Genomic DNA, 112473 nt, shown 5'->3' with positions numbered 1-112473 from the left:
TGGTTTCTGATTATATTGGTTAAGGTTATATTGTTTAAGGTTCTGAACAGCAGTATACTAATTTTGCCTTTATTTATTACACAATTCTGACTGTTGTACCCCTTTTACTGACATTTATATCTACGAAGTCTATTTATTTTGTTCACACATCCAGGTCAATTTGATGAATTTGATGCGACTGTCATAAAAGTGAGAGGTTTGGGTAGCAATAAATCGAAGTTTAATCCACCATTTCTACATAAGTAAAAGCTTGTATAATCTCAGGAATATGACAGTTGTTTTTCATTTGTTTGATGTGCTTGAGCTTTTGGTTTTGCCATTTGATTAGGGATTTTCTGATTTGAATTTTCCTCGAAGTTCAGTATTTTTGGGATGTTCCTTTTTCCTTTTTTGATATCGAAAATTATCATATCACCATGAGAATATTTTTAGTATAATTAGATAGAACATCATGTATGCGACTTTGAGTGTAATGCACACCATTTTATTTCTACAGCGTAATTTATAGACAAAAATGGTACATGTATTGAATATCAGCAAGCAATTTCTGATTACGGCCGTTTTAGTTGTCTGTCCTCATGAACTAATTAGTATACTTACGATAAATCTTATTTGTAAGGTGTTTTTTTTTTTGTGAAATCGACCCCTGGTGACAACGTTCATCATTGTATTATTTGAAACAATAAAAAAATTACAGTGGATACCAAGCAAAGGAAAAGTCTGTACAAGATAAATAAAATGAAATGAAAACGTATTTAACATGGATAGCTGCACGACAACGTCGCTGGTATATGTAATTATTATAATAATGCAACAATATGTAAATATATATATACATAGAAATAAATGAAACTTACTATCAAAGTATAGATATTTTATGGACTTTAAAATTTATCGAACGAACAGTAGGACGTTATCGTGCTGAATAAAGAACTAAGGGAAAAATTCCCGCGAAACACTTCCAAAAGCGGGAAAAACTGAAACGGCATCTTTACATACTAATTACGAATACACCCAGTAGAAATTAATTTATTTCTAATTCTCTTTGTTCAACCGAATGAAATTATAATTATGTTCAAATGAATGGTTGAGGAATGACGTGTACATTTTGTACCTGTGGTTAAAAATTAACCTTGAAAATTTATTTAAGCATCTTAGTAACTTACCCGAGTACAGTCTTAATGTATTATATATAACATAATTTCTATGTCTTGTAGTATTTTGTTCCTATTGAGATAAAACCATGCAACCCTCTTTTGTGGTAACTTTGAATATTGTTAATGAAGTGATGCAAAATTATGACATAATTGATTCAAAAGATCCTTTTTGTTATCAAATGGTCATGCAAATATCAGGTGAGAAATTGAATATCATGGTTTGCAGTAAAAGAAAAGAATAATATAAACTTCAAGTTCAATGAACGCTTTTGTTTGTTTGTGAAGATTTTTAAAATGTAATTTAAGGTCACCAGTGAAATTTCACTTAATTGTGACATACGATCGATGATACGCATTTCCAGTAAAGCTACGTTACATAAAAAGGTTCGACAGTTATGTATACAAATAATTACTTTTACTAGGTTGAAAAGGACAATGGGGCCAGTCTTGAAATTCACTCAAAACCACAATTAGACCAAGTTATTTATTTGTTATATATACATTTCCATGTATAAAACGATCCTGTCACATCACATGTGCATCGTCTGTGGTCAGTTACACCATTATCCACGCATCTCCCGTTCGAATCTTTACACTCTGTCAATAAAAGAAAACAATCGTAGGACATGAATGAATATTTACCAAAACGCCACTTTGTTAATTGGGTACAGTACAATTCAGATATGTTTTATATACTAGTATTAATTTCGTAGGAACATTATCTATTCAAAACTAGTTTCTTTTTGTGAGAAAAATAATGTGTTGATTGAAAGCGTAGAAAGAATGCAAAATATAGAAAGTGTATTTCTTGACTGACAATTTATTATAAATAATGAATATACGATTTATCCTTTGAAGTGATCCGTCCATCTAAAAGAGGGATTTGTACATACATGCAAAATAATTCAACCGCAAAGCGATCTTATGTTTATTATATATTTTGTATGTTAATTCTATTTTTTACACTCGAACCGTCTGTTTTTCTATCATCTAGAAGATTTCAACAACATCTCACAATAAAAAAAAAAAACAACATAAAAAACCATGCATGACTGGAAAGAGTAATCTTATTTGAGAATCGACTCGCAAACTGTGTCACCCTAATCATAATCTAGAACTAAATAAAAAGATTTATAGGAATATTGATTCAGAAGTATTACAAAAATTTTAACAATTCAGTATAAGCTTAGCTAAAAATAACTAATTTAAAAGAATATAAAGCAGAAATGTTTCTCTTAACATAAATATTTAACGTACTCTTAAAGGAATTTTACATACACGTATGACAATAAAGGAATAGGGTCTGAATTTACTTCACGTTTGAGTCACTTTCAACAAAATCTACACTACTAAATTCGTAGCATAGAAGTTTTTGTTATGATATTGTAACAATGTTTTAGAATATTTCTGAATTCTTAACAAAATTGTAAACACCTGAATATGGCGTTTAATTACATTGTTTAGTAGATTGGATAGTGTTGAGTAATAATCGAAAAAATAAATAAGAAAAACATTCATATTAAAAACATAAATTCAATAGGGAGAAAATCATAATTTTACTTTCAGATACAAATTAATCATTTTTTGAGAAGGAGGTCTTTCGATGAAAAAACTTTTTTTTAAAGTACCAAAGCAGGATACATTATTACAATATTTTATCAAAACAGTCTTCAACAACAAAATAAAGATCTCTTAGCAATTGAACAATTTGAAGATCTTGATTCTGCGAGTGAAAAGAAAAGTGCTCGTTTTTTTAAAGGTTAATTTTAATTACGTCTTAAAATAAAGAAAACGTACGAGTTTTGACTGGTACAGATCTTCTGATTATTGGATAACCATAATTTTGATAATCACATTGTAAAGTCCAACACTCGTATTTCCACTGTTGATTGGCTAAATAACATACTCCATTAACATAGCATCCAGAACAACCTTTTTCTGCCGGAACATCCGAAGCGAATAATACATGAGTGCTTTGTGAAGAATCTTAAATTAAAATATACATAGACATATTGAAAAAAATGTCGGTTCCAATTTTATTCAGTTTTACAATCACATAATACTATAGGATATTATCTCATACATTATTCAGTCATGTATCTATCTATTTTGAAACTTTTACCTTTATGAGGACTTCCTGTCTCTATTTGCTAAGTTAGCAATGGGATGTGTTACGTAAATATCTCAAAATATGAGACCTGCAACACAATCTGATTATACACATACGGTTGTATATATTTAAAGTAATACTTAGTATCCATATGTACACGTACTTTGACCTATAGTGGTATTAAATAAATTGTGACTTGGATAGTGATGTTTCATTGGCACTCATTACACATCTTCTTATATCTATGTATAAATGTAATTATTATAGAAAAGTCCATAAAATTTTTAGCTTTTTCTTGTCAGATTTAATTGATTTCTTTTCTATATGGCATTTTTCAAAAGCACATGTGTTCTTCAACAACCTGAATAAACTTTTTTCTACGACAGCAAAACCAAGGAGATCTACTTAATTTAGTTTCATTGTAATAACCACACCTGAATTATGTGTCAAATGGTAAACAACTCGTGTAGTCCTTAAGTTAAATACAATATGTATATAAAGTTTATTAGAACCAATTCAGAAAATCATACAAAAAGACTTTCAAAACATTGTGATGTCCATATTATTTAGAATCAAGGACTTGCATTTGTCGTTAACAGTTTAATGAAGATATGTTGTAGCACAGCATGAAAATGAACCTTTTGGTCATATTTTTCAGGAGCCAAAATGTGCACAAAAGATGATCCATTTTGGAAGTTTACATTTAGTTACCTTTCGTAGAATAAAAGGTGTTCTTTCATCTTTCGTCATTGTAAAAATGTCTAAAAATGTCATCTTGCTTCTTTTAATGCTACAAATATAGGATTTCCATTACGACCACTATTTACCAGAGATCGTGGTACGGAACTGTTAGAGTAGACTAGTTAGGCAGCAACCATTTGATTTTCTGGGGGGGCTATTTTTAGCATTACATATAGTGGCAGCTGAGGGTGAAACAAACAAATTTTTTTTCTCAGGGTCCAAAACAAATTTTTTTTCCACCAAAACCTGGAAACAAACTTTTTTTTCCAAAACAAACCATAGCCCCCCCCCCCCCCCCCCCCCAGAAAATCAAATGGTTGTTGCCTTAGGCTCTATCTTATCTAAATATTTTACACAGTTAATACTCACATGATCCGCCTGCCTCGATGAATATCATTGCCAAAAGAAAGAGAGTAACAAATAATCTCATCTAAAACATAATAATGCGGTTCTAAAAGTACTCCATGTTGAAGAAACAAAAATTCGTCCTGACAAACATATTTTTAAAAGAGAAATGATGCTTACAACAGTTAACATGTTTCTACTTAACTTTGCATCAGGTAAATGTTTTTAGCTCTAATTGCCAATTTGGCCTTAAATTGAAGGCACCACAATTATTTTCAAAAAACACAAAGACTCGCAATTACAATGTTCAAAGCACGTGTATACTAGTAATAATTATTATTATACTTCACGTTAAAATGCCATAGTTTGATTGGCTAATACGAGAGTTTAATTTACTCTATCACATAGTTGAGCGGGTGACAATTTTTTTAATGTTACCTTCTCGTCTTGACCAAGTCAAAAATGGATAATTTCAAGGAAAATGATTTGAATTTACATCAGGTTATTAAGGAAGCTGGCTTGTCATGTTTTGGAGTTTTTGTCAGATTTTCTGAATCCTCTGGTTTTATCCATTTAAATGCCTTGCAATAATTTGCCCGGTGACCCCCATTTTTTTTTGAAATTCTTTAACGTGTATAATGATAAGCCATCTGTAAAAGTCTTATAAAATTTTAATTACTTTTTAACATTTTTTGAGAACTTTAACTTGCCAATGATAAAGCGATGAAAAGTCAAGATTTCATTGGCTAATATCTCGAAAACAAGCACGATGACCTATATATTTTTTTGCTTTTTGGATTCCTATAATAATTCCTTATCATTATTAACTAGTGTTTTGTAAAGTTAATTACTTTGAAACTGAGAAGCGAGCTCCCTTAAATCGAATGCTTGGCCAAGATGACCGTCAAAATGAAAAAAAACATTGTCAACCTTGGCTTCGAACCTGAAGATTACTTATTAAGTTCGGGTCAAACCTACAATGTTAGGGTACATATATACAGTGCTGCTTTGTATGTGGTGTTCTTCGTGTTACTTACTCATGGTTAGAACAATATGATATATCTAATTGATGACGTTACAGTATAGGAAAAGAGGTGTCCCCACTAGGTATATCTGGTTATATAATTATACTATACGCTAGTGTTGTTAGTATAGGGTGCTGCTGCATTGAAATATAAAGTTAGCAATAATAGTTATCAAAGGTACCAGGATTATAATTTAGTACGCCTAACGGTCATATCAAAATTTTTATAAAGCCAAACAATCACAAAACTGAAGAGCATTGAGGATCCAAAATTCCAAAAAGTTGTGCCAAATAACGGCTAAGGTAATCTATGCCTGGAATAAGAAAATCCTTAGTTTTTCGAAAAAAATTCAAAGTTTTGTAAACAGGAAATTTATAAAAATGACCACATTATTGATATCCATGCCAAAAACAGCCAATGTCCTATCTGTGGGTAAATTACTGTTCTTAAAAGACCTAATATGAAAAGCATGAATAAGTCGAACAAAAGAAAATTTAGTAGTTATCGTTTGTATAAATACAAAAACATGTGTTTACGTTATGAACACAAATAGAAAATAAAACCAAAGATGTCCGACATTTTTACCAGATTTCCGATAACTAAAATTGCATATCTAGACATTATCATTATAAATGCTTTTAATTGTGGCTTACACGTGTTTTTGTAAAATCTGAGCTAAGTTTACCAAAATTAAGGGGAAAAACATACTTTACCTTTTGGAAAACGGCTATGCATGCACGCATTGCTTTACAGCTCATTATATCGTACCTCACAAGTCAGGGTAGAAGATAATATGACTCTTGACTCTCACGATGAGATTGCGCACTTCTATTTTTTTCAAACAACATGAAATACATACCATCTCAATGTGATATAGCAGCAGATTTCAGACGTGTTTTAACCCTTTAACATTCAAGGATTTTTAACCTTTTCTTCCCGAATAAAGGATATCTGTTTTCAATCAATTGCACATTTCGATAAAAAGCTCACTCAAAGGACAAGTTAGACTCATCTGATAGATGATTGACCAAGGTACGTGACATGCTGAATTAAAGTGACAAAAATGTACAATTCCAGCGGAAAAGCGGTTTTACAGACATTTAGTGACAAAAATAGAACATAGTTTTAGTGTTAAATTAATGCATGAAGACTTTCGGCAACGTTATCGGTGAAAACTTTATACAGAAATATGCAAAACCTGTCTGATTGGTAGAAATATCAAGACTCGAAACACCGAAAAATAGTGGATTTTTTGAGAATTTTTGTCATAGTCAAATAAATGGCCCAAGTTTATGTTAAATAGGTACTATTCATAACTGCTTACAGAATGAGGCTTTAGGAAAGAATTTTGAGTAAATATTGAATGAAAATCTGGTATTATTGTGTGCCCAGGCTAAGAATGTAACAAAAACAGAGAGAGGGGAGAAAAAAGGGGGGGGGGTAAAATTTTCTTTTTGATGTAATCATGTATTTCAGTTGTCTTAATTGAAATTGAAAGTAAAGTTAAGTTAAGTTTTATTTAGTTTAAGTTTTATTTAATGTTAAGTTAAGTTTTATTTAATGTAGGAATTTATTTTTTCATCCTCCGGCAGTGAGGTTTGAACACGCGATCATCCGGGTGAAAGATTGTGCATCTTTCCACTGAGCCACAGAAACCATTGGAAAACTTATGAAATTTAAGCATATAAGTCACCCTCTCTGTAAAACTAGAAATTAATTTTGGGAGAACATAATCCAACTTCGTTTTCTTAAGAAGCTATTTTTTTTGAAAATTATTATTTTTTCAAGCAAATTTGTATGAAAGTTATTCAGAAATGTTCGTTTTTTCGTCTATATGTCACTATGTCTATACCTTAGCGATACGATATCCAACACCCTCATAACCAGACACTAAAGAAACAAAGATTTGTTTTTGCTATTCCGACTTGGCTAACAATTTTTAACACATTTTAGGTGTTCTCATCTCTTTTGCTATAAAAACTGATAAAACAAAACATGAAAACTCCTTGTAATTTGAGTTTTGTTTCAGTGTTGATACTCTATGAATCAGATTTTTTGTATGTGTATGGGTTTTACTTACAGTTTTGATAGTATTCTTGTAAATGATCACGGCTCAGTTATGAAAATTGTCATTTTAAAACAAAAAACAGCAACAATTTGTCTAGTGACATTTTGTGAAAATATTCTATTTAAAAATGAAAATAAAACAGTTTTCCCCCAAAAAAATCTTGTCAATATAGGGCAAATTGACATAATGCATTGCATTTTGTGGATTTGAGACACCAAAAATCAAGTTGGTGGTATACTGATCTTCAATTTGAGCACACAACCACATATGTACGTCAAAAATTGTCAACGATACAAAACTTCTTGCAAACTACTCCGCCACAAATTAAGCTTAACGGTCAGATTGACCGGTAGGAACGTTAAAGGGTTAAGAACATTTAATGTAATAGTAAAAAAGCGAATCTTGTATGTATTGTTTTTTCCTTCACATCAGGCCATTTATAGGCCACAAAAGTCCCCGTAGAATGCAACAGCTGTGTGATCCTAAACTATTAAAACAACATATGAGATTAATGAAAAAAGACATTAACAGAGGTCACTTTTCTTTCAGGGCTCTAATACCAAATGGTGTCTGTATCCCCACAGGGAGGGCTAATTTGAGGAAGTCTAACAGTTTAATTGTTGACCTTTGTTATATAAATCACACAACTAGGCATTGCTTTTATCTCTAACATGGTTACAGCTTTTGTGTTTGCTGTTCTCAATTAGAATTGTGATAATTAAGAGGGTTCGCGGGTATAAATCTTTTTTTTTTTTTGTAGTATATAATTTCGCTTATTTTTTCTATAGATGATCTTTATCATATACCTAATAGGAAAATAAAATTAAAAAAAATGGGTCGCCGTTTATTTAAGCTCACAATCTGCCTTCGAAAGAAGCATACATTTTTGTAAAGGTACTTTTCTGTTGAACTAATAAGAGAAATAGAGATAATATCGAAATAAAAACATAATCACAGAAATCGCCTAAATTTTACAATAGTTAAGTTTCAGTACAGCTTTTTAAAAAAATAAATCAAAAATATAGGTCACCGATGAGTTAAAAAAAGATATTTCAATCTTAATGCAAAAAAATAACATTTTTGCACCAAAGGGAGGTAATTTGGAGCTATTTCAATGATATATACATTTTGAAAGTTATCTGGGGCCAAAACGATTTTTTTGTTGATTTTTGTACCATAGAATAAGGTAACAACTTATACAGTAATAATTTTTTTTTACTAAAATAAAGAAATGTTTAAACTTACCCTACTTTAAAAAAAAACCAACATGTACAACTAACGATATTATAACAGAACTTTTCTCATATGTTTTATAAATATATCAATTGGTATAATAGATATAGTAAGCTTTCCTATCGGGTTATCACCAGTTTGTTTAAAAAACATTGTTTTTGTATATTCTATAAATTTTGTCAAAAATTAAACAAAAACTAGCAAATGAAAGTTTTAAATTTTCAAAATAAAATATCCGTGCATCCGCTCATCTTCTTATAGAAAAGAGTGATAGGTCTTTTTGATAAATTGTTAATATATCAAATAATTATTTCGTAATAAGGAAAAAGGACGAAGAAATGTCGAGGCTTCATCCCAACCAAATTGATTTTAATAATTCATATAACATATCTTTTTAATCAAATCAAATATGAATATATATTCGTTTATATAAAGAACCTTCTAATTTAAATATTACCCTTCCGCAAACTTAATTTAAATATACATTTTCATCATCAGAAAATTAAACGACAGGCAATCGTTGTTCAGTTTTTATTTAATATCCAAGAGAATGGATGCATGGGTCAAGAGCGGTTTAAAGCTGGAAAAATATGTAGATTACCAAATTGAATGCAAACAATAAGACAAGATTTTGTAAGAGTCATGTCCTCGGGAAAGTAGGTTTATTAATTGTTCAGGTATGTCCTGTTCCACTCCACTATTCTCGTATTATTAAAGGTAAATATTTTTATCATCATGTAATAACAAAAATAGTATTTATACATTTACATGTAAGGGTGTAAACGAGTATGACAATATAGTAAAACATTCCATACATTTCTGATCCGTGACACCGCCTTCATATACACATCTTCACCTGTAATTTGGATATAGGAAGTGATTGAGAAAACATTTTTCTTGTATTCTAAATTATAAAATGGCCGGATCTGTAACACCAAAACAAGCAGAAGCTTACTGGAAGAAGTATAATAAAGATGGCAATGATGTTCTTACAATAGAGGAGGTGAAGCAATGCCTTCAGGATGTATACGAAACGGTTGATGATTTCGACATAAATGTAAGTGTTTAACATGTTTAACGACAATTACACCAAACCGACATTTTCATGTTGTTTTTAAAAGTATAAAATAAATGAATAGTCATCAAAGGTACCAGAGAACATGCGTTAAAGGCCGAAAGGGAACAATTTAAAGGCACCGCATTGGAAATTTTGTATTTCTTGAAATTTCTTATCGAATGTATCATTTAAAAACCACCCATGGTAGATCAAAATACTATTTATCATGTCTAGTTAAATAGTTAACAACTTATTGAGTTATTCGTAGTATCAATATTTATGTGTATATAGTGACATATTTGATTGATTGCTAAAGGAATGTCAAAAAGGTTTTATGTGTAGGATAAAATAATAGGAGATATGTGTGACTGTTCACTATAGAATATATTATACATGTACATGTATTAAAATGAATTTGATTTTGATTTTTTGGCCTTTTATTTGGCTATTAATCACCGCTTTTGGGCTTTTGCGTGGCCGTGGTGGCCAGTACTTTATTGGTGGAGGAAGCCGGAGTACCCTGAGAAAACCACCAACCTTCGATAGGAAAACTGACAAGTCTATTAAGATTGGAGTTAAGCGCTTCCACACGAGCGAGGTTCGAACTCGCAACCTCATTGTTGACTGGCTAGTGATTACAGTAGTAACTTTTTAGTCCACTCAGTCACCAAGGCCCAGGCCCCTGTTTCAAAATAAAAGGATTAATACAAATAAAAATGGAACTTAGCAAAACACGACTGGTAGTTATTCATCAACACAACAGAAAAACACTAAGTACAGATATCAGTTTACTCGCAGTTACTTATAGCTAGTCCAAAGCCAATGACAACAAATAAAGTTAAAAAAAATCATGCATATAAAACTAAAAAAAATCAACTCAACAAGTAAATAAACAAATGTTCTTTGCATGCAGTTGCAGCAGAAACGCTGCATACGATCAATACAGAAAAGGCTATTATAGCAGTTAACATTATTGTGTACTAATGAAGAAAAAAACTTCGTTGTAGTAACAATAATATTTCACATTGCCAATGTACATTTCAGGAAAAGTTTATTTTCTTCGGACAAAAGGAAGCAAAGAATTTAACGAAAGAGGAATTCATGACAGGCATACTTAGAACTCAAAAATGGTAAAGTATAGAATAAGAACTTTTATACATGTACATAGAGATTACGTAGTTACTGAAAACCTGTATGCTAAGAATGTATTAATATTTGTTTGCCTAACGTCCAGTTGCAAATTTTCCCGACATATTCTGACGAAATTACACAGTTTAAGACTGAGAAGATTTTTTAATATCTCTAGAAAATGGTAGTCTGTTTCATAAAAAAAAATGAATTTTGCATATGCAGAAAAAAAGAAGAGAAAGCAAAGCTATCACTGGTCTTTCGGAAAGTGTGTAGGACATGTGGTCAATTAAACGAAATAAGTATGAGTATAAAAACAAACGTGCTTCCAAAAAACTAAATGATTGAATTGAAAAAGACAAACGTAATATATATAATAATTTATTAATGATTTTTTTTAACATGAGAACCATTTGATTCTGAAAATATATAATACTGACTGATAAACTTTGCATGATCTACATACGTTATTTAATTACAGTGATGAGTTAAAGAATGCATTTGAAGAAATGGATAAAGATGGAAGCGGAAGTCTGACTAAAGAGGAACTTGAAGCAGGTCTATCAAGTCATGGATTTGAAGGCGAACAAGCTAAATGCATTGTAGAAGAACTAGATTATGATAGTGATGGAAAATATAACTTGAAAGAATTCCTAGAATCAGTTTCATTTAGTGAAATGTTTGCAAAGGCGTACAAGTTTTAGACCTAAATGATGTTTGAATGCCGATCCTTTGAGCTTTGCTTTCAAGTTGTGAGTTAAAATTTGAAAAGGATCTGTATTTTATTCTCTTAGCACGTTTGTTATACTGAATTGACAATGTTGTGTTCTTGACATGTTTAAAATGCAATTCAGATCTTAATAAATTATTCTTTTTTTTAATTTTACGTCTGAGTTGAGTTAACAGCCAAACGCTGGTAGGAAAAGATACCATTTTTGCAACTAAATTTAGATATTGGACCAAACTACCTAATGAAACCATGAAACGTGTGACAAAAAATAGAAAGACATGGTTTGATTGTCAATAAGACAACTATCAACCACATACTAAGTGGTGTAAACATATGCAAATGGTCATCGTACAACAAAACAATTGGCAACATCCATACAGCACAGCAAACAATTAAAGACCCCTACATGGCAAATGAAAAACAATTGAAACACAAAAAATAATGATCTGATTTGTGTACAAAAAATAAACAAAAAAAATATAATAGAAAGCAACAAACGACAAACACTGGATTTAAAGCGTCTGACTTGGGACATGATCATACAGCAGCGCTCATTGACTTTAACCGGCAATATATTTCCCATGGTGCCATTATTCCGACAGCTCATGTCTCCGACATTGTTCACTGTCATTCTGTGCCTTTTAAGTTCCCGGTTTTGTGTTGTGTCTTGATTTGCAGTTCTGACATTGAACTCGAACTTTTTTAATCGGAGATTTACTGTGTGTATTGATGTGTTTTTGTTTTTTTCAACATTGGCTACAGGTAAAGGAAGAGGGTTGAAATATCATTAAACAACCCCCCTCACTCCCATCCAAACCCCACCAACCCCCTTGCATGTTTGAGCCTGTCCCAAGTTAGTAGCCTCTGACCATTGTTAGTCTTGATAAGGTGCCATTCGAACCTGTTTTCGGTTGTGGGATTTTCTCGATGTATTGAAGATCAATTGGTTGCCTACGGTTGTTTTGCGCTCTTTGGTCGGGTAATTGTCTATTTGAAACATTCCCCTTTTCCATTCCCAATTTTAACTTTATATAAAAATTGTGATTACCGAGTTACAATGTATATATTGTTATTACGGACATATATATTTTGAATTAAGCACGTACCATTTAAATACATGAGGATTAAGTATGATTGCCAATCAGATAGCGATCCACCAGAAAACAAATAACATAGATGAAAGTAAATATACATGAAGGTCACCATTATGGCCTTCTACAATGAATAAAACCCATTCCGCACCAAATTAACTTAATGCAAAACAATTCAAGCAAGAAACTAAACGACCTGATTAAAATAGCCTCCCATTTTCGAAAATAACAAGTATGATCGACAGAGACCAACGACAACCACTGAATTACTGTAACAGGATCATGCCATGATTGAATAAAATGTGGTAGGCCAAACATGTCTCCGAGCGCTAAACTTTCTTCCTAACCTATGACAGATGTGCAGCGTAACATAAGAACAATGTGTAAAAAAAAAACCGGACCAAATAGCAGAAAATAGCTCAAACCCATCAATAGGCCTTCAACAAAGCGAAAAAAATCCCACATCCGGGGTCAGAGTTCAGCTTGCCCCTTAATAAAAATGTCTACTTTTAGTCTAGTTAGAGACAATGGACGTTAAAAAATGAACTGATCTAAGCATTCACAGTAATTTAATTATTCATCACTTAACATCCAATACATTTTGTGTACTCGATTTTTTTTATGATTATTTCTGCTGGAATCTCCTTTACCAGTTTCGATTATTTAAGTGTCAGGGATATATATAAATTAATGTTTTAAGAAAAGGCAATAAAAAACAATTTTGCTATCGAAAATTGCAAATGCCAAGAGCCCGTAATTCCTTTATTTTCCCGTTCCTTTGAGCCAGTACAATCTCTAGTAAATGTTTGATTTTTAATATAAAAGAGTTTATAAATAAAATGCTTCTCGGTAGATTGAAAATGGAAAATGGTTCATTATACCGTTTCCATTCCCTCACAAAGCCTGTACAAAATCAAAGGAAGAAAAACACTATGGATAGCAATCCACAACACATAAAAATAGACCCGGCCACGTCCACTTGTAATTTTTGTCTATCTGATGAGTTTTAAGCCTTTTTCAACTGATTTTTATAGTTCGTTCTTATGTTGTACTGTTATACCACTGTCCCAGGTTAGGGGGATGGTTGGGATCCCGGTAACATGTTTAAACCTGCCACATTATGTATGTGCCTGTCCTAAGGCAGGAGGCTGTAATTCAGTGGTTGTCGTTTGTTTATGTGTTACATATTTGTTTTTCGTTCATTTTTTTTTTACTTAAATAAGGTCGTTAGTTTTCTCGTTTGAATGTTTTACATTGTCTTATCGGGGTCTTTTTTTGCTGACTATGCGGTATGGGCTTCGCTCATTGTTGTAGGCCGTACGGTGACATATAGTTGTTAATGTTTGTGTCATTTTGGTCTTTTGTGGATAGTTGTGTCATTGGCAATCACACCACATCTTCTTTTTTATAAGTTCAACATGCTGGCTTCAATACAATAGACGTGTTTATACAGCATGTCAATGTCTTAACTCATAAAAAGGCGCTTCAAAGAATACTGCATTTCATGATTAGTTGATATTAAACTATAATAAAATAAATTGGAACGATAAAGAAAACATTCAAAGATCCTACTGGATTTATACAAAAACAATTACTATCTGCCAAAATATGACGTCTCCCAATATCATTGCCTAAAACCTTTTCCCGTGATAACTTTTGATTATCAATAGCATTACAACAACAAAAAATCAACCACCGAAAACAACACGTTAAAAATTTCATGCGTCTTACAAAAAGAACGGCCAAGTTTTCCCAAGTTATATGACAACCAAGCTTACCACAAGCAATCTGAAAAATTACAACAAAGACTAGCAATTCGATGATTTATTTGTTTATTCTAGGACTCTACGTGCTATATTAAAAAGTCAGTTCGTCATATATTTCACACTTCCACTTTTATTTCCCATAGCAGTTGCCAACAAACGACCAGTGTGATCCTGTAACCTTACAATAACACCCATTTGTAACCTGTTGGCCGTGATCTATACAGTTACCATATCTCCCTGGGCATTCTACAACACAAAACAAACAATTAGTATGGTGATCAATACAGATACCGTATCTCCCTGGGCATTCTACAACACAGAACAAATAATTAGTTTGGTGATCAATACAGTTACCATTATCTCCCTGGGCATTCTATAACACAAAACAAACAATTAGTATGGTGATCAATACAGTTATCATATCTCCCTGGGCATTCTACATCACAGAACAAACAATTATTATTGTCAAAAATGGGCAAATAGAAAATTATTTAATGTTACAATGCATTAAACATTACAAACAAATAAAAAACTATATTGCATATAGAAACGACTGATACCATTTTTATAACAGGTGGGTTGATATATCTGTTTAACGCCCAGTGGTAAATAAAATGCATGCTCATTGAGATATGATTATTAACCATGCGTGGTAAAGACCAACTTTTAGCGAACTACTTAATTAGGTAACATTCCACAGGAAAAATGTAACCCTACCAAAACAAATAATTCTGACTCAAAGTCAACCAGTCTTATCAGTGCTTTTTTATACTCTATGTCGCTCGCTGTGCGGAGCGTACATTGTGGGTAGATAATTATAATTTTCAGTCAAATGTTTGACTCGATCTGTATATAGAAATTAACCACTTTCCTTTTTTAAATGCAATATTCGTTTAATATTCTTTTGTTTTCCGTTTTAAATACTCTGAGTTTAGTCAAGATTTTTTTTCCAACTAAACAGCCATTTTTAATATTGCCTACTTAACCTTTTTTCTCGGCACCAATATTTAGATATGAGCCTCAACAGTATCCGAAGGAATATTTTGATTAAACTAAATGTATCAAAGTCATATGAAACTTGAAATTAATCATTACTAGGTACGAGTACAACACTTCAAAATGAGGTAAAGGAAAGAGGATATACCTGGGGCACGGTGGAAAGAAAAGCAAACAACCGAGAAGAGTGGCGGAAACTTGTCCTTGCCATATGTGCCTTTAGGCAGAGCAAGGACTAAGTAAGTAACAACACTACATAAGAAAATCAATGTTTTGTATTGCAATGAATATGTCATACTTCACCGGTCTTTTTTACAGTATATACCTGTATATAACGATGACAATCCGTCGGAAGGGGACGATAAATGACTGACCCGTGCTTAGAGAGCACGTTAAAGACACCCTTGTAGGTTGTAAATTTCAAAAATGTTTACAGGAAACTTACTGCTACTGATATTTAAAACCTTCCCCATCATTATTTAAAGCATATTTTTAATATAAACATCCCTTTGGTAGAATTAATGATTAAATATAAATGCGCTGATGGAGAGTTAGTTGATTCTCAAATTGAGGGGTGTAATGTGTACGAATCGTCTGCATAAGGTAACGGAAAATTGCGAAAATTTGACCTAGATGGTCAAACGAATATTCTTTTCTATATATTCTTGTTAACAAGTTAAAATTTTCGAACAAAAAAAAAGGAACAAAACAAATATTTTTTTTCAAAATGTAAACAAAGCGATATACGAAGGTATTGATAGGGTTTATGAAAAGAAAATAATGGGCAAAACACATTTAACAAGGATGGAGAAAAATGGGGAATAAAAAAGTAAAGAATAGGTTATGGTGTGCGAAAATGTAAAGAATAACTTAAAAATTGAATGAAAAAAAGAATAGTGTCCAGAATACAGCTACATGTATCAAGAAATTACAGAACAATGGTTAGAAATAGAGGGAAAAATGTAAGAAATCAGAAAAGAAGGACGCCATACATTTTATCTACGCCCTCAAATACAATGAGTTAAACATACGTGTTTTCACTACCGGCGTCCTCCATCCTTGTACGAAACCATTGGAATAAACGGAGCATTTCTTTGTCCAGCAACCTTGTTTCCATTCTTGATTCGGGAAATAACAAACTCCCTTTACACTGCAACCTGGACAACCTTTTACTTGTAAAAATATTATTATTAATATATTAGCAAAGATTAGAATATCTAAATTATTCAATAATGTTTTTGTAAAAGAAGTAGGATCATTATTTACATTATTTTTTACAAGGTATTTAGAAAATAATTTTTTATTTTACATTCATTTTAAATCACGACACAATTTGCATATTTTGTAAAAATTATTGATTTTCATTGGTTTTTTTTCAAATTTTAAGTATATTCTATACTTGAAATGTATGTGCGCACCCAAGAAACAACTTTATATTTGGTGAGATTATTTCAATATTTATAATAAAGCTTCTCTTAAATTATTTTGATGTGTCTTGGCTGCGCAGAATGTTTCCACAATGGATATAAGATGGAAAACTGCATAAATTCTGTAATTTAATAAGGCAGCGTGCACATCAGCTGGATTGTACTTATATTCAGGATAATTCTAATTATAATAATTACTTATGCCAGGTATTCCAGACTGAACAATCACTACAACGACCAGTAAAACCAAACCGTGTGCCAACATCTTTATCTACAATACACAGGCATGGTTATTTACACAGTTCTATGATTTTTATAAAGATCTTCCACGTGGAAATCTAGGACCAAATGTAACGTTAATCATACTAATTTATTGTCTTGTTATTTTCCCATAGAAGATAAATAGTCTAATAGTAATATACATATATATATAAAGTATGAATTATTTATAAGCATTGTTTTGTTTGCCATTTTTATCTGAATTCCCATCGTGATGTTCTATATTGAGAGTACAAGATGCTATGTCTGCATTGATAAGTTTAGATAAGAAAAAGAGGGTAGAAAGATACTAAGGAATGTTCAAACTCATGAATAATATATTTGTTCCATAAAAATATCGTTAATTAGACACAAAACTAGCAATAGAAGCTTAAGGTTCAAGAAGAGATATAATTTTTAGTTACAGAAATTTAACCTTGATTAAATCCTTGAAAAATCATTCAATATCACACCAAAATACATTCATACATTTGCAATTTAGATAAAAGTCTCATGCTTGTTACAAATGAACAAAGACACTACATCAAAATTAAAAGAGCGGATCGGAGCAAATTCCATATAACACCTATTTCTCTTTCTAAAAGTCAACATTAAATTGTACATTTTTTTTTGTACTTTAATTTGTAACTATTATAATAATTTTTTTTCAGAACACTTGGTCATTATATTAGTGAACAAAAAAGATTTTGTTTTGAACGCGTTGGAACCGGCTATAACTTCAGATTTCGAGACTTTCTTAAATGATATATTATTCCATTCGAAAAAAAACTGTTCTAAATTAACTCGACTATAGATCTTTTTTTGTTAATAGTTACTACAGTAATATTATTATAGAAAACGTGTATCTTTACATACCTGGTACAAATTGAAGTCGAAAAATTAATGTGAATGCAGCTATCAGGCTTTATATGCAACGACAAATTAAACAGCTGTTGCCTTTCCCTATCGAAACATTTTTTTCATATCTATAAAACGCCTGCAAAAAGGTCTTTAAAAAAATTACCAACTCGTTAGACTTTTTTTTACCTTACAGCGTTTATGTTTGAATGTCATAACCATGTGGCAATGTTCTGGAGTTATTATCAGTTTATTTTCAACATAACATTAAGGTCATCTTGATTTTAAAATGCTTGAAAATCGTTCAATATAAAACAACAATACATGCAAACATTTACATACAGCTAAAAGTCGCATGCTTGATTCATGTTCAATGTTATTGTTGTAAGATCAGCCATTATGTGTTTCTTTTGATTTACTTTCTCAACAACTTTTTTTTTTTTTTTTTTATAGATTCCTGATTTTTTCAAATTGACTCGTACTAACATTATTTATGATTTAGTTTGATCGTGTTGTAAAATCTTTAGTTTAATATTTTTGTCTTTGTGATTTTCATATTACTGTTTATTCTATTTTTTTGTGATATGCATTTGACGTGGTTCTGTACTTATAAATCCCGTCATTGTGTTATGGTAAATTTTTGTATATCGTGTGTCTTTCCTTTTTGCTTATGTGCCTTTATTTATTTTTGTGTTTGTTGAAAAAAAATTAAGATTAAAACACAATGTTGACTGCTGTACTCCTATTTTTTACATTATTTTGTCTGTTTGTTTTATTCACACATTGATGTGAATAAAATGAAATTGTATGCGACTGTCATACCAATGAGAGGTTACGCTAGCTATAAAACCAGATTTTATCTTTTATCATCCACATAAAAAAATGCCTGTACCAAGCCAGGAATGTGTCAGTTGTATTCATTTGTTTGATCTGTTCGAGCTCTTGATTTTTGTCATTTGATTAGGGACTTTCCGATTGAAATGTTCCTCGGGGCTCGGTATTTTTGTTATTTTACTTTTTAGCTCACCTGGCCCGAAGGGCCAATTGAGCTTTTCTCATCACTTGGCGTCCGTCGTCCGTCGTCGTCGTCCGTCGTCGTTAACTTTTACAAAAATCTTCTCCTCTGAAACTACTGGGCCAAATCAAACCAAACTTGGCCACAATCATTATTAGGGTATCTAGTTTAAAAAATGTGTGGCGTGACCCGGTCAACCAACCAAGATGGCCGCCACGGCTAAAAATGGAACATAGGGGTAAAATGCAGTTTTTGGCTTATAACTAAAAAACCAAAGCATTTAGAGCAAATCTGACATGGGGTAAAAATGTTTATCAGGTCACGATCTATCTGCCCTGAAATTTTCAGATGAATCGGTCAATCGGTTGTTGGGTTGCTGCCCCTGAATTGGTAATTTTGAAGAAATTTTGCTGTTTTTGGTTATTATCTTGAATATTATTATAGTTAGAGATAAACTGTAAACAGCAATAATGTTCAGCAAAGTAAGATCTACAAATAAGTCAAACATGACCAAAATGGTCAGTTGACCCGTTTAGTAGTTAATGCCCTTTATAGTCAATTTTTAACCATTTTTCGTTAATTAAAGTAATCTTTTACAAAAATCTTCTCCTCTGAAACTACTTCGCCAAATTAATCCAAACTTGGCCACAATCATCTTTGGGGCATCTAGTTTAAAAAATGTGTGGCGTGACCTGGTCAACCAACCAAGATGGCCGCCACCGCTAAAAATAGAACATAGGGGTAAAATGCAGTTTTTGGCTTATAACTCAAAAACCAAAGCATTTTGAGGAAATCTGACATGGGATTCAAATGTTTATCAGGTCAAGAACTATCTGCCCTGAAATTTTCAGATGAATCGGTCAATCGGTTGTTGGGTTGCTGCCCCTGAATTGGTAATTTTGAGGAAATTTTGCTGTTTTTGGTTATTATCTTGAATATTATTATAGATAGAGATAAATGGTAAACAGCAATAATGTTCAGCAAAGTACGATCTACAAATAAGTCAACATGACCAAAATGGTCAGTTGACCCCTTTAGGAGTTATTGCCCTTTATAGTCAATCTTTAACCATTTTTCATAAATTCTAAGTAATCTTTTACAAAATCTCCACTGAAACTACTAGGCCACAATCATCTTTGGGGTATCTTGTTTGAAAAATGTGTCCGATGACCTGGCCATTCAACCAAGATGGCCGCCACGGCTAAAAATAGAACATAGGGGTAAAATGCAGTTTTTTGCTTATAACTATGAAACCAAAGCATCTAGAGCAAATCTGACAAGAAGTTAAATTGTTAATCAAGTCAATATCTATCTGCCCTGAATTTTTCAGATGAATTGGACAACTGGTTGTTGGGTTGCTGCCCTCCAGTTGGTAATTTTTAAAGAAATTTTGCCGTTTTTGGTTATCTTGAATACTATTATAGATAGCGATAAACTGTAAACAGCAATAATGTTCAGCAAAGTAAGATCTACAAATAAGTCAAATGACCTAAATGGTCAATTGACCCCTTAAGGAGTTATTGCCCTTTATAATCAATTTTTAACAATTTTCATTAATTTGGTAAATTTATGTAAATTTTTACCAAATATAGTTCTCAGTTACTAATGGGCAAAGTTCATGATAGATATAATTATAAGAAGCAAAATCGTTCAGTAAAGTAAGAACTTCAAACACATCACCATCACCAAAATACAATTTTGTCATGAATCCATTTGTGTCCTTTGTTTAATATGCACATAGACCAAGGTGAGCGACACAGGCTCTTTAGAGCCTCTAGTTTATGTATACTGTTGATTATCGGTTTGGTCGTGTTTTTTTTTGCCATGGGATTATTATAATTGTTAGTTTTTTACCTTTGTGTTTCATAAATCCTGTGGTTTCTTTTACCTCTCTTTTATTAAACCACATTTGTATGTTTTGAAAATATATGTTTGTAAGGTACGAAGCAAGAATTCTGTCAGAATCAAAAAAAAGATGTGCATAATGAACTAGGTTTCTATGGAGTCCTTTATAATGCATGTTAATGAGTTACGGATTTATAGAAAGTTGTAAAATTTTGACGTTTGCATCGATTATAAAGAATTCGATCATTCATTTGTGCAGATTAGATTCTTTTATAAGCGCATATTTTATGTTTTATTCTATAGTTGCTCCTACTTGCATTTTGAACAGGAGGAGCAAATTCATGTACCTGTACCATACATAGAAGGCATATTGGTAAAATCTGGATATAAACAGTGTTCACTTAAGGTCAAGTTTCAGTAAATGGGCTATGTCACAGATTTCAGTAAAATTTGGCATACAACTCTGGCTCGACACACTTCAACTGAAAATCGAAAAAAATATTGCATTTATCCCAATTATAATTTGAAATATTACTGATTGAATTCTTACAAAATGGGTGAACATTTGTATAGAAAGCACATAAAATCGGCAAAAACCCTTCTTAAATTTGTCTTAAAATCGCTTGTTGTTGATACATAAATTTCCGTTATAATGATGCAAAATAAAGATAGGGTCACCGACTTTGTTTTCACGGTATACATTATTTAAAGTTGCATTCTTTGTGAAAAAATCCAACAAAACGTCGAAATAATCGTAACGTTATCGCGTTGCAGGCCGTAAAACGTTGATTTTTGACGTTTTTCACTACCAACAAGGAAACAAATCGATTTATAGCCAAAAAACGAACTCGGTGACCCTATGATTATTTTATATCATAAAAACAGAAATTTATGTTTCAACAATATATAGTTTTTTAAGAAAAATCTATGGAGTAGAATTAAAGATTTAGCGATTTTAAGACAAATTTTAGAAGGTTTTTCGCCGATTTTATGTGCTTTCTATACAAATATTCACCCATATTCTAAGAAATCAATCTGCAATTTTTCAGATAATAAAAGAGATAAATGTATTATTTTTTCGATTTTCAGTTGTAGTTCAACGAGCCAAGGTTGTATGCAAATTTTTAGCAAAATCTGCGACATAGCCCATTTACTGTTCCTTGGCCTTAATATGTGTAAGGTAAGTTTTGTTCGTATTGTTCGCAAACTCAGTTGTAACACGATGATAGCTTTCTATTGAACCATAAAGTCGTGTAAAACCAGAGTCACCACGGATTATCATTATGATGGCATTTCTATTGTCAAAACACAGAACGAGCAAATTAACCATGCGACAGATGACCGGACAATAGAGGCAAAAGAACTCCGGGTAAATCTACATAACTCGCCATATACCATATCATTACGCGGACAGGAAATGGACACATCATAGATAACAGGATAATAACAGGATTATCTTTTTTATTTTCGCCAGATGCGCGGTTTGTCTTCAAAAGACTCATCCATGACGCTTGAATCCCCAAAAAGTTAAAAAGGCAAAATAAATTACGAAGATGAAGAGCATTGAGGACCAAAAATTCTTAATGTTTTGCCAAATACAGCTAAGGTAATCTATTGCTGAGGTAGAGAAGCATTACTATTTCAAAACATCTAAAGTTTTGTAAACAGTTAATTTATAAATATGACCATATCAATGAAAGTTCATGTCAGCACAAAAGTTCATAAGTAGAATATCTTTGCAAAGGTGGAGATTATTCTTTTCTATATCATACTTTTAATTTCCAAAAGCACCGTACTTTACTTCAATTGCAGGTTGACAAGTACTAGTAAGCATAAACTTACAAATGTCGTGATTAAGTAATAAAAGGCCCTTTGTGACTGTTATGATAGTTTCTTCTGTATCTGTGTGAATCTCAAGTAACAGTAACAAAGTTAAGGTAAATACGAATTTAAATTGTCAACTTCAAGACTTTCGTCTAACAGTCTAAATTTTGTTGTTGTCGATATCATTTCCTTTTGAAGAAAGTTATAATTAGTGTTTTTGAGACATTCACTTTTCATTTCCACTCCACACCATATTGTTCAAATCTAATGAAGAGAACTTTCCAGTTTTTTGTCGTCTCTGCAAACATACAATGTAACAGTGGCATCAGTATACAAGACTATAAATAGTTGAATAGCTTACTTAAGTTTTACACTTCAGCTATCAAGTTTAATCTTTGACCACAGAAAAAAGGAGGTTAAACAATAAACGTATTTAATAATACACTTTTGGTATGTAGTTATATTTTGCCTCCAAATGAACTTAGATCTATTCCGTATCACCTTTTTGACGTCAAGCAACAATCACTTTTTAATTGTGACGTCAAATGTTTTGAATTATAACGTCAAAGTTTTCGGGAATCTATTTGATTTACGTAATGGCGTACTCATTTGCATACAAGTGTAAATATGTCTATTCGAAAGCGCATGTGCTGCAACTTATTTGGAACGGCTAGGAGTGTACAAAAAATGTTTCAAGTGAATATTTGCAAAAAAACGACGGGTATCCATTTTTTTTGTCTTTCTATCATATTAAAGATGTTTATTCTTATGCTGTTTGGAGATCGTAGAAAGTTTCCCCGTGCTTGATAAGTATATTCTTCTCTTATCTATTCTTTAAGTTATGATATATTTGTTCTTGAAATTACTTCCCATGTATGTGTCACACCATTTCACTTAATTTGAAGCAATTGTGTGTATTCAATTTTAAAATGATGCACATCAACTATTCATGGCCCTCGTTTCTATCCATGTTAAATTTTTCCCTTTCATTTGATTTTAATATAGAGTTTTCAATTAAAATGCTTCTCGGTAGATTGAAATGGAAAATGTTTCAATAGTACGTTTCCATTCCCCTACAAAGCCTGTTTATAATTAAAGAAGCAAAAGACTATAGCAAACCACGGACACAAAAAAAATCATAATACATTCATATCATGCAAAGGTCAACGTTGTTAATTATTGTGTAATTTTGGTCTCTTGTGGAGAGTTGCCTCATTGACAATCATACCACATCTTATTTGTTTTATATTCAACATGATAAACGTGTTTACACAACATTTCAAGCTCTTAACTACCCTAATCTCGAAATAGGGGTTCATTAAATAATGCATTATTTGAGCGTTCTTGTTTTTGAGGTAAATGAAGACAAGCGTTTCGAACGCCTCAAAATAAGATAATTAAATATCATTATACTGACTGGACACTGATGCGAATGAAATGTTATCCTACGAGGTTTATTATCAGCTGAGAAATCAATGCCTCGCACCTGACAGAATTTGTAACAAAGTAACAAACATTTCAGTTAACTATTCCGGTGATAGCTTTTTGATCTTTTTTAAAAAGAAAATAAGGAAGGATTCAACTCCCTGGTGCAAATTTCATCTAAGATGTTTTTGGCTAATATGTTTAAATACCCATTGTCATGAAGCTCCTCAACAATTAAAATGAATTATTCATCTTAGGCTTTTAGTCATTTAGTTCAAACATATTTTGGTTTGGAAGGTAAATCGCGAAAGACGATCTGGGGAGTATTGTATTACACACTTACTTAAGATTGAACAAAAAATATTCAATATTTAAGATTTTACTGTATCGTTTAGAGATCTAGTAGGTAATGCCATAGAAAAAAGTAAAATCACAAAAAATGAACTCCGCGGAAAATTCAGAATGGAAAGTCCCTTATCAAACAGCAAAATACAAATCTCAATCACATAAAATCAATGAATATTAATTGTCATATTCGTGACTTGGTTCAAGCATTTTCTTATGTAGAAAATGGGAGATTAAACCTGGTCATATATCTAGCTAAACTTCTTACTTGTGTGACAGTCTCGTCAAATTCCATTATATTGACAACGATGTGTGTACAAAACAAAGAGACATAACAGGTAAAAATGTCCCAAAAGGGGTACAAGTATTTAACAAATTGAAAGAAAAGAATACAAAAGGTGCAATATTTTGGTCAGCAATGCTCTTCAACTTCGTGCTTTATTTGGCCATTTTTTTTTAAAACTTTTTGGATTCGAGCGTCACTGATGAGTCTTTTGTAGACGAAACGCGCGTCTGACGTATATACTAAAAGGGTGACGAAAGATACCAAAAGGACAGTCATACTCGTAAATCTAAAACAAACTGACAACGCCATGGCTAAAAATGAAATACTAAATTTAGTCCTGGTATTTATGATGAGTTTATTTACACAATGACGTGATCTAAAAATACATAATATATTTTGTTTGCGCTTAAATTTTTAGGACATTGGCGATTTTTGAATAGGACATTTGATCTTTATCGACAAAGTATTCAAGTGATCATGGTTTAATGCTTGAAAAGTCATTAATATATAAAACAAAACATGCATACATTTACATCAAGCTAAAAGTCTTAACCTTTCACCTTCATGCTTGGTTTGTTTTTAAAGGACAACACTTCGAAAGGACGGATTTGATAAAAATCCACGAAACAACCAGAACTCTTTCTAAAAGTCAACATGAACATTAATTTATAACTAAAAATGTGAAAATATTTGGAAACTACCATTCTGAATTCGTCCAAATTATTAGAAAACACAACGTGTGTTATTGTTATTGGTTTTGTTAGTATTAGTAAAATTATTATTATAGAAAACGTGTATCTTTACATACCTGGTAAAATTGAAGTCGCAACAGTGATGTGTATGTAGTTATCAGGCTTTTATATACAATGACAAACTACACAGGTGTTGACTATTTTTCAAATATATTTGGATATCAATACCAGCTTCCTAATAAGATTAACGGTACCAATTTTCTTGCACCAGATGCGCATTTCGACAATACATGTCTCTTCAGTGATGCTCGTTGCCAAAATATTTGAAATCCAAAGCTTATATAAAAGATGAAGAGCTATAATCCAAAAGGTCCAAAAAGTATAGCCAAATAACTGTATAATATTTTGATTTATTTTCTGTATTTTCTAAAATATTATACTGTCTTTTGATGGGGTAAATGTGTGGTTTTATTGACTTTTGAAAAAAATGATATTCACTGAGGTCAACAGCCTTGTTTTTTATCCCACATTCCGAGAGAGACGTATGTAATGGGAAATATTTACCAAAACCAATTGTACCTCAAACGCTTTTTGTCAAAATTATACACGTTAAAGCACGCGACGTTTATACGTGCCATGAATACACTTTTTGCGCAGGTCAGTATAATATTTATTCAACATGCCATTCAAATAGAAAAAAACTACTAAAGTTTTAGCAATATGGAATCAAACATGTAATAATTCAACGATTGAATAATCAGCCATTCTGTGTTTCTTTTGGTATACCTTCTAAACAGATTTGTTTACTTTCATATACATGTTATTGATCTATATTTACACGATTAATTAATTTAGTTTGATCGTCTTCTATCATTATTTTTCAAGCTGTGTTATGTATAATTTTGTTTGTCGTTTTACTTTTTTGTTCCTTCTTTACTTTTTTTTTATTATATATATTGCATTGTCAGAGGGTTTTCAACTTGCGAGTTTGATAATCCCATTAGAGTCTTCCGCCTCTCTTTTTTTAGCCACACTTGCACAGTTATACACAATGAAAATATATGTTTTTACGGTATAAAGCAAAGACTTTAATTATTCACAAACTAGATCTTTTCGAGGGACGGCACTTTTCAAATACTTAGCACAGATATTCCCGGCGTACCTTGCGTGTCCAATTTGCAATTTTATCTGACTCGAGAGAATACATTTCGTATCACACGCGATGCAGTGTTATAATCTATAGAACATAATATTAAATACTGATGAACAATATTACATTATACTAGAACACACCCGTGATATCGCGGGTCTGTGACTGAATTAAAAAATATAACTATGCGTAAGCCTTATCTAACTATTGGAATTGTCATTTGATAAAGTCATGCCGATTATAAGATGCACAGTTTTATCTGCTTTCAATATCTTTCTGTTTGAACCCGTCGATCTGGAACTTATCAATTATTGGTATTATTAATTTTATTTGGGAAACAAAAGTCCCTGGAAAGGAGTATTTTTTAAAAGCATTGTCCTTGAATTCTTTGATTCGCTGTTTTACGTCATTCCGGTTAACAAATTGAAAACTGTACATGCTGTACCTATACGCCTTATTCTCAAGTCCAGATTTTTATTATTCGTATTGTCATCTCAGAAAGTCATACTGATTAAAATACTACAATCGGAAACAATGTGACAATGATTGAATTTAGTAGTGTCAACCCTGTGATTACGACCCATGTATATAGCAAAATCCCAAATACAGCGTTTGGTGGTGCGCCTGTCAGATGCGGAACGTACAGATAAGGTAATACAATGTAGGTAACCAATCGGAACAACTCGGCCTTTCTGGTTGCACGAAGAAATAGCTATTGTACTGCGTAGCGAGAATGACCGAGTAGTTACGATTGTGTAGGTAACAGGTGAATATACTATGGGTATCGGTATCGGATTCGACCCGGAACTTCTTAATTATTGGCCATATTAATTATGTGGAAAACAAAAGGGTTTGGAGTGGTGTAATTTTTAATCAACAGCATTGAACTATATTAGTCATATATAAAGTTGAAATTTTTGATTCATCGTTTTTACGTGATGACGGCTGACAAATTGGACCTCGTAATTTTAGTATTATATAATTCATATGCATTAATACAACATGGTAACACAACCTGTAAATAACTAGAATATTAAATTAATTATATCGCTGAAATAACAAGTAGTGCAAATATTCATCTGCATAGTAAAGGTCCTTTAATATTCAGTCAATGTACCTTAATAATGAGTAAGTACATTATGGAAACGTTTCACAATGATAGTATCACGGGTGTCATTCGGTATATCTAAAAAAAATGATCGTGAAATAATACCTGACCGAACAAGTGCTACGATTGGATCGTGGAAGCTCTAGTAAAAGATCGCGAATGAAATCTTGTTAAGAATACATTTACAATGGACAATAGCTTATCTTAATTAAACACTGTAAATAAAATCATTCGAAATTGGTTTGAACCGTACAAAAATCTATCTATATTTTTGGATCGCAGTAGGGCAAGCTTTTCTCAAACAGCTATAACGTCTTTTCACTTAGTCCATTTGATGCTTACCAACTGATATCGAGTAATAGGAAACATTTTATTTTTATTAATTGTCTTGTATTAAGCTTCCATCAAATTTCGGTTACGTCGATCTGTTAAACTGTTTCAACTAATTTTTTATTGTTCTTATGTTATAATGTTACATTACTGGTCCAGATTCGATTAGGGTAGAGAACTCAACGCACAGACAGAATAATGTAAACAGAATAACATAAACTACTGGCGTTGGTTGTGTAAGCATAACACAGAGATTTGTAATTGTGTTGGTGTTTGTCTGTTTATGTTGTTTTCTTAAAATTTGATTTGTTTTGTTTTGTTTTGATTTTTTTAATTTACTGAGTATTGAGCACAGATACATGTTTGAAACACAAACGACGCGATTGCTGTTCGAAATTATTCCACCATGATTAACTGCAGTTATTTATATGTATGAACATATAGGTATCGTCTATGGTCAAAAGAAAATGAAAGATAACATCTTTTAAACGTTCTTTTATATACCGATTAAATCGTTGACAGTCCCGTTTAAATGGTTAAACATCATTCATTTTTGGCGCCCTTTATAGCTTGCTTGTCCGTTTGAGCTAAGGCTCCGTGTTGGAGACTGTACTTTGACCTAAAATGGTTTACTTTTACAATGAGTAACTTGAATTGAGAGTTGTCTCATTGGCACTCATACCACATTCTATTTGAAAATGAGAAACATTGTTTTTTAAAATGGGAAAACAAACAATTCGTTTAAATTTTTAGTCTTTCAACAACTTGCACATAAATTGTAAAGAATATAAGTCTTAATTTTTCAAAGACATTTATTATTCTTAACATCTATATGACCATTGCATTCCGACCACATTACATGTACACCCTCCAGAACTCTTTTGACCTGGATCTATACATCTACCATATGTATCCGGACACTCTATAAGAGAAAAAATACAATTATAATATACACGTACAATGGGCAATTCGAATTTGATTTTATTTCAATATGCTTTTGATAGTCAATGATATATCTACGCATCAGACTAATATAGTTTATACTTTTGCTTTGCATTAAGCGTTACGTATCTATTATATTTATTCAATATTTTGTTGATTATTTGTATCGTCTTGTGTACAATATTAAAAGCTTGGTTCCCTCGAAGAATGTATTGACAGGTGGTTATATAATATAAGGCGTAATACCACCATTGATTGGCCCCTTTTAGTCTTAGTTGAACTTTTCAAAAAATTGTGGAGACTTTATCGTTGTTTGAAATAAAAAAAATAAAAAAATGTACTTGTCATGAGTTAAGTTTTATCCACTATATAAAAATTTCACATAACATTTCGTCGCATATATAAAAAATAACCATAACTGGAAATTAACCAATCAGATGTTCACCTCTTTTTAACCTGGGTACAAGCTTTAGTAAACATGTAACCAAATATTGCAAATAGAAACCTCAAATAGAATAATAAAGGTGCTTTGAAATACTCAAGATATATGTCTTTGACACAGAAATGTTTTACTGCATTGAAATGTATGATGAATTACCTATAACTGTCAAATTCAAGGGATTATTTTTTACGACCTATTTTCGTATACAACCAGATGTGACATACCATGGTTTGGTGGTATTTCACCTGATGCACTGACAAAAATAGAAATCTGTCAATGTCTTTAATGCTGAGATTTCTAAGTCTAAACATAATCAAAATGTAATCCCATATTTACCTTAGAAACAATAAAAATATTTTTGATAATTTCAAAATATGAAATGAACAGATTTGACATAACACCATTAAGGTAATAATAAAAAAAATCATCGGAATATATAAATTTTGTAAATCAAATATATGAATAAAAGTAATAGCAATATGTAAAACTTTTCATATTGGATTTTTTTTAAATGTATACGTACGGGTTTTTACAATCGGTGTTTTCCATCCTTGTATGTGACCGTTGGAATAAACAGAACATTTCTTCGTCCAACATCCCTGTTTCCACTCTTGGTTAGGGAAATAACATACCCCATCTACGCTGCACCCGGTACAACCATTTACTAGTGAACAAATAAGATTATATATATATATATATATATATATATATATCAATTATTGGCGTAAAAGTCAGCATTTCGTGCGTAAAAATGACCACCAAAGTAGGCACGGGGTTTAACTATGCATTTCCCTGCATACTTAAACTGTAGCGATATATTTCTCTATGAAAAACTTATTTGTTCATTGAATTACGGTATTATTTTTAAAGGCTTTTACGTTATCTTCCACATGCACCAAAAATTAGCTCAATTGCGTTTATTTTCGTGAAATGCCGACACTTCGAAATTTCAAAGCGTATATATGATGACCTATGCGCTTGCTTAAAACATATAACTTAAGAGTGCACGGTCTTTAATCATATATATCTCATTTAAACTGATATATATATTGCTTTTTATTTATGGAATAGATAAAGTGTAAAATACTTTAATTTTTGGTTAAATTATATAAAGACAACTTTCTTAGTTAAAAAGATATATTTAATAAACCGATATATACGCCTCGTTAAAAGGGTTTTTTTTTCTAGCAATGAATCTCACGTGATTAAATACGTCACATGTAATGTGAAGGACATTTGATATCATGTACAGTCTGTAGAAAATGAAAGTTATATATTTTGAGATTTACACTATATTACGAGTTTATCAAGGTATGAGAATTCCAAATAGGATTTTATTTGTATTATTTGTTTATTGTCAGTATAATAGATATAATAGATAGGTATTAAATGCATCTAGTTGTTATTTTTGGCTAGATGAGCTCTTGACCTACTTAACGTAATAAATAACAATAGCTTATTTAGCGTAGATTTATCACAGACCCTGGCGGATCTAGAAATTTTCATAAAGTAGGGGCCCGCTCTAGTCATTAGTTAGTGATTCCAAAGCGGCGGATTCAAAAGGGGTAAGATTTTTTGTTTTCCTATATAATCCCCCCTTTTTTGTCCTGGGTTAGGAACTCCTTTTTAAAATGGTTTGATCCGCCTGTGTTCCCTTTATAATAGTCAACCAATTTTTCAGAAATAGAACCCTGCGCCCCCTTTAATCTACCTCTGGGCTCTGGGTTATATCTCCAATTGAGGTCATTTTAGAGAAATCAGGTGTACAAACACCAAAGTAGGCACGGGGTTTAAGTATGCATTTCCCCTCTATACATGAACTGTAACGATATATTTTTATATATATATTGCTTTTTATTTATGAAATAGATAAAGTGTAAGATACCTTAATTTTTTGTTTAAATTAAGTACAACTTTCTTAGTTTAAAAATATATATTAAATAAACCGATATACGCCTCGTTAAAAGGTTTTTTTTATAGCAATGAATCTCACGTGATTAAATACGTTATTACAATGATTTTTATAATTGTTACAATAATGAAACAATAATGACACAAATCATAAACATGAATTTAACTATTTCTTAGATGTTAATCTACAACCAGATCAGAGCCATATACATAAAAAGGCACAATAATATATTTATTAGCTAGATGAGCTGTTGACCTACTTAATGTAATAAATAACAAAAGCTTATTTAGATTTAAATTTATCACAGACCCTGGCGGATCTAGAAATTTTCATAAAGTAGGGGCCCTCTCTAGTCATTCTTCAATGATTCCACAGTGGCGGATTCAAAAGCGGTAAGATTTTGTGTTCCCTATATAATCCCCCCTTTTTTGTCCTGGGTTAGGAACCCCTTTTTAAAATGGCTTGATCCGCCTGTGTTCCCTTTATATTCCACCAATTTTTCAGAAATAGAACCCTGCGCCCCCTAAAATCTACCTCTGGGTTCTGGGTTATATCTCAAATTGAGATCATATTAGAGAAATCAGGTGTACAAACACCAAAGTAGGCACGGGGTTTAAGTATGCATTTCCCTCTATACATAAAGCGTAACGATGTATTTTTATATATGTTTTGCTTTTTATTTATGAAATAGATAAAGTGTAAGATACCTTAATTTTTTGTTTAAATTAAGTAAAACCAACTTTCTTAGTTTAAAAAGATATATTTAATAAACCGATATACGCCTCGTTAAAAGGTTTTTTTTTATAGAAATGAATCTCACGTGATTAAATACGTTATTACAATGATTTTTATAATTGTTACAATAATGAAACAATAATGACACAAATCATAAACATGAATTTAACTATTTTTTAGATGTTAATCTACAACCAGATCAGAGCCATATACATAAAAAGGCACAACAATATATTTATTAGCTAGATGAGCTGTTGACCTACTTAATGTAATAAATAACAAAAGCTTATTTAGATTTAAATTTATTACAGACCCTGGTGGATCTAGAAATTTTCATAAAGTAGGGGCCTTCTCTAGTCATTCTTCAATGATTCCACAGTGGCGGATTCAAAAGCGGTAAGATTTTGTGTTCCCTATATAATCCCCCCTTTTTTGTCCTGGGTTAGGAACCCCTTTTTAAAATGGCTTGATCCGCCTGTGTTCCCTTTATATTCAACCAATTTTTCCGAAATAGAACCCTGCGCCCCCTTAAATCTACCTCTGGGCTCTGGTCTATATCTCAAAATGAGGTCATTTTAGAGAAATCAGGTGTACAAACACCAAAGTAGGCACGGGGTTTAAGTATGCATTTCCCCTCTATACATAAACTGTAACGATATATTTTTATATATATATTGCTTTTTATTTATGAAATAGATAAAGTGTAAGATACCTTAATTTTTTGTTTAAATTAAGTAAAACCAACTTTCTTAGTTTAAAAAGATATATTTAATAAACCGATATACGCCTCGTTAAAAGGTTGTTTTTTTTTTTATAGCAATGAATCTCACGTGATATATACGTTATTACAATGATTTTTATAATTGTTACAATAATGAAACAATAATGACACAAATCATAAACATGAATTTAACTTTTTCTTAGATGTTAATCTACAACCAGAGCAGAGCCATATACATAAAAAGGCAAAACAATATATTTATTAGCTAGATGAGCTGTTGACCTACTTAACGTAATAAATAACAATAGCTTATTTAGATTTAAATTTATCACAGACCCTGGCGGATCTAGAAATTTTCATAAAGTAGGGGCCCTCTCTAGTCATTCTTCAGTGATTCCACAGTGGCGGATTCAAAAGCGGTAAGATTGTGTGTTCCCTATATAATCCCCCCCCCCCCTTTTTGTCCTGGGTTAGGAACTCCTTTTTAAAATGGTTTGATCCGCCTGTGTTCCCTTTATATTCCACCAATTTTTCAGAAATAACACCCTGCTCCCCCTTAAATCCACCTCTAAGCTCTGGGTTATATCTCCAATTGAGGTCATATTAATGCAGTTTTCATCACTTATTTTTCAAGATTCATCATAACACAAGTTCTATATCTAATAATGTATATGGCTGAATCCGCCCCTGTAGAAATTATCTTTCTGAAACACAAAATGCATTTAACTTTTACACATCTAGTGTATGACAGACTTTAAAACTTTTCCAACTGAAGCCAGAAGCCAGAAATTTTTTTATTCTCATAGTGGTGTGAACATGATTGTTGTTCCCATAATACTTGTTTCCCCCCCCCCCCCCCCCCCCCCCCTGGAACAAGTCTTTGAATGGTAATAAGTTCGTTGGAACAAACATAACATATTTTATTTCCACCTTCTTAAGATATTTTCCTGGAACTAAAATGTTATGTGGTTTCATAATATCTGTTCTTTTAGAGAGAGTGTCATTTGATTTTTTACACTTGATCACACCTTAGTTGATATTCACCTCACATTTCATTTACCTGGACATGAAGTACATACAAAGAATATGAAGAGTGGGCAAGAAAAGGGGAACGTGAACCCTGGAACACATATTTTTTTTTAAATCTCCGGACTGACTTAAATTTAGTCCCTGTTTATTTTTTAATAGACTGTGAGAGAAATCAGGTGTACAAACAAGAAACACGAGGCCGGGATAAGGTACCGGTACTTCATGTATCTCTAACAAATGTAAAATTCAAAAAAAATATTAAAACACTAAAAAAAAATTTTAATAATGTTTTATTTAGTGTATAAAGTGCTTTTTCAAAACTAATATATTTTCTCGTTTCAGCTGAAAGTACCTCTCTAATAACTGTTTATGTGCTGCTTAAAAATATATTGCAGCACTTCACAGTTGCTTGAAAGGTTGAAAATGTCATCATGCAGAAATTAGAGCAGATTCCTCAGATTAAAATCATTGAAAATGGATAGATGCACTGGTCCTGGTGGTATACATCGATACAATTAATCTTAATTACATTTGGAATGAAAATTGTCTTCTTTTTTGGTTTCTTGCACGATAAAACCAATATTTAAAGTGAGTCACTGGTTAAAAGTAATGTTTATTCCATTCTTAAACCAATGCATGTATATCATCAACTTAGTCTGCTGTGCATTTCTAATGCAAAATAAGGCAAAATGTTTGGTCCGATTTGATTCTGTTATTACAAACTTTTTAAACAAATTACTTCCCTTTGTCAATCTGGGACTGGTTCCATATCGGACAATATTGGCTTTTGCCAATGCAAAGTATGATGGATTGAAAATTATGTATCGGCGGTTAAACTAATTTTCCATCACGAGTTGGTTGACCGTTATGGAATAACCGTTTCACAAATGATATCGGATATGTTCCTTACGTCGTAACTACAATCCCCTTCCATTTCATGAATGTGACCAACCGAATTAGACTATTTACCGGATTTGTAATCACATAAGCAACACAACGGGTGCCACATGTGGAGCAGGATCTGCTTACCCTTCCGGAGCACCTGAGATCACCCCTAGTTTTTGGTGGGGTTCATGTTGTTTATTCTTTAGTTTTCTATGTTGTGTCATGTGTACTATTGTTTTTCTGTTTGTCTTTTTCATTTTTAGCCATGGCGTTGTCAGTTTGTTTTATATTTATGAGTTTGACTGTCCCTTTGGTATCTTTCGTCCCTCTTGTTGTTTAGATAAATACTTACGACATCAGAAATTATCCGTAAAATTTACGAAGGGATGATTTCAACTTCACCATTTGGAACTCTTGGTTTAATAGCTTCCTTGTGAGCAATAACCCTCTATCAAGAAAATAGTGATAGGAAATGCAAGCACGGGAATATCGTATCAATTGGGAGATATATATCCCGTATGCAGGTGCTGCTGGAATGTTGCTACTTAGAAATGGAAAGTTCACAATTGGAAAGCTGAAATCATCTCTTTTGTCGTAAAGTTTTGTTTTCAACCGACCCTCATTGTCAATTTCTAGATGTAAGTCGAGATATGAAGCTTAACTGTATCTGTAGTATCCTTAATCTCCAATTCGATGGGATAGATGCGTTCCACATAGTCACCAAATTTTGAATTGTTTAGTGAAAGAACGTCGTCTATATAGCGGAAAGTAGTGTTAAAGGATATTGCTAACTTCTTATCTTTCTTCCTAAGAAGTTCCTGCATGAAGTCAGCCTCATAATAATAAAGAAACAAGTCGGCAAGTAGAGGGACACAGTTTGTTCCCATTGGGATGCCGACAGTCTGTTGAAAAACACGTCCTCCAAACGTTACAAATATGTTGTCAATCAAGAAATCAAGCTTCTTGATAATATCGGTTTCAGAGAATTTTTTGTTTGAATCAGAGTGATTCTTTACAAAGTATGATTTATCCCTCCCTAAGACAAGATACTTGTATCTACGTTGGCCATTCTTTTTTATGAAGCAAAGTAATACCAACTCTTTCAATTTGTCTTTTAGTTTGGAATGTGGAATACTTGTGTAAAGAGTAGAAAAGTCAAATGTTTTAATACTGTTACAAGATAAAGAGAGTTAGATTGTATGTACTCTAAAAGATCTTTGGAATTTTTAAGTATCCACATCTGATTCACGCCACCTCTAGAATAGGCAGTTTCACAATAACTTTGAAGCCCGTCTTTGATTGCTGATAAAATAGATGTTAATAATTTAGAAAGAGGTTTCGTGGAGCACTTGGAAGTTTTTAACAATAATTTCTGATGTCGTAAGTATTTATCTAAACAACAAATTAATGTAATTAAAAGATTTCAAAACCTAAGATTACGCACAGGTAAATTTGCTGTTCCTGCTAGCTCTCCATTGTTAATAAAAAAAAATGAATGTCCCTCATAATGGAGACAACTAAAAAAAAAGGTATCTAATTACAGGGTCGGGAATTGGCAAATGGACTATAATAATGCTTTTTTATCTGCTTATCATGTTCGTGGCTTTGATCTTGTTGTACGTGGTTTAACATGATGATGATGGAAGTGTTTAACGACATTGACTGGATATACATCCCGCGGGCAATTGGTGAGCTTTAGATATTTTCTGCAGTTGGTAATCACAAGGATTTGTATAGTAAGACTTACTATACAAATCCTTGGTAATTAGCAACAGGTTGAAGGCCGCTATTTTGTTGCGCAGCCATCTTGATTATGCTGAGTTATTTTTGGTTTGTTTACTCTTTTGATGTTTCTTTTGTACTTCACAACGGCTACTTTCAGGTCCAGGTTGGTTAGCTTGATAGCCCGCTAACAACGACGATGGCGTACTAGTCTACGAGTTTCTGACGTAGTAATAACGATGACAGGTAGCTTATTATCAGTACCAAAGTCGTGAGACAGTTAAATGAATGTCCATTATTCAACACCTCGGTTACAGCTCTCGAGCGTATGTCGTCATAACACTCCCCCATCAAAAATGAATTTTGAAGTGTATGCTGACGCGGGTTGGTTTCTGTCATCGAAAGAAGTAAGCCGTTAATACATCTGATAATAAAAATTCCTAATTTTTGAAGCAAGAATAAAACAAAAAATTTCATCGCACGAAATTAAAATAAAATATAGTGTACGAAAATCCATACAAATAAAATATTAAATAACGATATGTTTTGTTTCTATTAAATTAATGAAATGAAATGAATAGACAACTTTCGAGTTCGATGCATTTCCGTCAAAAACTCTGGTTTTAGTGAACGTCATTTGTGTGCTTAGGGGCGTCGTCACTTCCATTCCAATGTTGAGCGAGTGGTTGGAAAACTATACTTCTATATTGTACGAATTATTCGGCAAATTGAATTCTCAAAATTGACAATCAGCACTACTGTCATTAGGGAATTGTCATTAAGTACCTATATAACAAGCATTATTTCTAGTTTATCCTGCATAATGACGATCACTAAGACGCTTGATGAACGTTAATAGTGCAGGTATACAGGCGATCCCCTCTATCTGGTAAATGACGTCATAAAGGCGCGTATAATTGACGAGTTTTTTCCGGTGACGGATGAACTCGAAAGTGGTCTATTGAATTAAAATTTCCAAACTATATTATGTAGATTTCTCATATTTCTCGACTGTCTTCAATTATTACAAACAAAAAGAAAAATGTTTATTTAGCGGTTTTTTTCTAAAACAATATATCTTCATTGTTTTTTGATATTCCAAAAGACATCTTATTTTGTTTGTTTGCCAAGCTTACTTGTATGCGGTTAGTACCATCACTAATAACTCCTAACTATTAAAGACCAAATGACCTAATAAACAACAACAAATGGAAGTTTTTAACGACCTTGACTGGCTAGGCACAATAAACCTGATAATTGGTATTCAATATATATAATCCTAGGTCATGCCTGACATATTTCACAAAAACGGCCGATGAAAACTTCGATAACTCCTTAAATGTTAAAATGTTAAAATGATTTTATCAAAACAAAAATTATTAGATGAAGAGTTATATTATCTATCGAATGCATACCTTCACAACACACTAAAACATATATTTCATGTCCTGAGTGCACTCAGGACGTCCTGAGCGGTGTTTAGACGTACCGGTGTCGTTTGTTTAAGTGTTTCATTTTTTTACATTGTCATTTCGGTGCCTTTCTTACCTGACTATGCGTTATGGGCTTTGCTAATTGTTGAAGGCCGTACGGTAATCTAAAGTTGTTAATTTCAGTGTCATTTTGGTTTCTTGTGGAGAGTTGTCTCATTGCATGGCAATCATACCACATTTTCTTTTTTATGTTTGTAAAAGTTAACGCACGACAAATGATGAGAATTATTCACCTAGCCCTGGTGTCAGGTGAGCTAAAACATTTGCATTCAAGTATGACTACATATTTTGGAATCAAAACAAGGACACTATTGACTATTGAGCGCGGTTTTTATATAATTATCATTAAAAGTGTTTTGTGTATGTTCAGTGGAAAATATTACAGAGTAATGAAATGGAGTTTTGAAAACGATCTGTAAAATGTCGAAACATATACAAGAAAAACATACAATCTTCACGCTATACAATAATTTCTACGGATTTGGCTTGTACAATTTCTTTCGACAGGCTTGTAAAATTCTTCTTTACCAGTCAACCGAATTATAATATACAGTGTTAATTTCCATTGTTTAACGCAAGCGTACATTTTAGCTAAATAAATTAAATTGTAGTGACCTGGGGTCGTGTCATCGAAGGTGTCTTAGGACTAAGACATGTCCCAAGACCATCGTAGGAGAATTTTTTGCTCTTAGCCGTGTTATTGAAACGATCTTATTTTAAGAGATGTCCTAATGGTTGTCCCACCTTCAGAACTACTAATAAGGTCTTAAGGACATTTTCACTTTAATGATAACTTTATGATGTCTTAGCATATAAAATTAAAGAACCTTAGTGAGCACGCTCACATACCCCACGTCCCCACATTGTCACTGGAGAAATTGAATAAGTGTAAGAAAAAAAATTGTATAAAAAAAAATAATGAGTAATAATTTCCTGTCAATATGCACATCTACATAGTATGTCCTTATTATCTACAAAATTTCATGTAATACTGTTGTGTGGTTTCAGAGGAGTTGAGATGACAAACTGTTGCAGAAGTACATTGAAACAAATAAGTTCAAAGGGGCCTAACTCCTAGAAAAAAAATGAATTTTAATTTCCTGTCGATATGCACATCTACATAGTATGTACTTATTATCTACAAAGGTTTCATGAAATTCTGTTGTGTAGTTTCAGAGGAATTGCGATGACAAACTGTTGCAGTAGTACATTTAAGTAAATAAGTTCAAAGGGGCGTAACTCCTAGAAAAAAAAATGAATCGTAATTTCCTGACGATATGCACATCTAATAGTATGTCCTTATTATCTAAAAAGGTTTCATGAAATTCTGTAGTGTAGTTTTAGAGGAGTTGCGATGACAAACTGTTGCAGTAGTACATTGAAGCAAATAAGTTCAAAGGGGCGTAACTCCTAGAAAAAAAATTGAATCGTAATTTCCTGACGATATGCACTACATAATATGTCCTTTTCATCTAAAAAGGTTTCATGAAATTTTGTTGTGTGGTTTGAGAGGAGTTGCGATGACAAGAAACAGGACTGACGGACGGACTGACGGACGATATGACGGACGGACGGACGGACGGGTCAAAAACATTATACCCTCCGCAACTTCGTTGCGTGGGGTATAAAAATGAATCCTGCAATTAGCCAACTATTGTACAAATAACAGGTACATACAAATAAATGTTTGCTTTTTTGTACTTGTCCTGTTACCCCAATTCCACGTTGAGCAAGCAGTTGTATGAACATTTCCAAACCAGTTCATTTTGGGGTCCTCTTCGCGGTCCGTGTTTCAACGATGTCGATTTTGTGAAATTAGAGACAATGATTTTGATTTTATAACTAAAGTTTCAAGTGTTGGGAGTAATTTCATGATAAAAACAATATATGTACATTGTCGGAAAATATATATAAAATTTATTTGACTCGCTACGAAACAGGAGAAAAGCTAGAGCCTCGCTTTTCGTCCTGTTTCTAAAGCTCATACAAATAAATTCTATATTTTCCAACAACATAAAATTGAGAAAGGAAATCGGGAATGTGTCAAAGCGACAACAACCCGACCAGAGAGCAGACAACAGCCGATACAATACATATATTGTATAAATAGATTCTTTTGTATATTCTTGTTAAAATAAAATAAAAGTAAGAATAAAATAAAATAAATCATTAGGTAAAATTTGTACTTCTGTGTCTGTAAAATTCGGACGTCTCTTCTTCCACATTTTGTAGGGTTACGGTAGAGCAATACACACTATATAATTACATGTATGTCCTGAGTTTTTATACCAAAATAACACGAGATTTTCTTTTGATCTAAAACATCGAAACAGTTTGGCACTTTGAGTTCGTCTCATCTAATTATTTACAACTAAACATATATTTTTAACGTCCATGCATGTGTTTACAATTTATTGGTACCGTATATGTTTAAAATGTAGGATTTAAGTTTAAGCATAATACGCGTGCAAATGGAGCATATAGAAATCCTACTTTTTGGTATATTCTTGTTAGATTAATTACATTATTATACGGCGAGATAATTTCACGTAGGACTACTATCACGTTGGGTATGGTTGTCCTGCGAGAGAACGTTCTGTGCTGGTGATTTGGTCCTGTCAGGTGCTGGTGGGTCCTGATTCTGTGCTGGTGGGTTTGTTTACATTGTATCAGAACGGCAATAAAACGACTGTTTTGTTGCTTAATTTTTCTCTGATGCGTCATAAGTACCATGCAAAGTATATTACAACAATATTATATTGCAAAAGTCGTGCAAGTTCGTTAAACGGAATTGTCCTGACGCAGTGCTGGTGATAAGAAAAACGGTCCTGGTTCTGTGCTCCTATGTCCTGGTTCTGTGCCTTTATATTTTAGTTAAATGTGGCATATATTCAAGATCATTGATGCTGACTGTTATTGGCTAATTAACTGTTGTCTGCTTTCTTGAAATTGACATTGTTGTGAATCTGTTTACTGTTATTATGAGAGAAAAAATACCCCTATATTTTTATTTTTTTTTTAAATTAACTGTAATCTTATTTATTGGCCTGTTAATGGAACCCTTCTTGCACCCTTTTAAGATAAGAAAATATGTTTACGATTTTCGGGATTACGATCATTTTGCAAGCTCACCAAAATACGTTGTAAATTATACAATACTTATATAAAGTAGATGATGTGGTATGTTTGTTGTCAATGGACAAATTTCCATAAGAAACCAACGGAAGTATGTGTTAACAACCATACGTCATCGTACGACCTTCAACAATAACCCATAAAATAAAAATGTAAAAGGTTTTGCATAAAAATGGAGAGCAAAAATATAGAACAAAGTACTTTCTGAACGTTTGAATCATATGTCTTTAGCAGCTTAAAACACATTTGTTTGTAAACAATTTAGTGCTGACTATAAGAATGACAATAGTATTGCGGGTTTGTTTGTTTGGCTTTTTTTTGTTTTATTTTTTTTTTGGGGGGGGGGGGGGATAAGTTAGAGCGAGATTACAGTGAAAGTTTTAAGCTTGGCATAGTTTCTCGTAAGATTTAAAAGTTGTATTTTAAAAGAAAAATGTATCTTATAGCTATTAAGAATCCCTTGCTGTATCTGTAAGATTTTTTCAATATAATTTTTTTGTCTGAACGGTTATCAGGTATATTTTTTATCGAAAGTTCGATAGAACACTAAAAAAAAATCACTATTTTATGAAAGGGCAGACTAGAATATGTCAGAGAATGAAGACGAGATAACCTTTGTACAGAGATTTTTGTTATGTTTAGCATTGGATCAACACAAGGGTAAATTATTCTTAAAGATCTATTTAAAAGTATTTGAAACTACCGTTTGCTTTGTTAATTGTGCCTTCAATTTCAAAAATTAAAATATCTCCTAGCTTCATACTACCAATTGAGTATAAAACAAGTATATAAGTTTAAAAAAGAAATTCTTAGATTAAACACCTACATTTAACTTTAAAAGGTCATAACAGTTTAAAACAATACAAATCTACACACACAAAAAACTGGCTTAATTTCAACTGGTTATCAACCCGAATCGCTATAAGATCATATATAAGCTCACCTGTGTCGAGGGGTCGTGTAAGGTTCATGTATTGTCTTGGCGTCCGCAATTACAACCAGATGCTTCGCAGGGCGTAGCTTTATACGACCGCAGAGGTTGAACCCTGAACGGTTGGGGCAAGTATGGACACAACATTCAAGCTGGATTCAGCTCTAAATTTGGATTGTGATTAAATAGTTGACACAGCATAGGTTTCTGACACAGAATGAATGTGTTCTAATGAACTTAAAATTTTTGTTTTCTCTTAGAGCAATTCACTATGCTGTTCAATATAAATCCTCTCAAAAAAATGTTTGAAGAAATTTTCTTTTTATTTATGAAATTTCAAATAAGAAAAATTGAACCCAATTTTTTAATCACATCCCCCTTTCCCTTATTCCAAAACTAATCTCAATTAAAATATTCTAATGGAGTTTGCAACAATAACTACTCATTTAAATACATCATAAAATATTAAGATGTAAAAAAAACTGCTTGTTATCACTGAATGGTAAAGATTATTTAAATTTATCAGTTGGTAGTAAAAAGTGAATATACATTGTATATTGTAAAAAAACAAAGATTTAAGTTGATTCTGGACAAAGAAAGATAACTCCAATTAAAAAAAAATCTTGCAATAAGATATTTCTTGCTTACTATTTTGGACAAAGAAAGATAACTCTAATTAAAAAAAAAATTTGCTATTTCACAATATTGTGAAATTAGATATTTCTTGCCATTGCACAATACTGTGCAATTGAAAAGACTTGCTATTCCACAATACTTAATATGATAATTTTAGATCCTGATTTGGACCAACTTGAAAACTGGGCCCATAATCAAAAATATAAGTACATGTTTAGATTCAGCATATCAAAGAGGCTTAAGAATTTAATTTTTGTTAAAATCAAACTTAGTTTAATTTTGGACTCTTTGGACCTTAATGTAGGCCAATTTGAAAACGGGACCAAAAATGAAGAATCTACACAAACAGTTAGATTTGGCATATCAAAGAACCCCATTTATTAAATTTTTAATGAAATAAAAAAAGTTTAATTTTGGACCCCGATTTGGGCCAACTTGAAAACTGGGCCAATAACAAAAAATCTAAGTTCATTTTTAGATTCAGCATATCAAAGAACCCCAAGGATTCAATTTTTGTTAAAATCAAACTAAGTTTAATTTTGGACCCTTTGGACCTTAATGTAGACCAATTTGAAAACGGGACCAAAAGTTAAGAATCTACATACACAGTTAGATTCGGCATATCAAAGAACCCCAATTATTCAATTTTGATGAAATCAAACAAAGTTTAATTTTGGACCCTTTTGGCCCCTTTTTCCTAAACTGTTGGGACCAAAACTCCCAAAATCAATACCAACTTTCCTTTTATGGTCATTAACCTTGTGTTTAAATTTCATAGATTTCTATTTACTTATACTAAAGTTATGGTGCGAAAACCAAGAATAATGCTTATTTGGGTCCCTTTTTGGCCCCTAATTCCTAAACTGTTAGGACCTAAACTCCCAAAATCAATACCAATCTTCCTTTTGTGGTCATAAACATTATGTTTAAATTTCATTGATTTCTATTTACTTAAACTAAAGTTATTGTGCGAAAACCCAGAATAATGCTTATTTGTGCCCTTTTTTGGCCCCTAATTCCTAAACTGTTGAAACCAAAACTCCCAAAATCAATCCCAACCTTTCTTTTGTGGTCATCAACCTTGTGTCAAAATTTCATAGATTTCTATTAACTTAAACTAAAGTTATAGTGCGAAAACCAAGAAAATGCTTATTTGGGCCCTTTTTGGCCCCTAATTCCTAAAATATTGGGACCAAAACTCCCAAAATTAATACCAACCTTCCTTTTATGGTCATAAACCTTGTGTTAAAATTTCATAGATTTCTATTAACTTTTACTAAAGTTAGAGTGCGAAAACTAAAAGTATTCAGACGACGACGACGACGACGACGACGACGACGACGACGACGACGACGACGACGACGACGACGACGACGACGACGACGCCAACGTGATAGCAATATACGACGAAATTTTGACGACGACGACGACGACGACGACGACGACGACGACGACGACGACGACGACGCCAACGTGATAGCAATATACGACGAAATTTTTTTCAAAATTTGCGGTCGTATAAAAAGATCTTTTCTGAAATTACTTGACCAAATGTTACCAAATGATTTTTCAAGAGTGAATCTAGGAAAAACAATATTCATCAACAAACATGACCACTGTCTGTTTTAAAATGTATTCGAGTTTTTAGTTACAGCCGATTCCATTGAGTATGTAGGCAAAGGTAATATCTTTGGTTAGCTTGCTTGTTAGCTAAACCGTGAATTCATTGTTATGTTAGGTATACTACCCTCCTTTCGAAGTAGCCTGGTCCTACAGACAGAAAGATGTGTCATTTGTCGGACTAGTCTACTCTTAAAGTAGGGTAGTTTATATAACCTAACAATGACTTTTCTGTTCAGCAAGCAAGATAACCAAAGATAATCCCTTGGTCTACACACTCATTGAAATTGGCTTTAATATTGCAAAAGTTCAAGCAATTAGGGCAAAACTTACCGAGTAAAAAAAAACAAAAGGCCAATGTCTATCTACCTTGCACATTTCAGAAAATTCAGATCAGATAACGAAACTGGGTCCAGCAACATTTATAAGCAATTTAAGATTTTGACCCTCAGTTTCCATTCACCACAAATATTCTCGTTACAACGAATCATTTTAAATACAAAAATACCAGTTGCAGCCTTTTGTTTATCTATTAATATATGTATACGGATAAAGTTATGAAAGGCAGCAGGGTCACCAGGGTGAGGAGTCCATGTCATCTGAAATAAATGCTAAGCATAGATCTAGAAAGCGACAGATAATCATGACATTAAAAAAACTCTCTTCTTTTCGACTTTTTTCGAACAAATTGACACATAAAATGAATTATATAGTATTGTGGAATTTTTAACTTGTGTTCAATTCATTGGTTACACCTTTTACTAGGATAACAATCCTTGGGAAAAATATTTCAGAAAAGAAGATGGAAATGTGAAATTTTCCGTGCGTCAGGTGCAACAGCATACGAAAAGCTAACATGCCTCGTCAGGGTGGAATCTAAAAAGTCCAAGAAAATTTGATTTAAAACCTTTATTCGTTCCAACAAAGTTATTGAGATTTTGTTGAGGATTTAACCATCTACGACAACATTCTTTTTTCAGAATTTACAGCTCTTCTATAAATATATGCAAAGCAAACCATTGATCAAATTGCTTGCTATGATTGTTTGGATGTTTGTAAACGACAGGTAAGTAGTCTGTTTACTATATACTAGAATTTGTTTGGACAATAAACATTAACTATAATTCCTGTCAGTTTGTATTTGTCCAATCAAATCCCAGTATGTATTGAAACTCCGCCTACCTCAAAACATCCAAGCAAACATAGCAAGCAAGTCAATCAAAGTTTTTTTTTGCATGCTTTTATAGAAGAGCTATAATGCAAAGAAGCGTTTAAGTCTTTCGCCAAAAAATACTATCAATTTCTTTTTGTCCTATGTAAACTTCCGTACCATTTCCTTCCATTCATGATCATTAAATTGAACTGTAAAATATTTCTTGGTACCTTCTTAATTCCTTTATAAGTCTTATGTATACATAATTATGACAATAACTGTTGTGAGCACAAGATTTACTGCACACTTTTAAAGGTCTGCTTCATCAAACATTAAAATGTGAACTTAAGTTTTGAGACTTTTTTAATCGACACGATTGGAATTTTTGTATATGAGAACATGGTTTATCTATTATTTGAAAATGCGGCTTTGAACTAGCTTTCAGTACCTGCGAGCATTCGTTGTTCAATAATGTGTGTCTTTGTGTTATTATTTTATGTGATAAATTGTTGTGTTGGTACACCACTGTAACAATGAAGGAGGGTTGGTTGGGTGGAAGTGGGGAGGGGTATGCAGAGCGCTAACAAACATGTCTATGCGGCATGGGCTTTGATCATTGTTGAAGCATCAATGTAAGGGGCATTTAATATCTTAATAAAACTATTCTTATTTTAGATACTATATATTGTTATCTGATATTGGATGAAAGATGTTGCCCTTTTATGTAATTATGTAATACAAGTTACGATCATTTGAAAACACATATTAAATAGCCAAATGGATGCACAAGAGCTAAAATAGGAGTCATTGATCCTATTGACAACAATTATCTGCCCAATTTTATTGATTTTGTAACATTTGTTACAAATATGACCAACTTCTTATCCAAAATCACCAGCACCGTATCGGGACCCACCAGCACAATGACAGGACCCACCAGCACAGTATCAGGACATGAATAAATTGAGAAAATGCTAAATTTTAATAAATTGCAATGTTTTTTCACAAAATAGTTTTGCCGTGTGGATTGCGGTATGGAAAGCGGACTCTATGAGCATTTTTGTTTTATTTTTTCAGTTCTAGATTTTCTGAAAATGAGCACTTTTGTGTTACGCTTACTGAAACAGTTTAGAGGGTCAACTTTTAAATGGTTTACATATGAACCCATAAGAAACAAAATTGAATAATCTCAACTGTTTTCTTCCATTTTTTATGAGTGAAAACGTCAAAAATCATCATTTTCGTCTTTGTTTACATTTTTTCATTGATCACCAGCACCCGTCAGGACCGAATCACCAGCACAGAACGTTCTCTCGCAGGACAACCATACCCACCGTGACTATAGGACCTCTTTGTTAAGATTATCTTAGGACACCTTCGATGTACAGTCTGAGATATATCATAAGACAGTCCTAAAAATGTCCTACAATTTGTCCTAAAATATAACTTAAGACAAATCTTAGGACTCTTTCGATGACACGGCCCCTGCAATACAAGAACCGTTCAATTGAGTTTGGTTATATGTCTTGTGTTTCTGTCTCTGACCTAGGTTTTCTGTATTTGGCAGGTGTAGTGCATCATGACATAAGACATTGTTACGTGTACTTTCGAGCAGGACTGCTGTTTGTATTTTTGACATGGAACTCTTGACCAGACTATGACTTTTTGACTCTCGACCTATGCACTGTGGGTGTGTCATCATGATATAGTGTGTTCCTTGGTATATTACCTTGACCTCAAAATATAATTTTCAATTGACCTTGCTTCTGAATATGTGGCATGTAGATGTATTGTCATAAGATGGTGAGTCTTATGGCACGAGGAACTTCATGTGAGCTTGCCCTCAATGTACAACTTGTATATTTTGCTTGAATTAAATGGAGAATTGTCTGATTGGCACTCATACCACATCTTCTTATATCTATATTAGATATATAAATATATTTGTTAGTTTTGTGTACCACGATGACCCTTTCCTCAAAATCTGATTTGTGTTTTTTTGACAAGGAACTCTTGACCAAACTATGACTTTTTGTGCTGCCAGATGTGATAGATATGGATAGTCTGTATTTACATCTTAAGAATTCACACAGAGGGTATTCGCATATCAATAAACTGAACTCAGTGCAAAGAACCTTAGAAGTACACTTAGACAGAGAGCTCAATCTAGTGAAACACACCTTAGAAGTACACTTAGACAGAGGGCTCAATCTAGTGGTCACATGTAACTTGAAATATCACTGTCTATTACCAAACTGCACCGAGATCCTGAAAAAATATGCAAGTTAATTCTAATAGAAATAGAATTCAATGGAAGTAAATAAGCTGTTACTAAAATAAATGTAGAATATGTCAATTTGCCACAGATGCTCCTGCTTCTGAAACCATGAGTAAACTTCAACATATAGATACAGGATTCACGTAATTTTTACCGTTTTGTGACCATAAGCATTGTGTATAAGTTTCGAAACATTTGGTTGAGGTTAACTAAAGTTAAAGAACGGACACAACAGATTTAGCATTTTCCTATCTTCAGGCTCCGTGTTGACATTTGTATCATTGGTACTCGTACCACACCTTCTTACATCTAATAACTCATAAACAGTGACGCCACCCAATATTGAAATTGATAGTTCTGTGTTATGGGGTAATAAGCATTGCGTATAAGGTTTATACAATTTGAATGAATCAAACTTATTTAAGAGAATGGAAACGAAAAATTCAGCATTTTCTATGCTTTTAAAGGGACATGATAACTCATGAATGGTAAAAGTGACGCTACCAAATTTGAGATTTGATTTTGTATTGTGTGGTAATCAGCATTGTCCCAGGTTAGAGGAATGGTGGGGATCCTACTTACATGTTTAACCCCGCCTTATTCGGTATGTATTTGACTGTCGCAGGTCAGGTGTTCTAAATACATATGTGACCTAAAGCTTTTGTTCATACACTTCATTTATTTTAATGAATAAATAGTCATATCTTATTGTTCATCTTCATTTTTGCAGACGCCTTGCTCATATAAAAGGCACTGAAATGACAATGTAAAACAATTCAAACGAGAAAAGAAATTGACATGCAGATTTATGTACCAAAAACACCCATCCCAGGATATAAGGGGGTGTTCCAACCATATGTCCCCTTTCAAATGCATTGATCGACCCAAAAAAGGGGTTCCAGCCCCGTAACCCCCTCTTGGATCCACCACTTATAAAACACCTTTCTCGCTGTACGATTCGTGTATATAAGTTGGACCCAAAATCCACGTAGTTCCAGCTCCGAACCGCATACTACTCCACACTAATTGATGGACTGGGTGATAGTTCCGGAACAGAAACAATCCTTGGCAGTTTCAGAAATAAGAACTAAATCATCAGCATATAACATAGTTTTATGGGACAATCTTTGTTGTAATAAGACCATTTGTAAAACAGAACCTCTCTGTTAATAGTATCAAATGTCTTCCTTAAATCTATGAACCAGGCATATATATTTTTTAACGATTTAAATGCTTTATCAATTATTTGTTTGAAGAGTTAAAACATGATCACTTGTTCAGCTTTCCCTTCTGAATCCAATTTGGTCAAGAAAAATAGTTTGATTTTCTTCAAGAATAAGATTGAACAATTAACATACACATCAACATTTCATCTAAAATACGATTTGAACCATTTGATTTGTCATTCTTTAAAGATTTAGCTGCAATAACCACCTCCGCAGTTGTCATATAACTGTTTAAATTCGCAGTATTACAATTGTTATTTAAGCAGTGTAAATTTTCTTATTGTTTAATATATTTTATCAAAATTAATATTCGTTAGTTTATTAAAGTATATCAAATAATCCTTTTAGGTTGTAAGACAGATAGTATAAATCAGAACAAGCGGCTACCCTATAGTTACTATATAGCTAGCTTCCCTTATATTGAAAAAATGGACCGAAATGAAACATTCTGAACGCAGTAAAACGAAACAATAAAAACTTGAAAAATAAGAAAGCGAAACAAATCTTCCATTTATACAAAATCGACAAAAACTACTAACTGATTAAATTAAATAACGAATGGGAATGGGGAATATGTCAAAAAAGACAACAAACCGACAAAAGAACAGAAAAAAAGTCGAAGACACCAAAGGCGCTTAAAGACAACGAGAAAATCCCGCACCCAGATATAGAAAAATAAAAAAAAAACACGTCAGGAGGCTCCTGATTTGGTAAAGGCGAGGTTAAACATGTTTTGTCAGATCTAATAGATAAACAGATTGAATATAAAATACCTGAACGTATAAGATATTTCAATATTGATTTATAATAACATTAGATGTATGTTTCATTATAATACGTTATTCTGATTGGCTAACTAGCAATCTCGTAATATTCCTTAATCAATTGCATTACACAATGCAACTTTTCATTCATGATGACACGAGGTTCCACAATAAAGTGCACAGGTAAATGAAATAAAAACTTGATTAAAGTCGTGTTTTCATGATCCTATAGGTAAAAATGTAATTATAAGTATTGAATGCTTTTTTTTGTAACTTTATAGGGTTGTAAAAGCGTTGACCGTGCGCACATTTTTAGTATGAAGCGCTTCCGCGCTTCATACCAAATGTACATGTACTTCGGTCAACGCTTTTACACCCCAATAAATTTACAAAAAAAGAGCATTAAATTCTTAAATATTTACGAATGATGTCCATGTACCGATGATAAAATATTAACATTTTTACTTTGACTAGCTTGTGATATTGAAAACCCTATGTGCATAAAAAAAAAAGAAAGATAAATCATGGATCTGTTATTTTGGTAATGCCATTTATTATTCATTATTCACTATGTATCATTTTTCGATGGGTCTTTGCTGATTTATGTCGTAAAGTGTAACTGATAATAATACATTGAAATGAAAAACTCCATTTCCGAGATATACATGTATCTATTCACTGTATCTATCGCACAAAAAATTTGGTTCTATTTTATTTCATTTGAGGGTTGTTCAAAAAGATAAACTGATCGCAGAACTGTCCAAATAAATATTAAATAAACATTTTATCTTATTATAAATAGTTAGATATCATGCGACATCGTGTTTAAAACAAAATATTCGTGAGATAAGTTTTACCCCGCCATATTATGTATGTATTTGCCTGGCCGCGCTGAAGTACGTCTATTATTCATAGTTCATTATTCATTATTCAATAATGAATAATGAAATAGTTCACTATTCATTATTCAATATTAAAAATGAATAATGAATAATGAAATAGTTTATATTCATTATTCAAATTGAAGCCGTGAATAGTGAAATAAATATAAAAAAAAATGACTGTGACACTATACCTATATCCTGATTCGCAATCATCAAAAGAGGGTTGACAGAGGATCTAAATGCCACAATATGCGTAAAAATGAGGAAATACATGCAGCTAATTATGAATAATGAAATGGAAATTTTGAATAATGAAATGGACTGGCAGGACCCTTCAGCCCCTAATTACAAATATATATTATACCTCGATCGAAAGCTTTTTGATAGAGGAACAAAATGCATATAGTCAATATGTTCCGCAACACATATTAGAGGAGTAACGAAGGACTTAAATATCGAAATACGCGTGAACATTGAGAAATAGCCAATTTTGAATAATGAAATGGAAATTTTGAATAATGGAATGGACTGGCAGGACCCTTCAGCCCCTTATTATAGATATATTTTATACCTCAATCGAAAGCTTATTAATAGAGGAACAAAATGTATATAGTCAATATGTTCCGCAACGCATATTAGAGGAGAAACGAAGGACTCAAATATCAAAATACGCATCAACATTTAGAAACAACCAATTTTGAATAATGGAATGGACTGGCAGGACCCTTCAGCCCCTAATTACAGATATATATTATACCTTCATCGAAAGCTTATTAATAGAGGAACAAAATGTATCAAGTCAATATGTTCTGCAACGCATATTAGAGGAGCAACGAAGGACTTAAATATCGAAATACGCGTGAACATTGGGAAATAGCCAATTTTGAATAATGAAATGGAAATTTTGAATAATGGAATGGACTGGCAGGATCCTTCAGCCCCTAATTACAGATATATATTATACCTCGATCGAAAACTTATTATTAGAGGAACAAAATGTATCGAGTCAATATGTTCCGCAACGTATATTACAAAAGTAACGAAGGACTTAAATATCGCAATTCGCGTGCACATTGAGAAATAGCCAATTTTGAATAATGAAATGGAAATTTTGAATAAAGGAATGGACTGACAGGACCCTTCAGCCCCTAATTACAAATATATCTTATACCTCGATCGAAAGCTTATTGATAGAGGAACTTTGAATAATGGAATGGACTGGCAGAACCCTTCATCACCTTATTATAGATATATATTATACCTCAATCGAAAGCTTATTAATAGAGGAACAAAATGTATCTAGTCAATATGTTCCGCAATGCATATTAGAGGAGTAACGAAGGACTTAAATATCGAAATACGCGAGAACATTGGGAAATAGCCAATTTTGAATACTGAAATGGAAATTTTGAATAATGGAATGGACTGGCAGGACCCTTCAGCCCCTAATTACAGATATATATTATACCTTGATCGAAAGTTTATTAATAGAGGAACAAAATGTATCAAGTCAATATGTTCTGCAACGCATATTAGAGGAGTAACGAAGGACTTAAATATCGCAATACGCGTGCACATTAAGAAATAGCCAATTTTGAATAATGAAATGGAAATTTTGAATAATAGAATGGACTGACAGGACCCTTCAGTCCCTTATTATAGATATATATTATACCTCAATCGAAAGCTTATTAATAGAGGAACAAAATGTAACAAGTCAATATGTTCCGCAACACATATTAGAGGAGTAACGCAGGACTCAAATATCAAAATACGCGTCAACATTGAGAAACAACCAATTCTGAATAATGAAATGGAAATTTTGAATAATGGAATGGACTGGCAGGACCCTTCAAACCCTAATTACAGACATATATTATACTTTGATCGAAAGCTTATTAATAGAGGAACAAAATGGATACAGTCAATATGTTCTGCAACGCATATTAGAGGAGTAACGATTGACTTAAATATCGAAATACGCGTGAACATTTTAAATAATAGAATGGACTGGCAGATCCCTTCAGCCCCTAATAACAGATATATATATATTATACCTTGATGGAAAGTTTATTATTAGAGGAACAAAATGTATCAAGTCAATATGTTCTGCAACGAATATTAGAGGAGTAACGAAGGACTTTAATATCGAAATACGCGTGAACGTTGAGAAATATCCAATTTTGAATAATGAAATGGACATTTTAAATAATGGAATGGACTGGCAGGACCTTCATCCCCTAATTACAGATATAGTATACCTTTATCGAAAGTTTATCATTAGAGGAACAAAATGTATCAAGTCAATATGTTCTGCAACGCATATTAGAGGAGTAATGAAGGACTGAAATATCGAAATACGCGTCAACATTGAGAAACAACCAATTTTGAATAATGAAATGGAAATTTTCAATAATGGAATGGACTGGCAGGGCCCTTCAGCCCCTAATTACAGATATATATTATACCTTGATTGAAAGCTTATTAATAGAGGACCAAAATGTATCAAGTCAATATGTTCTGCAACGCATATTAGAGGAATAACGAAGGACTTTAATATCGAAATACGCGTGAACATTGAGAAATAGCCAATTTTGACTAATAAAATGGAAATTTTGAATAATGGAATGGACTGTCAGGACCCTTCAGCCCCTAATTAAAGATATATATTATTCCTCAATCGAAAGCTTATTAATAGAGGAACAAAATGTATATAATCAATATGTTCCGCAACGCATATTAAAGGAGAAACGAAGGACTTAAATATCGAAATACGCGTCAACATTGAGAAATAGCCAATTTTGAATAATGAAATGGAAATTTTGAATAATGGAATGGACTGGCATGACCCTTCAGCCCCTAATAACAGATATATATTATACCTTGATGGAAAGCTTATTATTAGAGGAACAAAATGTATCAAGTCAATATGTTCTGCAACGCATATTAGAGGAGTAACGAAGGACTTAAATATCGAAATACGCGTGAACATTGAGAAATAGCCAATTTTGAATAATGAAATGGAAATTTTGAATAATGGAATGGACTGGCAGGATCCTTCAGCCCCTAATTAAAGATATATATTATTCCTAAATCGAAAGCTTATTAATAGAGAAACAAAATGTATATAGTCAATATGTTCCGCAACGCATATTAGAGGAGTAACGAAGGACTTAAATATCGAAATACGCGTCAACATTGAGAAACAACCGATTTTGAATAATGAAATGGAAATTTTGAATAATGGAATGGACTGGCAGGACCATAAAACCCTTAATTATAAATATATATTATACCTCAATCGAAAGCTTATTAATAGAGGAACAAAATGTATATAGTCAATATGTTCCGCAACACATGTTAGAAGAGTAACGCAGGACTCAAATACCGAAATACGCGTCAACATTGAGAAACAACCAATTTTGAATAATGAAATGGAAATTTTGAATAATGGAATGGACTGGCAGGACCCTTCAAACCCTAATTATAGATATATATTATACTTTGATCGAAAGCTTATTAATAGAGGAACAAAATGTTTCAAGTCAATATGTTCTGCAACGCATATTAGAGGAGTAACGAAGGACTTTAATATCGAAATACGCGTGAACATTGAGGAATATCCAATTTTGAATAATGAAATGAACATTTTGAATAATGGAATGGACTGGCAGGACCCTTCAGTCCCTAATTACAGATATATATTATACTTTGATCGAAAGCTTATTAATAGAGGAACAAAATGCATATAGTCAATATGTTCTGCAACGCATATTAGAGGAGTAATGAAGGACTGAAATATCGAAATACGCGTCAACATTGAGAAACAACCAATTTCGAATAATGAAATGGAAATTTTCAATAATGGAATGGACTGGCAGGGCCCTTCAGCCCCTAATTACAGATATTTATATACCTTGATTGAAAGCTTATTAATAGAGGACCAAAATGTATCAAGTCAATATGTTCTGCAACGCATATTAGAGGAATAACGAAGGACTTTAATATCGAAATACGCGTGAACATTGAGAAATAGCCAATTTTGACTAATAAAATGGAAATTTTGAATAATGGAATGGACTGTCAGGACCCTTCAGCCCCTAATTAAAGATATATATTATTCCTCAATCGAAAGCTTATTAATAGAGGAACAAAATGTATATAATCAATATGTTCCGCAACGCATATTAAAGGAGAAACGAAGGACTTAAATATCAAAATACGCGTCAACATTGAGAAATAGCCAATTTTGAATAATGAAATGGAAATTTTGCATAATGGAATGGACTGGCAGGACCCTTCAGCCCCTAATAACAGATATATATTATACCTTGATGGAAAGCTTATTATTAGAGACACAAAATGTATCAAGTCAATATGTTCTGCAACGCATATTAGAGGAGTAACGAAGGACTTAAATATCGAAATACGCGTGAACATTGAGAAATAGCCAATTTTGAATAATGAAATGGAAATTTTGAATAATGGAATGGACTGGCAGGATCCTTCAGCCCCTTATTAAAGATATATATTATTCCTAAATCGAAAGCTTATTAATAGAGAAACAAAATGTATATAGTCAATATGTTCCGCAACGCATATTAGAGGAGTAACGAAGGACTTAAATATCGAAATACGCGTCAACATTGAGAAACAACCGATTTTGAATAATGAAATGGAAATTTTGAATAATGGAATGGACTGGCAGGACCATTAAACCCTTAATTATAAATATATATTATACCTCAATCGAAAGCTTATTAATAGAGGAACAAAATGTATATAGTCAATATGTTCCGCAACACATGTTAGAAGAGTAACGCAGGACTCAAATATCGAAATACGCGTCAACATTGAGAAACAACCAATTTTGAATAATGAAATGGAAATTTTGAATAATGGAATGGACTGGCAGGACCCTTCAAACCCTAATTATAGATATATATTATACTTTGATCGAAAGCTTATTAATAGAGGAACAAAATGTTTCAAGTCAATATGTTCTGCAACGTATATTAGAGGAGTAACGAAGGACTTTAATATCGAAATACGCGTGAACATTGAGGAATATCCAATTTTGAATAATGAAATGAACATTTTGAATAATGGAATGGACTGGCAGGACCCTTCAGTCCCTAATTACAGATATATATTATACTTTGATCGAAAGCTTATTAATAGAGGAACAAAATGCATATAGTCAATATGTTCTGCAACGCATATTAGAGGAGTAACGAAGGACTTAAATATCGAAGTACGCGTGAACATTTAGAAATAGCCAATTTTGAATAATGAAATGGAAATTTTGAATAATGGAATGGACTGGCAGGACCCTTCAGCCCCTAACTATAGATATATATTGTACCTCAATCGAAAGCTTATTAATAGAGGAACAAAATGTATATCATCAGATTTACACTTGATTTACACTTGAGACCAAAGTTTGGAAACTAAAATACGTATAGTTACCCTTGGAGATCATCAAACCAAAAAAGACTTATGAACCGCTGGAATAAGTCACTGTATCATGCTCCATGATATACGAAAAGGAAGAGATATTTATAAGTTAAAACGGATAAACGGGACTTTTATCAGCAAAACTTATTTCTGGCTACTATCTTATGATCATAAACAAGTTGCTGTCCATGTTTGATAGAAATACAGGATAGCTTAATAAAGTTATTTAAATTTTAAAAAATTTAACCACAGAGTGAATATTTGTGGACGCCTCCTATGCCAACGACGGAATGTAGGATCGCTATGTATCGCTTTTTCGATAAAAGTCCAAGACTTGACAAAAGTGAGATGATTTCCAGTTCAGGTTTTTTTTTCTACTTGATTATTCACTTTTTTGAGAGTAAATAGTATATCTGAACAATGAACCGATCAACTGGTATACATTTGCATATCTTCTTTTTTTTATAGTATGATCTGTGCATATCATTTGAAGCCTGAAGCCTACGTGAATTATAATAATCAGGAAGCACTTAAACACCTCATCTTATCGTGATGTATTTAAAATTTATAGTGATGAAATACCGATATGTTTGCAAAAGATTTTCATAGCATTTTTCCATTAGTAAACCTCTTGGAAGATTAATGGTTTTGAATCACCTATGAGGTCAATCCAAATTGAATGCACCGTGTACATTTCACAACTAACATTTCAAAATGTCAGCAAAAATGTTCAAGCTTCGATGAAATGAATCATTTCCCTTCAACTTCTCGGGGAAAACTTCCAGTTTACAGATAGACATCTTTTGCAGTTCACCTATACCCAAGAAGATGCTACTAACAGGGCACTTTGGTTCTGTGATTTTTTGACATTAAAATGAAAGATTTTGAACTATTAGTTCTATGCTACAACACACATGATTTGAAGTCACCTCGGATTTCCGAGGTACAACTAAAAGATATACATTTATGTAGACAATAATGTGTTCATAGCACACGGTTGTCACATCAGCACAATCCTTTTCTATGTTCAGTGAACCGTTAAAATGGGGTAAAATCTCTAATTTGACATAAAAGTTAAAAATATTTCAAGTTGATTGGACTTCAACTTCATCAAAAACTATCTCGACCAAAAACATTAACCCGAAACGAGACAGACGGACGAACGGACGGATGGGCGGATGGATGAACGAACGAACGAACGAACAAACAAACGAACGAACGAACAAACGAACGAACGAACGAACGGACGAACGAACGTCCATAAATGGGGCATAACAATTGAGAATCCAAACAAGGAAGTTGTCAAATAGACAACAACACGACCAAAGAGCAGAAAAACAGCCGAAGGTTACTAATGTTTCTTCAACACATCGAGAAAATCCCGCACCGAAAGATGGGCCTTAGCAAGCCCCTAATCAGTCAATTACGTGTATTGACGTCATACATTACCCGAAACATTTAAATAAAATCAAAATTAAAATAAAACAAATAAGAATAACATAGACCAGAGACTTGGGACAGGCGCAAAAGTACGGAGGTTTAAACAGGTTTTGTGAGGTCTCAACCCTAAAATCTAGCCAATGTAGAATAAACAAACACACAGCAATACACACAGTTCAATCAGTTTAGAAAATTCCAAGTCCGATGTTGATAGGTAAGAAAAGAAACCGACATAAATTTACAAAGCACTACTTGCCGTTACCAGTGCCTTGATTTTGCGTCAATCGTCATTTCATTTGCGCCAAAGAAATCTTTCATTTGATCAACAATTTGGAGCCGGACCAGTAAATTTTCAGTCCACTGGTCCGGCTGGCCAGTACACAAAAAGCTTAAATTCTACCCCTGTGACCACAAACCATATTTCATTTGCGCCAATATTGCAAGTAAAAACTGACCGCGCTGAAGTACGTCCATTATTCATTTTTCATTATTCAAATTTCAATAATGAATAATGAAATAGTTCACTATTCAATGCTAAGGAATGAATATTGAATGATGACATAGTTTATGTTTCATTATTTAAGTGATGAATAGCCTCGCTAAACACTTTTGAAATGAGCTAGGTCCAATTCGGAACTTTTCCGTAGGGATGTGACGAAGAGTACCGAATGTGTGGTAGGAATTGAAAACTACGCTAAGGGGCAACTTTGAACCTCTGTGATGGCCAGACGGGCCCAGATCCCAGAATTGTTTTAGGGGCGAAAAGCCTCGGTAAACACCTTTGAAATAAGCTAGGTCCGGTTCGGAACTTTTCCGTAGGGATATGCCGAAGAGTATCGAATGTATGAACGTGTTGGATGAAGAATACGTAAATGGGCAACTCTGAACTTCCGTGGTGGCCAGACGGGCCCGGATCCCAGAAAAATATTTAAGTTGGAAATAGCCTGGGTCAATACTTTTGAAATGAGCTAGTTCCGGTTCGGAACTTTGCCGTAGGGATATGCGGAGCAGTACCGAATGTGAAGTAAATACGAAAAATTACGTTAAGGAGCATATTGGAACCTCTGTGGTGGCCAGACGGGCCTGACTGGATCCCAGGAAAATATTTAAGTGTAAATAGCCTGGGTTAATTTGATACCTTTAAAATGAACTAGGTCCGGTTTCGAAACTTTGACATTGGTATATGCCAAGGTATTTCGAATGTGTGGTTGGAATGGAAAATACACATTGTCTTGATTAGGGGCTGACGGTAGCAGCAGTTCATTCCATTATTCAAAATAAGCTATTTCTAAATGTTCACGCGTATTTCGACATTTAAGTACGTCGGTACAGTACTCCTCTAATATGCGTTGCGGAACATATTGACTATATATATACCTTTTGTTCCTCTCTTAATAAGCTTTCAAATGAGGTATAAGGTATATCTGTAATTAGGGGCTGAAGGGTCACACCAGTCCATTCCATTATTCAAAATATCCATTTCATTTTTTCAAAATTGGCTGTTTCTTATATTTTCACGCGTATTTTGGCATTAAGGTCATTCGAAATCCTCCAATGGTCATTGCTGCACAATCAACTTGTTATATCTATAATCCGAGGGTGAAGAATAGCAAAGGTCCAGTGAAAATAAAAAAGACAACATAGAGTATTTTAATTTTTATATACATTATATGTTTTGGTATACATTTAAGCAAGGAATTTCTGTTAAAAATAGTTCGGAAAACCCACTAGTTTATCCTCCGAAACTCCGAAATAATTTAAATTAAAGATTTAAAGAGTGTTTTTATTTTTTGTTCTTATGATAATTTGAATATTCGTTAGATCCAAAAAGGGGGGGGTCCGGGGGTTGGAACCCCCCTTTTTTTGGCCGATCAATGCATTTGAATGGGGACATATAGTTGGAACCCCCCCCTTTTGTCCTGGGTTGGGACCCCCCCTTTTAAAATGTCTGGATCCTCCCCTGATAATGGACGTACTTCAGTTAAACATTGGGTTGCGTCCATTGTCGTAGCAGCTATACATATATATAGATTTTTAATTCCTGAATGTTTTAGTAGCACAGCTGCTATACTATTTTTTTAGCATCTAGGCTATCTGAAAGTTCAGTAATCAAACATCTATATATGTAGCCCTAATTACATTAGCTGCTATAATATTGAAAGCAACACAGATAAATGATATAAAAGATGGAATTTCAATAAAAGAAACTGTCCTAGGTTATGGGGAGGGTAGGAATCATGTTTAACCCTGCCACATTCTGTATGTGTGTGCCTATCCCAAGTAAGTAGCATGTAATTCAGTGGTTGCATGTCGTTTGTTGATGTGTCATATATTTGTTTTTCGTTAATTTTTGTACATAAAAAGGCCCATTAGTTTTCTCGTTTGAAATGTTTTACATTTGTCATTTCGGGGCCTTTTATAGCTGACCATATATATATATATATATATATATGCGGTATGGGCTTGACTCGTTGTTAAAAGGCCGTAAGATATGGTGGGGGGGGGGGTCTAGGATGACCTATAGTTATTTATGTCTGTGTCATTTGGTCCCTTGTGGAGTGTTGTCTTTGAAATGAGCTAGTTCCAATTCGGAACTTTTCCGTAGGGATGTGACGAAGAGTTCCGAATGTGTGGTAGGAATTGAAAACTACGCTAAGGGGCAACTTTGAACCTCTGTGATGGCCAGACGGGCCCAGATCCCAGAATTGTTTTAGGGGCGAATAGCCTGGTAAACACCTTTGAAATAAGCTAGGTCCGGTTCGGAACTTTGCCGTAGGGATATGCCGAAGGGTATCGAATGTATGAACGTGGTTGGATGAAGAATACGTAAATGGGCAACTCTGAACTTCTGTGGTGGCCAGACGGGCCCGGATCCCAGAAAAATATTTAAGTTGGAAATAGCATGGGTCAATACTTTTGAAATGAGCTAGTTCCGGTTCGGAACTTTGCCGTAGGGATATGCCGAGCAGTACCGAATGTGAAGTAAATACGGAAAATTACGTTAAGGAGCATATTGGAACCTCTGTGGTGGCCAGATGGGCATGACTGGATCCCAGGAAAATATTTAAGTGTAAATAGCCTGGGTTAATTTGATACCTTTAAAATGAACTAGGTCCGGTTTCGAAACTTTGACATTGGTATATGCCAAGGTATATCGAATGTGTGGTTGGAATGGAAAATACACATTGTCTTGATTAGGGGCTGACGGTAGCAGCAGTTCATTCCATTATTCAAAATAAGCTATTTCTAAATGTTCACGCGTATTTCGACATTTAAGTTCGTCGGTACAGTACTCCTCTAATATGCGTTGCGGAACATATTGACTATATATATATACCTTTTGTTTCTCTCTTAATAAGCTTTCAAATGAGGTATAAGGTATATCTGTAATTAGGGGCTGAAGGGTCACACCAGTCCATTCCATTATTCAAAATATCCATTTCATTTTTCATAATTGGCTGTTTCTTATATTTTCACGCGTATTTTGGCATTAAGGTCATTCGAAATCCTCCAATGGTCATTGCTGCACAATCAACTTGTTATATCTATAATCCGAGGGTGAAGAATAGCAAAGGTCCAGTGAAAATAAAAAAGACAACGTAGAGTATTTTAATTTTTATATACATTATATGTTTTGGTATACATTTAAGCAAGGAATTTCTGTTAAAAATAGTTCGGAAAACCCACTAGTTTATCCTCCGAAACTCCGAAATAATTTAAATTAAAGATTTAAAGAGTGTTTTTATTTTTTGTTCTTATGATAATTTGAATATTCGTTAGATCCAAAAGGGGGGGGGGGGGTTCCGGGGGTTGGAACCCCTCCCCTTTTTTTGGCCGATCAATGCATTTGAATGGGGACATATAGTTGGAAACCCCCCTTTTGTCCTGGGTTGGGACCCCCCCCCCCCTTTTAAAATGTCTGGTTCGCCCCTGATAATGGACGTACTTCGTTAAACATTGGGTTGCGTCCATTGTCGTAGCAGCTATACATATATATAGATTTTTAATTCCTGAATGTGTTGGTAGCCCAGCTGCTATACTATCTATTTTTTTTAGCATCTAGGCTATCTGAAAGTTCAGTAATCAAACATCTATATATGTAACCCTAATTGCATTAGCTGCTATACTATTGAAAGCAACACAGATAAATGATATAAAGTTGGAATTTCAAATGGGGAGGGTAGGAATCATGTTTAACCCTGCCACATTCTGTATGTGTGTGCCTATCCCAAGTAAGTAGCATGTAATTCAGTGGTTGCATGTCGTTTGTTGATGTGTCATATATTTGTTTTTCGTTAATTTTTGTACATAAAAAGGCCCATTAGTTTTCTCGTTTGAAATGTATTACATTTGTCATTTCGGGGCCTTTTATAGCTGACCATATATATATATATATATAAATATGCGGTATGGGCTTGACTCGGTGTTGAAAGGCCGTAGGATATGGTGGGGGGGGGGGGGGGTCTAGGATGACCTATAGTTATTTATGTCTGTGTCATTTGGTCCCTTGTGGAGTGTTGTCTTATTGGCAATCATACCCTATCTTCTTTTGTTTAATTTTAATAATAAAGTCAGTTTAAGTCAAAAATCAGTCATTCATCTATGTCTTAATTAGGACCTTATTTAGGGTGGTCTTATATAATAGAACTTTCGTTTACCTGACTTAGAAATAAGATGTGTCCTAAGACCATCCTAAGACATGTTCTATAGTTCTAGGATAGCTTCGTTGACACGGACCCAACAGATATATCATAAGATATGTCTTAGGACACTATTTAGGATGGTCTTAAGGTGTATCTGAGACATCTCTAAACTGTCAAAACTATCTTAGGACAAACATATATACGATGGTGCTAGGACCGTCATAACACATTTATAAGATTCGTAAAATATGTAGAGAATGAAATTAAATGTGTTTAATGTAGTTTGATAAATACTTAAAGGGTGGATAAAATATACACAAATACTGACTGAAGGCCATATTTTTGTTGACTTAATTTCAAAAACCATAAATTACCCATCGAGATAGGGAGATGGACAAATATTCAGAGAGATAGACGAATTTGTAAATTATGTAACTCTAAAGATCTTGGAGATGAGTATCATTATATTATGATGTGCACAGAGATGTCAGAAAAAAGAAACGAATGTATTGATAAAAAATATGTAAATCGTCCAAATATAATTATGTTTAAGAAAATTATGAATTTAAATATAAAATCTAAATTGAGAAAGCTGTGTACTTTCATTAGATTTATAAATTCCCATGTGTGCCCTCCTGGCTAAATACTATCAGTATAATTGTAAATAGTGTACATATTTTGCTCTATGTATTCATGTATTTATGTCTGTATTATTGATGTCATGTAGTGTCTGTATACCATTGTAATTGCAAAGGTTTGACAGAATAAAGATATATATAGGAATATCCTTAGACACAATTATATATCTTAACTTTAGGACATAATTGTAACTTATAAAACTTCCGTTAACTCAGCACTAAGACGGGGGGGGGGGGGGGGGGGGGGGGGCTAAGACGTGTCATAAGACCATCCGAAGCCGGAGAGTGACTGAACTTAAATAATACGTTAAATTCATCAAACAAATTGTGACAAAACTTCATAAAGGGAACGACCATTTAATTTTCCTAATTAGATAACAAAAAATGTTTTGGGCAAGCTGGTTTTGAAGTTAAATGGTTGCTCGGAGTCCACGACTTTATACAACATGACTAACTCGAACAAAGTCGTTTTAATACTAAAATTAAATTAAAAAGGTATATCTTATTCTTCGTGCAAACACCGGAAGAATTCTTTTTTATATTGAATTAAAGGGCACATGAAGAGTAAATTTAAGTAATTATTCGTTGATTTTGATAATTGAAAAAAAGAAAAGCAATACATGAACCTAAGATCGCTGACTGCCGGGTCACCAAAAGATTGTTGCTGAATTTGTGTTTGCTTTTGAATTGAAATAATTGACTGTGAAAAGAAGAAGCCAGTTGAAAGTATATATTTACAGCTTCTATTTGAATAGCTATTTTAAAGCTCGACTATTATATATGCACATATTTTTTCTCTCGATTATAACCCTTTGGCAATCCTACTAACCAGATGACTTATGCAAATTGCACAAACCTATCGCAATATTTTATGCACTCAGTTTGCTTTATAATCTGGAATTCAGGATGCATTTATTTTATCTATCATATCCGACTCGTATTTGAGGCTGTCTTTACTCATGTTAGACGTTGTATGCGGTGAAACCTGTGGCATGCAATTGATTGGGACCTCTTATGAAGAGACTTATTTTGGTCTCATAAAACATCTCAAACTTTAAGGATTTCCTGATTTTACTTAAATCAATTCAAACATTCTACAGGGAAACTTAGTTTTGCCGAAGAATTTCTTAATTCAGAAGTTTATAAACCTGTGCAAAAGTATATAAAAAGGTATGTAGATATAAAAAGATACCAGAATTAAAATGATGTACGCCAGACACGAGTTAAGTCTACAAAAAAAGCATCAGTGACGCTCGAATGAAAAAAGTTAAAAGGCTAAATACATTACAAAGTTAAGGAATCTATTCCTTGGGTAGACCATCCTTAGCTTTTCGAAAAGGTCAAAGTTTATAATAGGACAGTGACTCAAAAAAGAAACAAAAGAGAAACAACTCGAGGTTAGAATACCGTTAGTAATGATCGTGCTTGAAAGTCATATGTAAAGCTCTTTCTGCCGTGTCCTGAATTTAGATAACAAAAACGAAAATAAGCTTTCACGAGTGAATTTAATAGTATTGCATGCAAGTAGTATTTTAGCGCACGAAATAGTAAATAGAAAGCGCAGGAAAAGAATACACATCAGGGGCGGATCCAGCCATTTAAAAAAAAAGGGGGGTTCCTAACCCAGGACAAAAGGGGGGGTTCCAATTACATGTCCCCATTCAAATGCATTGATCGTCCAAAAAAAGGGGGGTTCCAACCCCCGGAACCCCCCTCTGGATCCGCGCCTGCACATTTGCGTCATCACATATCTTAATCTAATAGTTGAATTCGAATGTCAAACGGCCTACACTAAATGTTTCGACTCAGGATTCATTGACATTTTATCCGGAATTTGTGAGAACGCAAACCGATAGTGTGCTTTTGAAATGTGATCTATAATGTGAATGAATCAAGACGTGTAGGATAGTTGGTCAACACAATGAATACAATTTTCAAAACCGTACCATAGTACAAATATGTAGATGCTATAAGGTTAAACTATTAAAACAAACAAACAAAAATTGAATTAAAATTTTATAATAAACTAACGTTCCGGTCAGTAATTTTTTTTTCAAATTCTTTTGAATATATATAATATCAATAAACACGAACGTCAAGTATTTACGGATGGACATTTTATTTATCGAATGAATCTACTTTTAAAATCTAACATTCCACTATGTGAATATATTACTATACAAAATATAAGCAAAGACTTCTAAATCCATACTAAAACAGTATAAAATAATCAACATTATGGTTGTAATTAAATTTTATTGTGATTATTGTAAATTATTTTTGCGGTTGTTGTGAGCTGCAAGGATTTAAAATCATGCTTTATGAATTGAAAACACACAAGTATTTTTGTTCACGACCGTTTAAAATTTAAATATTTAATAAATTTATTTTACTTTCCGTTTTATGGATATAAATATTATAATACAAAAAAATAAATAATAATTACTCATAAAACCCGGCTAAATACTAAAATGGTATGAAATAATTAACGTAGAAATATAATGATTATTGTTTATAAACATTTTTTGTAGGATGCAAGAATTTATTTGGATTTAATTTTTATGTTTCCTTTACTATAAGTTCAGGGACGGATCCAGCCATTTTAAAAGGGGGGGGGTCCTAACCCAGGGAAAGGGGGGGGAGGGGTTCCAGTCACATGTTCCCATTCAAATACATTGATCGTAAAAAAAAAAGGGGGGGGTTCCAACCCCCGGACCCCCCCCCCCTCTGGATCCGCGCCTGAAGTTATATGGTTCGCTACTGACCCCATACGGATCCATAGAGGGTTAGTAAAATCCATAGGGGGTGAGGCCAGAGGCCGAGTCCCCTGCTATGAGGTCCCCTGTGAATTTTATTCACCCTCTATGGATCCGTAGGGGGTCAGTAGTTAACCGTATAACGAATTTATCGGACGCTGGACTTTTTTCTGCGGCGTTTTGTTGAAAAATAAACAATGAAACACAACAACATTAATAGATGACGTCGCCATTAACCCTCTTGCTGCCGAGTTTTTTTCTTGCTTTGTCGCGGTGAAAGCATCTTGACGTTTCTTATCTGTGACGTTGCAAAACTTGTGCCTCTCTGTTTAACTGCGCTTTCCCGCCGTCCATAGTTTTTCCCGCGTCAATGTAGCCGTAATTATGAAAAGCGATGTATAAGTAGTTTTACGGAAGTTATTGCTCTAAGATTGTCATAAACGATGTTTTAATAAAACATTATTTAAAAATACAACTTTCAACCTTGGAATATATTTTTTTTTATCTTTCTTGTCGGCTTAAAATAAATTGAAAATAATATACCAACTGCTATACTAGCTTTGATATTAGCTTTGAAGGCGACTTTGTTTTATCGGCTTTGTCAAGTGAAATGAATAAACGATTCTTAACCACCTAAATAAAATACTAAAATATTTATTCTCGTTTTTTTTTATTAGGTAATTGGTAAATGCTGTAAAAAAAAAACACCTCTCAAATCATTATATAAACGGCAAAACAACGGCACCCAAAGAAAATAAAAATAAAAACAAAGCGTAATAAAGAAATAAATAAAATCTCCGAGCAGCTGGGCACAGGACGTTTGCGCTTTTTTACCTGTAAAACGATAGGACATTTGCGCTTCAAATACTATGGACATTTGCGCTTTTAATTTTGATTCACCTGTATTAAATTGACCGGACATTTGCGCTTTTTACCTAAAGTGGTCTACCTGTAATCTTAATGAGAAGTAATCATTTAGTTAAAAAAAATAACTTATATTTGTCATTATAGTTAGTTCACATTTACACAGTCTTGAACATGGAGTTTAAAGTTATAGAGACTAGTAAATGAAAAAAATGTTTATGATTAGGTACATTAATGAACAGGCTCCCCAAACAAGAATTGAGAAGTAGAAACTCGATCATTTATTTAAGTACCAATCAGGACAGATAACAAGAGCAAGATTTGTTCACTCATTGGGCTTCGAATATCAAGCTATAACTGACCTGTAATTGTGATGACAGTACATGCATGGTTTTATTTCATAAGAATGTGTACTTTTAGCTGTACATAAACTTTTAAACAAATATCATCAATATGACATGTTTGTGCTATGAAATGATTTTTAAACTTTTAACCATAAAGAATGACTTTAACTCTGCCCGGTCAAACCTGCCGGTCCCAAGCCCGGATAAAAGAAAAGGGAAGTCATAGATATATATATATAAAAAGCGCAAATGTCCTATGTGAAAAGCGCAAATGTCCATTTTTAAAAAGCGCAAATGTCCTATGTTTTGAAGCGCAAGTGTCCACAAAAAAAAGCGCAAATGTCCTATGAAAAAGCGCAAATGTCCCGTGCCGGAGCAGCTGCTATATGAAGTTAAACCACTTCTTGTTGTAAAGTATCAAACGTTTCAGATTAAAATTATCATGATTTCAATCCTTGATTCGGTAGGCGAGGATATATTTTTTATATAAAATTTATTATCGATATTAATTTTGCTTATTTTTTAATCATGTTTCATTATTCTTTTGTTGACCACTTCTTGCTCAAAATTTTAGAGAATACGAATAAAAAAACATAGTAAAAACGAGAGAAGAATGAATTTCTATTGTCTACAAGTGAAAATGAATCAATAATAATGCATTGTCATTTACTATGATAAGTACACACTGTAATTGACATACACGACATATCTTTAAAATCTGTTAATTGATAAATTGTTCTCTTCTCAACGTTCAGTGGCAAGTATTTCATGCAATATTAAGGACGTCTGAAATTCAATATACAATAAATCTATTGCTCAGTGCATGGGTCCTACAAAGTAAAAGATCTGTGGTGAGTGTCAGAAAAAGTGGTTGCCACTGGGAAAGTATATCTATGACAGGAATAGAAATCATTGTCTACTACTAATTTAATATCCCCATTTTGAATGAAAATTAAAAAAAAATAAGTCAGTGCTTCAATGATGAAACAGGTTTAAAAGGTATTGAAATACCGTATGGCAATATTATAAAAGTACATCGGTTAACATGTGTGTACTTACAAAAAATATCCTAACTGAGATTTCAATCGTTGTATTTGAGCCCTTAATAAATTATCCAGTTCTTTTAAATAAAGCGTGTATATATGGTATATTGTGAATGAATATTAATATTTCTCGTAATCAAGTATAATAGTTACCTTTTTTATGATTACTTAACAGGTATAAGATTTTTGATTTATAAATGAGATGTTCTGCCATTCTGATTGATAGATGTACGAAAAAAAACGTAAAACAAATTTCTTGAAAGAATACAACATTTTACATGAAAATAACGAGCTAGATAGTTGTTAAACACTTTAGATAAGTTGGTATTATAATACTAACAAGCTTATGATCCTGTATTATTTCTTGACATCCGTTTTAAGTATACTTTTAAAGCATTTTATTCAGTTTGTTTCATTGCCGCCAAAATCGCCCTTTTGACGGCGTCTTTTGACGTTGTCGGTTCCCCTGAGTATTGTGACGTTACAATGGACCTTTGACGTTCTACACAATCAACAAGATTTATGTGTAGAAGCCATAAATGTCCCTTTGGCAGCAAGAGGGTTAACGCGTCATGAACCCCATATGAAACTTACTAACCCCATACTAGACTGGTTCGCCTGTTTAGATCAATGTGCATATTACATATTTCATATATTAAATTCTTTTGATAAGAATATTATCTTTCTGTTTTCCGATCTAAAATTAACATTTTAAACAGAATGTTCTATCCCAGGTTAAATAACAACATATCTGTACTTTATTTATAGGCATTAGCTTTCACAGTTTAAAACATTTATTAGTATAAATTGCAATAATTTTCAATATCTCTAGGTTTTCTTGAATAAAAAAAACCAATTAATTTTGGCACTTGCGCTGAACTTTTAGAACTCATATATAATATATGATATCATAGCTGACAGGTATCTGGTTTTCCCAGGGATTTTCACTTCTACGAACGCCATTGATATCATCGCTGCTACGTTTGGATAACTAAAAAAAACCAAACAAACATGCAAGGGTGAGTTAAATCTATTTTCAATCTTTACAGTTTAATTTACAGGTATTTCATTTATTATAATTTCATCTTCTTTTGAAACAGAAAACCAAACTGAATAAACAGTGTAACCAGTGATGAATGATCATTGTCAAAATTGAGTTCAGTATTTTCAGGGGTTTACGTTTTGCAGGACACAATGTATTTTATTTCTCCACTATAAACGATTTGTTTTCTTCTGGAGAATTCAAATCTATGTACCAGTAAACGTACCACGCGACGTCTACAAATAAGTCGCCTTAAAGGCTTTCAAAATGAGCTCTTAATTACTGATTCAAATATGTTTCAAGCATTCATTTATTCTAACAGTAAGCATGGTATAACTTTTGTCAAACTGCCGTCTATATATAAATATTTAAAGACTTAGTTATCAATGTGGTATGAGTACCAATGAGACAACTCTCCATCCGAATTAACAATTTATAAAAGTAAACCATAATAGGTCAAAGGTACGGCCTTCAACACGGAGCCTTGGCTCACCGTGACCTAACAACAAGCTATAAATGGCCCCACAATTACTAGTGTGAAACCATTCAACCGGGAAAACCAACGGTCTAATTTAATTTGACTCGATATAAAAAAAAAAAAAAGCAATTCAGCGGTGATTTATTAGTTAGCCGACCGTGCGAGGGCTGTACAGCCAGTCAAGGTCGTTAAAAACTTCCATTTGTTGTGATTCATCATGGCAAGACATTAATTTTCACTGACAGCTATAGGAGGGGTCCAGCTCAAATCATGCTCAAGTGATTCCGGCCCTATATCATATTATATACCCCACCCCCACCCCATTTGATCCGTCCGTGCAATTGGGTACTCCTCATTAGAGATTCATGGATCGTTTGGTAGTCTTTGGTCAGGTGGTCGGTTCAAATCCATTTTTCTATGGTTCACCAAGGACTAAGAATTGAACAGGTGGAACAACAGTGTAAATACTATAAGCAGTGGCAGATCCAGAACTTTTCCTAAAGGGGGGGGCGCTGACTGACCTAAAAAGGGGGGGGGCACTCCAGTCATGCTTCAATGATTCCCTATATAATCAACCAAATTTTTCCCAGGAAAGGGCCCCCCCCCCCCCCCCCCCCCCCCCCACTGGATCCGCCTATGATAAGGACGCATCTAAATTACAAATTAAATAGAAACATTGTTTTGGAAGCACCGAACCGTGGGTCAACCGTCTCAGGAACACAGGCCTGACTTCAGGAAAGATCGGAGATCCGTCAACCTTGCTTCGGAAGTTGGTCGTCTCTTATTAGTCGACAGGAGAGTTATTTCCCTTTTAAAGTATTTTCTGAAGTTCTGGTGGTGGATATATTCCCTGAATTACCATTTTTGCAGTTATCGGTAAAGTTTACTTTAATTTTTTAATGAAGCGTTCATAATAATTGTTAAATAAAACCCAAATGAATATTATAAGTCCAAATTAGTCTCCCGTCTGTTGCATTATATCTTATTCTCAGATCTGCAGTGACATCACAACATGTAACTGACCAATCAATGATTAGCATTTTTGTTATCTAAACAATGTTGAGAGGTGATGCGGATAAGATTCCTCTAGATTTTCCATAGACTTATTGCAAATTAATTTAATTGATATATATCGTAACCAGTTGAATATAGTAATTTTACTCTTTTAATACTGTTAAAGACACTATATAATATCTCTATTTTGATTTTTAACATACTATAACCTCTGGTTAAAAAATAATCGGCAATATAAATAATCAGTAATCCCCTTCAAATAGATGAAAAATCTAGAGGATTCCGGATGACATCACCTCCTGACAAATGTAAATGCCAGGATGTCCGGATCTGAGAATATCAGATCATGGCGGGACAATCCGGGACTTTCTCCCGGTCCTACTTAAAAGCGCCCGGAAGCGCCCGAGAGCGCCCGGGAATAGAAAAAGCGCCTGTGGAAAGGAAAAAGCGCCCTGGGAAGGAAAATTAGCGCCCGGGAGAATAAAATAATAATATTTTTCCTTAAAAAGAATAAATAATCATTGCTTGTTTTGTCCTTATAATATAAATGCATGTGGATATGATGCCTGAAGTCTAATATTTTTGCAACTGCATGCCATCGTCATGGTGAACACTTTTTTATGCAGATGCTGATATACATTTATTATATCTTTTTTATGAATCTAAAACTGTTTCCATGGCTATGCTTATCAGGGTTTTAATGCTTATTTTTAAATTTAAACCAAAACCCTGCCTTTTACCCCCTTGTTTTAACTAACTTTATTTGCTGATGTATTATGTGTAACTCTTTTAATTTTGATTAAATTAATTTTTGTCTGTGAAATTTAAGAGTTCCAAATGGTGAAGTTGAAATCATGCCTTCGTAAATTTTACTGACGGACGCCATCACGAGTTGGTTGACCGTTATGGAATAACCGTTTCACAAATGATATCGCATATGTTCCTTACGTCGTAACTACAATCCCCTTCCCTTTCATGAATATGACCTACTGAATTAGACTATTTACCGGATTTGTAATCACATAAGCAACACGACGGGTGCCACATGTGGAGCAGGATCTGCTTACCCTTTCGGAGCACCTGAGATCACCCCTAGTTTTTCGGTGGGGTTTGTGTTGTTTATTCTTTAGTTTTCTATGTTGTGTCGTGTGTACCATTGTTTTTCTGTTTGTCTTTTTCATTTTTAGCCATGGCGTTGTCAGTTTGTTTTAGATTTATGAGTTTGACTGTCCCTTTGGTATCTTTCGTCCCTCTTTTAAGTAGTTTTTTTTTACATTTTTCATTTTGATATCATTTTTGATACATGCCTTTGATGTCTTACATTTTATTAATCTTCCGCATAAACTGTGATCCATTATAATCAGTCTATTCATAAATTATATTATTGTTAAAATTGAAACATTCATAGATATAGGAAGATGTGGTGTGAGTGCCAATGAGACAACTCTCCATACAAATAACAATTTAAAAAGTAAACCATTATAGGTTAAAGTACGGCCTTCAACACGGAGACTTAGCTCACACCAAACAACAAGCTATAAAGGGCCCCAAAATTACTAGTGTAAAATCATTATTACAAATATCTATTATCTGAATTTGAAAATTACTTGTCTAAAATTAAAAAAAAATAATGTGCATAACTTATTTCATCAACACAAAGTTGTCTCAAGCCAATAAAATATATTTTCCCCGGGCGCCTTTTCTTTTTTCTGGGAGCATTTTATTAGGACCCCTTTCTCCAAGTCCAAGCACAGCCACTGGGCTGTCTTCTTTACGGGACCTGACGAGGTTTGACTGTCAATGGCTGTCACTAGTCTGATTCATTGCTCAAAAGGGACTCGTTAGTGAATGATTACTAGCAATAAGTAGTTTCAAGGTAGACATTGTGTCCGGCGGATATAGGTGTTTATCCAGTTCACTCCGTATCACTACAGTCTACAGGTTTGTTCGCGGAAACAGTGGGAACAAAATTAAAATGTTTATAGCAATATAACACTTAACAAACTTGATTACAAAATAATTCAAACCAAACAAAAAAGGGTGTAAACATTTAGGGTGCAAACAGACTTTGGGTGCCAGTGGCTGATCCAGAAATTTTCATAAGTGGGGGCCCACTGGCTGCCTAAGAGGGGGACGGTTGCTTCACGCTTCAGTGAATCCCTATATAAGCAACCAAATTATTTTCTCACAAATCCATCTCTGGGTGCAAATGTGTAGCCTGTAATATATATAGGGTTGGGAAGTGAAAGGGTGCTATAATTTACAAACATGAATAGTCTAACGAACATGTTTTTTGCAAACTGACCTGGATTCACTTTTTTTCGAGTGTAGACCAGGTATTTCAAGGGAACTGCTGTCTCCTTTGTGATTTTGGGGCCTTCTTATACGGCGACATGTATGGCCGATTAAAATTAATTGATAGATTTTCATCCCCGTCTGCCCCTCTGAAATCATCCCGCCCCAATTTTTAGCTCACCTGGCCTAAAGGGCCAAGTGAGCTTTTCCCATCACTTTGCGTCCGGCGTCCGGCGTCGTCCGTCGTCGTTAACTTTTACAAAAATCTCCTCTGAAACTGCTGGGCCAAATTAAACCAAACTTGGCCACAATCATCATTGGGGTATCTAGTTTAAAAAATGTGTGGCGTGACCCCGCCAACCAACCAAGATGGCCACCATGGCTAAAAATAGAACATAGGGGTAAAATGCAGTTTTTGGCTTATAACTCAAAAACCAAAGCATTTAGAGCAAATCTGACAGGGGTAAAATTGTTTATCAGGTCAAGATCTATCTGCCCTGAAATTTTCAGATAAATCAGACAACCCGTTGTTGGGTTGCTGCCCCAAAATTGGTCATTTTAAGGAAATTTCACCGTTTTTGGTTATTATCTTGAATATAATTATAGATAGAGATAAACTGTAAATAGCAATAATGTTCAGCAAAGTAAGATCTACAAAAAAGTCAACATGACCAAAATGGTCAGTTGACCCCCTTAAGGAGTTATTGCCCTTTATAGTCATTTTTTTGTCAATTTTTCGTGAAGTTTTGTTATCTTGTACAAAAATCTTCTCCTCTGAAACTACTGAGACAAATTTAACCAAACTTGTCCACAATCATCATTAGGGTATCTAGTTTAAAAAATGTGTGGCGTGACCCGGCCAACCAACCAAGATGGCCGCCACAGCTAAAAATAGAACATAGGGGTAAAATGCAGTTTTTGGCTTATGACTCAAAAACCAAAGCATTTAGAGCTAATCTGATTGGAATAAAATTGATTATCAGGTCAAGATCTATCTGCCCTGAAATTTTCAGATGAATCAGACAACCTTTTGTTGGGTTGCTGCCCCTGAATTGGTAACTTTAAGGAAATTTTGCTGTTTTTGGTTATTACATGTATCTTGAATATTATTATAGATAGAGATAAACTGTAAACAGCAATAATGTTGAGCAAAGTAAGATTTACAAATAAGTCAACATGATTGAAATGGTCAGTTAACCCCTTTAGGAGTTATTGCCCTTTATAGTCAATTTTTAACCATTTTTCGTAAATCTTAGTTATCTTTTACAAAAATCTTCTCCTCTGAAACAACTGGGCCAAGTTCATTATAAATAGAGATAATTGTAAGCAGTAAGAATGTTCAGCAAAAGTAAGATGTACAAACAAACACATCAACATCACAAAAACACAATTTTGTCATGAATCCATCTGCGTCCTTTGTTTAATATTCACATAGACCAAGGTGAGCGACACAGGCTCTTTAGAGCCTCTAGTTTTTATATTTGAAAATATATGATTTCCGGATTTTGTTCATTTCCATTACCAGTAACCATCAATAATTTCGTTTCATTCAAAACTTCCTGTTTCAACTAGATTATTGTATTTCTTAGAGTAATTTAAAATGATTCTACAGATCTATGATGACAACATCATCTACCGAAAATAGAGATTGATTACGGGAAGGGCATAACATATTCGGCTTACGATTAATATGCTGTTTCCAAGAATGCAAATTGCTGTATGACACAAATTTTTAGGATTAGAAAAACAGGGATTTTTTTATTGATACTGTACAATGTCAATGACTTAATTTGTGTCAGGAATTTTGGACTGAATTTCAGAATGATATCCAAAGCGCAAGAATCGTGGAACTCATTGGTACAAAAAGGACTGACTTAAAAAAATTGACTCAAGCACGAACTTATTAGATTTTTTTACTGTATATTGAGTTCAAAAAGTCGGCAAACAGACTATGCGGTATGGGCTTTGCTCATTGTTGAAGGCTGTAAGGTGACCTATAGTTATTAATGTCTGTGTCATTTTGGTCTCTTGTGGACAGTTGTCTCATTGGCAATCAAACCACATCTTCTGTTTAACTTTTATATACACCTACATGTAGATTTTTTTACCCACAGCTATTGTTTTCTGTTGACAAACAGCAAACACCCTCTGTCCCAATACCTTCAATTAGGGTTATTAAACACTTCTTTTTGTTAAGTTCATGTTTTACATTGTTGCTAGCCTATGTTTGCATCATGCATAAGAATCTTTTTTAAAGCACAAACCCTTTTATTTTCAACACTTGTTTGTGGTTTCATTTTATTATGTACTCATAATTCTTGTGCTGCATACCAATGCATATTTGCTTCATACAAGAAAGCAAAATTAATTTGGTGTAGTGGTGCAGCTGAAGAGAGCATTTCTACACATTTTCACATGGTTTTGTCGTTTAATGAAAATAGGTTTCTAAAGCGACAATAACATCATGTAGAACAATGGTTGCCAATGAATAAGAGATATTAAGAATTATGTGTGAGGCAGTCCCCCCCCCCCCCCACCCCATTTAAAAAAAAAATTTGGATGAAAATCTACTAATTAAATTAAGTTGGCCTATATACATGTAGCTAACTATATGCAGTATGGGCTTTGCTCAATGTTGAAGGTCGTATGGTGACTTATAGTTGTTAATTACTGTTTTTATTTGGTCTCATTGGAGATTTGTATCATTGGCAATTATACCACATCTTCTTTATATTTGTGATTATAAAAGTCTTATTATCATGACTTCATCTTTTTATAGGCTTGTAAATTTTTTTACGGGAAGTATAATTTAGTATTCAAATGTCCATCATGCGTCTATGGATCTGTCTGTATGGCGTCCACATGTCACACCGTAACTTGAAAACCACATATCCAACTTTCATGAAACATATATCATGTATATACATAGTTGTTTCTTATGAAAGTCAAACGATCAGTATACTTTTTGGTGAAAATAAGATTTAAACTTTTTGAGTTACAGGACTTTATAACTAAAACAAGGGTGTGTTTTTTCACATGTCATGCCATATTTCAATAATTGATTATTACTTAAAACAACACACATTTCTTTGTTATATTTTGTTTATTCACATATATATATATATATGTGAATAAACGATTAAATTAGGTATAATGAAAATCTATTACAATAGATTACTTCTTGCATTTAAACAATTTGTTACGAAAGAGGAAGATAATTTTAGTGCCGTATAAGGTGTATTATTAAGTATAAGATTTATTTTATTTTTATCGCACAATGTGGATATACTTTTTCCTGTAATTTTGAACATTTTTGATACAAAAGTCTCTCTAATACTGGAGTAACCTCTGATGATATTGTATTATTATCGGATAGCAAAGAGGGTTTGCAAAATTGTCTCAATACATTATAACAAGTAATTATTGTTCTTCTTGGAAATTACAAGTCAATACAGAGAAATCAAAAGTAATGGTTTTTAATTCAAACGGAAAGTCTTTTCTAAACGAATTTTATTATAATGGCAAATCCTTAGAGACAGTTAGTACAAATGTAGTACTTATTGTTACAAAATGGGTATTAATATTAGATATAATGGCAGTTTTAATGTCGCCATCACTTCGCTTATGAAAAAAGCTAGGAAAGCATATTTTAAAATAAAGAAAACAATAGGATTAGATAACCCTTGTAAACTTCTGGAAAAACTTTTTGATTCCTTAGTAGCCCCTATTCTCCTTTATTGTAGCGAAATCTGGGGGATTATTTCGACATTTAAAGACAGTGATGCCTATGAAAAGTTGCATATAAAATTTATTTAAGAAATCTTGGGAGTACACTGTAAGGCCTGGAATGATGCATGTCGTTCCGAACTTGCAAGACTACCATTATTTAAAAATAAGATAATGTTATCTTGCATTAAATTCTGGGACTATTTAATCACTTCAGAAGGAAGTTTAGTTCACCAAATATATAATGCTACAAAAAAAAGCAACCCATGGGTTAAAAGGTTAAATATTTTTATTCAAAACTTAGGTTTATCTTATTTGTCAAATGATAACCTTACTATTAAACCCCTGTTTGGTTTTATAAAACAAAGACTAATTGACCAGGGTTTTCAGGAACAACATGCAAATATTTCAGCATCTCCAAAATTAACATTTTTCCAAAGTGTTTACAAAATGAGTGAACGGGCAGGTTATGTTGATGCTTTAAAAAATAGATCAGATCGATCATCATTATGTAAATTAAGAGTTAGTGCTCATAACCTTGCCATTGAAAGAGGAAGATATTTAAAAGTACCAAGAGATCAAAGAATTTGTGAAATCTGTAAAAGTGGCGAAATTGAAAATGAACAGCACATGCTTGTTATGAGCATTACTATAATTAAATTTAGTATTTGAATATTTTGTAAGGTCCTCATGGCTGTCAAACAGTTATAACTAGATGTCAACCTCATCTCATGGAAGAGTGAATAATGTAAAGTTTTTCGAGGTAAAAAAAAGTCAATATTGCAGATACTATAGGTAGCAGATCAACTAAATTTAGTGTATGGAAATAATGCAGGGTGTGCACATCCAACTGGCAGGAGTCGTCTAATCTTTACCTCATTTTCATACATTGTAGTTGTTCAGTGGGTAAATTAAAGTTTTGTAATTTGGTGTTTTTTTTGCATACCAAGGGCAAATACAAACTAGATGCTCTAAAGAGAAAAATTCATGGCAACAAATTATTGACCAATTTCTGTACTTCCCGTTTTATCAAAACTTTTAGAAAAGCATGTTTCAAAACATTTGTATGACTACCTAAATTAAAAAGATTAGATCTTTTACACCCAGCACAGTCTGGGTTTCGACAAGAACACTCTTGCCAAACTGCCCTTGTCAATATCATAGATAAATGGATACAGGATATGAATGATGGTGATATCAACTTAGCAGTTCTATTGGATTTTAATTAAGAAAGCTTTTGATGTAGTAGATCATGATATTCTCTGTAAAAAACTTGAAATTTATGGATTTGATAATACTGCTGTTTCTTTTTTTAAATCATATTTGAATGAAAGATCTCAACAAGTACAAATTGGTAATGCTCATTCTGAAAAACTTTATATCAAGTATGGTGTCCCCCAAGGCTCCATATTAGGCCCCCTTCTGTTTATATTGTACATAAACGATCTTCCTATTTATATGAAAAATTGTTGCACTGATTTATATACCGATGATTCAACTTTACATCTTTCTGGTAATTGTTATCAAACTCTACAGTCAAAGGTTCAAGAAGATTTACATGGTGTAGAGGAATGGTGCAATGATAACAATATGTTCATCAATAAGAATAAAACAAAATATATGATTATTAGAACGAAACAAAGAGCAATGCCACATTACAATGAGAGTTGTTTAACTATTAACAATCAAGTGATACAATCTTCCACATGCGAAAGTCTTTTAGGCATTAAAATTGACCCTTCCCTCACATGGAAAAACCAAATTGATGTGATCTGCTCAAAAATATCATCTAGACTATATCTACTATTAAAGATTAAAAAAATTCTAAATCTAGACTGCAGAAAATTATTCTATAATGGTTATATCTTGCCACTAATTGATTATTGTTGTATAGTGTGGAGTAGTTGTAGCAGTGAGGGTTTAAAAAGGATATTAAAATTACAAAAGAGGGCTGCTAGATTAATACTAGAAACAGACCCATTCGCTCCTTCTGCACCCTTATTCAAACACTTAAACTGGATGACAGTTTAACAGAGAATAAAATATCATAAGTTAGTGATGACATTTAAGTGCAGTAAATGTGATGCCCCATCATATCTTACTAACAAGTTTCATTATGTTTCAGACAGAAATCCATACCCCTTGAGAAATGCTGTTAAAAGAAACCTCATACTCCCTAAACCAAAAACAGAATTGTTCAAAAAATCTTTATGTATTCTGGACCATTCTTATGGAATAATTTACCAATACCGTTAACAAATATTACAAATGTTAATTCTTTCAAATACAAAATAACAGATTATTTATTGAAATCAACCTAGCTGTCTCAATAATATAAAAAACTGATCATGTCATCATGTTTATTTTTTTCATCACATTTATCAAGTTGTATTGAACATTATTATCATACTTGACTTTTTATACTAATGTATGCAATATATATGTTTGCATTTTGTTTGATTTCTCATGATGAGGGCCTCAGGGAAGATTAGTTATATAGCTAACTGTGTAACCCTCTTTAAATAAAGTATTGTTGTTGTTGTTGTTGTTGTTGTAGCTCACCTTGGTCTATGTGAATATTAAACAAAGGACACAGATTGATTCATGACAAAATTGTGTTTTGGTGATAGTGATGTGTTTGTAGATCTTACTTTACAAAACATTCTTGCTGCTTACAATTATCTCTATTTATAATGAACTTGGCCCAGTAGTTTCAGTGGAAAATGTAGTGAAAATTTACAAATTTTATGAAAATTGTTTAAAATTTACTATAAAGGGCAATAACTCCTTAGGGGGTCAATTGACCATTTTGGTTGTGTTGACTTATTTTTAGGTCTTACTTTGCTGTACATTATTGCTGTTTACAGTATATCCTACTCTATCTATAATAATATTCAAGATAATAAAAAAAAACAGTAAAATTTCCTTAAAATTACCAATTCAGGGGCAGCAACCTAACAACTGGTTATCGGATTCATCTGAAAATTCCAGGCAGATAGATCTTGACCTGATAAACATCAATAGACCCTGACTGAGGGGGTGGTTTCATTTAATTAATACTTCTTGTCTATTTGCATAGTTAAGCAACCCAAATTTGTATGTGACACCACCAAAATTCAAAGTTGGTCTGTGTTTTGAGGTATTGAGCATTGTGTACAAGTTTCATAACATTTGGTCAGGCAATCTAATATTAGAGGAACCAATCTATAAGGATAAACAAAGGTACAGACACACTGACAATAGTACTTAATGCCCCCTCTACTTGGTGGGGAAAGAAAAGTCTGTATATCTGCCATTAATTTCTGCAAAAATTAGGAGAGCAGAACAAAGCTTAAACATAATTTGTAACTCATCATGGTTAACTCACTTATATTACCAAAAATCAGCTGGGGGACAAGGGTAAAACTGTATGGCCCAACAACTTTGTTGCAGGCCATATGTTTTGCCACTTGTCAGATTTGCTCTTAATGCTTTAGTTTCAGACATATAAGCCAAAAGCTGCATTCTACCCCTTTGTTCTATTTTGAGCTATGTCAGCCATGTTGGTTGGCAGACAGGGTCATCAGACACATTTTTTTAACTAGATACCTATTGTAGGGTTAACGTTGTAAAGGGGGTACCTTCATGACAAATAATGGTAAAAATTCTTGCCAAACGATGAAAACGGTAATTTTTTTGGAATATGATGATAAAATGTACATTTTCTTTTAGAAGAAAGAACTGATTTAGGCGAAGCACGTTATTTTTTTTCCAAAAATGACAATAACGATAATCATTTGAGACTTATGACGAATCATGATAAGTATATTTTGACAAATCATGTTAAATTTTTAACAAATTTAACGCTAACGGTTGCTGAAATGACTGTTTGATGCCTGATCCTCCTATTGATGATTGTGACCAAGTATCGTTCAGTAGTTTCAGAGAAGATTTTTGTAAAAGTTAACAAACAAACTTAAAATATTAGGTAGGTAAGGAAATTAGAACACACATATTTTTTGCTCACCTGGCCCAAAGTGAGCTTTTCTCATCACTTGGCGTCCGTCATCGTTAACTTTTACAAAAATCTTCTCCTCTAAAACTACTGGGCCAATTTTAACCAAACTTGGCCACAATCATCATTGGGGTATCTTGTTTAAAAAATGTGTCCGGTGACCCGGCGAACCAACCAAGATGGCTGCCATGGCTAAAAATAGAACATAGGGGTAAAATGCAGTTTTTGGCTAATAACTCAAAAACCAAAGCATTTAGAGCAAATCTGACATGGGGTAAAATTGTTTATCAGGTCAACATCTATCTGTCAAGAAATTTTCAGATGAATTGGACAACCCATTGTTAGGTTGCTGCCTCTGCATTGGTAATTTTAAGGAAAATTTGCTGTTTTGGGTTATTATCTTGAATATTATTATAGATAGAGATAAACTGTAAACAGCAATAATGTTCAGCAAAGTAAGATTTACAAATAAGTCAACATGACCAAAATGGTCAGTTGACCCCTTTAGGAGTAATTGCACTTTATAATCAATTTTTAACCATTTTTCGTAAATCTTAGTAATCTTTTAGAAAAATCTTCTCTGAAACTACTGTGCCAATTAAAGCAAACTTGGCCACAATCAACTACCTCTAACCTTTTTTATTTGGAAAATATGCCATTTTGTCAAATTGGGAAGTTTATAATAACCATGAATTCGACTGGGACTTCAATTTGCAGACCCCCTTTCAAGAGAAAAACCCTCATTTGAAATAAGACCCTTTTTATTAGCTCACCTGGCCCGAAGGGCAAAGTGAGCTTTTCTCATCACTTGGCGTCCGTCATCCGTCGTCCGTCGTCATCGTCGTTAACATTTTACATTTTGAACTTCTTCTAGAGAACCACTGAATGGAATGAAACCAAACATGGCATGAATGTTCTTTATGAGGCGCTGACCAAGTGTTGTTACTTTGTAGCCGGTCCATCATCCAAGATGGCCGCCAGCAGGGGACTTAGTTTAACATAGGACCCTATGAGATATGCATACAAATGACTTCTTTTAGAGAACTGTTGAATGAAATGAAACCAATCATGGCATGAATGTTCCTTATGAGGTGCTGACCAAGTATTGTTACTTTGTAGCCAATCCATCATTCAAGATGGCCGCCAGTGGGGGACTTAGTTTAACATCCAATTGTAGGACCCTGTGGGAAATGTATACAAATGACTTCTATTTTAGAACCAATGAATGGAATGAAACTAAACATGGGATGAATATTCCTTATGAGGTGCTGACCAAGTCTTGTTACTTTGTAGCTGATCCATTATCCAAGATGGCTGCAGTGGGGGACTTAGTTTAACATAGGACCCTAATGGGAAATGCATACAAATGACTTCTATAAGAGAACCAATGAATGGAATGAAACCAAACATGGCATGAATATTCCTTATGAGGTGCTGACCAAGTGTTGTTACTTTGTAGCCAATCCATCATTCAAGATGGCCGCCAGTGGGGGACTTAGTTTAACATCCATTTGTAGGACCCTGTGGGAAATGTATACAAATGACTTCTATTTTAGAACCAATGAATGGAATGAAACTAAACATGGGATGAATATTCCTTATGAGGTGCTGAGCAAGTCTTGTTACTTTGTAGCTGATCCATTATCCAAGATGGCTGCAATTAACATAGGACCCTATGAGAAATGCATACAAATGACTTCTTTTAGAGAACTGTTGAATGAAATGAAACCAAGCATGGCATGAATGTTCCTTATGAGGTGCTGACCAAGCTTAAGTGTTGTTACTTTGTAGCTGATCCATCATCCAAGATGGCCGCCAGAGGTGGACTTAGTTTAACATAGGACCCTATGGGAAATGCATACAAATGACTTCTTTTAGAGAACCACTAAATGGAATGAAACCAAACATGGCATGAATGTTCCTTATGAAGTGCTGACCAAGTATTGTTACTTTGTAGCCAATCCATCATTCAAGATGGCCGCCAGTGGGGGACTTGGTTTAACATAGGACCCTGTGGGAAATGCATACAAATGACTTCTATTTTAGAACCAATGAATGGAATGAAACTAAACATGGGATGAATATTCCTTATGAGGTGCTGACCAAGTCTTGTTACTTTGTAGCTGATCCATTATCCAAGATGGCTGCAGTGGGGGACTTAGTTTAACATAGGACCCTAACAGGAAATGCATACAAATGACTTCTATAAGAGAACCAATGAATGGAATGAAACCAAACATGGCATGAATATTCCTTATGAGGCGCTGACCAAGTGTTGTTACTTTGTAGCTGATCCATCATCCAAGATTGCCGTTAGCGGGGGACTTAGTTTAACATAGGACCCTTTGGGAAATGCATACAAATGACTTCTTTTAGAGAACCACTGAATCGAATGAAACCAAACTTGGCATGAATATTCCTTATGAGTTGCTGACCAAGTGTTGTTACTTTGTAGCCGATCTATCATCCAAGATGGCTGCCAGCAGGGGACTTAGTTTAACAAAGGACCCTATGGGAAGTACATACAAATGACTTCTTTTAGTGAACCATTGAATGGAATGAAACAAAACATAGCATGAATGTTCCCAATGCGTTGCTGACCAAGTGTTGTTACTTTGTCATCCATCAAACATCCAAGATGGCCACAAGTGGGGGGACTTAGTTTAACATAGGACCCTATGGGAAATACATTTAAATTTCTTTTAGAGAACCACTGAATGGAATGAAATCAAACATAGCAATAATGTTTCTTATGAGATGATGACCAAGTGTTGTTACTTTGTAGCCGATCAATCATCCAAGATGGCCGCCAGCAGGGGTTTAGTTTAACATAGAACCACTGAATGGAAAGAAATCAAACATAGCAATAATGTTTCTTATGAGATGCTGACCAAGTTTTGTAACTTTGTAGCCAAATTTTATCTTTTTTTTATATGATTTCAAAAACCCAAGTAGAGTCAGGTGAGCGATACGGGCTCTTGAGAGCCTCTAGTTAATAGTGATCATGGTGATAATACATAAATAGACCCTCAAATCTGCATACAAGTCATTTTAGGCATGAAAAATTTTTAAATGAGTTTTTCAGTTTGTATTCATGCACAATTACTACTGAGACTGCACTGTTTGAGAAAAAAGTTGTCTTTTTGGGAATAATTTTAAGCCATTTTTTTAAAAATTGGGATTCTACTCCAGGGGAAAAAGCCTTTATTCTCCTGTAATTTGAGCCAATAACATCACTGGTCACTGTCTATGGACTTTGAAACTTTTGCTTAGTATTTATCTTAGTTTATAGTTTTGATTAGGTTGGTTTATGGATAAGCATTGGCATATCTCATAACCATGACGACTATTTGACCACGCCCCCTCAGATTTGATCATTTGACTTTGAAATTTTGCTTAGTTTACATGTATTAGTTTGTTTAGGACGTCTGTTTAAAGGGAACTATAATTATGATAAGTCAATTGTATTTGGTATACATTTGTATTAGCATAAGCACATATTATTACGATGGAGATTGTTTAGCCATGTACTTTCAGTCATGTTTCATTGACTTTGAATATTTTCAAAACTTACAAGTGTTTATATTTTAATTTCAACATTTGCATTACCCTAATTACAAAAAAGTGAGGCATATTTCCGTGATAACAGTTTATTATATACTTTATATCATAGGTCAGGCAAACTAATACGAGAAACGCCAATCAATTTATTTTATTCAGCATTGCACAAAGTAAAAAAAGATAAAGGTACAGGGGTGGATCCAGCCATTTAAAAAGGGGGGGGGGGGGGGGGGGGTTCCAACTACATGTCCCTGTTATTCATATTTTACACATAAATGGACTAAATTTTTCTGCCACTTATAATGCATTGATCACTCTGGTTAGAATTTTTCAAATTTTAATAACTTTCTTAAACTTATTTGTAAAAAAATATTTCCTGTTTAAACATACATGTATATATTACTTATAAATGGACTCAGATATTTTTTCTTCCAGTTAACATTACATACAGTCTGCAGTTAAAGTTTTTAAAGCATTTATTAGATTCATAAACCTTTCTCATTCCTTGATTTTGACCAAACTTGGATAAAAGCTTCTTACAATCAAAAGAAAGTATCTGAAGGAAAATTTTTAAATAATTTTTTCCTCATTTTTGTTGAGCCACTTTTGATTGCATCAATATGGATGCATGCATGCATATATATGTATTTCCTTCATTGATTGAAATTTTATGAAAGGTTAAATATACATCAAGTACCTAAATGAAAAAACAAGATTTTTAACTTCCTATGTCAATTAAGATAAAAACTGGTATGTTTAAATGTAAATTCTGGATGCTATTTAGGTCAGAAAATTTGAAAGATTAACTGATTCACATATTTGTGGTTTAAATGAATGATGCTGAATCAGCAAATGTTATCATTTTGATATTAGGCACATATCCGATTTTAGGGAGATGAATTAAATATGTCATGTTTGTTTTTTTTTTAAATAAAATATGGTTTAAAAACCTATAGTCTACTAAAAAAGAACATTTATTTTTAAGTAATTTGACAGATCATTTTGAATTTATTTTATTTTCAGTCTACAAGCAGTCATTAATTGATTGAAGATTGAAGGTGGTGGGGGGAAAGGGGAGAGGGGGTTGTACCCCTAAATTATTTTGGTAGGGTTGAGCTTGAGCATGCAACTGAGACATCAAGTACCCCACCCTTTTCATATATTTTGTTTATCAATTAGATATTTAGATATTTTGTGGAAGAGTGAATTTTCTGCCTTCCATTTACACTGGATGCATTGATTGTATTATACAGTATGTACTAATTCTAAATATCTCTTGCAGATAATTTATTGACGTAGGTGATTCTTTGTAATCTACTTATGATTAGGTCTTATTTTATTGGTCATTGGTCAGTCAGGGGTACTACTTGTAGAAGTTATTTTTAATTACTTGAAAAAGTAATATTATTTACTTATATAAGTAAATTTGTAGGATACTTATACAAGTGAATTTTATTTACTTGTATTATGTAAAACAAATATTGGCTGAGTTATGTCCCTTAGACAATCAGATTTTTTTTACTTGTAGAAGTAACAAAGTCATCCGATCTTCTTTTATTGAATTTATGATTATTGCTCTAATAGAATTTTAAATTATCTGCCCTTTGTAGATGTCTTTATAATTACTAATCATTTAAGTGTAATTCCATGGACAACGAAAATCCCAGTTGTCTGTTGTCTTCAGAACACTGCTCATTTACAAGCCCCCAAGGAGCAATTTTTGAAGGCCTCTTGCACAAATACTTAAGATCTTTGCACAATCAATTTCTTTGTTGAATTAATGAGACTCTAATAAAAAAGTTGAGCAAACCTGGGAAAAATCATTATAGGCATGAATTTACATCTCAAAACTTGATGACTTTTGTGGGCTTGTAAGAAAAATTTACTGTAAACATGATAAATACAAGTAAATTTTTGAGAAAATAAAGGGGAGATTATTCAAACATTATTTATTTACTTATATATATGCATATTTTTTTACATCTTCAAGTAAATAAAATAACTTGTACAAGTTGTACCCCTGACTGTTGGTGGTCTTGTGATAATTATACAGGGAATTTAATTGCTGGTCAATTTTGGTCTTTGTTCACAAAAGTTTAAATAGTTTAATTTTTAGCATCTTCTGGTACATTAGTATAAAAAGTTGCAACTTCCTGTTAAAGAATTAAGCTGACAAGGCCAAGAGAATTTCTTTTAATAATTGCTATCATGTTTCATGTGTACAAACCTTTGAATGTTAACTAGGTGCATATGTCAAAATGATTGGATTTATTGCATCTACAACTAACATCAGTGGGAATACATTAGAATATGATAAATATAGAGTTCAATTGGTTTGACAAATAGCTGCAGATGCATTCACAACTGTTACGTTTAACCACATATAAAATACTGACATCTGATTAGTTTCAGATACTTATGATATAATCAAGCAAGTGATTATATATATATGTCAACCTTATTATGTATTAAATCATCTTTTAGTATATATAACGCCAGCATCTATTAAAACAGCTCAAAGTAGGTGAGGTAGAATTTAAGGGCATGCTCATTTTCAAATATTCCATACGCATGTTTTTTACAGAGATTCTGGATGATATTGTTTTTATTTGACAATTGATTTTGATATTGTATTATTATTATCTGGTAACATTTATTATTTTTTTTATTTGTTTTATTTCATGGCTTTATTGAAGGTACCCCCTCCCTAACCTCACAAATCCTTGGGGACACTCAGCTGTTACCATCTGTGTTATGGCCATTTATGAAATTTTATCACTGGTTGTTTCAAAAATTTCACTCATCCCCCAAGAATTTCTGGGGATAAACTGTCAAATTTCATACAAATTCATTCCAACACCAATTCAACATCAACACTACTAGGCTTCCTCATAGCCTCCTTATAGGCTTCCTCATTGTCTCATTATAGGCTTCCTCATAGCCTCATAGGCATGATAGCCTCTAGGAATGATAGCCTCATAGGCTTCCTGATAGCCTCATTGCATTTATTTTGAACCATCGTTCCAATTGGGTTGGTGTGATGTCAAGCCAGGGGTCTATACTTTGCTACTTTTCAGTATGCACATAGCTAGGCTCTTGGTTTAGGCATGGAGCAAAAAATTAATTTTTTTAGCTGAGTAGTTTCCCCAAGGGCCAAATTATAATTGTGATGTATATATATAAAATAAAAGTTGTAATTAAATTATGATTTATGTTTAATTCAAACATGGATACCAATGGCATTGCTACACAGTATTTCCCAGGAGTTTATTTACAAGATAGGTGATAGCAGGAAAAATTAGGTTGATAATAATGTGAGCACTAAATCCTTAATTTTACATATCATGAGTTCAAACGGTGTGTTCTGAAAGAAATCAGGGGTAATTAAATTATTTAAATTACTATGAAATTAATATGAACTCATTATGTGTGACTTTGAGGATTTTGTTCACTGACACATTTATTAGCAAAATTAAAATATAGGGCCGAAAGTTAGATCAGGATGGTTTAATTGTCAGGTCAAAGAATTTGCAAGAAGATATGAGGTTGGATGTTTTGCTCAGGTGTTAACACACATTTCCCTATTACATAACAGATTACCACAGAAAAGATACAGTATAAACAAAGACAATTAAAATAAGATTAGAACAGCATCACATCAAACAGAAATAAATTTACCCTAAAAAATATTTACAAAGAATCAGAACACAATGCAAACATGGAACAAATGTCAATTAAACATATTCAGGATCATTTCTGAGAATTTTGTATAAATAGGTGCTTATATGTTATATAAGTTATGTTTATACATAATTTGATTTTAATTACTCAGTAGTCATTATTTTAGGATTTTCCCAGGATGTGTATTTTCTTTGCTGTTGAGATGAAACAGATTTATTATCATATGTCAATCAGTTAGATATGAAGTTTATCACATGTTCTTAGCAGGAGGTCTAATTTCATCAGTTCCAATACAAATATACATGTCTTGTTAATTAGTGACCACTTGTGGCATTTGGCTTCCTTTGTCCTTTGTTTCTTGATACATTAATCTGGGTGCAGTTTTAACTCCTCCCACTAAGGAGTATCCCATTAACAAGTTGTGTATTAAAAACCTGTGTATGCTGCCTTGAGTATTCATTTATCTAAATGCAGATTAAGTAGTTATAGAATAATCTTGGCTAATAGTGCTAATAGTGTTTTAGCTAAAAACTTGCCTCCCACCGACCCCTCCTTTCACCTTCAATATTGCCATGACAGGGGAAGCAATCTCAGCATTATGTTTATTGATTTCATTTATGAAATTTTATCACTGGTTGTTTCAAAAATTTCACTCATCCCCCAAGAATTTCTAGGGATAAACTGTCAAATTTCATACAAATTCATTCCAACACCAATTCAACATCAACACTACTAGGCTTCCTCATAGCCTCCTTATAGGCTTCCTCATTGTCTCATTATAGGCTTCCTCATAGCCTCATAGGCATGATAGCCTCTAGGTATTTCATATACATGTAGAACTTATATATTTTCCCAAAAAAATATTGCAACATGACAAAATATATTTAACTACATGTAATGAACCCAATGAGCAGCAGAATTGACATAGCTTTTATTTGTTTATTTGGTTAAACATTTATTTTGTTGAGAGCCATTTTGAGGGAATATCTTATTTCACAGTGAAAACGTGTTTTTTTTGTCTTAAAATTTGCTAAACAATATAACACCGAATTAATTTGTAAAAAAATATTACATATAAATATACATGTATACAATGTATATGTTCACATCTCAATGAAAAAAATCAACACAATTATTTGTACACTTTAATTTAAACTGTAATTGTACTGCTCCTCGGGGCGTCTTGATTGACAAATAATAATTGTTGTTGTTGTTGTTGTTTATCAGGAGAAAAAAAACCAACTGGAGACAAAATAATGAACTAATTAAACAAACTTTAGCACAGGATTTGTTAAAATCAAACCATACAAATTTAAGGGCATGAACATGTACTAGAACATTGAGTGAAGGAGTGGATTCATGCTGAGGATGCATTGAGTGAAATCCTAACCTACATGTAATTCATTTCTTTTTCAAATGTAACATTTTATACAGATTTCAAGTGTTATTTTTATTGCAAAAGACTGTTCTGTTTAATAATGCCGTGGATTTTGTTACATATACTTGTAATTTATAACAAAGTATTTTTTGCAAGTACCATCATTCTCTCCCTAAATAATTCAGAATTTGTTGAATAGGTTGAACCCATCTATCCTATCACACTAGAGATAGAGGATAATAGTACTATAATGCAACAGGCACACTCAAGTAGACTGCCTCTTATCTAATGACTTACATCTGCTGAAAGTTGGTCTAAAACAAAACTACAAATATGAAAACAGAAATGATTTCAGTTTTCCAATTGAGAAAATAATAGGCCATTTCTGTTACATAATTGTATGTGTCTGTCCCAGTCAGGAGCCTGTAATTCAGTTATTGTTTGTTAATGTGTTACATATTTGTTTTTTGTTCATTTTTATCAGAAAAGATGAGATGAGGCTTATGTAATAACCAAAATCATTATTTGACTCTATTAAGGGCTGATTAATTACATTACGTAAGTATATATACTTTGATTTGTTCTACATACCTGTACATTGTACAGCTGAATATTTGTGTAATGAATCAAATTCAGGAAATTTGTGTCTCCTCTTGCAGAGTGCAGGACATATGCCGAAGTGAGTGCAGTTGGCAACATTATGAGCTTTTTGCATAAAGTTTTGTTTTTCTGGACAACCTGGATACTTCAGCTAGTATAAAATAATTGAAAACAATACTTTAATAATTCTATGCGTTTAAAGCGCGCTTGTCTGGATTTAGTTTTATCATCAGGAACACTCAAAGCCAAATTGAAAATCTGAAGATGTATAAGTACCGAAACTAATGAAACTGTATGTTGCATACAGATTTATTTGGTCTGTATTTGTTAAGTCTATATATATAAACCCTTATAAACAGACTTGACCAGAATCCTGCATCATTGGTGTTTCTAGTTGAAATTGTACATGTGTTCATAATAAATGTGACGTACGACCTAGCCTTCCTACTAAAATGGCCAGCAACATGGCTAAAATAGAACACAAGCCTAGGGTCAAAATACATTTTTTTTTAACCCAAGTCAAGTGAGCTTTTTTCATCACATGCAGACCCTTGTCTGTTGTCCATTAACTTTATATATTATGAACTTCTTCTAGAGAGCCACTAAATGGAGCGAAATAAAACATTGCATGAATATTCTTCATGCAGTGTTGTAAAAGTTTTGTTACTTTGTAGCTGATTCATTATGATCCCAGACGGCTGCCAAGGAGGGTGAAAAAAGGGGGTGTTGCTAAACGGCGGAAACGGAAAACGAAACGGAAACGGAAAACGGAAACAGAAAGAATTAACATCTTTTATTTAGGGTTATTTTATCTACATATACGTGAATAGGCATGTTTTATGTAGTATAACACATGTTTACAAGAAAGAAAAAAAGAGGAATAAATTGAAAATAAAAGATTTAAAAGCATAACATATTGAAATAATTAGCAGGAGATGATGAGACTATGTTTTTGTTTTTAAATATTAGATAAGGTCATGTGAACGTCGTTCATGCTATTCATTATAGTCTGTTAGACTTTTCTTATTTTAAACACATGTTGGATAAATGTCAATAAGATAGTAACCCAGCAACACAAAACCAAATCTACATACGGCCTAAAAAGATGGTCCTTCAACTCGATCCTAAGATAGGTTGGGGAAATGCTTTTCATTGTTTTTTCTGCGATTCTTCTTCAATTGCTTTGCATTATGATTGGTGTGTATTTGTAACTTTCGTTGTATTTTTAACCAGATTTTTGTGACAAAAATTTCGGTTATTGATTTGGGGATGTACGGCTGGCAGTCAGCAGTAGGGCGGTCGGGCTGGCGGCAAACAAATGTTGTCTGTGCATTTACTCATGAACCATTCATCAAAAGCTTTTAAAATTTTAACATGTTGTTACTGACAACAAAATGAAGGTCAAGTTCAAGAATGATTTTGACTTTTACCGTTCAGGAGTTATGGTTCTTGAAAGATTGAAAAATGGCGTGTCCAGTCGTGTCTGTGCATTTATGCATGAACTGTCCAACCAAAGCTTCCCAAATTTTCCTATGTTGTTACTGATGAAAAAATGGAGGTCAAGTTCAAGAATGACGATTTTGACTTTTACCGGGCATTCAGTAGTTATGGTTCTTGAAAGATTGAAAAATGGGGTTTCCAGTCTTGTCCGTGCAGTTTTGCATGAACTGTTCAATCCAAGCTTCCCAAATTTTAATATGTTATTACTGATGACAAAATGGAGGTCAAGTTCAAGAATGACGATTTTGACTTTTACTGTTCAGGAGTTATGGTTCTTGAAAGATTGAAAAATGTCGTTTCCAGTCATGTCAGTGCTTAAATTACTCATGAACTGTTCAACCAAAGCTTTTCAAATTTTCATATGTTGTTACTGATGACAAAATGGAGGTCAAGTTAAATAATGTTGATTTTGACTTTTACTGTTCAGGAGTTATGGTTCTTGAAAGATAAAAAAATGGCGTTTCCATTCATGTTGTTGCATTTACTCATGAACCATTCAACCTAAGCTCTTTCAAATTTTAATATGTTGATACTGATGACAAAATGCAGGTCAAATTTGATATTGACGATTTTCACTTTCACCGTTCATCAGTTATGGTTCTTGTGATATTGCCAGGACACAAATAAATGTGACAGCCTCTTGTTTCTTGTAAAATGAAAAGAAAACAAAAAAGAAACCTAATGGGACAAAGAAATATGGACAACCGATAAGGAAACCCGGGAACTGGACATATAAATTTGTATACCCTTTATTTTAATGTAAACATTGATGAAATCACTCACTATACTGAGCCTTTTTTCACTGATTACAATATTGATGTACGATGTTAAATATTAAGGTATTGTAGCGATTTACTATCAATAATACGAATTGATGTGAAACAAGTGGCGGAAAATTAGTAGCCTACATGGTTAACGTTGTCTTGTATTAGTATTTTTAAAATCAAATGTACACACTGCTTTAAATATCAAGCCGCTTAATTCTTCTCTGAAAATTTAATCCCTAGTAGCCATACATTTTATTTTATAATATTACAATTGAAAACAGTCTCAGTATGCTGTTTTTCTATAGTTGAAAACATTAAAACATAGGCGAAATTAAGATTCCAAAGGGACATTCATACTCACAGACTCCATAGGCGGATTTAGGGGGGGGCCCAGGGGGCCCGGGCCCCCCCTTTTTGGGAAAAAATTTGGTTGCTTATATAGGGAATCACTGAAGCGTGACTGGAGCGGGCCCCCTCTTAGGTCAGTCAGTGGGCCCCCACTTATGAAAATTTCTGGATCCGCCACTGAAGTCTATAATTAACTGACAACGCCATCACCAAAAAAAGAAGAAAAAAAGACAATCAGACATTAACAATAGTTTACAAAACACAACATGTAAAACTAAAGTCTGAGCAACACACACCTCACCATTAACACTGGGGTTGATCTCAGTTGCTCCGGAAGGGTAAGCAGATATAGCTCCACATGTGACTCCCGTTAACATAGACATGAATTTATATCATTCTACTAAGGAATGTTGAAATTTGGAAGTTAATCTTATTTATATTGGTAATTTTTAAAGATTTTGGTCCTATGCCAAGACAACTGAAAATTCATTCTCTGTTGGTTTTTCTATGACGAAAAGGATACTATATTTTACATAACTTATCTGATCGCCAAACACCAGATTATAAACAATTGATGTCATTTACTAAATAACACCTTACCCTGAACAGTTCCTTGCCATACCACAGCATTAACGACCTGGTTGACCTGTTTGATGTTGTCTAATTTACCATGACTCTTTGCTTGCAAAAGCATAGGAATGAGTAAATCCAATATTGTGTTTTACCTGGTTTCCTGTAACTGTTTAAATTCGATTAAAATAGTTTATATGAGGCTTTTTCAAAATGTGACATAAACAGTGGCAGATACAGGGGCGAGTTCCGGAGGTTGAAACCCTTTTTTTCTGACGACCAATGCATTTGAATGGGGACATAAAGTTGGACCCCCATCCACCCTTTTCTCCTTGGTTGGGACCTCCCCTCTACTTTTTTGAAAATGGCTGGATATATCTGTAACTTGTCCTTATCGATGTTTTGGGCGCAACCATTAAGGATAGTACATATAGTTGCAACTGTGTTATTTACCAATAGTTATGTAACCAACATCTTCTTTCTTTATAAGAACCTTTGAATTCATTGAAACCAAATATTGTATTTATGTTCCTGATGAGGTGCTTACCAGGTTACCTACCAAGTTTTGTAACCTTGTCACTGATTTGTCATCCCAGAAAGCTACCATCAGGGTACCTAGTTTTAGGAATTACATAAAAAATTCTTACATGAATCACTCATAGTGATAGGAATAATATATGACATGAATGTTTCTTATGAGATGTAAACTTGAATTAGCATTCTTACTTTTTTATCCTAGAAAGTTGCCTATAGTGGCCCTTAGTGTAACATAGTAACCTATTGGAAAAACATACTATTATAAAATTGTCTTCCAGAGAAAAGCTTCAAATGGATCCAAAGGAAGCCAAGGCTTGATGTAGAAATAAGGCTATTATTTGACCTAAATTGGTGACTTCATATACAATGCCACTCGGATGGAAGGTTGGCTAATTGGCACTCATACCATGGCCACATCTTCTTATTTTATATGATTAATTGTTTCTTAAGAGCTGTGTTGTTGCTTTGTTGCCTATCTCAGTATCTGTTATCTAAGTAGGCTTCAGTAAGGGGGCTTTATAGTTAAGCATATGCTGGGAAATACTTACAAATTTAAGTCTTCCATTTAGATCCAATAAAAGAATTGAATCCAGTAATGATTTGTATGTTCCGTATGAGGTGCTAACAAAAGTAAAAAAAAATGTATTTTGTTGCTAATCTGTCCTCTAAGATTTTTTAATATGTAACCTTATAGAAAATACATATTTTTCAAAATTAGATATAAAGTTCAATGTATTATTTTCATAGTTTTTTTTATGGCCCAGAACAAAGTTGTCAGGGCAATATAGTTTTACCCTTGTCTCAGTCATTCTGTCATTCGCTCATTCCGCAACAAACCATTACACAGTCTTTTTTTCTAAACACTTTTAGATATTTGGCTGATTTTTGGTATGTGAGTTAACCATGATGAGTTACAGATCAAGTTTGAGTTTAATTTTTTGCAGAAATTTCTGACTTTGGACCCTGATAAATTGTTGAAAATCACAGTTAAGATTTTGAGCTAATTTTTGATATTTTAAAAAAAATACAATCCCAATTCAACATCCCAAAATTTTGAAAAACGAATTCCTGGATCCTTAAAGGGTCAATCTCGAAATCTTAAGCTTAAAAACACATGCTCCCTGAGACCCAATAAAGGTCCTATCCCACCTCATAGAAAGTAGGGGTAAATGCAAGGTTTGTCTATTATTCTATTATTATGAAATTTGCTATGAAAAGACTTTGAATATTTGCATACTTTAAATGTTAAGGTATTGCTATTTTAATTGCAACATATGAATTATTGAAACATGATCTACAAATACATGTAGACCAGACATATCTCTGTGTTAATGTTTCTTTTTTTTTTCTTTTCAGAAATCAAGTTGACCAAGCATATAATATCAAACAGGTAGGAAACTTACATAAATAATAAGTTATCAGTTTTCATAGGAGCTCAGCGGAAAATATATATTTGGGTGTTATCTAAAATTCATTGCATGCTTGATTAATTCACAAATCTTTTTGAGGTGGGTTTAAACATATTTTATTGTTTCAAATGACAAATGGATCAGACACAATTGAATTTTGCATCTTATTTACTGACTTCTCTCTGTGAAGTTTAACTCTAAAGTTGATCATTGGACTCTAAAAGTTGAGTTATATTTCAATCATCTTGTCCTTTCTGATTCCTTCATTGTTTCTTATCGCCCCACTGTTGTATGTTGATTCATCCTTCTGTTGTCAACACTATCAATAACTCAAAAAAGCTTTCAGCTGAATTTTCATGAAACTTTGGTGAATTGTTGATATATAGAGAATAATATATGGCAAAATCCGTATCATATGTCGTATCATCCCGTGACATCAATATCAGCCCAAGGGCCTTTAGGCCCGAGGGATGATATTGGTCGAGGGTGATACGGCATGTGATACGGATTTTGCCATGTATTATACGCTTTATCATATATTTCAACAGAAGAGTATTATATTATATGAACTGTTTTCTGATCTCGATAGATTAGCACTGGGTTACCTTCAGTTCTGCTTTTGTCTTGGTTCAAAGCCTTAAAATAACTGCTTATACAAAGCACCTGGGTTACCTTACCATTTGCCTGCTGCTGTTTTAAAAATATTTTGTTTATTATTGTATTTATTTGAGTGTTTTGTATTTTTTATAGTTGCATTTAGTGTGCCAAAAAATATGCAAACTTGATGTTCGTGACGTCACATACAATATGAAAACTTGACGTTCGTGACGTTACATACCAAACAATGACGTCATTAAAAAAAATGACCTATATTTAGCAAATGTAACAGCCACTATGTTCCGCCAGTTACTTTGTTCCGGCGGAACTTTCTAACTAGTTATTTCATTCCGTTGGAACTTTTCAACTAGTTGTTTTGTTCCGAGTGCAGTTGAAAAGTTCCAGAAAAAAGTAGCTAGTTGAAAATTCCCGGAACAATGTAGCTAGTTGAAAAATTCTGGCCGGAACAAAACAACTAGTTATATCGTTCCAGATCAAATCAGATAGTCAATTTATTCCAGCATATCATAATAACTGTTCATTACACTCAGTATAAAACCCCCTGATCGCCCAGCTGGCAACAATTAATATTTTTCATCCAATGTCTATCCTTTTAATAACCAAAACCCAGTAGGACAACTACATTTTTGATGGGAAGTCATGATTGACACATGTATTACCCATTCTCTAAACATATTTTCTTATAGATCTCTTTTTAAAGCTTCTACGATAAATTCATTGTTTTTACGCTTTTGAATCTGAATTGCTTCAAAGATACATCCCAGAAGAGAGTTATTACAAGTCTGATTTTGACAAATACATGTCAACACAATGTGTTCTTTTATGAAAAAACGAAACTCAAAATCTCATAAATAAATAGCATTAATATCTAGTATAATAACCAATCTGTGATGTAATTAGATGACACAGTATTGTGCAATAGCAAGAAATTTTCAATTGCACAGTGACAATATTGTGCAATAGCAAGAAATCTTCAATTGCAAAGTATTGTGCAATAGCAAATATTTTCAATTGCACAGTATTGCGCAATGGCAAGAAATATCTAATTGCACAATATTGTGCAATAGCAAGAAATTTTCAATTGATTGGAGTTATCTTTCTTTGTCCAGAATAGTAGTTGAATCAACTTAAATCATTGTTTTATACAATATACAATGTATATTTACTTTTACTACCAACTGATAAATTAAAACCATTCAGTGATAACAAGCACCTTTTGGTACATTTTAATATTTTATGATGTATTTAAATGAGTAGTTATTGTTGCAAACTCCATTAGAAATTTGAATTGTGATCAGTTTTGGATAAAGGGAAAGGGGGATGTGAAAAAAAAATGGGGGGGGGGGGGTTAAATTTTTTTCATTTTAGATTTCATAAATAAAAAGAAAATTTCTTCAAACATTTTTTTGAGAGGATTAATATTCAACAGCATAGTGAATTGCTCAAAGAAAAAAAAAGTATTTTAAGTTCATTAGACCACAATCATTCTGTGTCAGAAACCTATGCTGTGTCAACTATTTAATCACAATCCAAATTTAGAGCTGAATCCAGCTTGAATGTTGTGTCCATACTTGCCCCAACGGTTCAGGGTTCAACCTCTGCGGTCATATAAAGCTGGGCCTTGTGGAGCATCTGGTTGGCTCATATCTGAAACCAAAGCATTAAGAGCAAATTTGTCAGAAAAAAAAATGTTTTTAGGTCATTATATATTTGCTCTGAAATTTTCAGACCATTCAGGCAAACAATTGTTGGGTTGCTGCCCCTTAATTCCAAATTTTATGAAAATTTTGCATGTTATTATCTTGAATATTTTTATAGATAAAGATACAGTGTAAACAGCAATAATGTTTTTGCAAAGTAAGACCTTAAAATAAGTCAGCATGACTTAAATGGTCAATTGACCCCTTAAGGAGTTATTGCCCTTTATAGTCTATTTTTAACAATTTTCATAAATTCTGTAAATTTTTCAAAATATTTTCCACTAAAACTACTAGGCCAAGTTGATTAATGATAGAGATAATTGTAAGCAGGAAGAAAGTTCAGTCAAAAAAGATCTACAAACACATCACCATTACCAAAACAAAATTTTGTCATGAATCCATCTATGTCCTTTGTTTGATATGCACATAGACCAAATTGAGCAACACCCACATTTATTTTGTGACAAAAATCTATATTATGTCAAAAATTTTATCACAATCCAAATTCAGTCAGTATCAAGCTATGTTCAGGGGTTGACCACTGTGGTCTTAAAAAACTCTGCCCTGCGGAGAACCTGGATAAAACTAAAAACCCTTGTTATATGATGTTGTTGTTGTTGTTGTTGTTGTAGTGACCAAGTGACATTTTCAGAAGAATCAGAAAAGCAGTTGTTGGTTTGCTGCCCTGTATTAGTAATTTTAAGGAAATTTTGCTTTTTTTTTCCAGCCTAGCTCGACTCAGGGGTTGTGATCCGGTGGCTACGACGGCTGTGGCATTAGCTTACTTCTTAAAAGCTTTATATTTTAGAAGGTGGAAGACCTGGATGCTTCATACTTTGAATATACATATGCCTCATTTTTCGAAGTTTCTGTCAGTCGCATGTCCAATGTCCTTGACTTTATTTCATGGTTCAGTGACTACTTGAATAAAAAGTTAAAAAATTTTTTAATGTTAAATTCTCTATTATTATAAGTTATAGGCTAACTATATTTGGTATGTGCATACCTTACTGTGGAAAATGTTATTGAAAATCTTCAAATTTTAAGAAAATTGTTAAAAATTGACTATGAAGGGCAATAACTCCTTAGGGGGTCAATTGACTATTTTGGTCATACTGACTTATTTTTAGTTCTTACTTTGCTGTACATTATTGCTGTTTACAGTTTATCTCTATCTATAATAATATTCAAGATAATAACAAAAAAACAGCAAAATTTCCTTAAAATTACCAATTCAGGGGCAGCAACCTAACAACCAATTATCCGATTCATCTGAAAATTCCAGGGCAGATAGATCGTGACCTGATCAACAATTTTACTTCCTGTCAGATTTGCTTTTAATGCTTTGGTTTTTGAGTTACAAGCCAAAAACTGCATTTTACCCCCATGTTCTATTTTTAGCCATGGCGGCCATCTTGGTTTGTTGGCCGAGTTACCAGACACATTTTTTTTAACTAGATACCCCAATGATGATTATGGCTAAGTTTGGTTAAATTTAGCCCAGTAGTTTCAGAAGAAGATTTTTCTAAAAGATTACTAAGATTTACGAAAAATGGTTAAAAATTGACTATAAAGGGCAATAACTCCTAAACTGGTCAACTGACCATTTTGGTCATGTTGACTTATTTGTAGATCTTACTTTGCTAAACATTATTGGTGTTTACAGTTTATCTCTATCTATAATAATATTCAAGATAATAACCAAAAACAGAAAAATTTCCTTAAAATTACCATTTCAGGGGCAGCAACCCAACAACGAAATGTCCGATTCATCTGAAAATTTCAGGGCAGATAGATCTTGACCTGATGAACAATATTACCCCAATCAGATTTGCTCTAAATGCTTTGGTTTTTTGAGTTATAAGCCAAAAACTGCATTTGTTCTATTTTTAGCCATGGTGGCCATCTTGGTTGGTTGGGCAGGTCACCGGACACAGTTTTTAAACTAGATACCCCAATGATGATTATGGCCAAGTTTGGTTAAATTTGGCCCAGTAGTTTCAGAGGAGAAGATTTTTGTAAAAGTTAACGCAGGATGACGACGGACGACTACGGACGACGACGACGAACGCCAAGTGATGAAAAAAGCTCACTTGGCCTTTCTGCCAGGTGAGCTAAAAAGAAGATGAACTCCTTCTTACAGAAATGTACAACTCTTGTGCAGACTTAATACCAAACATAGTTGTCCTTTTACTCATGATAATTGACAAAATCAGGTTATAAAAACACTGAGATCAATGACACCAGACACAAGCCAGACATCTAAATATAATTTATCAAACTCTTCTACCTTCTGAAATGAAAAAAAGTTGAGTTCAGTATCCCTATGTCTTGCATTCTGGGACATATGATTTTTTTCTATTGATTTAATCATTCAGTAATCAAGAAAATGTTCATTTATGTATTACTGAAAAATTATTACACCAGGGTTTTCGATATCACAAACTAGTCAAAACATTTACTAAATTTTATCATCGGTATAAAGACATCATTCTTAAATATAGCTCAACATGCAGACTTCTTATACGTTCAAGTATTTCACATCCAATTTTTTATGGAAATATTCTTTATAAAGCACAAAGGTGTCAGTATTCACCTCAGAAACTTACAAAACCTTTGAATAGACTTATTAAGAGATATAATTACGATACTGTTGTCAAGTCATTAAAGATTGCATGTTTTGGCGTTAATATTGAGTCACTGATAAGGTCTTTGCATCGGAACTAAACACATTTATTCTAAAAACAGTTGTTGGCATGACACGGGTTATGTTCTTCTTATATATGTTATGATGATATGATACTAAACCTCTAACGGGAAGGATTGTGCCTGATGTTCATATGATGAAATCATAATCTTTCAGTCAGTTTAATTGAAGTCTGGAGCTGGCATGTCAGTTAACTGCTAGTAGTCTGTTGTTATTTATGTATTATTGTCATTTTGTTTATTTTCTTTGGTTACATCTTCTGACATCAGACTCGGATTTCTCTCGAACTGAATTTTAATGTGCGTATTGTTATGCGTTTACTTTTCTACATTGGTTAGAGGTATAGGGGGAGGGTTGAGATCTCACAAACATGTTGAACCCCGCCGCATTTTTGCGCCTGTCCCAAGTCAGGAGCCTCTGGCCTTTGTTAGTCTTGTATTATTTTAATTTTAGTTTCTTGTGTACAATTTGGAAATTAGTATGGCGTTCATTATCACTGGACTAGTATATATTTGTTTGGGGGCCAGCTGAAGGACGCCTCCGGGTGTGGGAATTTCTCGCTACATTGAAGACCTGTTGGTGACCCTCTGCTGTTGTTTTTTATTTGGTCGGGTTGTTGTCTCTTTGACACATTCCCCATTTCCATTCTCAATTTTATGCTTAGTTTAACAGGTTTAATTATTTAATGGACATGGAGAAACTTAAAACAGAAGACAAATATTTTTTTATGTGCTTTAAATTGTGGTAGCTCTGAATTGATTCATAAAAAATACAAAGACAGGTATTGCATTATACTCTTATTAAGTTTATTAATCAATGAATATTCAAAACATAAGTTCTATCTATACAGATGAAATTTGTTCAACATTCAGCACAATGTACAATCAAATAAAAGTTTACAATTTGTTACAATTTCAAATTAAACATTAATTATGCACAGCAACCCCAGTTTCTTTTCAAGTTTGACTTTCTATAAATTTAATACCTATGAACATTTTTATTTGCATACAGAATTCTTAGAAGTATCATTAGGTAGGAGATACATTAATATAAAATGTAATAAGTTTTTCAATTTATTATCTTTTCAAATAAAAAAAAAAATGTGTTCATTTGTAAATGTTTGAAAATGTAACATGTCAACTTAAATGATGTTTCAAATTCAAATAACTTATCTATTACCACAGATCTAAACTGCAGAATTTCAGAATGCATCAATTCTGAATACTTTCACCATTAAGGTTGATATAAAAAAAAAAAAAAAGCCATTACTATGTAATTGAGGGGGTGTGCAAAAGAAACTAATGGCTTGACCATTAAGTTTAACCGTCGATTGGGCTCAAGCAACAAGACTATCAGGTGCTGATAATTTATTCTCAAACCAATCTAACAAATGGTAAAAAGCTGAAAATACAAATAAAATACAATTTTACAATGTGTTCAATTAATGTTATTAAAACGAAATGTCAAAAATAATAGAAAGCACAGTCCGTTGAATGCGAGAAAATATTGTACTTCAAGAACTGTTAAATTTCAAGTATTTCACGGAGAAAAGATTCAAATATGTAGAGAGCAATTTGAAGGGTTCAAATACAATGTTGTAGAATTAACTCACTCTGTTGTTAGCCACGAATTGTGTCCAAGATGACGTCTCAACGAAATGTTCCTCGTGATTGTAATGACCTTGCAATTTTCCTGTAACGGATACGTATGAGAGAGGGAAAGGTAGCGAAGGTACGATGTTTTAATGTTAGAGATGAATAATCCTCTTAGACTGGAACACATAAATAGATTAAGAATATAATCAAACGAACTTTATAAATAACGGAACGGCATAACATAATAGAAACAATTAATTTTAATACATATTGATACAGATTATCTCTAAATTCAAAAATACAACTACAGGATTGTTTGACAACCTTGAATATAAATAAAGATAATGTAATCAGTATAAAATACCACCTTGATTACATATATACCAAACATATTCTGATAAATAAATTTTTTTTAAGGGACACAACTCCTGAAAACAACATATATTTAATTTAAAAGTAATACTCTAAAAGTAAGGAAAAATTTGCATCAGCAGATAATTATAAGTTATCATCAATTGTTAGGAACATAAATCTCTTTTAAGGAACAAATCTATCAGTCAGTGATAATACTAAAATGAGCCACTTTAATTTACTAATTCAGATAAATAATTTAGAAGTAGAGTTATCTCCCTTAGTCATTTGATTTTGAAATAAGAACTAATTTAAGTAAAAAAGTCATATTGTTTGGTTTTACAAAATGTATCTTGAATTTCTGCAAACTAAATTTCTCTAATACAGTGTTAAATTGTCCGTCTTTAAAAATTATCTTTACAATTCATAAAAAAAAGAGGAAGACTTTTAAATCTGTGCACAGTAGATTTCCTTTATTTTGTTCTTGAGATAAAAGGTTGAACTCCAATCATAAAGCCGTAAACAAAGAAGAAACAAATTTTGACACATGTTTCCAACTGTAAGCCTTGAAAAACTTTAATCTAACAAATTTACTTTTACAATACATCTTCAAGTATATAAAAAAAAGTAAGACTGATATTTTAAGAAACAATCTTGAACAGTATTTTTTTAGGGTATTATTTGTTCTGTATGTTTTAGATTGAAAAATTAACATTTTCACATCTATTGTTGTAATGATTAAATCTTTTCTTTTAATTTCCTTCAGATGGAGTTGCATGCCTTGTCTTCTTTTTCTTGACAGTTGGTCAGCTTGGGTATAAATAAGTTGATTTCTCTTCATTCTTTAATTCACTGAAATAATAAAGCCTCAATTTTTTAAAATAATAACTTGAAATTCAAATACATAAAATTGAGAATGGAAATGGGGAATGTGCCAAAGAGACAACAACTCGACCATAGAAAAAAACACAACAGAAGGTCACCAACAGGTCTTCAATGTAGCGAGAAATTCCCGCACCCGGAGGCGTCCTTCAGCTGGCCCCTAAACAAATATATACTAGTTCAGTGATAATGAACCCCATACTAATTTCCAAATTGTACACAAGAAACTAAAATTAAAATAATACAAGACTAACAAAGGCCAAAGGCTCCTGACTTGGGACAGGCGCAAAAAAACATGTTTGCTTTGACAATTGTTTAGTGCTACATAATCAATCAAGATAGAATGAAACAAATTGTCTGAATCAGTAAAATCAGCTCCCAAACAGATTGTACATGTATTTGCCTATGAGACAACTCTTTACAAGAGACCAAATGATACAGAAATTAACAACTACAGGTCATCAGCCACTTTTGTAATATTATAGAATAATTGTCTACTTGAAACTTATATTTGTCCAATTGGATATACTCATTGTTTACTTTAATATGTGATAATTTATTTAAATTATGTGCAATGTAATTTATCAAAATATGGGAAAATGAATGAACAAATTATTAATTGATAAAAGGTGTGTATACATTGATTTATTTTACAATTGTATGCACTGTTAATACTTAAGACTTGCATATTATCCTACCATAAAGAGCTGACTGTAGGCAAAATCTGTGAAATGACCACAATTAATTTCATTCTTTAGCTGTAGTACATCTGATATCTGAACACTTTTGACATCAATTTGGATAATCTGTAGAAAGAAAAACAAGATTTAGATATATAGTTGGACACACAATTTCATTAAAATGATGTACAATTAAGAATCAATAATTTAGCATATTCATTTTAAATATCACACCATAATGAAAATGTCATGTTATTTATTTTTTTCTATATGTGACTGTTCTAAGTCAGCAGCCTGTTATTGCTGAATATCATATTTGTTTTTGTTTTTTTTACAAAGTTACTTCATGTTTTAAGGTGCTTATTTCATACTATTTCATGTGCTCCTTTAGAGGGCTTTTGCCTTGAAGACAGGGAGAGCAATGGAGAATTATCATAAGAAATACAATTTTTCTGGCTTTAAAATCTCCTCACAACATTTGTTTGCATTTACACAGCTTTAAGGATACAGACCTGTCAGTAACATTTTATGCATACATGTAGACCAAATGACCCTGTAAAACAAAATCAAGTTTTTCTTTAATGAAATATATCATAAAACTCCTGGACTTGTAGATTGAACACAGACAGTGGGCCATATAAATCAACATAGACCTCTCAAAGTGTTTTTACATCCCTATACCTGTTTATTGGATCAAGGGGGTGGAAGCAATCATCTGTGGTGCTAAGTTCATTTTTGGTGGTGCTTATTATATTTCTTTAATGAAATATACCACAACAGGCCTCTGGACTAGAAGATTGCCCCACATGTGCTTTTCAAATCATCTTAGACCCAAAAGAGTGGGTTAGACCCCTTAACCTATCTGATGGACCACTGAGAGGAAAGCTACCTCCCATGGTGCTTAGTTCGTGCCTGATGGTGCTTATATTTCTTAAATGAAATTATCAAATATACTACAACAGACCTCTGGACTAGAAGATTGAACCACATGAGCTTTTCAAATCATCTTAGACCCAAAGAATGTGTTAGACCCCTAAATCTGTATGTTGGGACAACGAGAGGAAAGCTACCTCCCATGGTTCTTAGTTTGTTTTTCTTGGTGCTTATATTTTTCTTTAATGAAATATACCCTATGAGAACCCTTAACTTAAAGATTAGACCACAGTTGCCTGTTGACCAATGAGCCTTACAAACCAACTTAGTACCCCTAAGAGTATTTAGACCCCTATACCCATCTGTTGGACCAAATTGAGGGAAGTAACCTCCTGTGGTGCTACATTTCTTTTTGGTGGTGCTTATATTTTTCTTCAGTAAAATATACCCAGAGACCCCTAGACTAATGTAGATTGGAACACAATTGATTTTAGACCAACAGGCCTCACAAACCAACTAAGGACCCCAAAGACTATTTTAGACCCACTACCAATCCTTTGGACCATTGGGAGGGAAGCTACCTCAAGAGTTGCAAAGTTTGTTTTGGTGGTGCTTATATTTTTATCAAATAAAATATAATATAAAAGACCCCTTGACTTGTAGAGTGGATCACAGTTGCCTGTGGACCAATGAGCCTTACAATCCAACTTAGAACCCCAAAGAGTATTAAGACCCCTATATCCATCTGTTGGACCAAAGGAAGGGAAGCTACCTTCTGTGGTGCTAAGTTTCTTTTTAGTGGTGCTTATATTTTTCTTTAGTGAAATATGCCCTGAGAACCCTGGACAAGTGTAGATTGGACCAAAGTTGCTTTTTGACCAACAGGCCTTATAAATCAATGGGAACCCTAAAGACTATTTTAGACCCCCTACCCATCCTTTGGACCATTGGAAGGAAAGCTACCTCCCAAGTTGCAAAATTTGTTTTTGGTGGTGCTTATATTTTTATCAAATAAAATATTATATAATAGACGCCTTGACTTGTAGAGTGGATCAAAGTTGCCTGTGGACCAATGAGCCTTACAAACCAACTTAGAACCCCAAAGAGTATTAAGACCCCTATACCCATCTGTTGGACCAAAAGGAAAGGAAGCTAACTCCTGTGGTGCTAAGTCTCTTTTTGGTGGTGCCTATATTTTTCTTTAGTGAAATATGTCCTGAAACCCTGGACTAATGCATATTGGACCACAGTTGCTTTTGGACCAATGAGCCTTACAAACCAACTTAGAACACCAAAGAGCATTATAGATCCTTTTACCTGTTTGTTGGACCAATGGGTGGAAAACCACCTCCTGTGGTGCTAAGTTTATTTTTTGGTGGTGCTTATATTTTTCTTAAATAAAATATACAACAAAAGACCCCAGGACTTGTGTAGATAGTAAACAAAGCACGTGTGTTTGTAGTGAAACAATATTTTGTTCTACGTAAATTAATTTAATTTTAATTTAATCTTAAATCAGAATTGACAATTGTCTAAGCTGAGAAAAGTAATTAAATAATGCAGACAGTTGTCATGAACTTTTAATTTCTTTAAAATATTAGTTCTGAGCTCGTGATCAATAAAAAATTTAATTAAAAACACAGGTAAAGAGATTAGCGATCATTAGCCAATATTTCCCGGAGGCAATACTATAGTTATTAGGAGGGCCCTCAGGATAATAACACTTTACTGGAGTGGCAGTTTTATTACAGGAAAAGGATAACAACAAACAATAAGTTCAAAATGGCGATTTTAGACAATGTTAGAAACTTGATCTCAACGAAATGACATTGAATGACCGAAATTATTTCTGTAAAAAAATAAAATTTGTCCTAAATCCCAATTACTCATTTAGGACAAACTACTTTCAGTTTAGGTCAAGACTGGCATATATGACCGTTTCCGGACCCTTGGATTGGACCATATGTGCCTGTGGACTAATGAGCTTAACAAACCATCTTAGACCCCAATAGAGTGCTTTAGACCCCTATACACATCAGTTGGACCAATTGGAGGGAAGCTACCTCCCGTGGTGCTAAGTTTTTTTTCTGTGGTGCTTATATTTTTCTTTAAATGATGTATACACCAATAGACCCCAGGACTTGTGTAGATTGGACCATATGTGCCTGTGGACTAATGAGCTTAACAAACCATCTTAGACCCCAATATACACATCAGTTGGACCAATTGGAGGGAAGCTACCTCCTGTGGTGTTAGAAACAAAATCTGTGGTGCTTATATTTTTTCTTAAATGATGCATACACCATAAGACCCCATGACTTGTGTAGATTTGAGTCTGACCATATGTGCCTGTGGACTAATGAGCATAACAAACCAACTTAGACCCCAATAAATTGCTTTAGACCCCTATACACTGTTACACGTCAGTTGGACCAATTGGAGGAAAACCACCTCCCGTGGTGCTAAGTCCTTTTTTGGTGGTGCTTATATTTTTCTTAATTGATATATACACCAAAATACCCCAGGACTTATGTAGATTGGACCATATGTGCCTGTGGACTAATGAGCTTAACAAACCATCTTAGACCCCAATAGAGTGCTTTAAACCCCTATACATGTTAGTTGGACCAATTGGAGGGAAGCTACCTCCCATGGTGCTAAGTTGGGTTTTTTCGGTGGTGCTTATATTTTTCTTTAATTAAAAATACTCTAAAAGGAGGACCACATGGACTTGTAGATTGGACTCAAGGGGCATGTGGACCAATGAGCCTTACAAACCAACTAGGACTCACAAAGAGTGTTATATACCCATATACTTGTCTGTTGGACCAGCTGGAAGGTACCTATCTGCTGTTGTGAAATGTTCCCCCAGGACTTAAAGATTGGACCAGAGGTGTCTGTAATTTAATGAGCTTCACAAACCAACTTAGTTGAACATACAACCCCAAAGAGTGTTTTAGTCCACTATATCCATTGGTTGGACTAACGGGAGCGAAGTTACATTATTTTTGGTGGTGCTTGTTACTTTTTTTTTAACGAAATATACATGTACCATAGTAGACCTTTATACTTAGGATTGGATAAAAGTGTTTGCAGGTTAATGAGCCCTACAAATCAACAAGGGTGGTAAGGGGTAATTTTCGTGCAACGGGATCGCTGTTTTTTATTTTACGTTCAACATGTTTTTACTTTTTTATTTGACGTTCAGTCGTGCAAGACGGGTGCCTCGTTCAACGTGTTCTGTTTATTTAATTTTACGTGCATCGTAATTTTCAAAGTCTTATTTTGCATGCTCGGTAATTTTCAAAGTCTTATTTTGCATGCTCGGTATTTTTCAAATAAAATTTAAACACTTGGCAGGGATCGTCAAGAAATACTTTTTTAAAAGCCGTTAACCAATTATATCATAAATGTGTATACTAAATCGGGAATATCAAGTAAAACAAAGAGTTAATATATACAAGAAGACACAAAAGGTTCAAATAAAAGTATTTATTTTTCGTGAAATGTTCATTACAGAAATTATTTCATGTTCAACGTTCATTACAGAAATTATTTCACGTTCAACGTGAAATTATGTCTTATTTCACGTTTTTTTCGTGCAAGCACACACCCTTTATCACCCTCATCAACATAGACCCCAAAAGAGTTTTGTAGACCCATCTTCCTGTTTATTGGACATTGTGGTGGAATTTAAGCTATCATCTGTAATGTTAAGTTTTATTTGGTGGTGCTGATATGAATTTTTTTAATGATATACCACAATTGGCCTCTGGAATGGACAACACAAGTTTGGACCCAAGACCTGGATGTAAGACCTTAAGACAAAAGCTTCCTCCTCTGGTCACAGCTCTGGAAGCTGGTTTCCAAAAGTAGCCGAAATTGCGGATCAATATAACTTACCTTCTCCTCATGATCTCATTGACAACCCACCAATAAAAGAAACTTGGAACAAACTGGTCAATCAAACTATTAGCAGTCATTTCATTTTATCTCTACAACAAGAATCGGAGAATAAATCTACTTTAAAATATCTGAACTTAAGTGATACAGTACTAGGAAAACCACACAACATCTGGACAAGCTGTGGTAATGAACTGTTCGCAATAATTATGGCACACTTAAAAGCCAAAATAGCAGTGGGAACAATCGTACTGTAAAGTTCAAAAGCAAAACATTCAAAGTCAGAAGTGTCACCAATTTGTCAGTTATGTCATATTGAGAAGGAGGATATGATTAAATGCACAGTGCTGAAAACTACTAAATCACCATTTTTGCAGGAGTTAAAAACCTTTGTCCGAAAACATGCTTGAGAGGAGAGAACGATGAGACATTATTCCATGAACTGTTCTATAACAACGAGTATTTAGCTAGATTGGTCATTGACTGTTCGTTTTTCCACTTTCTCAAAAATACAGAGAAAACTCGGATAGAAACAACCTCAAGAGGCTTATACCAAAAGCGAGCGACTCTATTGGCCGACAATTCGTAATTACCGCAGATTATATATATTTATGGGCAGGAGCTATTGTGAATGACTTTAAAGATGTAACAGTAGTGACAGATATTCCTTTAACAGGTTGGGAACAAACCCTCTATATGGTGATTATATCTGTATAGAGGGATAATCCTTCTTTAGAGGGTAAAAATTATCCCTCTATAGAGGGGTATTTTTGTTTGCACTGGATTTAAAGCAAATTAGGGCAGAATGGCATTTTCTAGTTATATTGGCTATAATCTTTCAAATATAATGTGTCAGCTTATAAAATTAATGAATTTGATATGTTTTATTCATTTATAACACTTATTCTTACTGATTTAAAATTTAGTTTTTTAATATGAATTATGAAATTGCATACCGGGATACATATATATACATATATATACATTTGATATATATACAAATTTATATTTTATTTCAACATGTTTAAATCAATATATTTTTATTCAAAATGTATGATTTTACAGGTAATTAAAATTAAAGGTAAATAAAACTACAGGTAAATGAAGTTACATGGGTCTTTTTACCTATCACCTGGCATTGCTAGGTGTGAAAATTTAATTAATAAAACAACAGCTAATAAAACAACAGCTAATAAAACAACTAATAAAAGTTGGTAAACAGACAGAAAGTCACAGGACAAAAAGTCACAGGACATAAAGTCACAATTTTGATAGGACAAAAAGTCACAGGACAAAAAGTCACAAATAATATGTTGACAATTGTTTGAATATATGAGAGAAAGATCTTGATATTTTTCTTTTTATTACATATAATTATTTTTAAGTGTAGGAAATTGTTCATACGCCTTGATAAAACGAAAAATTATTAAATTTTAATCATGCAAAGGTCATATTTCTTGGCATAATGAAGCCATTAATGAAGCCATTTAAGTACCTAGCTCCTTTGACATTTTGTTTTTATAACAATTATTTTATCCTTATTGATATTTATTGAATAAATGTTAATAACAAAGATGTTTCATATATAATAGTTCAAGAAAAACACACAAAAAAATCATTAAAAATAAGTTTTTTTCTTTTTCAAAGAAATATATTCTCATAACTGAATTGTGACTTTTTGTCCTGTGACTTTTTGTCCGTGACTTTTTGTCCTGTGACTTTCTGTCCTACATTCTAAAAGTTGACAGTACATGGGTTGAAAGTAATAAAATTGATATATGAAGACTCCCCTAAACAATAAATTATTTCCTGTCTATAGCTATTTAACTGTGAGATAAAAAAAAAAACCTTCTTCATGCATGTCATGCTGGAAATGAAAATTTGAAGCAGGGACAAAAAGTTTTTATCTTTAACTATAATATTATATACACATTAATCAATGTAGATCCCTGTTTGAATTTACAATAGAATTAGAAATGAAAGCATTAAAAATGATTTGAACACTTTCTATATAAATTAATTATTAATTGCAATTATAATTGACCAAGTAGATAGTGGTTTTTATAGTAATGACCACTAAAAATTTCAATCGACCAGTATTTGCCGGTATTTCCCAGTATTTGCCAGTATTTCCCGGTAAATACCGGTATTTAGGCCTACCACTGGCATGGTCAAAAGACCGCTTTTTTGCCAACCTTGGTGATAGGATTTACATATGTGTGTATATATATGAGACAATATCTGAAAAAGTCTAATTTTCATGTCCCGTACTTCACCAGCAATTATTTTTTTATCCTACCATCTTTTTTGAAACTTTTAAGTTTCCGTATAAACTAAATTATATAATGCACCATGGCCTGCCAATTAAACACTCATTCGTATATTTCTTCCAATAAAATATTGTAATTTAAATGTTCAACCCCCCCTAAAATCATGTTGTCCCCTGTGTTTTTTTGAAAACTAAATCATTCAAATGATATCCAAATTAATTAAACAGGCGTCCGATTCTCATATATATGATATATTATATAATAAACTTGCCCCTAATTTGTCTTTTTATATTATAACTATAGCATGTAAAAAAAATTTGCAAATTTTAAGAGAAAAAAAATTTGTCCCCAGGGGTGATTTCCTTCCTGTTACCACTGGGTTTTTTTAACCTGTGGAAACGTTTACAAGACCAAGAGTTATTTTCCCATTATGTATTGTGAAGAGCATCATTTCCTGAATGCATTAGTACAAAGAAATAATTGGTAAGGCGGCCAGGTTTGAAAATTCAAGCCCATCCAAGATAGGAATTTATAGAAAAATACTTATTGGTGTTCTATCCTGTTACAGTCTTTTCTTACACTTTCTGAAAATATTTTTAAGTGTGCACCACAACTTTAAGTGTGTTTTTATATCATCTTTTTAAAAGTTATATGTCATAGGAAATACACTTACATTTAATGTGATAAAAAGGACAAAAACTATCGCGTAATTCCTTTCTGTTACGTTCTGTCATGTTACCTGATGAAAAGTAACAGCATAACCATCATCAGTAACAGGAAGGATGTTCAAGACAATTTCACTGAAGAATCGAAAAGTTAATCTACTATATGCCAACCATTTCATTTAATATAAGTTATCATCACCATATCAAATAAATTTCAAAATAATATACAGTATATTGAATGAAAAAATAGGATTTTTGTTTTTGATAACAGCAGAGAACATTGTGCAATTCTAGTATTGTAGATAGTAACAGAAAGGAATTTAATTTAGAATTTTTCATTACCTAGGCAGTTTTTTCATCTTGCAAATACAGTTTCAAAGGATAAATGACATTGTTTGCTGTTATCTTCCAGTTGTGACCAATCTAAAATGATGTATTTTTCTTAATCTTTAAAATAAAGCAGAAAAATCCTTGCTGTTACTAACTCTGTCCTGTTACCGTTGTCCTGTTACTCAAGATTATTTCATGTTACCGACATATCTGACTATATTTAAGTATATTTCTAAACCTTTTGTATTGCAAATGCTAAAATCAATAATTGGCATTTGATAAACTATTGCAGGATATACTACAAAACCACAAATAGTGTCTTAAACTTATTCCTTATTCCCATTAGAAACTTTTTAAAATTGATACACTTTGGTAACAGGAAAGAACTGGATTTTTTTTGTACCATTTTTAAAATTGCCATTGTTTCCTTATTAAACAATTGTTTGAATTACAGACAACAGTTCCTAGATCCCCAATGTGTGTTCTTCGATTTGTGCTATTAAAATACCAGGTTTAAAGAATTTTATTTTGTTTTTTCTTATTGCCAAAAACTAGACTTTTTCAGATATTGTCTCATATATAACTATTTCGTAATATGTGAGTGTTCGTATGATGTTGGGATTTTAGAAGTCTACGCCGTTACACAAGGACGGTGGTTCTCGTACAATAGGAGGGAGCTACAAAAGAAGAAGAAGAAGAAGTTTACTTCATTTAAGGTGGTGCTTTAAATTCAACAACATTTTCAATGACAAAACATTCCGGTAGACTTTTAAATTGGACAAGATATCCCGTCAGGGACTTTGTAATAATTATTTGAACCTAAACAGTTAATTAGACAACCATACATGCCTATAAAAATGTGAGTTCAATGTGGGCTAAACAAACCGGATGTTTTGATTTAAGGATGTACTTAGGTGAGGTTTTGGAATTTGTGTCATATGTTCGGACTCCTTGGTGTTTTTCCATACAATACAATGTAAAATATTTTGCCCCATAACACCCATTTATTTTTCTATATAAGACTTAATAGCTCATGAGAGGCCATTTACCAAAATTTTAGAAGATTTTTAATTTTCTTTCTTTTGTTTTGAGACCTAATAATACCAATGCAAATATAAGGTAAAAGTCAGAGTCAGCCTTTTCCCGCCATATTTTAAATCTCAAATATCTCGAAAAGGAGGTCCATGACCTATCAATATTTTTAGCTTAGTTTTATCCTTAACTGATGCTCTACCAGATTATGGTATCAATTTTTACTTCTTAATTTATTAATTTTTACCTAACCTCACCTAAGTA

General features: G+C 33.1%; 3 protein-coding genes and 3 long non-coding RNA genes across 8 annotated transcripts; 2 read left to right on the top strand and 4 right to left on the bottom strand.

Moving 5' to 3' along the window:
- Nucleotides 1-1623: 1623 nt before the first annotated feature.
- LOC134723520 (uncharacterized) lies at nt 1624-4434 on the bottom strand. The gene is made up of 3 exons (XM_063587109.1): nt 4378-4434; nt 2955-3143; nt 1624-1754 (listed from the first exon to the last, which is right to left on the bottom strand). Exons 1-3 carry the CDS (start codon nt 4403-4405, stop codon nt 1642-1644), a joined length of 330 nt encoding a protein of 109 aa, XP_063443179.1. The 5' UTR covers nt 4406-4434; the 3' UTR covers nt 1624-1641.
- Nucleotides 4435-9414: 4980 nt separating this feature from the next.
- LOC134721485 (uncharacterized) lies at nt 9415-11745 on the top strand. The gene is made up of 3 exons (XM_063584538.1): nt 9415-9736; nt 10781-10866; nt 11346-11745. Exons 1-3 carry the CDS (start codon nt 9596-9598, stop codon nt 11566-11568), a joined length of 450 nt encoding a protein of 149 aa, XP_063440608.1. The 5' UTR covers nt 9415-9595; the 3' UTR covers nt 11569-11745.
- A 2755-nt stretch (nt 11746-14500) lies between these two features.
- Nucleotides 14501-25577, bottom strand: LOC134723519 (uncharacterized). Its single transcript, XM_063587108.1, has 4 exons — nt 25539-25577; nt 17073-17145; nt 16479-16619; nt 14501-14697 (listed from the first exon to the last, which is right to left on the bottom strand). Exons 2-4 carry the CDS (start codon nt 17137-17139, stop codon nt 14582-14584), a joined length of 324 nt encoding a protein of 107 aa, XP_063443178.1. The 5' UTR covers nt 17140-17145; nt 25539-25577; the 3' UTR covers nt 14501-14581.
- Nucleotides 25578-28834: 3257 nt separating this feature from the next.
- Nucleotides 28835-90216, bottom strand: LOC134721483 (uncharacterized). 2 transcript variants are annotated; one of them, XR_010107862.1, is made up of 4 exons: nt 90140-90216; nt 89464-89623; nt 29918-30058; nt 28835-28932 (listed from the first exon to the last, which is right to left on the bottom strand). It is a non-coding gene; the product is annotated as an uncharacterized LOC134721483 (long non-coding RNA). The 2 variants fall into 2 exon arrangements; XR_010107861.1 differs by lacking the exons at nt 28835-28932; nt 29918-30058 and adding an exon at nt 68309-68694.
- Nucleotides 30608-34461, top strand: LOC134721484 (uncharacterized). Its single transcript, XR_010107863.1, has 3 exons — nt 30608-30705; nt 32353-32437; nt 34134-34461. It is a non-coding gene; the product is annotated as an uncharacterized LOC134721484 (long non-coding RNA).
- A 10196-nt stretch (nt 90217-100412) lies between the features above and the next one.
- Nucleotides 100413-109075, bottom strand: LOC134721482 (uncharacterized). Of its 2 annotated transcripts, XR_010107860.1 has the most exons (3): nt 107913-109075; nt 103155-103689; nt 100413-102426 (listed from the first exon to the last, which is right to left on the bottom strand). It is a non-coding gene; the product is annotated as an uncharacterized LOC134721482 (long non-coding RNA). The 2 variants fall into 2 exon arrangements; XR_010107859.1 differs by lacking the exon at nt 107913-109075 and having other exon boundaries at nt 103155-107902.
- Between the last annotated feature and the right edge of the window lie 3398 nt (nt 109076-112473).

This window comes from Mytilus trossulus, chromosome 6 (genome assembly GCF_036588685.1).
Source record: "Mytilus trossulus isolate FHL-02 chromosome 6, PNRI_Mtr1.1.1.hap1, whole genome shotgun sequence".
Classification (NCBI taxonomy): domain Eukaryota; kingdom Metazoa; phylum Mollusca; class Bivalvia; order Mytilida; family Mytilidae; genus Mytilus; species Mytilus trossulus.
Note: the sequence above shows the minus strand (reverse complement) of the source record. Positions and strands in the feature narration are given on the sequence as shown.

Bases quoted from the DNA above. Each gene is read 5' to 3' on its own strand.
- LOC134723520 (XM_063587109.1), bottom strand. From the start codon at position 4,405: ATGATATTCATCGAGGCAGGCGGATCAT. The intron at 3,144-4,377 runs GTGAGTATTAAC...TTTTAATTTAAG, and splicing joins CATCGAGGCAGGCGGATCAT to ATTCTTCACAAAGCACTCAT. The intron at 1,755-2,954 runs GTACGTTTTCTT...TTTTATTGACAG, and splicing joins ATCTGTACCAGTCAAAACTC to AGTGTAAAGATTCGAACGGG.
- LOC134721485 (XM_063584538.1), top strand. From the start codon at position 9,596: ATGGCCGGATCTGTAACACCAAAACAAGCAGAAGCTTACTGGAAGAAG. The intron at 9,737-10,780 runs GTAAGTGTTTAA...TGTACATTTCAG, and splicing joins TTGATGATTTCGACATAAAT to GAAAAGTTTATTTTCTTCGG. The intron at 10,867-11,345 runs GTAAAGTATAGA...ATTTAATTACAG, and splicing joins ATACTTAGAACTCAAAAATG to TGATGAGTTAAAGAATGCAT.
- LOC134723519 (XM_063587108.1), bottom strand. From the start codon at position 17,139: ATGTTGGCACACGGTTTGGTTTTACTGGTCGTTGTAGTGATTGTTCAG. The intron at 16,620-17,072 runs GTAATTATTATA...TATTTTTACAAG, and splicing joins GTCTGGAATACCTGGCATAA to TAAAAGGTTGTCCAGGTTGC. The intron at 14,698-16,478 runs GTATGTTTAACT...TTTGTGTTGTAG, and splicing joins GACGCCGGTAGTGAAAACAC to AATGCCCAGGGAGATATGGT.